The sequence below is a fragment of the Trichosurus vulpecula genome, chromosome 1 (assembly GCF_011100635.1).
Source record: "Trichosurus vulpecula isolate mTriVul1 chromosome 1, mTriVul1.pri, whole genome shotgun sequence".
NCBI classification, from domain to species: domain Eukaryota; kingdom Metazoa; phylum Chordata; class Mammalia; order Diprotodontia; family Phalangeridae; genus Trichosurus; species Trichosurus vulpecula.
Window position 1 is genome coordinate 522,626,261 of NC_050573.1, and position 144,179 is coordinate 522,770,439.

Below are 144,179 nucleotides of genomic sequence, written 5' to 3' on the forward strand. Positions count from 1 at the left end.
CAAAGTGTCTGAGGCTGGATTTGAACTCAGGAAGATGAGTCTTCCTGACTTCAAGGCCTGGCCCTCTATCCACTTCACTTCCTAGCTAGGAATAAACTTTAGAAGTCATCTAATCTACTCCCACATTTTACAGAGAATGAAACCCAGAGAGGTTAAGTGATTTGCCTTAGGTCATCCAGGGATTCATTCATTCAAAAAACATTTACTAGCAATTTTTGTCCATTCATTCAAAAAACATTTATTAGCAACTTTTATCCATTCATTCAAAAAATATTTTTTAGCCACTTTTGCTGGCAGGCCTTGTACTAGGGTCTGGAGGGGAACAGTTTAAACAAGCAGAGGCCTTGTTGTCTTGGAACCTTTGCTCTCAAGTGGAGGGCTAAGGCACAAATAGCTATAATTTATGTGATACGTGTCTTAGGGATTCAAATTAATTTGACTAATTGGAAAGATGATCTATTGAGGTTTTATTTATTTATTTTTGATATTCTTTAAAGTAGCACCGTCTTTCCCCCGCCTTGGGCATGTATGGTTGACAAATAGCCATGGAACTTATAAAAATGGGCCTTATCTCTTTTATTTACTGCTTCCTCCTTCAAGTAGCAAATGAACCATCTAGCTTAAACAAGCACAGATTTGCTTCCCATCAGAAACCAGCACCAGCCTGGGAGGGAGGTTAGTATTAGCCAGCTGTATGTGTGACCCTTTAGGTAAGGCATTTTGCTTCCCCTGGACTTCAGTTTCCCTTGCTATAAAATGAGAGAGTCGGGCAAAGGTGATCTCTAAGGCCGCTTTCAGCTCTAATTCCCTGTCTTGACTTATATTCAAAAGCCTGACCTGTGGAGCAACAGACAAGCCTATCTATAAATGACAGATGGACCTGGCCAACGGCTTGTCAGAGTCAACAGAGCTGACTTGTCAAACCCTGCCTCTGGCAAGCGCCCTGGGGAGGCTTCAGGATGTTGTTGATTCTAAGGGGATCAAATACCTTGATATTGCTGCTATCAGTCCTCTTCTAAAGCCTCCTTAATGCCCCAGGGGACTTGAAATAGCTCTCCTCAAAGGACAGCTCCCCATTGCCAGGCCAGAGTCCTTAATAACTTGTTCTAGTCCCAATTTGACATAACATGTATATGTAAAAATATAAAAAAATAGACAAAAAGATATCAATTTACATTTATACGCATATATTTATATATACATACCACTATAAATGCTGACAAATATGTGTATTCCATCTACACATATATTTAACATATGTAAATATAATTATCATCATAAATGCTCACACACAACACATGTAGATGATTATATTAATATATACACATGTATATTTGTAAATTCTCATATATCACACATACACAGTACACATGTAAAATATATACACATATAGTATAAATATAATATATAAACTTAGACAAACATTTCTATAAATGTTCACAGGCAACATATATTATACACACATGTAATTAATACACATATATTTAGAAACACCAAGACACAATATATGTCCGTATACATGTGTATGCAAATATTAACATATACATGTTTGTATATTTATAAATTCTCATATAGTTTATTACATATACACAGTACACATGTATTTAGTATATACACCCAGATACATAATCTGTAAATGCTTACAAACAATATATGTATATGTTATATAATATATATATATAAACATGCGTATATTATTTATAAATGCTCACACAATATGTATATTACATACCACATATCCATACATATATTTAATATATACACATAGATATTTATGTACGAAATATCATATATGCGTATTACACACATATATACATACATCTAATAAATAAAATCTAAAATCTGCATATATTTACCTGCATCTGTTTATTCCTTCAATTATCCATTTATTTGTTTGTTTGTTTATTTGTGGGCTGGATCTGTGCTTTCCTGGTTGTAAGGGACTCCCAAGGAAGAAAGTCTCTCTGCTGACATAGGGTGCCACTTTTTCCTTCACCTTCCAGTCTTAGAGGGCTGCCTGCGGCCACTGAGAGTTTAAGTGACTTGGCCAGGGTCATCCAACCAGGATGTGTCAGGTAAAGGACTCCAATGAACCCTTGGAATCTTCTTGACTCCAAGACCAGCAGTTCTGCTTTACATAGTCATTTAAAAATACACACATATATTGAATACGCAAAATGTCCCAAAAGTCTGTTAATAGCTTAAGACTGCACTAAGACTTTGGGGACATCCTATGTAATGTGTAGAGCATATTATATATTGAATATGCTCATATCTATAATATTAAACATAATATATGTTAACATATAAATATATTGATGATTTATTAATATTTAATATATAAATATAGTTTGTTAGAGTATCATAGAATAAATGTATGCATAGCTAATATTAATAATTAATTATTAATAACATAAAAGAGGCACCTAATCTCAAAGAACTTATCATCTAATTGAATAAATAAGATTTTACTTTATAGATAGGAAAATGAGTTATAGAGAACATACATAATATGACTAAGGTCATACACTGTCAGTGACAAGGCCAAGACTAGACCTAAGATCTCCTGACTCCTTCAAAATGGCCCAGTTCTTTATGGAAGCTAGAGATGCTTTGCTCTCCCCACCCCCATAGAAAGGCTTTGAAATTTCCTCCTTTGTCACTTGACTTGCTGATTTTCTTTCTCCCACTGGTTCTTGGCCATCTCTCTACATATAGAAATCCTTCAAAATCTAATTCCATCATGAAGTCTTTTCTGATTCCACCTTCTTCCTTTTCCCTAAAGTTTATCAGACTACTCCCATCCTCCCCCTACCCCCCACCATGCAGTAGATTATATTCTGTCTACCGGATTGTGAATTCCTTAAAAACAGGGAAGATAGTAAATGTTAAGCACTAATGGAGAACAGACAGAGTACAGCGCTAGGCACTGAAGGAGACACAAAATTTAAATAAGACCCTGCTGTTAATCTAATAAGGTGTAACTCCACAGGTAAGTATAATACACATAATAAGTGCATTAATGATGTAGTAAAAAAAAAAAAAAGGACTTAAATGAATCTGAGGGAGAAGTTCTTTATCAAGGGGACATCGAGGGAGACTTCCTGGAGGAAGTGACATCTGAATTGGGCTCTAAAGGAAGGGCAAGAATTTTAACAGGGGAAAAAGGCAGGGAGGATATTCAGGAAGAAGGGACAGGGAGAAGAAAGGCATGGGGGCAGAAGAGCACAGGGCGTGCCCTAGTTTGGCAGGGAATATTCCATTTTGGAATTCCACTTCTGGAATAATGAGTATATGGAGGGTTTAACAGAAGTCTAGAATGTTCCGTAGCATTAGACTATGGAAGGCTTTGAATGCTAGGCAAAGAAGTTTCAACTTTACAGGGAGGCACTGAAGACTTTTGAGTGGAGGTGTACCCTTCCTTACTTAAGTCCCAATTCCTGACTTTAAGTAACTTACAGCTATAAATGGCTAAATGCCCAAGTGAGAAAGAAAACTACTGCTATTAATAGCTAGCATTTATATAGCTCTGCCATCTCCATTTTATAGAGGAGGAATCTAAATCTGAGGGATATTACTTGACTTTGTCCAGGGGGAGATCCAGACAGTGAGGGTAGGCAGGGTTCAGAGGAGGGCGAGAGCCTTGTGGGCTGGGTGCTAAGGGGAGGCTTCATGGGGATGGTGGGATTTGAATTGGTCCCAAAAGGATGGATAGGACCTACTTAGGCTGAGAGGCACAACAGGAAAGGGGATTGTGTAAATATGGAAAGATATCTGATGTTAGAATAGGCACAGAGCAGGCAGAGCAATAAGGAGCCTTTCCTGAATGGATTTCAGGCTTCCTTTGGGGGTTGGGGCTGGTAAGGGAGAGTTTAGGTTGGATAGTCAGAGTGGTCCAGGGGTGTATTGGAGCTGGATCTTATCGGCGCTTAGGCTGATTGTCAAATTTTCAGTGTGAGTTTTACACTTTGGAAATCAGCAAATGCTATACATCAGGGATTAATTTAGCATTTTGTCGATTGTCTAGACTTAAAAAAATGATGGAGAAAATGTTAATGATGCACATTAAACTTAAAAGTATGTTCTGTGTACATCTTCTCCCCCAACCTCACCCCCAACTAGCTGTTAAACATTTACCAATATACCATATGGAGTCTGATGGTGAAAGCACTAGCAGGTGCTGGTTAGGAGTCTGTCTATCTCTATTTCTATAGACGCCTATCGACATCTATAGATAGATATACAGATATATACGTCTATAGACATATGCATAAATATATGTATAGTTGTAGAGAGAGATTTATCTCTATAGATATAGAGATATCTATAGATATCGAGATATCTATAGACAGATATAGACATATATGCCTATAGATATATAGATAGGGATCTATAAATAGATATTGTTCGATATAGCTAACTATAGATAGATATATGTCTATAGACATTAGATAGATATAGTTATAGATAAATAAAAATGGGTCTCTATAGATACATAGATATCTATCTCTATTTCCATAGATACCTATAGACAGATCTAGAGATATGTATAGGGGTGGGGAGCAGCTAGGTGGCACAGTGAGTAGAGCTCCAGCCCTGGAGTCAGGAGGACTTGAGTTCAAATCCAGCCTCAGACACTTGACACATTTACTAGCTGTGTGACCTTGGGCAAGTCGCTTAACCCTAATTGCCCTACCTCCCCCCCTCCAAAAAAAAAAGAAACATAGATATATGTATCTACAGATATATAGATAGATGTCTGTAAATAGATATGATTAGATACAGATATCTATATTTAATATATAGCTAATATATCTTATTTTTGTATCTATACATTTATAGACAGATATAGTTGTAGAGAGAGATATATCTCTCTATTTCTATCTCTATCTTTATCTTTGGGAGCTATTGTAGGTTTCCTAAAGCAAGGCAGTGACAACATAAAAGTGGTACTTTTTAAAAAAATCCAATTTTATTTTATTTTAACTTCCAAATTTCCCCCACTCCTTCCCTCCTTTCCCTCCTCCACTCATTGATAAAGCAAGAAAAATAAAACCCCTTACAAATGCATATAGATATGTGCAACAAATTTCTACATTAGCCATGCACAGAAGTGGTATTTAGTGGTATTTATCCCTTGGACTTTTACAAAGTACCTTACCAAAAGCAAACCTATAGAAGGGTATGGAGTGGTACTTTAGAGATGAATGTGGCAGGATTATTTAGAGATAGAAGAGATCCATTCAGGAAGCCCAGAAAAGTCACTGCATACGGAGCCAGAAACACTGTGTTTTAATGGTAGATTATCTAGAGAGCTGACTTAAGAATCAGAAGACTGATTCAGTTCATGCCTCTGACACGTTTAAGGTTGTGTGACCCTGACCTGACAAGTCCCGTGACCTCTCAGTGTTCTCTAAACACTTTTGTATAAGTTGCAGAGAAGGAACCTACCTGCATTGGTAGAGGGAATTTCTTCTCCCAGGAGCAATCAGTGAAATCCCAACTCTGGTACCTATCACTAAAGAGTCAGAAGAGTTAGGTTTGAATCCTTAGCCTCCAGGCTTTCCTATTTCCTGGCCAGGGGTAAGTCACTTTGTTCTGCAGGGTCTCAGCTTCCTTCCCTGTACAAATGGAATGATTACAGCAAGGCCTCTTTCCAGCTCGGACATCCTGTGATTCTGTGATCAGATCGGCCTGTTGCTTGGATGAGGTCAGCCTGAACCTTTCGGTTCCTTGAACACCTACGTATCCTGGACAGAAAGACTTGTCTCAACACATAACACACACTTAGAAAAGCCACTTAGAAAGAATGTACCTCTCAAACACTAAGCAAAAAGAGGATACTCTACAGGATTTCTAGGAGGCAGAAATGATCCTGTTTCCTCCTAGAAAGGTCATCTTGCACACCTGTAGCACTTGGACTTTTGACCTGCCATCTAGAGGCCATGGCCCACAGATGATATGTGCCATATTGTAATTTTCCGTCTGCTTCCTGCACTCATGATTGGCCTATCCCAAGACAGTATTTAAAAAGGGAGCAAATGCAGTCTGTTTTCCCTTCAACAACTTGGGTAACTGAGATCCAGATCAGACCACCTGATTTGCCTAAGAAAGTACAGATAATCCAGTGATTAAGGAAGGACTAAAAGCTAGCTAATACTCCTTCTCAGGTATGTGCACACTCCCCTGGTCCTATTTGATCAGGTGGAGACCTAATTTGCTTCTCCCAAACAGGGAAGTCAGGAGGCCCCAGTTCTCTTACTGACTCTTCCCGTGACACTGTGCATGACCGTTTAAGTCATTTTGCCTCCCAGGGGTCTCAGCTTTCTCATCTGTGAAATGGAGCTAGTCATCCCCTGCATCTCCTGAGCTCATGGGCTTGGTATGAAACCAAATAAGATAATAAGTATGTATTCTTTGGAGATAAGGATTATTTATTATTAGACTTTGAGTATTTAGAGATAGGCTAGGGTCACATCTGGTTATCTGATGGCTTACATTTAAATCCTAGGATGACTGAAGAGGAAACTGAGGCCCATAGTGGTAAAATGGCTTGCCAGAGGTCACACAATTGATTAGGAAAGTGAGAAGCAGAGGCAGGATCCGCATCATGGTAATCAGAGCACTGTCAGGACATCTATGATTTATCCATTTTTCATATTTGTTCATTATTGATATAATAAATTTATTCATGATTCATATAATAGATGTATTCATTTATTTATTTATGAGTCAGGAGCTCTAGATTCCAATTCAGCCTCTGATACTTATTTGATGGGCTTCATTGAATTATTATTAATTCATTAAAATGACTTCATTTTAATTCTCTGTGGATGATAACACACTCCATACCCTTCTATAGGTTTGCTGTTTGTAAGGTACTTTGTAAAAGTCCAAGGGATAAATAAATGTGAGTGATTATTCTGAACCTGGCTCACAGAACTCTTCTTGAATGTTGTAATATATAGTCATGACACTTACTCAGAAATCAGGTAGCATGGGGCAGTGGATACAACACTCAGTTTGGAGTCAGAAGATGGGTTCTAACCCTGACTCTTCCATTTACTCAACTTGTGACTTTAGGAAAGTCACTTGACTTCTCATTTCTCCAATATCTTCTGTAAAAGACAAAAGTGGACCAGCTGACCTCTGAAGTCCTTTCCCATCTCTGGATCTATGATCTTCACAGGTACATCTACTTAATCAAGCTGGTATCTGGGCTGGATCTCCAGCAATGCACTGAATGATGTTTAAAGTTTTTGTTTGGACACACCTGGGTGCCCACTGTGGCAATAGGGGCAGCTGAGGGGGAAAATGCTTCAATTCTATACTTAATGAGAATGGAGTTTAAGAGCATATATACTTTGGGAGATGCCCGGGCTCTTGCAGAGGCAATTAAAGCATTCCTTTCATTAAGTTGCTGAGACATATACAAGCCCAGTTTGTTTTGTACAGGACAGGGCCATGTGAACTTTTTATAGACACACAAGCCTGTCACAGCAGGGTAATTACAGAGCCATTAAGACTCACTGAGGAGTTAAACCTGCTTACCTTTTCCTAGAATTCTCTGGGGTTCCTTTGTTCCTTGTTATCTTGGAGAGGCCCAACACACCTTTCTGCCTAGAGGGATGCTCTTCCAGCTGAGTCTTCTGGACCCTCTTAATTGCTCCAAAGCATTTGGTGAAGACTGTACCTGATTGGAGGCGTGATTTCCACTGAGGATGGAGACCAGAGCCAGGATTAGGAGGCAGAATTTCTCCACTCCCAGACACCTCCTTTAGCTCTAAAGGGAAGTTGTATCAGGAGGCATCTTGGTTAGGACTGGAAGAAGAACCTCTTGTCTGTGTGCTTTGGGATCAATACCCTGGGATAGGGGATCCAAGGGTGCCTAGGAGGACTATTAAGAAGGGGAAAGAGTACCACTGGTTCTATTCTACATTTTTTACTTTATAGAATTATAAGATTGTAAACTGTTAGATCTGGAAAGGGACTTAGAGGTCATAACAACCAACTCCCTCATTTTGTGGTTGTTGTTCAGTCATTTCAGTCGTGCCTGATTCTTCACGATTCCTTTAGGGAGGTTTCTTGGCAAAGGTACTGGAGTGGTTCACCGTTTCCTTCTCCCTTTCATTTTATAGTTGAGGAAACTGAGGCAAACAGGGTTAAGTGGCTTGCCCAGGGTCACACAACTAGGAAATGTCTCAGGCTGGATTTGAACTCAAGAAGATGAGTCATCCCGCCTCCAGGACATGTGCTCTATCCACCTAGCTGCCCCCCTTCATTGTACAGATGAGTGAAACTGAGGCCCCGGGATAGGAAGGGATGGACCCAAAGTCATATGAGTTAGTGGCAGAACTGGGACTCATACTCAGGTCTCATAATTCCAAGAATCGAATGTTCTCTTCCCTTCTTGTTATAGCCTCAATGGCCCTGTCCTTCACACACACACACACACACACACACACACACACACACACTCGTGCACGCACATATACACATACACACATACACGCATACACGCATACATGCATACATACACGCACGCATACACACACACACACATTATCCCTTCCCTATCACAGGAGTTAGAGGCATGGCACCTCTTTGATCTAGAAAATCTCTGTAAAATGTTTTGACTCTCTCTGCATACCAGAGAAGAGATCGAATGGTATTAAAAGATAAAATATGTTGATATTACATAATACTAAATCATATAGTTTACTATATTGTACTGTAGTATAGTACTGAAGTATAGTATAGTATACCAACCTATCATATATTTTATCCATTTCTAAATTTCTAACCTTTTTCTGTGTCGTCTGTCAGCCTTTCCACGCTGTCTGCATCTTCTGCAAAACTCCCCCCAAATTCCCATTTAATTTCTTATGCCCACCCACCATATAGCAAAATTATAATGGAGAAAGCCACTATGTGGAAGGGCTAATTATATATATAATTATATATATATAGGGGGGAGAGAGAGAGAGAGATTCTTTATTTTTTACATCCAATTATCCAGTTGGTTTTTTTAAACATTTCTACTTCTACATAAGCATATATAATAGTACAGTAATATATTAGTATATATGTCTACGCATATACATACACACATATGGTCAAACAATTGATTATCCACATGTAAATTACATGGTTTTGTGACATTGACATCTACACGTGCACATATAAGCACACATTAGTGCATGCAATAGTAGTTTAGTAATATATATTAGCATATGTGCATATGTGCTCCCTGTCAGCTCTAGATCTATGATCTTATTAGCCTAAGGAAGCGCTGTCTCCTGATGTCATCGGTGTTCTTTGAGAATGAAAGACAAACAGCAATCCATACGCTATGGCCGTTACTGTGTACAATGTTCTCCTGGTTCCGCTCACTTCACTTTTGTGTTAGCTCCTATGAGTCTTCTCAGTCCCCTTGCCCCTTTTTTCTTTTCCTTTAAAAATTATTTTCTCAGTTTTATGTAAATGAAAATGTTAAGCATTCTTTAAAAACTTTTTTGAGTTCTCTCCCCTCCCCCCGTCCTTGAGTAGGTAAGCGGTTTGATCCAGATTATGCATGTGCAGTCCTATAAAACACGAGGTAGGATGGAAACCCAGGGTTTCCTACCTCAAAGTCCAAGTCCTTATCTGCTAGCTAGGCTAGGCTTCCTCTTAGCACAGAGGGCTTGGAAGGATCGATTTTTGTGGGAGGTACCATCTGTTTTTTGCTAGAGAGTAAAAATGAGCCAGCAGATATACTCGGTCCTTTCAGACTCCTTTTTGCCCTGTTTTCGAGATCAACAGAACAAAAGCAAAACCAAATTCAGTCCAGTGCAGAAGCCCATGGGCGCTGCACTTCTTTGTCCAAAGGCACCGGCACTGAGAAGACGTGGCCTGGCTGACTCGGATTTCCTCTCCCCTGCTTTTCCTGTGCTTTTTTGAGCACAGATCAGAGACCAGAAACCTAAGAGGACATTTTTCAGGTGCGAGAGTTAGCAGCAGTTGGGGAAGTGTGAAGAAGCTCCACGTGTTCTCCCACACACCCTAGAGAGGAGTCCAGGGATGATGTCATCCCTGAGCTCCCAAGTGCCAGTTAGAGGAGGGGGATTTCCTAGCACATTCCAATACACCAAAATGTTGGTGTATTGACTTCCTGACAATGCCAAGTTCAGATCCCTTGTGAGGGGAGTCCAAACAATGGTGTGTCATGGAATTAGAAAGATTTCATGACCCTGGTGGAAGTGGAAATGAGTCATTGGAGAGGATAATTATGTTGTTTACTTATGGGCCACTGGGAGTGCTTTATGTGTTTCTGTATTTGTTTATGGGCTCCTGTGAGTCCTTTATGTCATCTATATTTTCTGTGGGGGATGGGTAGGGAATAAAGACTGTCCTGTACCCAATATGTATTTGTTAACTTGAGTATTTACATAGGATCTGAGGACTCTGTTACCCCTATCTATGGAAACCTAGACCTAAGCATCTGTATCTGGAGATTTTCCTATAGTAAATTCTGAGTTGAGGTAATAAATCAATGAGGTATTGCCACTCGTCCCTCAATACTGAACCCAGTCTGTGGGAGCCCAGAGTTAGAGGTCCCAGGCCTTGGGTGACCTCCATTCATTTTTATAAAAACCCACGCATCTATTGTGCCTCTGTTAAGTGTGAGGCCCTGTGTTAGTTGTTGTGGGGTCATAGATGACTAAGTCACAGTCTGATGGCTGACCAAATAATAGCAATGATAGCTAATATTTAGATAGCACTTACTACAAGCCAGGCAATATACTAAGTGATTTATAGTACGCAGATGGGGACATGTGGGTTAAAAGGGAGCTGCCTAACCCTTCAACTCAAACCATGCAGATGACTACCTGCTTGTACCGGTGGCTACAACATGGCTGATGTTTCCCTGTTGGTCCAAATGTGCTGCCTTCTCCTTGAGCTTCCTCTCTCTGTTAATGGAATCATTCTCCTTCCAATCACAGAACTTGAAAGTAATTTCTGATTTTCCTTTCTCCTTCAACCCCTTCATCCAACGGGACCCTAGATCCTTCAGAGTTAATCTTCACTATATCTCTCACATTCCCAACAGAGTCTCCATTCACGTTGTCACCGTGTGAGCTCAGACACTCAATCTCCTCTTCTCTGGGCTATTAACATCCGTTTCTTCACAATACCTTCTGAGCTTACTTTTTGAAGAATCCTAAAGCCAAATGTAGCCCACATCATAACCACTTACATTTTTAAAATTCTGAACTTAAACACCAAAGAAGAGCATTTCCATATTCAGGAGAACATTAAAAAAAGGATTGCATACAAAAACTGGAAATCTTCATTTCATGCTGCTTGCCTTTTTTCCTTTAAAAAAAATTTAATATTTTATTCCCCCCAATTATATATAAAAACAATTTTAACATTCTTTTTTTCCTCAAATTTTGGGTTTCAAATTTTCTCCTCCTTTTCCTTCCCTTCCCTCCTCATTGAGAAGGCAAGAAATTTGATATGTTATACATCTTGATTTTTTTTTAAGAAAAAGTATATAATAAATCCCATACATTACTTTCAGAACTGTCCTGTTTATCTGTGCTCCCTTCTAAACTTCTTTTTTTTCCTCTTCTGTGCACATATTATAATCTTTGACATTGGTATGGTGTCTTACAGTTTAGAAAATATCTTCTCATCTGTTACCTTATTTAATATTCCCAAGAGGCTTCTAAAATAGGGCAGGAATTGTTACCCCCATTTTTATATGTTAATTTTGTAGACTGGTTAAATGATTTGCTCAGTTAATAGGTGACAGAACTGGAGCTTGAATTCATCGTCTTCTTGTCTTATGCAATTTACCAAACAAATACAATTTTTATTATCTGTTGGGATCTTAGGGTCCAGAATTAAAAGGTAACTCAGAAATCACCCAAATTCAATGACTTCATTTTAAAGAAAACTAACTTCTCTTTTCGATTAACAAAAATTTGTCTTCTCTCCCTCCCCATTGAGGGAGGAAAAAAAAAAAAAAGAAAAATAAGATTCTTGTAATAAGTACATGTAGTCAAACAAAGTAAATTCCTGGGAAGAGTATGTCCAAAAAAATATGTCTCAGCCTATACATAAAGTCTACCAAGAGGTGAATATTATGCTTCATCACGAGTGCTCTGGAATCATCGCGGGTCATTGTGTTGATCTTAAGTTCTAAAATTCTTGGAAACAGAGTAAAGGGTTCTTAAGCCTTTCAAAATTGTCAACCCCCTTCTTTTGCAAATGGGGAAGCTGGGACTCAGAAAGCCATAGGAATTTTCCTAAAGTGATATGTGTAACAACTAGCAGCTCCAGGATTTGAATCCAGATCTGATGACTACAAGGGCAGCGTATTCTCCAAAATACCATGATATTTTTCTGTTTTAGAAGGTCTATGACCCCTGTAATTTTTCATTAGTGCAAAGAAGTGAGAGTTAGCTGATGAAACAACAACTGAGGCAATATGGTATGAAATACTACACATTTTGCCAATCTTGCTCCACACATTATCTGCATGGGTCTTTACAACAACTCTATAAGGCAGGTACCATAATTACCCCCATTTTATAGATAAGAAAACTGAGGCTCGGAGGAGTTGAGTGATTTGACCTTGGTCACACAGCGAGGAAGTGCCAGATACAGAGTTTGAACTTAGATTTTGCCTGGCTACAACTCCAAGGTTCTTTCCACTATTTAATGGGAAGAGTCTTGGATATGGGTGGGGGAAGGGTCGGTCAGAGGATATGAGTTTGAATTTCACTTCTGCTATTTGCTTCCTGCATGGTCCTGGGTGAATTGGTAATCTTTACCTAAACCCTCCTCTCTTCTGAACTTCTCTATTACTTTTTTTTTTTTGGAGGGGGGAGGGTAGGGCAATTGGAGTTAAGTGACTTGCCCAAGGTCACACAGCTAGTAAGTGTGTCAAGTGTCTGAGGCTGGATTTGAACTCAGGTCCTACTGACTCCAGGGCCGGTGCTCTACTCACTTCGCCACCTCGCTGCCCCCTTCCCTATGACTTTTGAGAGCACCACCCACATCCCAGTCCTGCGACCCCCACTCTTTTTTCACTCTACATATCCATTGAAACTGTTGCTAAATCTTGTCTTTTCTACCTTCATGACATCTTTCTACTCACATAGTCACCACCTGAGGTCTTCAACTCCTTGCAGACTGGCAATAACCTAACTGGTCTCCCTGCCTTAACTCTCTCCCTGCTCTAATCGACCCTTTACTCTGCTTCCGAGGTGATTTTCCTACAGCCTAGATCTGACCATTTCATTCCCATGCTTAGTGAGCTGCAGTGGTCCCCTATTACCTTCAGGATCAAACAACCTTTGTTTGACAGTTAAAGCTCTTTATAACCTCTCCCCTTGCTATCTTTCCAGTCTTATGCTTTACTGCCCTCTGCACACTAGCCTATTTACCGCTCTTTGAAGAGGAGGCTCCATCTACTATCTCCATGACTTTGCCCTGGCTGGTCCCCATGCCTGGAATGCCCTCCCTCCTCATCTTGGAAGGATGGCATTGGAATCCCTGGCTTCTTTTAAGACTTGCTCAAATTCTACTTTCCAGTGGAGGTCTTTCCTAATCCCCTCAGATGCTAGAGTCATTTCTTCTAAAGTTAGCTTCCATCTACTCTGCATATATCTTGTATATACCTAGTTATTTATATTAGAGTAGATTTACACTAGATTATAAGCTCTTTAAGGGGAGGGGCTTTTTTTTTAACCTTGCTTTGTATCTCCAGGCATACACACACAGTGCCTGGCATATAGTAAATGCTTCATAATTACTTTCTGACAAACAGAGTGACTTTTTGGATTTCCGTTTCCTCACTTATGAAATGTAAGACTTATATCAGGTGATCTCTGGAATCCCTTTCAACTTTAAATCAAAGAAATGTGTGTGTTTTAAATATATGGTATTTTTCCTCCATTAAAGTCTTTTCTTGCTGCCTCATGGTGGCCTGTAGGTGACTCTGAGTGGGTTCTTGAAGACTATGCCAAGATGGTGCAAGTTCTGGAAGGCCAGATCCGCCGGCATCTGCCAACTGGAAAGGCCTCCAGCTCAGGCTTGGTGACAGACTGTGTGTGTCATCTAAGGACCAGCCTGGCTAATAATACTAATATTAGCTCATATTTATATAGCACTTGAAAGTTTACAAACAACTTTCTTCACCACAGCTTGGTGAGGTAGGTAGCTAATTTCAGAGGGCCTCATCACTTACTTAGGTGATGAATATTTTTGGCCCTAGCAACTTCTGAAAACCATCTATTAAGGCAAGGAGGGTTAGATGTCTTTGTTGGGGGAGGGAGTACCCACACTGTTAAAATCACTTTGGAAGAAGTATGATTATAACTACCCTTCTATACTAAAGGTTGGAGAATAAGCCCTGAAAATTTAAAAAAAAAAACATTAGAAACGTTTCAACTACAGTCCTATTAAAGCTCTTGTTAGAGGCTAAGTGAGAAAGTGGATAGAGCACTGAACTTGGAAATCAGCAAGATCTGAGTTCAAATCCTGCCTTAGTCCCATCAGCTATATGATCCTGGGCAAGGCATTTAGCCTCTGTGACTCAGTTTCCTCATCTGTAAAATGTGGACATTTTAGACTCAATGGCCTCTGAAATTCTTTCTAGCTCTAAATGTATGTTTTCATTACCAGCCTTCCTAATTTTTGGAGGCTCGTCACCACATTGACACCAATGGAGATGCACTTTTTTGGCCGTAGTAACCCTGGAAGACCATCTAGTAAATTATATCAGGGTTTTGATCTCATCAGCTTAGGAGATGACTACATAGATGAAATGAAAGATTCCTGCAGTATTATTAATTTCCACTAAAATCTTCTTCTAATGTCCCATCAGAGGTAACCTGGGGCTCTCAAAGACTATGCCCTTCTAAACCAAGAGTCTTTGAGTATGGGCTGGGATCAGAGGACCAGCCTAGCCATATTCAAAAAGGCTTATTACAGCAGGTTTTTCTATCGGGCAGGGCTTTTTAAAGTAGCCATAGTTTTTGAAGGCCATCTATTAAGGAGGCAGCAAGGTACTTTTCTCCCATGATGGTGCCAAAGGCAAAGAAGGAAGCCGTTGTCCCCTCCAAGTCCAAGGCCTTGAAGGCCAAGAAGGCAGTGTTGAATGGTATCCATAGCCACAAAAAGAAGAAGATCCAAACATCTCCCACCTTTCAGTGACCCAGGATACGAAGACTTAGAAGGCAGCCCAAGTACCCTCAGAAAAGTGCCCCTTGGAGAAACAAGTTTGATCACTATGCCATCATGCCCTTGACCACTGAATCTGCTATGAAGAAGGTTGAGGACAACAAACATCCTAGTCTTCATTGTGGATGTCAAGGCCAACAAGCATCAGATGAAGCAGGCGGTAAAGAAGCTGTATGACATCGACGTGGCCAAGGTCAACACACTGGTCTGGCCTGATGGAGAGAAGGCTTGTGTCTGACTTGCTCCAGACTATGATGCTTTAGATGTTGCCAACAAAATTGAAATCATCTAAACTGTGTCCAGCCAGCCCACTCCACCTACAATAAAAAGTTTTCCATTAAAAAAAAAAAGGAGGCAGCAAGGTACAGTAGAAAGAATACTGACTCTGGAGTCAAAGGGCCTGGGTTTAAATCCTACCTTGGGTGTATATTACCTGAGTGACCTTGGGCAAGTCGCTTAACCTATCTGGGGTCAATCATAGATTTAGAGCCGGAAGGAACCTCAGAGGTCATCTGGTTCAACCCTTTCAGTTAACAGATGAGGCTCAAGGTCATATATGTGGTAAGAATTACAGATGCATAGGGAATCTTTCTAAGCAGGATAGGAGGTGCATCCCAAGGGAGTGAGGACGGGGGAGTAGGGCAGACAAACGGCTATCTTGATTTAGGGTTCTGCAAAGCCTGGCCACTAGGTGGCAGTGGCCCGGCAATTGAAACTTAACTAAGACTGCTTTTCGTCAAAGAAGCCTTTTCTCTCCCTGGAGTTAGGATGGAATTGAGGATGAGAGGAGGTGGTGGATATCTTACAGGCGAAGAACATCATCAGGCTATAATAAAAACTACTACTATGAGTACAATACTACTTGTATTTACATAGATACCAAGAAAAATTGAGGAAGGTCCCCACAATATTGAGTAGATTCCCCTTCCCGCAATGGACAGGAGGACATGGACAAGAGTCCCATTTAGGGATGGGCTGCTATCTGCACTTTTAGAGGGAATGGCCGGGTCAGTGAGATCACAGGTCTCTCCATTTGAGGATTTGAGTGTTTTAGGTTTATAAAGTGATTCCCTTATGAAGCAGATAGCGAAGGTATCAGTGTGCCCATTTTACAAACGAGGGAACTGAGGCTTAGGGAATTATATGATTTACTCAGGGTCACATAGCCAGAAAGTGTGGGCCTGGGCTTTGAACTATGTTTTCCAGACTTCAAATTCAGCTCTCGTTTTTTTACACTCAGGTAAGAACCTGAAGACCCAGGGTATGGTTATAATCAAGGCTTAAATTATGCCCTTAGCTCCTCTTCCTGCCTTTGGATTCTCCCTGACCACTAGGAGAGTAGCATTAGTCCACTCTGCCACTGTTGCTAGGTGACCGTTCAGGAAGTAGAAGGATTCCTGTTTCTCCCTTGATAACGGATCTACAATGACTACCCATTGTTGCCTGCAAATGGTCTTTTTGCCTTTGAGAGCCCCTCTCTCCAAGTTCATTTCCCACTATTTCTCAAGGTAACATTCCACTCCAGCCTTTTTGTAATCAAGTCAAAGCATTTTTAGTTTTGGAAGAAAACTTTGTGGTGCAGTGGATAAGAGCGTCGGGTCCTACCCTTGTGATTCTTTTTGCTTCAGCAACTGGCATTTATATAGGCACCATAGTAGTGCACAGAGAGCTGGCCTCAGAGACATACTAGCTCTGTGACCCCGCCTAAACAACCTGACTTCTCCGTATCCCGTAGGCAATTCTCTATAAATGATAGACCAGCAGCTATTACGGAGTCTCCACAAAGGGAGTTTCCCACAGGTGTGGACTAAAGAAGACCACAGAGTGCTTTGAAGTCAGCAAAATGCTTTATGGCCTGGGTTCCAATCTCTCCTCTGCCACTCACTGCCCCAGTGACTTAGGGCACATGATTTTCCCTCTGTAGGCCTCTGTTTGTTTGTCTATAAAATGTATGGGCTGAATATGATTATCCCTGAGGTCTCTTTTAGCTCCAGATTTTATGATCCTGTGGTCTAATTATCTGGAGTCACCAGATGCTGGGGCTTAATTTGTCATTTGCTAATGGGGACTGCCAGGCCCCTTGTGGCTTAAGAGAACTGAGATAGGAATATAGTAGGTGCTCAGTAAATGTTTATTCATCTGGATTAAATTGGTTAGATGTACCATCTCTACCCTAGCCAAGGACCACACAAGAGTATAGGACATGTTTATAACTGACAAAGTGTTTTCATGTCTGTTGTCATTCCATCTTTGAAATAAATGACTCAGTAGGGAAGGTGCTATTTTTATTTTTATAAATGGGATGGAAAGAGCATTGGCTTTAGAAGAGGCGCCCTGGGTTCAAATCCTGGCTTTGCTACTTACTAGCATCCTAGTATCCTTGGGCAAATCACTGCTCCTTCTCGAGCTTCAATTTCTTTCTCTATAAAATGAGGCCATTGGACTCGAGTTCTAAAGTCACCTACGGTAATAATGTTGTACAGTTTCAAAGGAGGAAACGGAGACCTAGTGAGGGGAAGAGGCTTGATTAATGATTTATGGCCAGCAAATGGCAAAGTTGGGGCTGAATTTTGGTTTGGTTTTTTGTTTTGTTTTGTTTTGTATTTTAGTGTGCCTGTAGTTACAACACCGACTATCTACCTCGTGATGAAGGTGGGTGAGAAACTAGGTGAAGACGTCCCTGGCACAGCTGGTAGAGATTAATCTTATCAGTCTCTCCTACATGTTGTCTTACATGCTGTCCTAGCTCTAAAGCATTCTGGGGTGCTCTGACATGGGTCCTGAGGCAGTAAGTCATATTTAGGTAGCTGAAACAAAGATTTTTCTTGTCAATGTTTTGTCTAAAACTAGAGTGGTGTTGTGGGAGGTGGAAGAATATTAGTGGAAAGGTGACCGGCTCTGGAGCCCCAGAACCTAGGTTCAAATGTCACTTCTGATACTTAACTCCCTGTGTGATCTTGAATAAGTCACTTAAAATGACAATTATAGCTCATATTTATATAGCACTTACTATGTGCCAGGCACTGTGCTAAGCTCTTTACAGTTACTATCTCGTTTGATCCTTGGTTGGTTGTTGTCCTTTGTTCTCGGAAGAGGATCAAAATGACACCACTATGCTAGGATCAAGTTTCGTTGTGTCCAACTGTGGCTGATCAGACCAATATGAGCTCAGAATGCTTACCACAGGTGGGGCACAAATAGTCCACGTGAACATTTGGAGAGAATTCTCTAAATTTGTGCATCCTGTGTTTCCTTTGAGCTGTTTCAATTCTGCTTTGCTTATGGAGCACAGCACCTTCTCTGATGTGAGCACGCCATGCTGAGCAGTCCTGTGCCAGTATCTCCCATGTCACACAATCAATTCCAAAGTCCTCGAGAGAGCCCTTGAGGGTGTCCTTGTATGGCTTCTTCTGACCACCAGGTATATAGCTAGTGGCAGTATCCTCATTGTCACGTTATTGATCAACCTGAGACTTAGAGGCGTTAAGTGACTTTCTTGTGGTTAGAGTCAAGACTTACCCAGGCCTCTTGATTCCAAACCCCTCGCTAATTTTTGTACTAGATAATTCAATTTTTCCTTGCTGGGTTGCCATATAAAAAGTTGACCCTATACGCAACTATGAATTAGGTAATATTTGCTTTCAGGGTTTTCCCCCCCTTTTATGGCACTGGCTCCCCCTTATCTGATCAAGGGTCTTCTACTATTCTCTATTCTCCTTAATTTTTTTTTTGGAGGCAGGGCAATTGGGGTTAGGTGACTTGCCCAAGGTCACACAGCTAGTAAATGTGTCAAGCGTCTGAGGCTGGATTTGAACTCAGGTCCTCCTGACTCCAGGGCCAGTGCTCTACTCACTGGGCCACCTAGCTGCCCCTCTGTTCTCCACTAGTTACTTAACTTCTGTGATAGAGCCCTTCTGAGCTTGTATTGTTCTGATCAGCCACAGTCAGACACACTGTACCTTCACCCCAACATAGCGATGTCATTTTGGTCCTTCTTGAGAACCAAGGACAACGACCGACCAACCAACTCCACTTCTGTCTTCTTTAGTTTCCTCATTGGTAAAATAAGGATAATTCTCAGGGCTGTTGTGAGGATCAAAATGATCTGATATTTGGGAAGCACTTAGCACGGTGCCTGGGACACAGTAAACACTATATAAAAGTTAACTACTATCGTTACTATGCTGTTGCGGTTCCTCCTTTTACTGATCAAGACCTCCTTTAAGAAAAGAACTAGGGAAGTGAATGAGAAAGAAAGCTGAATGTGTGAGTGAGGGATTTTCATTTTAAAAGGTGACAATTTTTTAAGCTAAAGCAAGGAGGGCCCTAATGGTGGAATTTCAGACATCAGCTAGCTGATGGGGAATGTATTATTTTGGATAGTGGGTCCTCTTCTCATCAGTGCCCCAAAAAAGCCCCCTCTGATTTCGTAGCACTTTGTAAATACTTACTATATACCAATTGTATTTTATTTATGTGTATATAGCATGTCGTCTACCCTCTGCCTTAGTTTCCTCATCTCTAAAATGGGGATAATGGTAGCACCTACTTCCCAGGGTTGTCGGTGAGGAGGGAATGAGATAATAACTTTAAAGTGCTTAGCATAGTGCCTGGTACATAGGAAGTGGTATATAAATCTTAGCTGTTGTTATTAATGTCCTATCATCTTTACTTTTAACAAGATGCTTGAGGCCAACGAGCTTCTTTTATTTACCTTTATTCTCCTAGAGATTAGCCCAGGGCCTCAAACTCAGAAAGTGCTTAATGAATATTAGTTGCATGAACCAGGGAGTTAGTGGAGTAGGCTATCTTGCCAATGTGTGGGTCTAGCTCTGACTATAAACACTGTGGCTCAATCATACCCATGGGTGTTAGGGGAATAATTCTGGAGGGGAGAGGGAGAGAGAGAACTGAAGGGGTGAGGCTACCCAGATTCTCACATTCAGAACTGTAGCCTTCTCCTCTCTCAAGGTGCTTAACCTCCCTGTCCCACTCCAACTCTTCTCATTCGGTGAGGCTTTGTGATTTGGTGGAGATTCAGAGCCCTGTACAACAGCTTAGAAACTGTCAGGAAAACTCAGCCAGAGGAGAAGGGAGGTATGGAGTGTGTGTGTGTGTGCGTGTGTGTGTGTGTACGCGTATGTGCATATGTATGTAAGAAAGTAAGTGAATGAATGAGTACATACCAGCTTGAGCTGGTAGACCAGTAGGCCAGGGGAAGACAAAAAAAAAAAAAAAAAAAAAAAAAAAAAAAAAAAAAGCTTCTCAGAAAATACACTGGGTTTCTCTGCGTGGTTGGACAATGACAAGTCTATGTGCATACGTCCATTGTAGATGGCCAAAATGTTAGAGGGAAGGGAATCTTAAGGTAACATACTCTAATACTCCCTTTAAGAGTGAGGTCAATTCTCTGAGTATATCCAGGAGTATCTGTGTCTCTTGATCGTTATTCATCTCCCTACCTGTATCTCTCAAAACTAGTAATTTTTTTAAGGCCTAGAACAAATCCTATCTCCTCTAGGAAGTATTCTTGATCACTGTAGTCCACGCTAAGTGGCATTTGGGGCTTATCATGCAATATTTGTGTTACTTTCTCTTTTATCCATGTCAGTCTAGCTAGATGGTAAATTTTTGGAAGGTAAGGGCTTCAACTTTTCTTCTCTCCAAGGACTGGGTTCAGCACATGGTAGGTGCTTAAAATAAACACCTATTGATTGAATTTGCAGGCCTGTTTATATATTATTAGGTATGTTTGTTTTGAGTCTGCATTTGTACATGCCTTCCATATACAGTGAATGGGAAGAGCACTGTTTTCAGGGTCTTAAGTTTGATCATGACTCCCAGTTTTGGGACACTCTGGTCACCTGGGTGGGCAAGTCACTTAACATCTTTGTGTCTTTTTCCTCATCTGTAAAAAGGGAATAATGATATTTACATGGAGACCACTTTGCAAACCTTAAAACACTAAATAAATGTCTGCTGTTATTAAAACTTACCAAGAGTCAGACGAGCTGGGTATGCCTACCCACTCTGACACTTGTATAAGCTGTCAGATCTCTCCAAATCCTATCCCTTTTTTAAACTCGAGTCTCCATCCTCTGACAAGTGGGAAAGGCCGTGCTGGCTCAGGAGATACCATTGTTAAATTTTCAGTGTGAGCATTTACACCTCGGATATTTGGACTTGGTCGACTGTCTAGACCTGAAGAAATTGATAGAAAAAATAATGTGGAAGCTTTAAAAATGTGTTGTGCTCATATCCCCGCCCCCCCCCCCCAGCCGGTTGTTAAATATTTGCCAGTACATTCTTGCAAAGAGGTCATCATCCTTGCACCATCTACTACTACCCGCGGTAGGGAAAGCGCTCGGCCAACGCTAGAGCGCTAGGGACAGGCAAGCTATTATTAGCTGTACATACCTAACTCTGCCTCCGAGGGCGAGTAGGGCGTGTGTCTCATTCAGGAGGCGGGGCCTAGCTTTTAAGGGGCAGGGGGCGGGGCTTCGGGGAACATGCGGAGAGTCGGCACTCCATTGGGTGTGTCGCCAAGAGGCGGGGCTTTGCCTCCCGCGGCGCTGTCCCGCTCCCCAGCCTCCCTCCCCGCTGCTGCTCAGTCTGGCTCCGGCGCCGCCCTCAGCGGACGCTCGCGCTCGCCTGTCTGCTGACCCGCAGCCCCTCCGCCCGCGGCTCTCTGTCCGAACCCCGTCAGCCCCCGGGTGCCGGGGGTGGGGATGTGTTGAGAGGAACCGGCTCAGCTCCGCCTGTCCGGGGAAGGAGAGGCATGACCCTTCCTCGAGGTGCTGCCGCCGCCGCCACCTGCCGCCCCCGGGACTAGCCGCCCCCGCTGCACTCGTCCGTCGCAGCCCCTGTCTGCCTCCAGCCTCCAGTCTCCAGCCTCCAGCCTCCGCCCGCAGCGGAGTCCGGCCCTGCGCCGCCGGCCTCAGCATGTCCCTCTCCTCCAGAGGTAGGTGCAAGGCCTCCTGCCGCTCCCTGGCTGCGCGGGCTTTGCGCTCTCGGACCTCCCTCGGCCCCGCTTACCGCCGGCTCACTTGCACCCCTCCGTCCCCACCCCGGTCCCCCCAAGCGGACCTCGGGTTCTCTGTCCAGTCCCTCGGCACTCCTGGCTTTTACTTCTGCAGAGAGCTCCCCTTGTCTCTCCCTTCCCTTCCTTCCTGCTACCCTGAACCCTCCCCCACCTTCTTCATAGCTGCAAACTTATCTGGAAATTACAATAAGTCTGTTCCTCCTGCTCCCCCCCACCCCTCTCCTTCCTTTGCTCCTCAATTTGCGTTGAGCCCCTCCTGTCTTTTCCAGGCCTCTGCGCTCTGGTTGCCGTACCTCCCTTCCAAGCTTGGGTTGGGGAGAGTAACCTATCTTATCTATTCAATTCCACATAATCAAGCCTTTATCAATTAAACCTTGGTCGCGCCCTGGGAAGTGTGCAATTGCACAGTCCCTCAATTTCTTGAATTGTATTGGGAGAAGCAACGAGTTAGGGGGTGTTGGGGAGCATTTTTTGGTGTTCCTGGCTCTTGGGATCCTTCTCATCAAGAGCTCGGCTGCCTTGCATTGCTCCCTGGCTGGCAGACGCTTTCTGGGAAGGGTAAGGACTGTTCTGTTCTCCCCCACCCCCTCCTGGCTCCTTCCTGGAAATTTAGAAAAGGCAGTAGCAACAGAGAAGGATTTGTCATTCTGAGGGGAACTCAGGCCTGTGGGAGAAGCAAGGGAAGGGGCTAGAAGAGAGGAAAGGGGGTTATTTTGTGGTAAGGGAAAATGATGATTTGGCATGTCAGTAACTTGTATGAATGTTGAGTCTCTAAGTAATTCCTAACCTGACAGAACAGTAGATTAATGTGTCCTTGCTGACAGGTTTTTCTTTCCTCAATTCACTCACTGTAGCTTGGGAATTAGAGAGACAGGGGGCTGTTGGATGAGACCTGTTGCAGAGTGGCAGCTTTGCCCAGCGGTTTGTAAGCCCACTAGCCCAGTAAATTAGGATATCGGGGAGACAGCAACAAGTACCTATTTGGGCTTGCTTCCTGAAGATTGCGAAAAGGGGGGAAGCCCTGGCAAGCAGGTTTCTCATTTGATCTTTCGTTGGAAAATACACAGCAGGGGAAAATATGCACCGTAGTCTGTGTTGGTCATCAGTCGGGTGGGATGAATGTGTCATCATTTAGATTTCTGCCACCTTAGGTTTCTGTGACTTGAGCACTGAAGTATGGATTGGCTAGGGGCTGTACATTATTGAGGTCAGCAAGATTTTAAAGTGTAATTACATCTTACATAAATGGGGATGCCAGATACCTGACCGTTGCCCAACTGTTACATGAGTAACAATCGAAATACTCAGTGAAGGAGCATGAAAGAGCCAGCACGTGTGCAAGAGAATAACATGCTTCTCATAGTTCTGAAGGTATTTCCAAGATGTTAAATAAGAGACTTCTCAGAACATTCTTTGTAAGTGGTCATTGGACGAACGAATGAATTTATTTCATAGAAGGGAAGCTTTATAGCGTAGATCATCTTCATAACCCAGCTGGGGTTCAAGACTTTTGTAATTAGGGTTTGATGAGAGCAACTGGCTTTAAATGATGATTACGGTTGCCTAGGGAGAGAAGTAAACATGTTATGATGTTTGGTGTCTTCAAAAAAGAGAGAGAGAAAGAGATGATTTAATACCTGGTTGTCCCAAGAGCATGTTTAGGAGACCGGGACTCTTGCTTTGTCCATCACTAAGGTATTATAAACAGGTTACTCTGTCTGGAGAGAAAATTAACTCTGGCACTCCTACTGATGTGCTAAGCTTTTCAAGGGATCATTTGAAGGAGCCCAAGTTAATCTCTCATACCGATCTTACTTTGGCTTTGTTCTTTTCCTGTCTAATAAAAAGCTCTAAGACGTTAGGTCTGAGCAGAGCTACCTTTTCCTGACATAAGAGTGTGTGTCATCAGTTTGAACCTATGAATGGCACTGTGACCTCTTCCCATTCTTACCCCCAGTGGGAATTGATTCTAGACCAGTTCTTTGGCAACTCTTCACGGATGGGAGGGATGCAAAAGAGCAGCAAAATAAACCTTGAAACAGGCTGCTGCACAGCTGGCTTTCCAATTCTGCTTTGGGAGTGTGGAGCTCCCCACTCTGTGGACTCCAAGGAATTTGAACAAAATAGGGAGTGGTTGTCGCCTGACCTTAAGGCTTTTCTTTGGTTTTAAGTCACTGAGTTTCCTCCTTTGCAACTCCTGATGGGGCACACCTTTTTTTTTTTGGAGGGGGGAGAGGTAGCTCTGTGGGGTTAAGTGCATTTTGAAAGTTTCATGCAAAAGTTCAGCCCAGCCTGCTTAGCAACTGTATTTTATGATCTGGTTTGTTTGATACTCTTTCTCTTTAAATGTTGCACCTTTAGTGGTCAAGTCGAGAGCTGTTGTATTTGCAAAAGATAAAATCTCTGTCACAGTTTAGCAGATTTGTATGTTCCTTCCGAGAGTGTGGCCCTGGGAGAGGATTGCCTCACCCAAGACTGTTATCACCTTCAAGTCAAATACATAAGGTTAAAATAAAACCTTCAGGGGGAAAAAAATCTCCCTCCACGTCCTCCTGTGAGAGCTCTTTTTGAGTGACCTGAACCTGTTTCTGAATTTCTGGGCTGATGACCAGCAGGCTTACCACTTTAACCCTTTTTTTTTTTTTTTTTTTTTTTTGCCTTGGGCTCTGCCTGACATAAGAGTGTGTCACGGACCCGGAACTATATGGCATTTCAACTCTGCTGCTTTTTTTTCCCTTGATGGCAGCTAAGGAGTGCAGAATTGAGTGGTGGAGGTAACAGTGAGGGGGACTTCCCCCTCCCTTTGAGTGACGCACAGGAAGCCCTATATCAGGGTGCCTGTGACTTGGGGTTTTCATTGAGCAGAGTTCTTAAACTGCTTTTTTTTTTTCAAGTGGGAAAGAGTGGACTCCAGCTTCCTGTGTAGCCAAGGTATGAATCAGCAGCAATAAAATGCTACTGAATGGGGTTGCTGACTCACAGGCAGAACATGCATGTTGGAACCAGCCTCTTGACACAACAGGGTTGGATTGGCTGCTTAAAAGGGCGATGTTTCATCCCTCCCGGCCCCTCACCCCCACTTCCCCATAGATTCCCTTTCTAGGACTCTTGTTTCCTGGCTCCATCTGACTAGAGCTCTGCTTTCCACTTGAGCAGGCTCTCCCTTCCCATTTCAATAATCCTGATGCCATCCAGTAGTCCAGGAAGTCGTCTTCTGTGGGCTGAGCCTCTGCCTTCTTTGGAGGAGCTTCCCCGAATTGAACTGAAAAGAGTGATTGCTGGTTTCATCTTGCACATGTTCCCCTCATTTGGGCAGAAAACAGTGACATCCTTACCTCACTCTGTCCCAAGACATTCCAGCTAGTGTGTGGTCCTTCACTCCCCAGATCAACTGATTACTAATATGTATTTGCACAGCCAATGTTTTTTAGCTCAGAAGCCTTCTGTAAGTGCAGAAGAATGATGATGAAATATCTTCCCATTAGGTCATCTTCATGGCATCGAAGTTCAGCTAGTCCAGCTTCCTTATTTTACAGATGAGGGAAATGAAGCCCTGAGAAGTTAATGAACTTGCCTATGGTGTGCAATAGGTAGCAGAACTGGGATTTGAACCCATGTCCCCTGACTGTGTTGTTATCACTGCACCACACTGTCTTTTCCCAAGTGCATAAGAAAAATAATTTAGGATTTCATAACCTAAGTCTTTTTGGGCTGTGGACAGATTCCATCAAAAGTAACTCCTAAAGGGATTGTTTTTAGGATTTCTGCTTTTCTCCCCTGATCCCCAAACTCCAGGCATGCAGTCCTGTGGTCTAAATCTTTGTGTCTGATTACTTCAGTCTTGGATGAGCTATTGCTATGTATGGATGTGGAAACCTTTGCTTTAACACAAGGTTTGTTAAGGCAGAAGGGCCGCCTTCTGCTTTGCCTTTATTGAGATAACTAGGTTATACAAGCTAGGGCAGTGTTACATGGGAGTGAATGAGGGAAAGGGAAGGGACCCAAGTAAAGCCAAGGAAGCAAAGAATGCAGGTACACAGAACCTCCCTTTGTGCCTGGGAGGCCTCTCCCACTGGGCCACCACTGTCCCCTGACCTTGTCTATTTAAGTCAGACTTAAATCTGTTCTTGAAGTTTCCTGTTACCAACTCCTTCCTCTTTGCTCTTTACTAGCAGTAATCATAGAAACCCCCCCCCCCAAAAGCAACAGTATAAAAGGAGGATGTGAACATGACCAAGGGGAGGGTGGCACAGAGGTGCAGGCCCTTTTAAAAGCCCCACTGTGAACTAGACAATAACCGGCAAGTTCTTGACTTTATCTCATTGGTAGACATCTTTCTTCGGAAAGCTTCAGTCCCTAGTGCTGCTGTGGTCAGTCATGTCTACTTGTGTCTTGAGCTTTTGATTCCTGATGGGAGGCGCTGTATCATTTCCAGATTACAGTGCTTTTGGCTGAGTTGAGCTCCAACAACTTTTCCCCATCTCTCATTGAGTTCTTTCCATTCCAGATGCCAGTTCACACTGAGACTGTTCGGTTAGTCTCCTGACTCCCCAGATGTCTGTGCTCCTGGATGCTATTAGATAGGGATTCCTAAAACACCACTTCTTTCATGTTATGCCCCTCCTGTGGACCCCATTGCTTATGGGAGAAAGTCCAAACTCTGAACATTCAGGACTCTCCATTGTCAGTCAGCTGACATACACATTTGGTATATAGTAGATTTGAAGTGAGGAGACCTGGGTTAAGATCTTAGCCCTGTTACTTTGGACAAGTCCCTTCATGTTTCTGGGCCTCAGTTTCCTCATTTGTCAAGTGAAGGATTTGGATTAGATAATCCAAAGTCTATTATTATATTAAGGCCCCACTGTTTAGTCAGCAAATCACAGTGTGGTTCTGCTCTGTCTTTTTGCCAGCTGTTTCCCAGACCAAGTCTTATTCCAACCGGGCTGGGTTTCCTCACTGCACCCCAAACACACCATGCTCATTTCTTCCTCCATGCCTTTGCTCATGCTGTTTGCCCCACTGGGCTTGCCTCTTTTCCTTTTCTTTGATCAGCAAGTCCTAGACTTATCTTTGAAATCTTACCTTCCCCATGAAGCTATCCCTGACCTTCAAATCCCACTGGGATGGCACCCTTCTTCTCTGAACTCCTATAGTCCTTCCTGAAGCTAAGGCTTGGATTTGGTTCAGTAATGGGTCCTGCTAATCATGGGACTTGGCCATGCTCATTCTGCATTTAATCCTACACTGCTCTGAGTTGTTGTTTAACTGGTGTGTGTGTCTTGTCCTTAAGTCTGGTGTAATCTTCTAGAGGGCAAAGGCCACATAGTATACTTTGTAACCCATAGCAGAGAGTTACATACAGGGCATAGGGATGGCACAGTTCATGCCCTTGGCAGCCCTTGTCAGAGTCTAACCTAGTTGGTTGCTCCCAGTTGGCTTGGTGCATCTGGTTGTGAAGATCAAAGTCCAGGATTGGGTTAATTTGATGCCCTCCCCTCTTCCACTCACCCCCTCCTTTTCCTGCTCTTGGAATCTTTTTGCTTAGGTTACTGTGAGGGGGAAGAATTTGCATTTGGATCATAGATCTTATTATAGAATTGTAGATTTCAGAAGCTCATGGAGTTTAACCACACCAAATTGCAGATCTCTTTCTGATTTGTGTTGTATCCCCCTAATAGAATGCAAGTTTTTTGAAGGCATTTTTTTTTTTTGCATTTGTGCACAGTGACTGGTACATAGGACTTATTAAATGTGTGTCAGTGGAGAGATTGACTCAGAGAAATTAACTTGCTCCAGGCTGCATAGGGAATAAGTAACACAGCAAGGATTTGAATCTACAACCTTTGACTCCAAATTCAGTGCTTTCTTTTCTTTTTGGGGGACAGTTGGGGTTAAGTGACTTGCCCAGGGTCACACAGCTAGTAAGTGTCTGAGACTGCATTTGAACTCAGGGCCTCCTGACTCCAAGACCAGTGCTCTCTATCCATTGTACCGCCTTGCTGTCCCAAATTCAGTGCTTTCAAGTGTACCATGCCTTCCTTTAAGATGGTCTGTTTTACTGATGCTCCGTCCCCAGGTGCCAAGTGCATTTTTAGCTTTGGAGTCTGTCTCTCTGTCTCTCTTTTGGTGAGCACAGTTATGTTCTCAAGGGCCAAGGACCTCCAACCGCTATTTTTTTTTTTTTTGCCATAGGACTCCTTCAGTATGAGTTTCTGCTTTTTCTCCTCTTGGTGGTTTTCCCCAGGTAGGTTTTCATTCAGCCTGCAGGATATGATATTGTGTATGGAATCTTAGCTGCTCCCCCCCCCCAGAAGCCTGTGAAACTTGTCACTGCAGAGCCCCCAGTCACCAAATAGACCAATTCAAACATTATTTTTATGTGTCACTTTGCTTCTTGAGATGCTACAGCTATAAGCTGTCACAGGAGCCAGCATCCTGGAGCCCAAGTATAAAAGCAACATATGTAGGCTTCTGTGGTACAAAGACTGGTTGTTGCCTTCTACTCACCCCCAGCCTTTGTGACAGTTTCCCCAGTTTTGCTGTTTGAGAGGGTTGACAGGAGATCTTTGGTCATAGGCTCTCAGGAGAAGAGCAGGTGTTGTTAGCTTGATGCCCCCTTTTTAGAAAGATACTTGACCCTTGGCCAGGGGCATCACACCAAAATATCAGACTCACAGAATTGGAGTTGGAAGGGGATTTCTTGATTGGGGTACCATGGATAGATTTCAGAGAGAGAGTCCATGAATTTGGATGGGGAAAAATGACATCTTTATTTCAATATAATTGGTTTCCTTTGTTTTATACATTTAAAGACTTTCTTCTGAGAAGGGATCCATAGGCGTCACCAGACTGATAGAGGGGTACGTGAGTTAAAAAGATGAAGAATTCCCAATGTGGACCAACCTCTAACTAATCTCCTTTGCACTTTTGCCATTCATGCTCTGCTTGAAGACCTCCGTTGAAGAGGAGCTCACTACTGCCTAAGGCAGTTCTAATTGTTCAAAAATGTTGCCTTATGTAGAGATGAAAGTCAGCTCTGCCAATGTCTACCCACTGTTTGGATTTTGTCTTTAGGGGCCTAGCAAGATGAGTAAGATCTCTCTTGCTTCTGACAGCCTTTCAGGTAGTTAAAGACAGCAGTAACATCCTGCTTAAGTCATCTCTTTACTATGTTAGAGCTCTCTACTTCCTTCAACTGATTCCCATGTGATATAGCCTCCTGGTCTTTCATCATCTGGATGTATTCCACTTTGCAGGTGTCTTGTCTAAAACATGGCACCCAAAACTGACTCTAGGTGTGGCTTGACTGACAAAGATATAGGATAGGATAGGATAGGATAGGCATAGGCGCTCTCACTTCCTTTGATTGGCCATCTTCCGCTGTCTCTATTCATTTAGCCCAAGGCCACACACTAACTTATTTGATTGCATTATCACAATATTGACTCATATCAAGCTTCCAGGCTACTAACCTACCCCTACCTCCCCCCCAGATCTTTTTACATATATTATTTTGTCATACTGTTCTCCTCCCCATACATATTCAATTGGTTAACCTCATTTTTTGAACCTGTGCTTGGTTTTTACATTTATCCATCTTTGGTTTCCTTTGATTGGATTCATCTGTTACTCTAGCCTTCTGAGATCTATTTGGATCTTGATTCCCTTCCCACCTCCCCACCCCCATTCAACATTAACTATCCTTTCTAGTTTTGTGTCATCATGTAAGTTCGCCATCTATGCTTTTATACAAGTCATTGATAACAATGTTAAAGAGCAGAGGACCAAGGGCAGATTCCTGGGGCACTCCCTTGGCAGTCTTCCTTCCATAATGGAATCTATTGCCTTGGGAGGTGGTAAGTTCATGCTCACTTGGGGTCTCCAGGCAGAGATTGGATGACCACATGTCAGACATGTTATAGTTTTCACTGCAGGTTAAACTAATTGACTACCAAGCTCTCTTCCAATTCTAAATTCTGTAATATGTTGACATTGATTGTGATTTTTGGGGTTTTGGTCACTCAGCATAATTCAAAGCCACGTAACAGTGCTGTTATCTAACCTACATCTCTCCATCTTGTCCACGATGACATTGTGAGACCTTTCGTCAGCTTTCTTACTGAAATCCTGGTATGTGATATCTGTGGTATTTCCCTGATCTAGGCTGGTAAACATTAAAAAAAAAAGGGAATGAGCTTAGTCTGGCATGACCTGTTCTTTATGAACCCATGATGATGGCTTTTAAGTGATCAACACTCATCCTTCTGAGTACTCAGAAATGATTTTTTTAAATAAATAAAACACAGAATAGAATAGACAAATATTTACTATATCATGTATAATATATAAGCATATGATATAAATATCAGTATATATTATATAAATGTAACTGTATAAAATAAAATAATAGAATAAACAAGTATATAACATAATATACAAGTTTGTAAATATTTTAAATATGCACATATATATATATCTGTATGAAACTGACAATATATATGTCAGGATGAAACTGACAATAGAAATCACATGATTTGATCATTTGTATTGGTATTTTCATTGATAGGGCCTGGCACTGCGCTAAGTGCTGGGGATAGAAATATAAGCAAAAAGGACAGAGCCTAGTTTCAAAGAACTCATATATTCTGATGATATAACTTTTGGGATAGGGGAAGATAACGCTTAAAAGCAGGGATAAAGCAGGGATGGGAGAAGTACCTGCACTTGGGCTGTGGTTGTTGTTATTTGTCCAATGTGAAGGAGGTAGGGGAGTCTGGAGGGAGGAGGGATGGAAATGAACATGACCAGGGCACCTCATGAAATGGGCATGTAGATCAGGGATTGACCAGTCAAGAGTGAGTGCCTCAGGGTGGAGATGTCATAGAATCATAGCTCTAGACTAGAGCTAGAAGGGACCTAAGAGGCTATCTAGTTCAATCTCCTAATTTTATATATGAAGAAACTGAGGCCCAGAAATTAAATGACTTGCCTAAGATTACACAGATAGTAAGCATCAGAAGCAGAATTCGAACCCATGTCCTCTTCCCCGAGTCAGAGCTATTTCCACAAGGCATGCTATCACCAAGGGATTCTTTCAGTCCAGGAAGGATTTTATATTGGCAAAAATCATTGACTTCCCTTAGAATGAGTGTGAGATGGAGCTTAGTGTCAGGTCTAACCCTTGTCATTTTGTAGGTGAAAAGACTTGTCTGAGGTCATGAAGCTAGCTAAGTAATCCATGAAGGTAAGAGTCGAACTCAGCTATTGATTCATAGTCCATTATCTTTTCTTCTCACTTGTATCGGAAGCACATTATCAGGTGCTTCCCTCTAATGTCATTATGGACGATTTCCCAGCATGGCTTCTCCATTCAGCCAAGATCATGCGCGCACAGCTCACCAAGTCCCATGTCCCCAACCCCTTAACTCAGTTCTTCCTTCATCTTGGAATGCCCTTCTCCCTCCTTTTTTCTCTTCCACCAGTTCATGGAAGTCAACCAATCCAAAAGCTGACAAATACCGTTCATGATTCCCTTTAAGACCTCAAAGAAGCCTTTTTTTGACTAATTCTACTTAGGTTACTCTTACTCATCTCCCTACCTCACACACACACCTAGGCATCACTTATATTAACATGTCTTGCCCTTACTCATATGCCTGCTTTGCAAATGTTCCCTATTTGTATCATGCATGTACATTTTCTCTCCTTCACTACTGTACATCATAATTTCTTTGAGGACTGTTTGTTCTTTGGGCATATCCCACATAAGATCCTTAACTGGTTTTAAGGAAAGGGGATGTTTTTGAAACGATGTTGTAGGGACGGTCATCTCTTCAGGGAAAACACTGTCAGAGTTAGAAGTAAGCAGTTGGTCAGAGGATGTTACCATAGAGTTCATGATTCTGTGGTGGTGTTCAATTATAGTGGATTAGTGAGGTCATGAACCATTTTGAGCCAGGGTCTGAAAGGGCCTGGAGTAGGGCTTTGCACGAAGGTTCACAGAATCACACAGTGCCAGAGTTCAGGAGACATCAGAGATAACCCTGGAATCCTACTTCCCCACTGCAGTATCCCTGGCCAGTGGTCATCCAGCCCTTGCTCCAATGCTTTCCGTAATTGAGAGAGCTCCCTTTATCTAAGGCATTCCATTCCATTGTTCCACTGCTCTAAATATTAGGAGGCTTTGTCCTTTTACTGAGCTGAAATCTTTCTCCTTGGAACTTTTTCACATTCCCTAATCCTTGCATGATTTAAAAAAATGCTTCAAGCTTTTCTTTTATTCGATCTTAAGATTTTCTTGGGGCAGCTAGCTGATGCAGTGCATAGAGCCCGGGGCCTGGAATCAGGAGTTCCTGAGAACAAATCTAGCCTTAGCCACTTAGCTATGTGACTGGACAAGTCATTTCACCCTGTTTGTCTCAGTTTCCTCATCTGTTAAAGGAGCTGGAGAAGGAAATGACAGACCACTTCAGTGTATTTGCCGAGAAAACCCCAGATGGGTTGGACATGCCTGAAACAACTGAACAACAAAAAACAATCATTTTTGTAGCATTTCCATTTATTACTTAACTTTTTGAGTGTGTTATTTATTCAGTTTATTCAAGTTTATCTTGTTTGGTTTGTTTTTACATCTCTTTTGGTCCTGGTACGTTGGCAGATTCATTTATTTTACTCTGCATTTAAATTGAACTGTATTAGTTTTCTTTGCTCATTTTAAAATTTTGGTTGTTTTATTTTCTAGTGTTATTTTTCTCTGTCTCTCTCTTTCTCTCTGCCTCTGTCTGTCTCTGTCTCTTGTTTTAGGTTAATCTCATCTTTGTAACTTCTACCTCTTGCTCCTAGTTCTCCCTTGTTGCTGCCTAGAATTAACTCACTTCCTCTTCCAGGTGATAGTTCTTCATGTATTTGAAGACAAATTTCACATATTTGTCTCTGGAGTGGGGGGTGAGGACTGGGATCTTTTCCCCTCTGATTTAACAGCTTGACTTGTTTCATTCATCTGCTTTTTAAAATACAAATTTTCTTTCTTATTAGTAACTTAACAAACATGAACATTTCAATAAAAAAAGAACAGAAAAGAGAATAGGATATGAAACTGTAAGTCTCTGTAACATAGTTTGTTTTTTAAACTACATATATTAACTTTAACAGGTTAATAACTGCCCTGTTTATCTGTGTCCCTTTCTGACCTTCCTTTTGCTCTCTACTTTGTGTTTTAAAAAATATTTCATTGTATCCGGGTTGGGTTTTTTTTTTTTTGCATCTCTGTTACTGCCCATTAACTCTTCTCCTTCCCCACCCATAGAAGTCCTGTTTTGTAACAAATATATTCTTTTCTTTTGTTAATAGTGTTTTATTTTTTTCCAATTAATTGTCCAATGTAAAGATAGATTTCAACGTTAATTTTTATAAGATTTTGAATTACAAATTTTTCCCCTCCTTCCTCCCCAGGATGGCAAGCAATCTGATATAGGTCATACACGTGCAATTATTATAACAAGTTTATTCAAGCAAAACACTGGATATGTTTGAAAATGTATGTTTCATTCTGCACTTGGCGGTCCATCTCCTCTCTACTAAGAGGTGGGAAGCAGGCTTCCCTGGCTCTCTTCTGAAGACAGGACTGGTCACTCCTTCCGTCAGAGTTCTGAAGCCTTTTTCCTTGATAATATCATTCTTCACTTGTTTGTGTAAAGCGTGGTTTCCAGACTCTTCACTAGGGACCATCCTCTTTTCTCACTCCAGATTGTCAGTATCTCTCTTATGCTGATTTGCTCCTAAAGAGATGCCACATTCCATTTGTAGCCTGACCGGAAGAGTCTGGACAAATTCTCACCTACTTGTTTCTAGGTGTTATATTTCTCTTTATGCATAGGATCGAATCAGCTGTTTTTGGTAACCACATCATAGTGTTGACTCATTGAGCTTATTTTAAGTAAATAGCCCATTAAGGATGGAATTCCTGGATGGGAGCTTTGGGGATGGGTGCTAGAAAGGAATTCCTTTCCTTTTGTGCTTGTGTCTTTGAGATGCTGCTTTCCTTTATCCTATAATTCTGTCCTTCTGCTTTCTGTCCTGCCCCACCACTCCTTGCTGGGACCAGAGTTTTCCAGCATTCCATAACTCTGGGTTCTCAGATGGCCAGCATCCTGCAGCTTAACAAATTGGGGGCTGACTTACAGCCTGCCCAGGATTGACCAGAAGTGTGAGCCAGACATGCTAGGACTAGCCTTTTGAAGCGGGGGCCTTTGCAGCGGGGAACATGTTCTGCTTGGAACCATTGTCTGACAGAGACAAGATATTGTGTTGCACCTGCAGGCTTGGCTGGGCAGCTGCTTGATGGCTGATCAGAGTCTGGATGACTGCTCGCCCTGCAAAATGATATCCTGAGCTCCCAATTCAGATAGTGTGACTACAGCTCACCAAAGCTCAGTGACAGATGAGAGTCTGGCTGCTGCAGGAGGCACGGTTAGGAGTTCCATGTCTGGTAGCCCGTGCTCCTGGCCTGTCTTGGGATCAGAAAGAGTGAGGGTAGGACTACCCCTAGTGCCTTGGGCAAGATCTTAAGATCTTGTCAAGGAATGTTTTGCCTTCCCTTCTCTCCCACCATGGAAACCAGATGTTTGCCAAGAGTAGGACTTGGGACCTTCAGCAGAGCACCCTGTCCCATTCCTGGCTGCTTCCGGGAGCTTTCTTTAATGATTTACAGGGTGAGGCACACATATGGAAGGAGGTCATCTCAGTTGAAGGTGCCAAGTCGTGTTCTTGGCAAGAATCTGATCTCCCTCCCTTAAGTTAAGGAGCTGCCAAGGCCCCCGGGTATAGCCTTTGAAATCCCAGCTTTTTAAGCAAGAGAGTTTTTTCTCCAGGTAGGTGGGTTATTGGTGAGACCCAGGGCCTACATACAAGAAGAAATCAGTGGCTCGGGGCTTGGTAGCCAGATACCAGTTCCCAGCTTGAAACAGTAGGGATCAGGAACTCAGTGATCTCTCCTTAGAGGCACCATGTTTCCTGCTGGTTTCTGAGTTCTGGCGTGGTGCCATGGGCTGTTAGCTAGATGGTATGTGTGTGTGTGTGTGTGTGTGTGTGTGTGTGTGTGTGTGTGTGTGTGTAGGCGTGCATGCATATGGAGCATATGCAGGGGACACCTTTTATCCTGATGAGAGAATATTCTGCTGCATTCATGTTTTCAAGAGATTTGGAACTGAATGTTTTTCTTCCTTACAATTTTTTTTAAAGCAAAGTAATTGTTACTGATGTTTACTGTCAGTGTAACAAAGAAATACATAAAATATAAAAAGTGGCTTGATAAACTTATTAAGAGACTAAGAAGATAACATTTCTCGATTTGGCATAGGGTGGAATGTGAGATAGAGAGAAAATAGATTTTTTTTATAATTGGGGGAAAAAAATAATATTCCTTAAAGGTCCCAGGAAAGGGGTGGGCTGAAAGAAACCTCTCGTTCTTTTACGTGATAGTCAAACTATAGGAGCTTAGGTCCCTATAGAGAGAAGAAATAAAGGGAGGGGAGGTCAGATCTTTGCAAATAAAGATTTATTCTCTATTCCTTTCCTAAGGCAGGACCTGAATAGAGACAAATACAATAAGATCCAAACCGCTGGATTACTGGCTTTCATAAGGGGTGTATGGAAGGGCAGGTCATCCCCCGCCTCCTGCCCCTCTTTGCTGTTTTAGCCCATTGCTGGAGTTTTTACTCTGAAGCCCAGCAGTAGGGAATGAACAATGCCCTTCTTCCCTTGAAATGGGGAATTGGCCTCCCTGGTTTAAAATGAAAGGACAAAAGAACCAGGACTAGGTAGTTGTTGTTTGCTCTCTTTGAGTATGGTCCTTGGCAGTAATCCCACTGGGTGTGTGCTCTTGCTGGGTAGGTCCTCATTATGGGTTCTCTCCCAGCTCTTCTACCCCACAGGGTCCCGGATTAGATGAAAACATTTAAACAGACAAACAAGTAAATATATGGTGATGTATATGTATGCATTTGCCAGGTGGCCTTCTTTGTATATGTATGGGGGAAAGAGAGTGGTGAAAGTGTCATTCTGCCATGTGGGAGCCTTATAAAATCTAGGGGCCCTTTCTGCAAAAAGGGAAGTCAGGATTTCTCCAGAAATTTCTCTACCTCTTCTCTTCCCCCCTTCCCCCAGCCCTTCCCCATTACCTTTGGTTAGTGAGAAAGTTACTCACTGTTCTTGCTTAGTAAAGATATTCTATTTGGCTGGGGAATGCCCAGTCTACTAGGAGCTCAGTTTAGTACACATGTATGTATTTGGCAGATGGGCTTTGGGATGGCAGGGTTTTTGTTGTTGTTTTAATTAAAAAAAATTATTTTTTGGCAGGGAAGTTTTGTTTGTTTCAAAGAACCACATTTCTTGCAGCAGGTGTGTGACTCAGGCTGGGATGTGAGCATGTGTTGGTCAAAAGATGTTGCCTGGAAGACTCTATCCACATGAGTTTACCTTCCTGGGTTAAAAAAATAAAAGGTCGTTTTGTTTTTTAATGGTGAAAGGTGAGTAGGTTTAGTGTTATGCATTTATCTATGGTAGATAATTTTTGCCAGCCCTCAAAATCCACCCTTTTTGGGATGAAGACATTTGGAACATAGTGTACATTAGTTGTATACGTGCATAGGAATTGGGTTTGCCTCCAAAAACTCATTTGAAGCTATGTGGTGGAATGTCAGCCTGTGGGTCCAGGGAGCTGAGTCAGAGTGAGACTATGTAGGGACTCTCCTTTTTGCCCTCCTGTGGTTTAAGGGCTTAAGAAGCCCAGCTGGGTACCTGTATTGTGTTTCGCAAGGATACTAGCCACAAGATATGATGAGAAAATTGTAGATCCCCAAGAGTTGTTGTTTTTTTTTCTGAGGACCAGGTGTCTCCAATTGGTGGCATTAGAGCAAAGAGCTCCCCCTCCTCACCCAGTTTCTAAATCACAGTGGAAGGAGCAAGAAACCCCGGTATATGAATGAGGAGAAATGCGGGGGAAAGCAGAATTCAGCAGTTCAAAGTTACTTAGGCAAGAATCTCTTAGGATTCAGTATGCCTGCTGTGGTGGGTAAAACTCTGGCCTGTCGAAAGACCTTGGACAAACCATCAATGGTTTGTTTTCACAGAACAAATCCTTTTATTAAGGGGATTTGTTCTGTGAAGTTTGGATTCAGTCAAAGGAATGCACTTGAGGACCTAGACGGCCGCATGTGGCCTTGAGGCCACAGGTTCCCCATCCCTGAAACTTTCTGGACCTATAAAGTGCTTTCTCACCTTTAAGATGAGGTAGTTAGGTCCCTTCTCATTTCAAAGATTCTGCAATTGATTCCCATATCCTCTCTTTGGTATCTGCTTGGTGATCCCAAAATGTAAATTATGAATAGAATGTAAATTCCTTCGAGGCGGGCATTGTCTCCCTTCTGTCTTTGTATCCCAAGAGCCAGCAGAGTTTCAGGCACCCTAATGCTTAATGAATGCTTGTGGATTGATTGACTAATAATAGTGCCAGTTACCCTTGGGTGGCAGTTTGTTGTTCAAAGGACTATCCCCTGGACAAGCTGTGAGGTGGTAGGAAGGATGGATGTTAACCCTGTTTGCTAAAGGTCATACAGTTAGGTGACAGAAATGTACTGCAGTGCTGATTTGAACAGATCCAGGTTTGTAAAAATCTTTTTATTATGTTTTTCAGTTAACAATCATTTCTTTGCTTTCCCTCCACATTTGAAAGAAAAAAAAAAGGGAAAACAAACCCTTATGACAGATATGCATGGCCAAGGAAAACAAATTTCCACTTTGTGTCCACAAATGTCCTCCTTCTGTATTTGGGTCCATCCCCTCTCTGTCAGGAAGTGGGCAGCGTCGCTCACTGTCTGTCCTTTGGAATCATGGCTGGTCGTTGTATTGGTCATATCAACAGATTTGCTTTCAGAAATGCTATCCTGTATAAGAACTACATGTAGAGAAGAACCTTCCCTCCCTTCCTAGTAGGTAAAGGTGCATTCTGCCCAATGGTACTTAATCGTAGGAAGGAGAGTTTGCTTTTCTTTGCTGGAACTGCTTTGGGTCAGTTTTATACAGTGAAGCCACAAGCTGTAAGAAACTAGGCTTCTTCAAGATTTTCTCAAGAGCCAGTTCCTCAGTCTGATTTTCCTTACTGGTAGTTGCATAAATATGTTCCATGGAAAACAAAATGTGACCAGTTTGCAGCTTTAATTTCTGTTATCTTAGATGCAAATGTGCTTTTCTTCTCCAAGCCCAACAAAACAGCACTTGAAGATTCTGATTGAATTACTAATTTCCCTCTTAGCAGTCTGGCTGGAATGGGCAGGGCCTTCCCTGCAGCCTGACAGCTCTAATATGCTAGGATCCTAATTAAACAGGAAGCGTGAAGCCCATCAGAAGAATCCTGGGAGGGTCCCCTGGGAGAAGGCTGTGGAGCGTTTCAGAAAGCAATATTTGGGGAGGGTGGCTTCATTGGATAGCTGCTATACTTGGCTTCATGCCTCGGGTCAGGCTCTGTGCACTGGAGATGTTGTGTTATCTGGTAAAACCACACACCTAGCTCTTACTCGGTTGTGCAAACTCCTTATGAAGCTGTCTGCAGCCAGCCAGCCTCAGGACCAGAGAGCTCGTCCAAAGACAGCTGTTTTCCTACCAGTTCTAGTTAGAGGCAATGAGGCCTGCTGCCTTGCATATGCCTGGGAGTTTGGGGTTTTTGTTTTGCTTACAGTCCTTTTCCAGGAATGTTCCATTTTGTGACCACCGAAGCGGGGTGGAGGCAGCTGGAAGGAGGATTCTGGGGCATTGCTTTTCAACTCTAGCCCTGGGCAGGCAGTCAAACCACCTTTCTGAGAGCCTGGGTTTTAAGTGCAGGCCTTGACGGTAGCAAGGGGAGGTGGGGAGGAGAAAGAGCTTCAGACCTGACACAGTGAGTGTTTAGTTACCCTTTGGTTATCCTGGGGTTGATCTCTGGTCCCTCTCCCCAGCTCTGCAGCCATGTAGGAGGCCTAAAACCTGCAGAGGAGGACCCAAGTTTCTAAGTGCAATCCAAAGCCAGGACATTTTTCAGTTCCCTTGTGGGAGAGCTGTGGTTTTCATTTCAAAACTGGTGAAACATTGTGCCTGTGCAAATGCATGCACAATACACGTACATGTGTGTGCACATGCATGCCCACACCCCCTCTTTTACTGTGTAGAGGAGCTGGCTTATTGGGGTACCCTGCAGCCTGGAATGCAGATGGGGAGCAGAATTTCTGCTGGAGCAAGCTGGCCCCTGACCAAGTGGAATGTGTGCAGTGTTCTAATAGGAAAATCTTGATCCTACCCAGCAGCCTTGGTCTTGTATGCTGACAGTACGTTCCTCTGAGCTCTGTGCAGCAACTAAAGAATTCCTTGCACTTCTACAGAAGGCCTTTTGTTTGCCCATCTGTTGAGCAGCCTTCCTGGTGAAGGTAACCCTTCCCCCCTATCCAGTTTTGGAGAGGGGTGGTGAAAAGACCCTGCCTGGTTTGGAGTTGCAGCTCTGCTCCTTGCTAGCTCTGTGTGAGCTGGCACAAGTCACCTAACCCCACTTGGAGCTTCAGCAGCCTCATATATAACATGGAAGTAAAACTGTACATAAGGTACTTGATCAATGGGCGCTATTATAAGATTTTAGGTTGCCAGGGGAGTTTTGTTTCCTAAGGGTTGTTGATGCTGCTAAAAAGACATCTGTTAGCTCTTACTGTTCTGTCTGGGTGGCATTTGTGTTTCCAGATTTCTGTCTGGTCTAGCCTAAATACTTTTCAGAAATCATTAGGCTGCAAAATTTTTCTTCTGGCATTTACCCTCCTTATCACTGCCACCTTTTACTGCTCCCTAGGTCAGTAGGTTGAGAGAACTTGAGCTTTTGTCTCCAGCAGAGGTGTCAGACGCTCAGGCCTCCATGTGCCCACGGCACTCTTGAGTGCAGCTGAACCAGATTCAGATTTAATTGGGAAATCTTTAACAAAATAAATAGAAATACAATAAAACGTAGAGAACATTACATTTTAAAACTAAGCCCATATGGGGAGCAGGGATCCTTCTATATGAATTGGTGGCTCCTGTTTCTATTTGATTTGATTCCACTGGAATACAGCAAACACATTTATGGTCCCCACTCCCCTCCTAAATACAGACTTCCTTGAAAATTGATCAAAAGAAAGCGGAAGGGAGATGGAAAGTATGTAATCAACTTTTGAAACTATGGACCAAAATAATTTTTGTGACCTTGGAATATGTTTATATCTATCTATCAACATATACCTGACTTTTATTTAATTAATTTAACTAATTGTTATTATGTTTGGCTTAAGCCAGTGTGATAATTTGATTACATTCCCAGAGTACACACCTAATGATAGGACAGGATCAGTTAAGTCCTCAGTGACTTTCTGTTCCTTACAGGCTGAAATACAAACTCCTCAGCTTTAAATGCTGGGCCAAGGAGTTTCCCTACAGTGTTGCTCCAAACAGCCTTTTCAGAATTCTTTCAGTACTCTCTCTACTGTATCATTTAGCTGTCCCATGTAAAATAAATTTAAATAAGCTTTCAGTTTTTTCTGAATGGGTTTGTAGTATTGAAACTTCTGAAGTTATTAAAGCTTAAAACTGCATGAAATACTTCCAGGACACCTTGTATATAGAAGAGTTTTGTTGGTATAGGTTACTCCCAGTTGAGGTTGTCACCTTCTCTAAGAGTGAACTCCTGATCCAACTTGAACCAGATTAAAATGCAATTGGGAAGCAAACAAATAATAATAATAATAAATAAACAAAATACATTTGAACATAGATAAAGTTACTATATAGTTTTCTAAGTCAATATGCGTTTTACAGGAATCCTTATGTGTGGTTCAGTGGTCCCATCCCCCCTTTCTTTTTTGAGTCTCACACTACTCACCTATAGCACTGAGGCATAGAGGGACTTGTCTTGGATCATGCAGGCTCTATATATCGGAGGTAGAGCTTGAACTCAGCTCTGCCTGGCTCCTGGCTGGATCTATATTCATTATATCATTCTGCCTGCCTCTATTCAAAATAATTCAAGGTAATGACTCACTAGCACCTGGATGGGCTATCAAGAAAGGCCATGTGGGGGGGCAGAGCCAAGATGGCAGCTGGAAAGCAGGGACCCTCCAAACACCGATAAAAAATGGCTCTGAACAAATTCTACAGCTGTAGAAGCCACGGAATAGCAGAGGGAATCAGGGTTCTAGCCCAGGACAGCCTGGATGGTTGCTGGGTAGGGTCTGTTGCACGGAGCTGGGGGTGGAGTGGGAGCAGAGCCCAGCATGCGCCCGGACCAACCAGTCAGGGAGCTGGGCAGAACAGGCCCTAGCGCCCTGAATCAGTGAACTATGGCAGTTACCAGACTTCTCAACCCACAAACACCAAAGACAACAAACGAGGTTAGTGTGAAAAACTGCAGGGACAGAGTGAAGGGAGTTTGCTGTTGGCCCCCTCCCCCGGAGGTGGTACAGCTACAGAACTATAGCTGCAGTTTCGAGGAATTAAGTGGTGGATCAGAGCAGGAGTGAAGAGCCTGCTTAGATCTGAGTCCAGTCTGGGTGGGCGGTTCTTGGGGGAGGAGGAGCGCCGGTGTGGCAGACCTTGCTGTGTAGAAATAGCTCTGAAAACAACAGCGAAGCCCTTGAAGCTTGGGACCAAGTACTCTCTACTCTACAGTCATACCTGACCAGTTGGCTGGGAACATGGCCAGGCAGTGAAAGCGGACTCAGATTCAGACTCAGACTTTGGAATCTTCCTTTGGTGACAAAGAAGACCAAAACATACAGCCAGAAGAAGTCAACAGAGTCAAAGAGCCTACATCAAAAGCCTCCAAGAAAAACATGAACTGGTCTCAGGCCATGGAAGAGCTCAAAAAGGATTTGGAAAAAGCAAGTTAGAGAAGTAGAGGAAAAATTGGGAAGAGAAATGAGAGTGATGCGAGAAAACCATGAAAAACAAGTCAGTGACTTGCTAAAGGAGACCCCCCCCCCAAAAAAAATACTGAAGAAAATAAGCCTTAAAAAAAAAAAAGGCCATACAGGGGAAGCTAGGTGGGGCAGTGCATAGAGAACTGGCCCTGGAGTCAGGAGGATATGAATTCAAATGCAGGCCTTAGATACTTACTTAGCTGTGTGATCCTGGGCAAGTCACTTAACCCTGATTGCCTCCAAAAGAGGAGGAGGAGGAGTCTTATGTAGGAAATAGGACTTGAGATCAATTTTGAAGGCAATTAGGGATTCTTAGAGGTTGCAGGGAGATCACACACAGGCCAAATTTGGATGCTGTTGGTGTATTTGTTATATTCCTCAGGCAGCTAGGAGATGTCAGCTCTTCAAGGATATGAACTTTCTCCTTTTGGTCTTTGTATTTAGTAGGTGTTTGTTGAACAAATAATTAAGAATTGACAGTGGTATGGTAGACAGGGCTCTGGACTTGGGGTATGACGACATGAGTCTGATTCCCCAGCCCCATCAGGTATTAATTTTGTGACAGGGGGCAAGTCACTGTACCCCTTGTAACCTCAGTTTCCTCTTCAGTAAAATAGAGATAATATTTTTGTATTGTCTCCTTCACAGGTTGCTGTGAAGATCAAACGAGATGTTGACATTAAAACACTATATAAATGATTGCACATGTATAACCTATATCAGATTGCTTACTGTCTGGGGGTGGGGGGGAGGGATAGAACTTAAAACTCAGAACTTAAATGTTAAAAATTTACATGTAATTGGGAAAAAATAAAATATTATTTAAAAAAAAAACAAACACTACATGATGCCTTAAAGGTCTGTGTAAATGTCAGCTGTTGGTGTAGTTATATCAGACCCACTGCCTGATAGTTTCTTAGGTGGATGGGTTCGTGAACTAATGTTTCTTTTTGTGGAGGGGCTGGGCTTTACTAGTCAGTCAGTAAACATTTATAAGCTCCTACTATGTGCCGGGCACTGTTCTAAGCACTGGAGCTCACAGTCAGATGGAGATAGGTGGCTAGCTTATCATCTAGAGCTCAGTTTGTTTCCAGAATCTAGCTATTTGGGGATGTGGGTACCAGATCCAACTTTGAATCTGGTATAACTGGTTAGGTAACTTATGCCTCCATATAGTGGAAATATTCCTCGGTTGAGAATTAAACCATAGAATCACAGGGCTGTTAGACGTGGGAAGGAACTTCTGAGATCATCTTGTTTCTTGTTTTATAGAGAAGGGAAAGAAGACCAGGTGATTTTCCATGCTTTCTCTCTCTTTCTCTCCTGATAACTTCTCTCCTGAGTGGCAGTCTCACATCACCAGCTGCCTCTTGGACATGTTGGACTGGATCTCCCACAGACATCTCAAACTCAACATGTCCAAGCTACAGCTCATTATCTCCCCCTTTTGTAAACCTCCCCCTCCCCCTACCCCCACCCAACCCTTCCGTCTTGCAGACTTTCCTATTGTTATTGTTCGTCCTTCGTTCTCCATGAGGACCAATGATGGCAGGAAGGTGATGCCGTGACTTGGAAGTGAATTGGATTTAAGTGAGGGAGGGCTGGGCAAAGTCATCATCCTCACTCTCTTCTCTAGGGTCTTCAGAATCCAGTGGCAAGACACAGGTCAGGATGACTGGAGATGGGCCCCAGATGCAATGGGAGACCTAGTTACTCAGGCTTGCAACTTCGTGTCATCCTTACCTCCTCATTCATACTCAACCCCAGTCTGTTGCCACATCATCATCAGGGCTTGGTTTGGGTGTTAGGCTGGGGCAGTGAATGGTTTGGGCATCATTTACCAGGAATCATCATTTGCCTTTGGGTAAATCAGGCAAATGTGCAGTGGTTTCTGGGTGGGAGACCTCTGTCCTCAGGTGAGTCTTGGAAAACACCTTTTCTTACTGTTGCTACTTTTTTTTTCTCTCCTATTTAAACAGGAAATTAAATTCTGACTGTTATTACAAAACTTTTAATAACTTGGTTTGCAGAACAATTTCCTTATATGACAACAGTGTGAGGCAGGCAGGTCATAGGAGTTACAGCCGGATGGGAACTTAGAGGTCTGACCCTCCTCATTTTATATACGAGGTTCCTGAGGCCCAGAGAGGGAGTGCCTTACCCAGTGTCATGTAGGTAATACAAAACAGTTTGCATCTTTATATATAGTGCTTTTAAGTTTTGGGAAACTTTTTGGATAGATTCTTACTTGAGGTAATTGTCAGAGTTGGAATTTGAACCTAAAGGTCTTGCCTGTAAATGCAGCATCTTAGGGAGATGGAGGAAGCATTTTTATGTATTTACTGTTGCTAAGCACTGTACTAAGTATTTGTTGTAACTTTTCGTGACTCTATTTGGGGTCTTCTTGGCAAAGATACTGGAGGGGTTTGCTATTTCCTTCTCTATCTTATTTTACATATGAAGAAACTGAGGCAAACAAGGTTAAGTGACTTGCCCAAGGTCACACAGCTAGTAAGGCCAGATTCAAACTCGGGAGGATGAATCTTCCTGACTCCAGGTCCTGTACTCTGTGCACTATGGCGCCACCTAGCTGCCCTAAGTATGGTAGACACTAGTAGAGGTAAATGTGACAGTCCCTGCCCTCAAAGGAGTGTTTACATTCTAATGAGGGAGACTGCACTTAAAAGGGAGCTGGGGGGGGGGGGGGAGGTAAGGAGGGAGGAGACACATGCCCACCTTATGGAGGTGGTGAATTGTCATGGAGGCCTGGTCCTGGTCAAGGTGAGGTGAAAGTTCACTTAACAGAACCAGAGTACCCAAGCTAGAGTCTGAGGATTGGGAATATGGTTGAGATGAGGAGGATGGCCCCAGCATAGGCAGCCTGGAAGTGACTGTGGAAGCATGGTGTTCGGAATGAGGGAGGCGGTGGTCTTGGTTTACCCTGTGTGGGTCAGATCTTATCTGCGGTAATGTTTTCAGTTTGGGGCACCACGTCTTCAGAAGGACATTGTAAATAAATAAGAGCTCACCTTTCCACAGGACTTAAGCATTTAGAAAGCACTTTACCTACGTTATCTGCTTTGAGTCCCACGCAAGCCTTCTGAAGTAGAGGTTTTTATCATCCTTGTTTCTTTAGATGGGGAAACAGGCTCAGTGAGTTTGAATGACCTGTCCAGAATTCTGGAGCTATCAAATGTCTGAGGTGGGATTTGAACCCATGTCTTCCTGACTCCAAAACCATTATGACACACTGCCTTTCTGGAGTGTAACTGGAGTGTCCTGTGGAGCAGGTATTACATTTTGTTTCTACTTCATGCCCCAGAGGGAGGAATTAGGAACAATGGGTGAAGGCGTTGAGAGACAGGTTTCAGCTAGAAATAAGGGGAAAAAAGTCAACTCATTCAAAAGCATTTACTAAGCTCCTTCTACATATCTCTTGGGGTGTATGGGAGTGTTCAGGGAGGACTGGCACCTCTGGTGTAAGGGCCTGCTGAGCCCTTTTCAGGGCTGCTCAGCCACCTTTCACGTCCACCTTTATCTCTCACTGTGGCTCCAAGAAGCACATGCACGTGGCCATACCTGGCTAAACCAGGTTGAGGGTAACAAATAGGCCTCACTCCTGTTGAGTAAGAGGGATGTCTTCCTTAAGCGTGTGGAGACTCCCTCTGGCGGAATGGGCAGACAAGAACAGTTTGTTCCAAGAGCCGTGATGGAAACTCAAGCAGGTGCTGTGGAGCGCTTAGAGCTTGGTCAGACATCGAAGACACCAAGGTCATCCACTGCATCCTGGGCTGTAGCCAGTTGTCCTGACTTTCGTTGCCACTGGACCTAAATGACTCTGGAAGAGAGAGTGAGGCTGATGACTCTGTGCAGCTCTGTCTCACTAAAATCCAGTTCACCCCCCTGTGATATTGTTGGTCATCTTTGAAAATGAAGGATAAACAACCGCAACGCACCTCTCAGGCACTGTGCTAGGTGATAGGAATATAAAGACCTTGAACAAAGTCATCTCTGTTAGCAAGGAGCTGCCATTCTGATGGAGGGGAAACAGAGCTGTCCAGAAGTCAAATGTGCTGGTCTAGGAAATAATGAGTGTGCCATCACTGAAGATCTTTGAGCAGAGATCTCAAGTGTCCACAGTGGGCTAGGGAAGGTTCTAGAGGGGATTCCTGTTCAGCTGCTGGTTTCTGGTTCTGTCCTTTCTGAGATTCAGTGATTTCTTCCATGGCTTTTCTTTTAGAGGCTAGTGTGTGGTCTGGTGGCAAAAAACCCTCCTCTGGGAGCCAGGGTTCCTGAGCTCTTCTGGTTCTGCCATTAACTCTGTATAGCTGAGAACAGGTCACTTAACCTCCCTAGGTCTAGTTTCCTCATCTGTAAAGTGTGGAGATGGGACTAGATCATCTCTCAAGTTGAATTTTAAGATTCTATGTAGGCTGAAACTGATGGCCATTCTTTTGAATCTCTACAGCATTTGGCGTATAGAGTGAGTGTGTGTGTGTGTGTGTGTGTGTGTGTGTGTGTGTGTGTATGTGTTTAGATGAGCAGCTAAAGATAGATAAAATACTGGACCTGGATTCAGGAAGATCTGAGTTCAAATCCCTCCTCAGACACTTAATAGCTGTGTGTCTCTGGGAAGGTTACTTAACCTCTGCCTGCCTCCATTTTCTTATCTGTAAAATCGAGATAAGGCAGCTAGGTTGTGCAATGGATAGAGCACCAGGCCTGGAGTAAGAAAGACCTGAGTTCAAATGTGGCCTACTTAAATTAACCCTGTTGGCCTCAGTTTCTTCATCTGTAACATGAACTGGAGAAGGAAATGGCAAACCACTCCAGTATCTCTGCCAAGAAAACCTCAAAAGGGGTCACAAAGAGTCAGACGCGACTGAAATGACTAGACAACAAAACAGTTCTGATAACAGCACCTACTTCCCAGGGCGGTTGCGAAGATACAGTGAAATGTTATTTGTAAAGTACTTTATAAACCCTACAGTGCTATACAAAGATAGTTATGATACCCTAAGGACAAGTTCATTGCCTCCTGGAGCTTTCCCTCTTCTGCTGATATTGGAGAAAGTAGACTTTTCTACTTTTGTCAAAGGGCTGACTGCATCAAAGGAAAGAGAACCTGGAAGATGGGTTGGGGGCCTCCAGGATAGCCTAGGGCTGGGGGCTGCAGAATTTTCTTTTAGCTTTTCTGTGTTCTGTTCGAGAGATGAATATGTTATCTTTCACACTTCCTTGTCTGATGGCATATGAGAAACTCTCTTTGAGACAAACCCAGCAGACAGATAGCTGAATATACAATCTATGTAGACCAGTAGTGTCAAACTTAGATAGAAATGGGCCACTAAACTGTACATAAGGATCCTTGCAGCCACATATTGACTTAGAAAACCACATTAACATTATCTATGTTCTATTATATTTTTATTTATTTTGTTAAACATTTCCCAATTACGTTTTAATCTGCTTTGGGCAGCACCCAGCCTGTTTGACGCCTCTGGTGTAGGCTGTCTCCAAGACTTTTTCTATCGTCCTTAACTCTTTCTGATGGTCTGCCTTTCCTAAGACTTCATCCCTTCAGAAATTAGACTCTCATGAGCCTTCTTGAAGAGCAGTAGACTGTATCCTTGACCATATGCAACTTGATCTCAAGATCTTTGGCTTATAGGCCTCAGTGCATTCATTTCTTTATTCATTGAATAGGCACTGGGGGGGTGGGGGGAGGAGAAGGGTATAAGCATTTATTTAGTGCCTGCTATGTTCCAGGCACTGTACTGAGTACTTTTTGCAAATTACAAATGTGTCATTTGATCTTCATGGCAGTCCTGGGAGGTAGATTCCCATTTATTCCCATTTTACAGTTGAGGAAACTGAGGCAAACAGGCTACATTTCCTGACCAGTATCACACAGCTAGTAAGTGTCTGAGGTTGAATTTGAACTCTGGTCTTCTTGACTCTAGGCCCAACCCTCTTATCTACTGCTGCCTAGCTGCCTCTGAACTACTAAAAACCAGTTCCTTCCCCAAGAACTTAAATACTACCAGATCTTGGGTGATGCCCGAAGTTACATGCAAACAAACCGGTTTTAGAGAAACCTTAACTTTTTTGTGTGTCATAGACCCCTTTGGCAGTCTGGTGAAGCCTATGAACTTTTTCTCAGAAGAATGTTTTTAAATGCATAGAACACAAGATTAAAAGGAAACCAGTTATGTTGAAATAAAGAAATCGATGTACTTATTTAAAAATAACACACACATACAAGTTCATAGACACAAAGTTAAGAGTCCCACGTTTTAAACTGCCCCTTTTTCTAGCTGATTCTTGGCATATCATCTGGCTCTCTCTGTTCCTGGAGTTTCTCTCTTGGCTTTTCATATGTGTACCCCATATGCTCCATTTTACTGGCTTTTGAAACAGGAGTACATTGTTGGCAAGAAATGCATGTGCCAGGTTTGTTCCTATTAAGTCTTTGCAAGGAATCCTGATTTGAGGAATGGGGACGCTTGAGCAAGAAGAATGAAGAAGAGATTTGATAGGGGTGGCCAGGAGATACCTTCGGTTGAAACGTATCATACCCTAACCACTGTCTGAAAGCCAGCCCCACGTTGCTTCTTTTCTCCAACTACTCTTGTCTGCAGACTGTTTTTTGAACACGCTGTGCCCTTGTAGACTACAGCATGATGTTTCCATTGTTTGTCCTGGTCTGTTAGGATCCTGTGATCTGAACAGCACCTGCAGGACAAATAAACTTCAGATCTGGTCACTTCCAGGCGAATGTTGGGGCCCTTTGACATCTGTGTTACCCAGAATAAATAACGTGTGGCCCAGGACTCCCTGCCTCTTACCTACTTTAAACAAGGCTGATGTGTTTTTTTTTTAAATTTTATTTTTCAAAGCTGTTAAATTGGCACGGCAGCCTGTACTTCTTCACACTGGCAGCTGGTACTCTCAGCCTCCAAAGGGCTCTAGTTTCACTCTTGACGCAGGTTGCAGTGCTGTGGGTTGGACTGCTGGCTGCTCCGAAACTGATAGGGGAGGTGAATCATCAGGAGGGGGAAATAAACACAATTTCTCTTGCAGAACAGGCTCCCAGTGACTCCTCTGTTTCTGGAGATACTCCGAGAGCAGCACTGAAGTGGGGAGATACCTGCACAGTTTAGAAAAGGGGCAGTTACTGCCTGACCTGGCTGGCCCCTATCTCTCCAAGTTTAAATCCCATCTTGGAGGTGGGTGCCTGCTGTCCAATGCTGAATTAGCATGCAGCCGACTGTTTCAGGCACCAGCATATTACGCTAAAGAAACAGTCATGTTGGATCATGCACTTTAAGAAATGAAGAATTCTGCTCCTGAAGCACTTTTCCTGGGGACCTAGCCAGCTTTCTCAGAACTCTTACAAACTGGGTTTAGCAGCAGGCAAGGGGAAGCTGGTTTTTTTTTTTTTTTTTTTTTGCAGACTTTTAGTCTAAGTGAAACTAGTAGGGGAGTGAGAGGGGTAGGATCGAATTGGCGGCGTAGGTTTGTGTGCAATGGACCCAAGCCGCTTCTAATAGCACCTGGAGGCCAGGAGGGACATTTCCCAGGGTGCCAGAAAGGGGTATTTCACTGGATAGAATTGCAAAAGTTGGCTTAGATGTTGAGAATTCACACTCAAGCCACTTTAGAAACAGGACGCTGCAACATTCATTTGTCTCCTTTCCAGAAAAAGACCTTTCAAAAAAGAACATTTAAAATAAAAAGCGGCCAGTGTAGTCTCCATAACACGTGTCCCGATCCAGAAAGTTTTTCTCTCGCTGTGTGTGTTCCTTTTTTTTTTTTTTTTTTAAAACAATCCTGTGCTTCAGCGCCTCCATGTTTTCTGGCTTCTGTCCAGTTTCCTGTTTTACGTCACTGATAGTTAACTGCTGCAGCTTTTACAACTGTGCTTTCAAGTGTAATCTGAGCTGGAACTGCCCAACTTCAGCTGCCACGGCTCCTGCCTACGAGAGAGAGAGCCCTGAATCCCCCCTCTATCTACCTTTCGGATTCTCTCCTTCTGCCCCTCCCGCCCCAGGCTGCAGGATTAGGAATCTTGCAACTATCAAATTGCTTTGGGTCAGGAGAGAGGAGGGGAGCGGGGCAGCGGGGCCAAAGCCCCAGGTCACTTGCAAAAGGTCACCGACCTTTCCGGTGCACCTACCTTTTTTGTTTGTTGTGCTCTTGTGGGAAGTAAGCCTTAAGGATGTTTTGCTGGAAGGGCTTTTGAGTTCGACCCCTTGGCTTCTTTTCCCACCCCTCCTGCCCCCAGGCGCACTTGGTTCTCTGCTTCATTTCGGGGAAGCCATGGACAAAAGGCAAGGTATATGTTGCAATGTCGGAAACCTGTGGAAATGGGGCTAGGGTGGCGAGGGGTGGGAGCGGGGGAGCCCTAGTGTGGTTTAGTTATTTAAACAAGGATTGTTTAACTTAATTTGGTGGTATTTTCACCTTTGCTTTAACGGTGCGTTGGTTGCTTGCATTTTCCCTTTCCCTGGAAGGTCCCCCAAATGGAAAATGCAAATGTTTATTGACAGTGATTTGCTTGGAAAGTCGGTGTTGGGTAGGTAGGCAGAGAATTAACTGGGGTGATTTCAGGGGGAAAAAACCCAACAACACAGCTCAACAACAAAAACAAACTACAGTTTGCCTGCTTGCAAGATTGAGTGGGTATGTGTGTATATATTTTTAAGTGGAGCTTGGTGGGCAAGGGTGGGTGCTAGCTTGGGTGTTTCCTGGACAGCCAAGGTCCCTCCCTCACCCCACCTCCCTCCCTTGAATGGGGCAGGCCCAGCGTGGATGAAGGGACGTGCAAACTTTGCAGTTCACTAGCCTGTATCAGCAGAGGTGGAACAGGTGATGAGCACAGTGGTGGTGGTGGAGCTCGTTGGTAACGATTACTTTTCTACTACCCTGTTTTGAATGCAGATGGGATGTGTATGTGTCTATAGAATGTTTATTTCCACCTCCCCCTGCTGTTTCTCCTAATTTCTCTTGTGGTTAGCCAATTTATGTGTTCGTAACAATTTTTTTTTGTCCCTAGCAAGGAGATAAGGGAATTTGTCTGAAAGACTTTGCTCCAACACAGATTATTCACTAGCATTCTCACTCCCTTAACCACACTGATTTACTCATTTCTGGGCTGTGGTATCATCAGCTTTGCTCAGGGTAATCACAGGAGCCTCTGACAGCCAGCTACCCCTTTTAGCTTCAATGTAGTGTTTCCTTAGCTAAAATGTTTTGGAGTTGCTCGGTTTACCCCTGGTGACCTGGATCCTATTCTTGTGTCTCCAGGGGCGCTAGGATTCCCGGTCCTCCTCCTCCTTCCCTCTTCCCTAAATGTACACCTACTTCTCTCCTTTATCCTTTTTCCTTAAACCCACCTCCTTGTATTTAGTGGTTTTTTGCTTGTGCAAGAGACCAATTAATGGCAGTTGATTGATGGAGCACCAGAGTTGCAGGAAATCGAAGGTTGGAAGCTCTGGGGCTTTGTTCTGCACCTGGAGTGTTTGGGTCCTGGGGGGGGGGGTGGGGCTTCCACTAGCCTTAACTGCAGGTGGCCTGGGCGCTGGGGAGGAGGTGCTGGTTCAAAGGTCAGTTCGGTCAAACAGTTTTATTTTCTGGTGTTGTCCCTATGCTCCTGGCCTTCCTCTGACTGATGCATTGGGGCCAGGTGGAATCAATGAGGTGAATTGCCCATGCCAAGAAACCTGGGCTACAGCACAGAGAGGGGAAATATGTGTGTAGTCTGGATGACGGGCAAGTGTGATTGACCTGTCAGTTGAGGAAGTTAGTAGATCTGTTAAGGCTGGAGGCTGCAGAAAGGCCTCTGAGAAGGAGCCCAGAAGGAGGAAGTGCTTGCCTTTGAGGTCATGTGACTTAGGAAGCACAGCAGAATGACTTCTAAATCGTTGTGGAGTGCTTTTTTTTTTTTTTTGGTGGAGGGGGTGTCAAAAGAGGAGGAAGAAGGGATTATTATAGAACTAGAGCGGGAAGAGACCACCTAATCCATCTCCCCATTTTACAGATGAGGAAACTGAGACCCTGAGAAGTTGTGACTTACCCAGGGTCACACAGGCAGTAAAGCAGTACAGGTGGGACCTGAGCCCAGGTCTTCCTAATTCCAAGTCCAACCCTTTCTTTACTGTACCAGTGAACCTCAGCGACCGACCAGACCAACCCTTCCTTTTTAAAGATTAGGAGACTGTGGCCCTGGCAGGTTAAGGGACTTGTCTAAAGTCACCCAGGAAGCCCCAGAGGCAGAATTCAAACCCAAGTCTGGCTCTTTCTACCGTACCATGTTACCTCTGGGAGAGGGCCAAGACACTTCCCTTGCTTCTCAGCAGGCCTCTTTGGTGAGTCATGGGGGGGACAGGGAGCAGGTGGAAGGGGGAGGGGCAGTCTCTGTTAGTCTGGTTTCCTCCTCCAAAGGTAAAGGCTCACAGCTGCTGGGATGGCCTTGACATCACACTCCCAAGTGCTCATCACACACTGCTGAGATGTGCTGAGTGGGAGCCTGGCCAGCTGTCACACAGAGCCTGCCCACCCACCTCTTAGGCGCCAGGCTTGGGCTCGTGGCCCAGGGCAACTACATACATGCATTCAGGTTTCTTTTTCCTAACTTGAACCCTTGGTAAGAGTAGCAGGAAAGCCCCTGGCTTGGAAGAAACTGTGACTTGAGGGAGGAAACTGTATACCTTTCCGTCCTCCCCAATTTAATCCCAAAAGAGAACTAACAGTCAATCAGCAAGCATTTACTAAGAATGCATTGTGCCAGGCACTGTGCTGAGTTCTAGGCTGAGCTCAGTCAGGGATGTTTTTATTGATGTTCCTGCCTGGACTAGAGGCTCTCTTAACCATCTGGCCCCATCTTCTTTTAAAACTTTTGCAAATTGATACCTTTTGTTTTTTACATCACCAAATTTCCCAGTATTTCTCTCCTTCCTCCCCACTTCCAGAGGATCATCCTTTTAAATGAAGGATTTTAAAAAGGAGGGAAATAAATGCAAATTTCACCCAGTTAACCAACACATCAACCAAATGCAAACTCATATGTAGTGTTCTGTACCTGTACTCCCAACACCTGCCATGCAGAAAGGGGGCAAATTCTCAAGCCTCTTTTGGAGGCTAAGCTTTTGATCATTATATTTTAACCGTATGGCCTCACTCTCCTTTTTTAAAATACAATTTTATCGATAGCTTTTGCTTTTGACATCACCAAAGTTTGTCCCAGTATCCCTCTCCTCTCCCAGAGAGCCATCTGCTGTATACCAAATAATATTTTAAAAAAGAGAGAGGAGGAAAAAATCAGCAAAATTGATGAATACATCAAAAAAGTCTGAAAATATATGCAGTGTTCTACACCCATGGACCTCTGACCTCTGCAAAGAATAGGGTAGGGATCTCTTCTCCTAGTTCTTCTTGGGGCCTTGCTTGTTCTTTGGAATTTTACAACATTCCCTTATGATTGTTTTCCATGTGTTGCTTTTTCCATTAACATTACTGTAGTCATTGTATATATTGTTTTCTTGGATTTGCTTACTTCATTCTTCTTTAGTTCATTTAAGCTTCTTATCAGCGACCCCCTTGAGATGAAATGTCTGGGCCAAAGGGGATGGACATTTTAGTCACTTAAAAATGGGTGTACTGATTCACAGCTCCACCGACATACCCGTGGGACAGTCTTCTCACATGATCCCTCCAACATTGACCATTGCCATCTTTTGTCATATTTGCTGGATGGGAGGACTTAGGACTCCTTTGATTTGTATTTTTCGCTTATTAGTGATTGGGAGCATGATTTCATGTGGTTAGCAATCATTTGCAATTCTTCTTTTGTCATATCCTTTAAGGGGTGGGATGATGTTGTGGAAAGTTCAGTGAGTGTGGGGAACCGTGGCATCACTCCCGGTTTGACACATCCTTTTAAGCTGTGTGACCATGTTTTGCACATTTCTAATATACTTATCATGCATTGTTACTGTGTGTTCTTGTTATCTGTTTGTCTTTTATCCCCTCTCTCATACTCTGAGCTCCATGAGGCTGGGGATCATAGCAGATTTTACCTACATTTTGTATCTTGTCCTGCAAAGGATGGATTCTCAGTATGTGTGGAATGGATAGCTGCCCCTCTAGGCTCGTAGACTCCTAGGATTCAGTCAGTCAGTTAGCACTGGAAGTGCCTGATGTTTGTCCTGGCGCTAGACGCTGGGTATACAAAGACAAAAGCAAAATAATGTTCTGTCCTCAACAGTGTTCCAAGAGGCAGCATGTGCTATGTAAGTTTCTGACAAAGCAGAGAGATACACAGTAACCTTTGAAGGGAAGGCTCTAGATGCTGGTGGGAAAGGACATGAAAGGATGTTCAGACCATTGTAATCATGAGAGACAGAAAAGAGGGGAGATGGATGGTGGTGGGTGATGAGCAGCAAGTCAGGTAGTATGGTCGGAGGGAGGGGAAGGGAGTAGCCGGGCTTCAGAACCAGGACTTCTGACTCCAAGTTGCCCCACTGCATCGAGCTTCATTAAGTGGCCTCTGCCTGGAGATAGGTGTTTTGAAGCTCTCTGTTTCCCCTTTATCACCACTATAGTACCTGGAGTCCCTGTGGGTTACCTCTGCAATTGCAGGTGGGGCTGGGTGGGTGGGTGGCTTGCCATTATAAATATGGAGTCCTCCAAGTTAATTTAGACCGGGGACCCCTCTGTTAGGATTTTAACTCCATTGAGTGAAGGGTTTCTGTTAGATCCCTTTGGCATCTTTAGGGAAATACCATGTTAGATCCTGGCAAATTATAGAATTTTTAATTTTAGAGCAGCTAGGTGGCAAATTATAGAATTTTTAATTTTAGAGCAGCTAGGTGGCACTGGGATAGAGCACTGGGTCTGGAGTCAGGAGGACTCATCTTCCTGAGTTCAAATTTGACCTCAGACACTAGCTATGTGAACCTGGGCCAGTCTCTTAACCCTAGTTGCCTCAGTTTCTGCACCTGTAAAATGAGCTGGAGAAGGAAATGGCAAAGCAACTCCAATATCTCTGCCAAGAAAACCTTAAATGGAGTCACAGAGAGCCAGACACCACTGAAACAACTGAACAACAAAAGTTTTAAAACAGGACCCCTGCCACCCAGTGGCATTTCATGGATAATGTGGACTTGGAGTTAGGAAGAACTAGGTTTGAATACAACCTCAGGAACTCCCTAGTGGTGTGACACTGGGCAAATCACTTAACCTTTATTGGCTTCATTTTCCTTATCTCTAAAATGGGGGAATAATATGGAAGTATCAAATGAAAAAATGTATGTAAAGTACTTTGCAAGTCCACAAACCTGTGTGTCAATGGTGATGCTTAGGCATATCATGCCTTTGTTGTGCAAAGCCCCATGTGAGGTGTTGTTGGGTGCTATCAAAAGAAGTAGAAGACTGGCCCTGCCCTTGAGGAGTTTATAGTCTAGTTAGAAAGCTGAAATATCTATGCAAAATGGTGTATTACTTATAAGGCAACATACTAGCAATTTTTAACTTAATACAAGCGTTCTCCGAGTAGACAGTTACAAAGTGCTAAAGAAGGAAAAGAGATCAGATTTGATTGGGGTCAGTAAACCTACAGTGGACTAGCATGATTTTAAAACTGGTTAGCTATTGACTTAAAATGACTATTACATTGGAAGTGGTCTCTCTCTTTTAAAGAAAGTTTTGATGCTATGCTTTATTTACACTAGGGTTTTTTTTTTGGTGGTGATGTATTGCTTTTCAAAAAAATTTTTATTTTAGAAGTGGTCTTTTTTTTTTTATTGGCACCAGGGCCATAGACTCCATAAGTAATATTTATTGGTTAGTGTTTTAATTATAAGCATTTATTTTCTAGAATTTATCTTTTAAAATATTTACTCTAGGATAAAATTTGAGTTTTTTTGGTAAATAGTATTTTACTTTTTTATAATTACGCGTAAAGATAGTTTTCAACGTTCTTTTTTTTTAATAAGAGTTTGAGTTTCAATTTTTTTTCTTCCTCCCTCTCTTCCATCCCCCCTCCCCAAGATGGCACGCAATCTGATATAGGTTATACGTTTGCAATCATGTAAACATTTCACATTAGTCATGCTGTGAAAGAAGAAACAGAACAAAAGAGAAAAGCCACAAAAAACAAGTGAAGATATTATCTTTTGATCTGCATTCAGACTCCATAGTTCTTTCTTTGGATGTGGATAGTATTTTCCATTCCATGAAATTGTCTTGGACCATTTTATTGCTGAGAAGAGCTAAGTCTATGACAGTTGATTGTTGCACAATGTTGCTATTACTGTGTCCAATGATCTCCTGGTTCTGCTCACTTCACTCAGCATCAGTTCATGTAAGTCCTGGAAGTGTTCTCTTAAAGAAGTTATTTGCATACTCTACATGGCTGCCTTTTTGGCTATATGGTTACACCAAACACTGCCTCTGAGAGAGTGGTCATCTGACGATTTAAGGTGTGGTTAGATTTAGGAGTGTCTGTACTAGATGGACATGTTGTTACAGTGCTTCCATTGTCCCCATCTATAACACAAGTGCCTTGTTTGGAAGGGAGGGAAACCCCAAAACAGAACACACACAGTTCTACATGTGAAAACCTGAAATCACCAAATTGATTGTTTAGATGGTGACTCATCTACTGCCTTACTTATATCTTTTGATGTCTTATAAGGTAGGTCATGCAAGTATTTCAGTTCCATTTTATGAGGAGGTAACTGATGCCAAGAACTTCAATGACTTGTCCAAGGTCACACGGCCAGTAAGTAAGTGGCAGGGCTGAGATTCAAACCCTGGTGTTCTGATTACAAATCTAGTGTCTTTCTATTACCCAACAGTATTACAAAAGAATTCTTGGGAAAAAGATTGCCTCAATGATTCATGAAACTGTGAGCTTCCTAATGCATTTAAAATATGTCTTATAAAAATAGATTTCATATATCTGTGTATGTATACATATATATCTAGTATAGATGTACACACATACATACAAAGTGCCCTCCACATTTTAATGCGATCGTAAGCTTTAATAGGACAAGGCTGTCCTGCCCTAGAAAGCTGAACACACCATGTGGGGGTGTGTCTCTGGGGTGGTATCCCTGCTGGTGGTAATGATAGTAACGACTCTGGGGCTTCTAGGTCCCCAAGGAAAGCTCTAGGCCTAGCTCCTAATTCTCACTTGATGAATTTAGGTTGGGGCAGTTTCTTTGGGGTCTTGATGGGCTTTAGAAGGCACAGCCCACAGGGGACCTAGTTAACGTGGGGCTTTAGGTCTCAGGCTGTGAAGAGAGAGGCAGGAGAGGCTCATTACTGGGATACCTTGGGGAGTCAGGCTTTCCAGTACAGCTTGGTCCAATCAGGGCACTTCTTTTCCTCCCTCAAAATTCCTGAGAGGAGGGTCTTTTTTGGGTGTGTTTTAGGGGTCGTTTGATGACTTACCTTTTTTTAAAAGAATAATTTATTTATTTTTAGTTCAACATTCACTTCCATAAGATTTTGAGTTTTAAACTTTCTCCCCCTCCCTCCCCTCCTCCCTACTCCAAGATGGCATGCAATCTGATAAAGGCTCTACATATACATTCATATTAAACATATTTTCACATTAGTCATGATGTAAAGAAGAACTAGAATTAATGGGAAGAACCAAGAGAAAGAAGAAACAAAACAACAACAAAAAAGGGAGCAAGCAGTATGCTTCCATCTGCATTCAGACTCCAAAGTTCTTTCTCTGGAGGTGGATAGCATTTTCCATCATGAGTCTTTTGGAGTTGAGATGACTTTTAATCAGAGAGGAGTTACCTTTCACAGCCCAGAATCTTGTCCCTCAACTTAGCAAAGTCTAGTGGTTCCCTCTTGCCTCTGGGATAAAATACATATTCCTCTTTTTTTTCCCCCTTCGAATATTTAACGCCCTTCAGAATCAGGCTCCAGTTTACCTCTTCTGGGCCTAGTGCATTTTACTTTTTCTCACATACTCTATGTTCTAGCCAAACTGGCTGTCCTTGGGATGCCACATTCCATCCCTGTGCTTTTGTAAAGGCTAGGATGCATTCCCTCCTCACCTGCTTCTTACTATCATTGAAGCGTCAGCTTGGAGCTGAAAGATCATTCCCTCCTTCATTTTACCAGAAGTTAAAAGAGAGGTTATGTGACTTGCCCAGGGCCAGACCTCTTTTCAGGTGAGGAGGCTGGGGCTGGATTTGAATCCAAGGCTTCCTAACTGCAAGTTCCCTCATGAAATGCCTAGCTAGTCGACCATCAAGGCTTAGCTCCAGTGCCACCCCCACAAGAAATTCTTCCTGGTGTCTTCACTTGCTAGTTCTCTCCTGTCAAGATTACCTTTTATTTATTTTGTAAAGATTTTCTGTTTCTTTATCTGTGTAGATATTGTTTCTGCACTCTGCCCCCTCTGAAGAATATAAGTTCCTTGATGGCAGAGACTTGTTTTTTGTCTTTGTACCTAGTGTGAGGCACATCGGTGTTCAATAAATGCTTACTTAATAGGTGAATGGAGTGAAGAGGAGAGCTGGCCAAGGAGAGTGCCCTCTGGCTCTGCTGTGTCAGGCATCCTACATAGCCTTTTACAGCTACTTCTTGCCAGGCTGCTTAGATCTTGAAAGAACTTTAAAAAGCCAAACAAATTAGTCTGGGAATTTCTTCTCTTGGGTCATTGAAAGCTGAATTGATCTCCACCCTGGATCAGCTGAGCAGCATTCTTCTGGTCCTATTTATAACTTCCTGGTTAGTGGGGACCTGAAGGTTAGTGGCTCCTAGCAGGGGAATCTTGGCCTGTTGGCAAGAGTGGCCCTGGAACAGCTGGGCCCTTGGCTACTTCCCACTCAGATGGCTTCTCAGGCACTGAAGGGCTGGGGCTGGTAGCCTGAGAGGCCTGATTTTGTGGCCTATTCTTGAAATGGGAGCTAGCTAGCCAGTTATACTCAGAGTGACAGAGAAATTTGGGGTATTGCAGTGTAATGGGGAGACCTCTGGACCTGGAGTTAATGCAGTTTAGCTCAGCAGACCTTTACTTTAAACGCCTGTTCTGTGTAAGGTCCTGGGATGGGTGTTAGGGACCCAGAGACAAAAACTAAGCAATCCCTGGCGTCAGGGAGCTTTATATTCCGCTGCAGGATCCTGATACTTATTAGCTATGAAATGGTTGAAGGACATGTTACTTGACCATTCAGAGCTCGTTTACCCATCTGTAAAATGGAACCAAGGATAATCTTTAGTGAGTACCTTCACAGTTGTGTTCAAATATCAGCGCCTTTGTGCTTCAGAATGTGCTATCCTTGTGTGGGTATGGCAGGAATTATTACCTGTCCATTTTATAGAGGGTGGAAAGTGAGGCCCAGAGATACTGAAGCCACTGAGGGGCACAAAGCAGTGACCAAGTAGGAGCTTGGACCTCTGGGTCCAGACCCCTTGCTACTTTTCTCCCTGTGGCTTCCCCAGCTCACTATTACAGAGGGATCAGTTATGCTTTATTGGGAGAACTTCTTGGCTTCCTGCAGAAGGAAGGATGCATATCCTTTCTGGGCCTGGCAGGAAGTGGGGAACAGACCCAGATCGTCACTACCACTCCCCCACCCCTTCCAAATTGGGACCCATGCCTTATGTCTGCAGATGTGTTGGCATAGTCAGACTTCCTCTAGATTTAGACCTCTCCCTCTTGCAGCTGAGTAAAAAACAGCACTGGTAAATAGGTTCTTTCTTTGTGATCCTTGGTTGAGGAGGAAAAGGCAGAGAATAGAGGATAATGTTAAGGAGAGGAAAGGGGCTACAGCACTTTGGAGTCTGGGTGCTCAGCAGGGGTCTTTGACTCATCATTGCTTCTGAGATCAGAGCACAAGGTCTAATTCAGCGATCCCAGAAGGCCTTGGGATACTGTACTCAACCAGAGTTGTTCTGACTTACAGAAAGGCACTCTCAATTTCTTGTGCTTGGTCCGAATTGGCCACTTCAGGACCACGGGTTATTTCGGCAGGTAGTGCAGAGGAGACTAACCCTCTTTTCTCAGCCCAAGATACTTCTCTTCCTGCTCTGCTCTTAGCCTCTTCTCCCCTTTAAGTTACAGGTGGAAAGGAGGAATTCTGTCCTATTGTGAGGTATTCAATTTAAGTCAGTCTCCAGCATGGTGCCAGGGAGAGGGTATCAGATTTGGAGACAGAGATCCTGGGTTCAAACCCTGCTATTGATGCTTAGTATTACTGTAGCTTGGCCATATATGTAACCACTCTGAACCATATTTACCCTCAGCTGTAAAATGTTCCCAGGATTCACTAGGTATCCTTGTAGATGCCTTTCCAATCTAGATCTGTGATCTTTTGATTGTGTGAATACTTTCCTGGCCCCTTGCCTTTTCTCATGCCATTTCCATATACTTGTAGGGCTGCCTGGGCTTGCTTTGCTTACCCCTCACCCCCCACTTTTTTTTTTGAGGCACTTGGAGTTAAGTGACTTGTCTAGGGTCACTCAGCTAGTAAGTGTCTAAAGCTGGATTTGAACTCAGGTCTTCCTGACTCCAGGGCTGGTGTTCTAGTCACTGTGTCACCTAGCTGCGCCATTTCCCCTGCCCTTTTAAAAGAGGAGTGTGCTTAGTCAAAAGAGGGGGAGAAGTCTAGGTGTAGAGACTTCTGAACTGTAACCACTTCTAGCTACGGTTCAGGGTCCAGCTTACATGCCACCTCCTCCAAAAAGCCTTCTGTGATTGTGCCCCCCCATCACTTTGTATTTCTTAAGCTTGTCATATAGTTTGTTCTACCAGTGTCACTACTGTATATTTGTTGTATAGCATTGCATGTTTGTGTTATGTTATCACTTGCATTGTATGTTCTGTAGTAGTCAGAGCTGTGCTTTCATTGATAACAGAGCGGAGAATGCTTTGGAAAAGGGAAAGACGATATGCAGACCAAGGAAGCTCTAGGCTATTGCAAGGGTTCCAGGGGGCAGCTAGGTGGTCCAGTGGACCTGGAGTCAGGAGGACCTCAGTTCAAATCTGGCCTTAGACACTTACTAGCTGTGTGACCCTGGGCAAGTCACTTCACCCTGTTTGCCTCCAAGGGGGAAAAAAGCGAGAGTTCCAGCCAGGTGCAACGAGGGCCTGTGCTGGGTAGTTGTGGTATGAGTAAAGAGAATGGGATAGATTCGAGAGGAGCTGTGGAGAGAGAGAGAACAAAACATCACAATTGGTTGGATATGGGAGATAAGAATCCTAGGATCAGAGATCTCAAGCTGGAAAGGATCTCAAAGGCTTTCTAGTCCATCCTCTTCATTTTAGAGATGAAGAAGAAGGCCTACATGGGACTTGCCTCTGGTTAACTAGGTCATAAGCTTCTGGGGCAGGATTTGACCCCTGAACCTCTAAAGGCACTCACTTTACCATGCTGAAAGGGAAACTTTGAAGATGACTGCAAGGCTGCAAAATAAGTAACTGAAAGGATGATGCCTTTGACAAAAATAAGAGAGATTTGGAAGAGAAGTGACTTTGGGGGAAAAGATAATGAGATATACCTATGGGACATCCAGTTGGAAATATCTGGTAGTTGGCTCCTTATCACCTCCAAGATCACATGGGAAATCCTCTGGTTTCTAAAGCCCCTTCCTGCCTTCCCAGTCTTCTTAGACCTTACTTTTCCTTTTACCGTGTGATCCAGTGACCCTGGCTTCCTGGCTGTTCTTCAGACATGACACTGTGTGTCGACTCCAGATGTGTTCTCTGGCTGTTCCCCCATGTCTAGAATGCTCTTTCTTCATCTCTGCCTCCTGGCTTCCCTGGCTTCCTTCAAATCTCAGCTAAGATCCCACATTTTCCAAGAAGCATTCCCTGGTACTCTTCATCCTAAGATGCCTTCCCTCAATTTATCCTGTATGTATCTTGTTCCATATAGATCTTGTGAGTTCCTTGAGAGCAGGAAGTGTGGTTTTTCTTTTTTTTCCTCCTTCCCTTCGCCAGCACTTAACATGGTGCCTGGCACATAGTAGGTGCTTAATAAATGCTAGCTGACTGACTGATGTATAACTGGAGCTCAGAAGAGAGACCAGGGCTGGATAGATAGATCTGTAGGTCATCTGCATAGAGATGATCACTGAACCTGTGGAGATAGTGGGCAAGTCACTTAACCCTGCTTGCCTCAGTTTCCTCATCTGTAAAATGAGCTGGAAAAGGAGATGGCAAAGCACTCCAGCATCTTTGCCAAGAAAACCACTCAACAAGAGTCAGCCACGACTGAAGTGACTGAACAAAAAACAGTAGAGCCCAGTCTCACATAGTGGTGAATTGATTCACTGTTAAGAGTGTCATTACTGTGGAATGTAATTGGTCTCTAGTGGATCCTTAAAGTTTTTAGTGGAGAGTGTCACCTCCCACATGTGACCTGCCTTCTGACCTGATCCTTTCAGCATCCTGGGCTCTCAGGAAGGACTCGCTGTGCGTTTGACCTTGCCTCCCCTTTTCTGAGCCTGAGATCTTCTTAGCAGTATCACAATATGCCTACAAGAAGCATATAACTATACTGTGTAATATAGCATATTTAAATAATACGTGATATCAGTAAGTCTGTTTGTCTTGACTCCTTCAACCTTCCTTGTGTCTTCTCTCGTCCTAATTTCTTACTCTCTTGCTTTCCCTGTGTGTAATCTCTTGTTCTTAAGGCACTATAAATTGTGTTAAATACTTCCTTTGAGGCCGCTCTGCAGGATAAAATAAGTAGCATGAGCCATATTATTCCCATTTTTATAGATTGAGCCTAAGAAGTTAAGTGACTTGCCCACAATCCCAGAGCTAGAGAGTGGGAGAGTTGGGCTTCTCACTCTCTGAGGCTTGTTCTCTGCTATACCTTACTGCTTCTCTCAGGTCATGTTTTATGCTTTTCATTCCTAGGTCAGTGTCTTGCACATACTTAGGTATTCAAGTGGAGCTGTGGGCAGCTAGGTGGTGTAAGGGTAGCTAAGGGGCACAGTACATGAAACACTGAGCCTGGAATCAGGAAGACCTGAGTTCAAATGTGACCTCAGCCCCTTACTAATTGTGTGTTTCTGGGCAAGCTATTTAACCTCTGTTTGCCTCAGTTTCCATGTTTGTAAAATGTGGATAATAATAGCACCTACCTCCCAGGAGAACCAAATGAGATGATAAATGTACTTAGCACATATTAATAAGCGCTATTTATGTTTTTGGCTAATATTATTATGCTCTATGATCTCATTCATGGGGCTCTTCTGTTGACCTCACAACCCATACATGGCTGCCCATCCCACCTGACTCTTGTCCATTTCCTTCCTTAGGTCCCCCACAAGAGGTTGGGTTTTCTCAATGCGCTGGGGGCCTGCCTTGATTTCTCTTGACCTGGAGAGGGACAGCTGAGGATCACTCCAGGCTGTTTAGTAGTTAACCCTCCCTCCCATGTAACCAACTGATCTTTCTCATTTGGACTTTTTTTGACAATCTTATGCCAGTTTTTAGTTCCTTGTTTGTAATATGTTACAAAACAAGCACACATGCCATGTACCTCTCCATTGTCAAGGGGTCATAGATGTAGAGCTGGAGGGGGTCTGAGAGGCCATCTGGTCCAACCCCCATATTTGCTAGATAAGGTACCCTTCTTGGCCAGAGGTTAAGTAACTTGGATGAAATCAGATAGGTAGTAAGTAACAGAGTTGACATTTGAACCCAGTCAGTCAGCAAGCATTTATATAGCACCTACTGTGTGCTAGGCCCTTTGCTAATCTTTGAGGATCCATAGAAAGGCAAAAATCAACTCATACTCTTATGGGGCTCACAATCTAATGGAGGAAATAACATATAAGCAACTATGTACTAACAAGATATGTAGGGGATAAGTTGGGGGTGGTCTTAGAGGGAAGGCAGTAAGATTAAGGAGGCCTCTCCCAGAAAGTGGGATTTTGTCTGGGACTTGAGGGAAGCCAAGAGGTAGAGATGATGAGGCAGAGGATTCAAGGCATGGGGGATGGCCAGTGAAAATGTCTGGCATCAGGAGGGAGATGGGGTGTCAAATTGGAGGACCAGGAGATCAAATAGTAGGGGATTAAAGTGTAAGAAGTGTAAGTGTAGGAAGGATTAAAGTGTAAGAAGACTAGAAAGGTAGGAAGGGGCAAGTTATGAAGGGCTTTGAAAGGGCAGCCAGGTGGCTCAGTGGATAGAGTGCTTGGCCTGGAGTCGGGAAGACTCTTCCTGAGTTCAAATCTGGCCTCAGACACTTATTAGCTGTGTGACTCTGGGGAAGTCACTTCACCCTATTTGCTTTAGTCCTTTATCTGTAAAGTGAGCTAGAGAAGGAAATGGCAAACCAAATGCCAAGAAAACCCCAAAATGAAGAGTCAGACATGACTGAAATACGATCGAACAACTACAAAAGCCCCAAAGGATTTTATGTTTGGACCTAGAAGTGCTAGGAAACCATTGGCTCCAAAGCCGTTGGGCTTTCCAGTGTTCCCTGGGTCAATGCTCATTTGAATGTAGTAGGTGCTTAATAAATATTTGTTGAACTGAATTGTCTGTAATTGTCAATACCCTATGAGAGTTTACTTTTGACAGTCATGGTTCCAATACTGATGCTCTGGCTAGACCTTTTTTTGGTGTGAACTTTGCCTAAAGGAGCTGAGGAGGATGGACAGTGTAGACGGTGGGTTGTTCTGACTGAGCCGTGGCTCTCCTGTCCCCAACAGCCTGGGGAACGCTGGGGCCCATTGACAATTTCAAGGCCATGGCGACCTCTAGTGTCTCAGACTGAGAGAGATAGGTACCAGACCTATCAGAAGGCGACAGGCTGCTCCAAGCCCCTGGCAGAATTCCCTGCTTGGATCTGTCAGCCATGGGTCCTGAGATCCTACCCTAGCGCATTCATCAAGCGAATGTTTGATGATTAGAGGTATGTCTGCAGGAGCAGTGTCCTTGAATGAGATCTCTGCCTACAGAGCTCTTAGGAATTAATTTAATTGCCTGCAGCACCTTGAGAGAACAAATTATACCATAGAACCTTGACTCTCAATAAATTGATAGTAGTTGGGGAGATGATACTGATCCACACATTGGTACAGTGACAGTCCACTGGGCTCAAATCCTGCCATTGGCCCTGACTATCCCTGTAGCCTTGGGGCAAGTTGCTTCATCTCAAAGTTTCATGGAAGAAATGGGTTTGAAGATAATCCTCTATTTCCCTAGGCAAATGAAAATCTTGGTAACTTGGGGTTCTAGACCCTGAGGGATTTAAACTGAGCCATTTTTTTGTCTCTATAACCTGTAGGTTTCTTGTAGCCACAGAAGCCAGGCAAAGTGACTCATTTGTAAGCTTCTTTGGTGCAGAGACTGTTTTCATTTTTGTCTTTGTAAGGCTGGCACGTAGCTTGGTGTCAGGCACACAGTAGGTGCTTCTTGTTGAGTCAAAATGAAATGTTGCTCGCAGTCAGTCGAATAACTTGATTATAGGAGCTGTCTTTTCTTAGAGTGTTGTCTTTTCCACCCTGGCTTTGTCTCCCTCCTTTTCCCTCTTTATTACCCCTTATATCCTGCTTAGCTTTGTGGCATTCACATTCCTAGTAGAGACTGCAGAGCCCAGAAGGATAATTCGTGGTGGCTTTATGTAGGACTTCATTAGAGAAGAGAGCAGAAAGCTTTGTTTGGTGGCCCCCAAATGGCTCCACTTATGGCTGTCCCCAGTGGAGCCTGGGAGGGCAGCCTTTTTTTCTATGATATAATAAGCTATGTTTAAGACCTAGGTCTCCATACTCAAAGGTCATGGCCTTTCTTTTACTGCAACAACGGCCTTTTTCTTTTTCCCAGCAGTGCTGGATAGAAGTGATTGTATCTAGATCTGTCTTAGGAGGATGTGGTCTGTCTGGATGGTGGCTGGCTAATGAAACTCTGGCCCCTTCTACTTTTTTCCTGAAAAAAGTGTACTTTTTAGTACCTTTCTGATGAGGGCCTGAATCACAAACCCTGAGTCATTCATTCTTTGACTCATTCATTCTCTCTTTACTCTTCCCCATCTCACCTCAACAAGGTCATCTTTGGGTAAACGGGGACCCTCAAGGATAGAGATATTTGTCTGCTACCAAGTCATTAACTCAGCTGGGAACAGAAATGGTAGATTCTTGTCTCTCAGTTTAGTGTTTTAATTTTCAGTTCCATTATTGCTTGTCTAGCAAACCTGGGTTTTTATCAGTTTTCTCTCTCAAAAGCTTTTGAACTTGAAGCTTTTGCTGGGTAGCAAGTTGCAGGAATTCAGAAGAGGCCTTCTCTTCCCATAATTCATTTCCAGAGGAGAGTTCTAGCTTGGGAGAGAATAGTCTTCATGTTGGTGACCAGGTTGTTAGAGAGGTGGGGGATGGCAGGATGGCAAGAATATGGGTTAATACAGTGCAAGCCAGTGCTTGCCTTAGAAGAGATAACTCCATTCTTGATGTTAGGTGGAGTTGTTTTTGATCAAAGATGGTCTAAAGATTTCGATCTCAGGAAGGGACTGGGAGGGGGTGTGTGTGGTTGATGCTTAGAAATGCTGGGCTGAGGGTCCCCTGAAATAGGGAACGAAGGCTGGGTTAAAGGAATCATGGATGGAGGTAGTGGGCATGGTATAATAGAAAGAGCTGGCTCTCCAATCAGAGGACCTGGGTTTAAATCTCAGTAAATACAAACTTTTGTGATGACTTTGGGTAAATAATTTTACCTCCCTTGGCCTCAGTTTCCAAATTAGCTGTAGTAGCTCTGAGGACTCTTCCAGCACTATACCTGTGATCCTCTAACTTTAAAGCAGCCCTATATTACTGGTGAATGTCACTTGGGGGCGGCTCCAAGCTCTTCATAGAAGCCTACTGCTGACCTTTGGTAACTGAAAAGGAAATGGAATCTCCTTAGTCTCCTGCCTTTTGAAAGAGATGGCATCATCTCACAAGACTGCAATGTTGTAGTTCCCCCTTATCAGTCAGGCTGCCAGATCCTCTCTTCTTATGCCTGTCTGGTCATGTCCTGGGTCTCTGCGGCAGGCTAGGTGGATGGAGGTTGACAGCTGCTGGCTGCCAGAATGCCAGACCAGGTGGAGAAGCTGATTGACAGGGGCTGTGGGTCTGCAGTTACTTCATGCTTGAGGCACGGGCTGGTGAGCAGGGGACAGAGACTCAGGAGGTCACCCCAGCTTCTGAGATTGACCTTGAGAGTCATTTCACCTTCATACTTCAGTTTCCCAATTGTTAATAGCAGATGGGTCCTGCTGGGAGCAGGGGTAGGGAAGGGAAGGAGAGGAAGAGGAAGAGAGATTTTGGCTAGGGGGAGGGGAAGAAGACTTGAAGTCCTGTGGGATGTAATTAATGAAAGTGCAGAGTTTGGGGTACTACCAGCCAGCAGAGACTTAAAAAGTTTGTCTAGTATTGACAGGCATGTAGTGTAGAGCAGGGCTGTCCAACCTTAGGTTTTGTTGAAACAATAGACAATATATTTTGATTTGCCATTTTAGTGAGAGCTCTGTGGTAGCTCAGCTTCTTTTACTAAAGCATTTATGTAAATTTCTATGCTTGTAGGTGGGAACATAAATTGCACTGAGGGGCCGCATACCCCCTGGTGTAGAGAATGCTAGACTTAGAGTCAGGAAGACCTGAATTCAAATTCTTCCTCTGACATCTGTTCACTGTATGACCATGGAGCGAGTCAGTTCATAATTCTAAGCCTCATCAGTAAAATGAGGATAAAAGTCCTTTGTACCTGCTAGGTAGGGTTATGAGGCTCAAGTGAAATAAGATATATAAAGTGCTATATAAATGCCAGCTATTATTGTTACATATTCAGGGCTTCTTAATCTTTTTGTGTGTGTGTCCTGAATACTGTTTGTACTCTGGGGAAGCCTATGAATCCTTTCTCAGGATAATAAAATATGTAGGATTAGAAAAGAAAACAATTACATTGAAATGCAGACCCTAACTTAAGAGCCGCTGATCTTGATGTACTTTAAGGAATACCATTTTTTCTGTTTTCTAGGAAAAGTCAAGAACAGGAAGGATTTAAAGATCTCATGTGTCTCCAACAAGCCACCTGTCTCCAACCCAACGTAAGTTTGTTGCTGTCTTTTCCCACATACTTACTCAGTCTTGGGCTTTCATAAGTGGCAGCTTGAGTGGGGAGGATTCTTACAGTTCAATACATGTCGGGCCCCACTGCTTGTGTGGTCTTGTACTTGGAGGGACTTGGAGATGCCAAGCGAGGTTGGCTCTCCCTCAGGAAGCTTCCAATCTGGTTGGGGCATGTGAGATGGCTACAAATAATCTATGGTGTAAAAAAGCTAGTCCTTGATAAATCCCATCAGAAAATAGTAAGTAGGTCAATGTTTTAAAAACAAATGTTAAAAATTGTTTTTACGCGTCATTGGGGAAAAATAAAATACTAAATAAAACAAAGAAAATAGTAAGTAGGGTGCTACCTGGGGTCCAAAGAGCCATTTTTTAAAATAGCCCTTTACATGGACAGGAACAAAAATGGAAGAGGCCTGAAGATGAGCCTGACTCTGTCTTTTGGAATGAGGCTTTGTGATCGTCTGAGAGGCACTTCTCTGAAACTTTTTCAACCTGACCTCTTTTGCTCCGCCAGAATGTTTTTAGCCACCACGGTTAACCCTAAGTGTGCTTTTTTATGGGGTAACTTGAGATCCTGAGGCTTGTCTCATCCAGTGTAGTAAATTGGTCAGGGACTTTTTTTTGGAGGGTTATGGGGAGCAGGACTGACTAAGCTCAGTGATAAATGGCCACTTTGCTTTTTTTGGGAATATGAGACCTGATAGGTAGTGGAACCCCTCTTCCTGAGAAAATTTAAATGTGGTTTTGTGAAATGAGAAGTAGATCCTTTAATTCAGTCTTGGAAGCAAGTTTGACCTCCTCCCACTAGCACTCTGTGATGGGCATACTCTGTTGCCATGGGGGAGTGGGTGTTTGAAAACAGGGCCATTTGGTCAGGCTTTGCCATACACTTTACGCCTTGTAAAGTACCCAATTCCAGTTCAGTCTTTCACCTTGGCGCTCAGTTAATTCAACAGGTGTTCAGTGGCACCATACCAGATGCTGGAGATGCAAAGACAAAGGTCAGCAATCTCTGCCCCCAAAGAGCTTATGTTCTACTTGGAGGAGGGGAAGGGAACACCATATATAGATAACAGTATACAAAATCTAGACATTATTACAAAAGTAATTTGTGGGAAGGAGAGGGAGGTATGTAGTTAGGAGAGCATTAAATGCTCTTAGAGAAATTGGCACCTTGAGCTGTTTTTGAAGGAAATCTAGGGATTCTAGGAGAAAGCATTCCAGGCATGGGAGACAGAAAGGCCTAATGGAGGCAGATGGAATGCTCTTTATGGAGAACAGCAAATTGGCCAGTATGTGTGAGAGGAGGAGTAATATGTGAACATTCTGGAAAGATAGCTTGGAACCAGAATGTAAAAAGGTAGATAGATGAGTTTGTATTTTATCTACCCTGAAAAAAGCCAGTGTAGGGAGGAAGGGGAGGAGGACATTGAATTCTTTGAGTCAGTGAGGTCTGTCCACTTGACACCTTCCTGTGGGGTAGAATTTGTGATACAGACTGAGATCGTTCCCTTGTGAGTAAAATATTGGTGTCTGCTTTCTGAGTGAACAGGGAGGCTCTTCGGGTGATTGTAACTACTAGCTGATGTTCTGCAATTATAAAGTGTTTTCACAGACATCATTTCATTTAGGCTTACAGTGATCTTGTGAAGTAGGTATCTCCATTTTCCAGAAGAGGAGACTGAGGTCAGAAATGTTAAGTGAGTTACTTAGGGCCACAGAGCTATTGAGAGTTAGAGCTGGGATGGGAACCCAGATCTTCATCCAGTGCTCATTCTGTTATATTGACATGTTCCCTTCTGATCATGATGTTCAGACACAGCTGAGCATTTGGAGCCCCAGTGAAAAGACTTATGGGATTTTCTTTTTTCTTTCCAGGCCTCCCAGGAACCTGGACTCTAGGACCTTCATTACAATCGGTGACAAGGTATATGATGCCAGTTGACATTTCCTCTCTCTTAACCTGTAAAGATGTCTGTTTTTGTCATGTTTGTCTTCTTGGGACTTAACCTTTGGAACAGCTTTAAAGAAACAAAACAAAATATACTCCTCCAAACATGATCTCCATGGACATTTTAAAATTTCTGGCATGACTTTTTCCTTTGCCCTCCCCCGGGACTCGAGAACTGGAGTGTTTGAAAAATTCCTTTCCCAAAGAGAAATTCTTGTGTGTGCACCCACAGATCTCCCATCAGGCCAAAGGCAGCCCCATCTAGTTTCCCTCAGTCCATCTGTTGGAAAGGAACCTGCCACCTTCATCCTCTGTAGGAATTGGTTCTTTGTCAGGGGAGGGTATAACATCAGCATCCTTCCCCTCTCCCTCTCAGTTGTGTTGGGGCCTTGGTTGCCTGACCCCTGGTGTGGTGGGCAGAAGAGAAGGAGCTTTTGTGTTCTCTGCCTGGGTGTGATTCATGTTGTAGGGCGAGGGCCCCGTCTCAAAGTGAATGAGCAATTTATCCAGGGCTGTGACTGGTGGACTTCGTCTAGGATGTGTATAGAGACCCTGTAAGCAAATACTAAAGGGTGTTTGAGGTTTTCTGGGGAAGCTTTTCCAAGCAGTGTCTGGGGCTTCTGCTCTGCGGAGTACTGTGTAACGAAAGGTCAGGGACCTTCTCCAGTTCTCTCCACCCAGCTTGTGGCTAAGGGCTGAAAGGACCGCCCTCTTAGCTTTGCAAGACATAAGTCCATCATTGTAACTCTCCCATTCTTCCCCCTTCCCCCCCTGAAAAAATTGAATCCAAACCCCAGGACCTCAAGGGTCTGCCTTGTTACCCGTCTAGAGGAGAAGTCAGGGCAGGGAGGGTTGGTCGATGAGTACTTGGCTGGGTCTCTGGGCGGCTTCTTTCTGACTAGCTCCAGGAGGCCTGATGTACTGGCTAGAAATAGCTTCTGGTTTTTGTTCTCCCTGTTCAGCATCCTCTAGGGGCTGCGTGAGTCTATGTGCTGGGAGACTATATATAGACCTTCTTATGCCTGGGATCAGAGTTATATCTGACTGCTTACCTTCCCATGGGCAGGTGCTAGATTGGATAGAATTTGGACACTCCCGCCTTCTGCTGTCTTGGGGGATGGGGGAGAGAACATGGCTTTCCTTGCTTAGGTGACCCCCCCCCCGTCATCAGTTACAAACATAGACCTTCTGGAATGGATACACCTCTAAATAGCTCAATTGGAGAATAGAGGAATAGGTTTTTGAGGTATTTACCTTCTGTCTCCATGACCTTAAGTCTTAAATGGCATTTGGGCATTCGCCAGTGACCTGTGGAGTCACTTCTTAGAGAGGTGGCATGATGTCCTGAGGGGAAAAAACCAAAACGCTGAACTCGGGAGTCAGGTGAGACTTGGATTAGAATCTCACTTGTGGACAAACCACTCAACCTCTCTCAGAACTCAGTTTTTTCATCTGTAAAATAGAGATGATAATAACCTATATATACCTATTTCACAGTGTCTTGGGGCTCACATAAAATATGTAAAGTGCTTTGTAAACCTTAAAGGACTATATAAATGCTAGCTGTTACTGTTGCTATCAATGGCTCATACTTTCTGTATGATTCTTTTGGGAGGGCTAGGGTCAGAATTGGGGGAAAAGGTACCAGCAACTCTTTTCACTGGTCTGGCATCCTGGAAATCCAGATCTGTCTTTTTTTGCTGCTCTCTTCAGAAGTCTCATGAGAGAGTGTTGGTGATAATAAAGACTGAGATGGAGGTGAAGGTGTGTGTATGCATGCAGCTTTGAGATCTGGGCGCTCCATGGTAGAACTGAGTTAGTGTATCCGTTCTGTAGGAGGATAGTGCCCATGTCTCTGTTTGGGGAGGGAACTGCTGACTTACTGTTAAGGTTTTGGCAAGCCTGGGCTACTGGATAGTCCCAAAATAAAACATTAGTCAGAACTGGGAAAACAAAAATCCAAACCACCCTTTTAAAAAATTTAAGTTTTCCAATTAACAAAAGTCTATTTTGTCTCCTTCCTATCTCCCATTAGAAAAGAAAAAAGAAAGAAAAACAGAACCTTTGTTACAAGTATGCATAGTCAAATTTCTAGCAGAACAAATTCCTAAATTAGTCATGTTCAAAAAATGTGTCTCATTTTGAACCCCAAGTCTATCCCTTCTCTGTCAAGAGTCCTGGAACATGTTTCTTCAGTGGTTTCCTAGAATTGTGGCTGGTGGTTGTGCTAATCAGAGTACTTAAGTCTTTTAATGGGTTTGTCTTTACTGTGTTGAACACTCACCCTTCAAAGCCATACATTCTAGGGGAAACCAGAGCTCCCTTTTCCTCAGGTTGCTTCCTCTAGTGATGATGGTAGAACACCTTGAACCAGTGGGATCCGGGCTTCTTCCTGAGAATGTGAGCCACCACGCTGCCCGGGCCCCCCCCCCACCTCCGGATGTTGCTGGGTGGGCTGGCCCTGCTGTGTACCAGCTGAGAGAGAGAGAGAGAGAGAGAGAGAGAGGGAGAGAGAGAGCGCGAGCACCCTCCTGCAACCACTTTGCAGAAATAGATTCAGTAAATTGTTTTCACTAAAGAAAACCTGCTGGAAGAGCCCATTTCCTCTGTGCAAAGCAAAGTGCCTGTGCCTGGATCTTTGTTAGTTCATGTATGTGCCTGTGCAGACTTTTGCAGCTGTTGCTTGCGGGGCAGAAGCCTGCCCTGGTTGCTTTGGCCAAAAGTACGTGTAATCTCCTGAGTTCATCTGGCTCTTCTGTGCTACTCACTTAGGCCAGTTCCCTTTCTTTTCTATTCCAGTTTTCTCCAATGAAAAGAAAGAAAAAATTGTTTGTAATTAGCATATTGGGTGTTTGTACCAAATAGCTGCAGCCCAATGCCTGCCAAACTGACATTCCTAAAGCGGAGCTGGCCGTGACACCGCTCCTCAGAAATCTTGGATGATTCTTTATCGCGTCTAGGATTAGAACACGAACTTCTTAGCATGATGGTCAAAGCCCTGCACAGTCTGGTTCCCACCTACTTTTCCACTGTTTGCTGTTGTCGTGCAGTCATTTTCAGTCGTTTCTGAATCTTCGTGACCCAACTTGGGATTTTCTTTTGGCAGAGGTACTGGAGTGGTTTGCTCTTTGCTTCTCCAGCTCATTTTACAGATGAGGAAACTGAGGCAAACAGGGTGAAGTGACTCGCCCAATGTCACACAGCTAGGAAGTGTCCGGAGCCAGATCTGGAATCAGGAAGACGAGTCTTCCTGACTCCAGGCCTAGTGCTCTGTCCACTTTGCTGCCTTGATACCCTCTTCTATCGTTACTTCATGTTACTCCCTTTCATTAACATCAACAAGCAGTTATTGAGTGCTTAGAGCGTTTGGGGCACTGTGCTAAGTGCTGAGCATAGGAAGAAAGGCAAAAACATGGGCCCTCCCCTCAAGAAGCTTGCATTCTAATGGGGGAGACAAGATGCAAACAATTATTTATGTAAAAGAGAGAAAGAGATGGACAGAGACAAAGGGAGAGAGGCAGAAAAGAGAGAAAATGGGAGACACTCTCTGTTCCAGTAAAATTGGCCACCTAGCCGTTCCTTGTACGCCAGGTTAAATGTTGCCTGCCAGGAGTAAAATAATTTGTAATCATGGCTCTGATAGTCAGTTAGGAAATCAGCTTTAGAGAGAAATCTTAGTAGGGGGATGGGTTATGTACTTGTTATACTTAGACTCAGTTCTGAATTTTTCTTCCTCAGTAGCAGAGGGTCTTTAAGCTACAGGCCTCTTTCTTTTCAGAAGGCTTTAACTCTTTCTACCTGGTCTGGTCTGGTAGAGAGGAAGAGGCCAGAGTTGTGCATTGGAAAAGAGGTACTGGGTTTAGCGTCAAAGGATCTGGGTTCGAATTCTCATTTGTAAAAAAAAAAAGGGAGTTAAACTGAATCACCTCTGAGGTCTCTTCTGGCTCTAAATCTTTGAAACTATAAATGTGTGTGAAAGACAACATGGCACAGTGGATAGGGAGCTGGCCTGTGACACATACTGGTTGTGTGACCCTGGCTAAGGTGTTTAAACTCTCAGCCCTAGGGAGACTAAGACTATGGCCTTCAGAAAAGGTGCCAGCCTGCATTAGTAGAGGAAGTGTCTCTCCTGGAGCTTCCTGTGCCCATGAAATCATGTCTATCCCCTGTCCCTATGTATCATCCTATTGTGAAAATAAATGACTTTTTTTTTTCTTTCCAAGAGATGTAAATAAAACCAGATTTAGGATGGGTTTGACTGGAACAGAATAGTAGCCTTTTTGAAAAACTCCAAGTTGCACACCCAACACTTTATTTTTCTGCAGCAGTCAAAGCTAAGTGACTTGCCCAGGGTCACACTGCTAGTAAGCAGGATTTGAACTCAGGTCCTTCTGACTCTAGGGCCGGTGCTCTAGCTGGCCCTACACCCAACACTTTAAACAGTATGTGTGTATGGGTTTGTGTGAGCATTCTCGAGTCATGTGGGAGATGCCCTTCTAATGGGACCTGCCATGGAGCCCAGTTTCCTAGGGATCCTAATAGATAAAGTGTATGAGAGGGCCCAGAGGGGTCCTTCCAGTCCCTGAGCATTTTGCTGCCTCCAGGATGTGAGAAGGAAGTTTTATGAGATGGCACTTGTTTTGTGCCAAAGGAGATATCTAGGTGTTTCGGATGGTACGATCTCCTGGTACCCTGAGGTCCTTTGGACAAGTAGTGCCCATCTGATTATAAGAACCCATCCAAATGGCCTGGCATTTAATGATTTTTTAGGGGAAAGTGGCTGTTCCTAAGAGCAAAAGGAAGAAACCTTTTTGATTTGGTGACGGTTTTGTACCGTTATTAGTTCCCTTGACACGCTAGCTTCCTGATCCTTTGCAGACTAAACTCTTCGCTGAGACTTTGAATTTGGTGCTATATGCTTTAAGTGGGGAGGAAGAAATATCAGGGGCGAGATAGATTGTTGCTTAGTTTCACCTACTCACTCCCTCACCATGACAGACGTCAAGCCGAGGTCCTAGCTGGTGGCTGCTAACGCCCAGGCTTCCCCCTGAGTTTCCCTGGAGGCATTGGAATGAGTGGGACGATGAAGTTTAGAGCAGGGCTTCTTAAACTTTTTTCCACTCTCGGCGCCTTCAGAGCTTCTTAAACTGTGACAGTTTAAGAATTGCTTGTCTAGAGAATTGAGGATGACTCCTCTTCCCCCATCAGAGCCTGCTCTGGCTCCTCACCCTCACTGGCCTCACCTATCCCTGACAGTTCCATTTACATTGTGAGAATCGTTGGCAGCTTTGTACCAGGTTCTGACAATCCTCCTTGGCTTTCTTCTCCTTTGTGGTCTTTCTTCAAACCAGGCTCTCCCTGCTTGTAATACATCAGGTTTTTTTATTATTCAATAAGCATTTATTAAACACCTACTTTCATGTAACTGGGAAAAATTAAATACTAAATAAATTAAGAAAGAAACCCCCCCAAAACTCCACCTGCTTTGTGTTAGATACTCTGCTAAGTGCTGGGGACAAAAAAGCGCATGCGTGCGCACGCGCGCGCGCGCGCGCGCACACACACACACACACACACACACACACACCCCATCCTTGGCATGTGTTAAATCAGGATGGTTGGTGGTTAACACATCAATAGTTTGGAGTAATTGGTGATGATGTTTCCTTATTATAGACTCATTGTCTGACTCATTGTCACTAAAAATTCCTGAATCTTTGTGTGAAGAAGGTTGTGTAATCACACATGACATGGGCAGGGTGGAGTTAATGAGACCAACTAGATTTCCAGCTCATTGGTTTCCTAGGAGGTTTGAGGACTTTTCCATTGACCCAAGGATAATGTCTTAGCACTTGTGAAGGAGATATGGTCCAGCTGGCTCCTTGAGGTCATGTGAGGGCTTTGGCTGTGTCCACAGAAGATTAAGCTGCTAAAGTTCTCCTGTGTTATATCCATGTCTGATGGCAGCTCTCGATGTGTGTGTTTGAGGGGAGAGGGAGCTGAGCATGCCCACATGTATTCCTAGGGTGTGGGTATTGTTCAGGTCTTGGGCCTCATCGACTCTTTCTCTCTTCTGTCCCTCAAGAACTTTGAAGTGGCAGCTGATGATTTAGTATCCATTTCAGAGCTGGGTCGGGGTGCCTATGGCGTAGTGGAGAAAGTCCGACATGCCCAGAGTGGAACCATCATGGCTGTCAAGGTAATAAATGGATCCCTTGAGTGAGACGAATGGTTGTGGGTGGTGGTGTGTGCGCATTAAAACCTATTGCCTAACCTGGCACCAATCGTTACTGCTCTAAGATGAACCTTGCCCAGAGGGGTGTAATGTTCTGAAAGAGAAGGCTCTTCAACTTGGAAAATAGTAGGAAAATGGGATCCTGCTCTTGAAAGGACTCTCGGATCTGAAAAGGACTTTAAGAAGTCCTTTGTTCATTGATTGGCCTTTGGGTGAGATAGCTGTAAACATTCTTAGACCAGGTGAGACTCTCTCTTATTGATGGCTTTCAGAGAGAGACTACCTGGTTCTTGCCTTCCTTCCCACCTATAATCACAGCTATCTAACAGTGCCTGTAGCCAGGCTTTCTCCCATACCCTACCTCATTTAGAGGGTCTGCATTGGGCTCCAAGAATAGGATTCACCTAGGGGTTATTTCAAGTTGTCACTTCCCTCCTCAGAGGATCCGAGCTACTGTGAACACTCAGGAACAGAAGAGGCTTCTCATGGATCTGGATATCTCCATGAGGACTGTCGACTGCTTCTATACTGTCACCTTCTATGGGGCCCTTTTCAGAGAGGTAACAAGGGGACCCAGACATATGTGACTGAACCATGGCTTTCCCTTGTGCTGAGTATGAATGGATGGATGGATGGATGGGGCAAATGGAATTTCAGAGGAACAAAAACTCAAGTCAAGTCAGCAGGCATTTATTAAGTGCTAGGGAAAGGCAAAAACAGTCCCTGCCTTCAAGGAACTCACAATCTGATAAGAGCATACAGCATGCAAACAACTGTGTACAAATAGGATGTATGTGTGTGAAATAAATATAAATAAAGTATACATACATACATACATACACACATAATGTAATATGTGCGTGTGTGACAGATTGGAGCCTTCTCTTCCCTTGTGATCAGATCCAGTGGATAGCTTGATCAGTCTGTATAAAATCCCATAGTAACTAGCTCTTGGATCATAGGTTAATAGATTTAGAATTGGAAATCATCTTAGAGGTCATTGAGTTCAACCCCCTCACTTTACAGATGAGGAAATGAGGGTACAGAGAGGCCCAGGATCACAGCTACTAAGTGTCTGAGGTGGGATTTGAACCCAGGTCCTCATGACTCCTAGTCCAGCTCTTTCTCTCTCTCTTTTCTCTTCTCTTGGGAGTGATTGTCACTTCTGCCAGGGCTTTGGCTTAGCATAGCTACCCTAGCATCAAGTAGGGAGTTTGGGGAGCACCGGAGGCAGGGAGGGAAGGTTAAGGGTTTTCTTGTTGATTCTCTTGTTCTCTGCTGCCACCAGGGTGATGTATGGATCTGTATGGAACTGATGGACACGTCCTTGGACAAATTTTACAAGAAGGTTCTGGAGAAGGAGATGACTATACCAGAGGATATTCTAGGCGAAATAGCGGTGTCTGTAAGTGGCCGAGTCGCCCTCTTTAACCTTTTCGATTTGGGGTGCCGAGAGGGTGGGGGATGGGCGAGGGAATGGTGCTTGCCATCTTAACAAAAGAAGTAGCCTTGGTGTGAGGGGGTGTGAGGATCCCAGCCTGGAAAGAATGTTCCTGGGAGACCTGGTCTGCTTGACACAGCCCGCTAAGCACATGGACTGGTCAGTTTCTCAGGCACCCTTTGGTTCCCATGGGTTCTGGCTCTTGGGTGAGTCTTCTTGGTTTGCTGATGAGTGACACGGTAGTCCTGGCATCTTGGACCCTTGGGGATTTGCAGTTGGGGTGCTTTACAACTTTGAAAAGTCTTTGAAACCAACGAGCTTCTGACCTCCTTCATTGTAATTTTCCAGCTCACTTAACTCTTAAGTTCCCATTATTTTAGGCTCAAAATTGTCCTATGCCTCATTGTTTGAACTTGACTGCTGAGCTGCCATGTGTAGATGCCGAGCAGAGACACTTTTCTTTCCCCTTTAAATATGAAATGCGTTGCCCCTCCTCCCCTTTAAGTGACCTGGTAAGCCTTTTTATGCTTGAATAACTCACACCTTCCTTTCCCTTCCTCTTTTGTTTCCCCATGGCATTCCAAAGATTGTTCGAGCCCTGGAGCACTTACATAGTAAACTGTCTGTGATTCACAGAGGTAAGTGCTGCCCTGGTGCCGATTCATTCATTCATTAATTCATTCATTCATTCATCATTCTGCAGTATTGAATGAACTAACTGTGGATGGCTTGGAGAGGTAGGTGTTTCTCTTCCTTGTGCCAGTTCCTTGAATCTTCAGAGTCTAAGGAGTGAGGGGGATTTAGGCAGTGGAGGTCCTTCTAGGCAGGGAGCTCCATTTGTTTCCCTGTATTATCTTGGCCAGGACCTAGGAGTACCAATCCCCCACAAAGGGGAAAGCCCACTTGGATGTGGCACCATTCTTTTGTTACCAGTGGAGGAAGGGTGGTGTGTGCGTGTAATGAATGTTGGACTTAGGGATCAGGAGAGATGGATGCAAATCCTACCTCTGACACTGGCTAACCTGTTAAGTCATGGAACTCCTCTGAGACTGTTTCCTCACCCATAAAATATGGAGAGTAATACTTGCACGACTCCCTGTATGGAGTTGTTTTGGGAAGAGTGCTTTGTAAATCTTAAAGAGTTTTAGAAACGTATTTAGAGGGTAGAGCAGAGATGGTGGATTAGAGGCAGCAAGCCAGCCAAATTCTCCCAACGTTCCCCTCCAAACAACTTTAAAATAATGCCTCAGAATTTTTTTGGAGAGGCAGAGCCAGCAAAGGGTAAGGGTGAGACATTCTTCCAGTCTAAGACAACGTAAGAGGTCCGTAACAGTTGGATGGAGGGTTGGCCTGGAGTGCACATAGCACCAGTGGTGGGCCCTGGAGGTGACTGTGACAGTAGTTTCAGGAGCTCTCAGCCCAGAGACAGTAAGAGGCAGGGGGTGTTGGACAACTTGTCAGAAGGAGATTACAGGGACCCTTTGCTGGCACTGATTGGCAGCTCTTGCTCATACACAGTTCCAGGATGGAGAAGAGAGCTTGTGATCAGTCAGTCAAAAGAGGGCCAGGGGCCTTAGTTGCAGTTCCAAGGCAGAAAGGAACACTAGCACTTGTAGCTGCAGGGGAACGGGGGACTTGGTCTCAGTTCTAGGACCAAGAGAAGCACTAGAGCTCGTGGCTGCAGAGGGGAGCAGGAGCCTTCCTGGGTACTGATCAGAGCATGTGCCAGGAGAACAGTGACCAAACCTCTCCCCAGATCACACACCACCTTGGAAGCACAAAACTTCCAGACCCTCAGAACTAGCGCTGAAAACAGCAGCACCAAAAAAGCCTGAAGCTTGGGATAGTGCCTTCTCATTTCCAGATGAGCAGAACCCAACTTTAACATAAATTTCAAAGTCAAGAAATAAGCTGGAAAAATGAGCAAACAATAGAAAAAGAACTTGACCATAAAAAGCTACTATGGTGGCAGGAAAGACTAAGACACAAACTCAGAAGACATTGTGAAAACACCTACAACCAAAGCCTCAAAGAAAAATGCTAATTGAATACAAACCCAACAAGAATTCATGAGTTATAAGTAGTAGAGGAAAACTTTAGAAAAGAAATGAGAATAATGCGAGATAATTATGAAAAGAGAATTAATAGCTTGGTAAAAGAGGTACAAAAATACTGAAGAAAATAACACTTTTTTTTAACATTATCTATTGATGCATTTTATTATTTTTTTAGTACTTTAAATGTTTTATTTGCTACCTTCTGTTTCTTACATTACCACAGTAGCAATCAATCAATAAATCAACCCGTAAATATTTATTAAATGCTTACTATATGCCAGGAACTGTCCTAAGTGCTGTGGCATCCTGTGTATGCCTTCCCCTCCCTCTCCCCAAGAATCATCCCATATGACAAATAGTATTACTTTAAGGGGAAAACAATTAACTAATTGCTAGATTGACAAAGTATGAGAACATGCATTGTACAACAGCTTTGGACCTCCCTCCTCAATGGAGTGGGTTAGGGCTGTCCTCTCCTATCTCCTCATTCATATTCTGCTTTCACTTTGTAATTTTGTTATTTTCACTTTTGACTTTTTGGTGCATTGTTTTTTTCATTTACACTGTTGGAGTCATTGTGCAGATTTGTTCCTTGATTTTTCATCGATTTACTCTGTATCAGTTTATATAGATCTTCCCATACTTCCATGATTTTCATGCTCTCTGCATCCACCAGATCCATAATTTTTTTTTCCATTTTGAAAATAATTCTTTAAAAACATAATTGGGCAAAATGATAAGAGGCACAAAAATTAGAATTGAGCAGATGGAAGCTAGTGACTCCATGAGACATCAAGAAACAATAAAACAAAGCCAAAAGGATGAAAAAATAGAAGAATATGTGAAATATCTCATCAGAAAAACAAAGGACCTGGAAAATAGATTGAGGAGAGGTAACTTAAGAATTATTAGACCATCTGAAAACCATTATCAAAAAAAGAGCCTGGACATCATACTTCAAGAAGTTATCAAGGAAAACCACCCCAGTATCATAGATCCAGAGGGCAAAATAGAAATTGAAAGAATCCACTAATCACCTGCTGAAAGAGATCCCAGAGTCAAAATTCCCAGGAATATTCTAGCCAACTTCCAGAGTTCCCAGGTCAAGGAGAAAATACTTCAGGCAGCAAGAAAGAAACAGTTTAAATATCATAGAGCCATAGTGAGGATCATACAAGATTTGGTGGCTTCTACATTAAAGGAACAGAGGACTTGAAATATGATATTCCTGAAGGCAAAGGAGCTAGGATTGCAACTAAGAATAATCTATCCAGCAAAACTAAATATAATCTTTCAGGGGGAAAGTGGATATTTAATGAAATTGAAGACTTTCAAGCATTCTTGATGAAAAGACCAAAGCTGACATTCCAACACAAGATTCTAGAGAATAAAAAAAGCAAACATGAAAGAAATCATGAGACTCAATAAATTTAAACTGTTTACATTCTATATGAGAAGGTGATAACATGTAATTCCTTAGAACTTTATCATTATCGGGCCAGTTACAACCGTTTTGGAAAAGGAAATGGCAAACCACTCCAGTATCTCTGCCAAGAAAACTCCAGATGGGGTCGCAGAGTTGGACAGAGCTGAAATGACTGAACAACAATAATAACAACAGAACTAGTCTATTTAGAGGACTTGGGTGTGAATCTATTATGTTGGGATGATGTCCCAAAAGAATGGAGGGGTGAGAAAGAAAGATGCACTTAGAGAAGGGGGGAAGGAGGTAGAATGGGGAAAATTATCTCACATAAAAGAGGTGTAAAAGGAAGATCTTTTACAATGGAGGGGAAAATGGGGGTGAGGTGGGCAATACCTGAACCTCAAGCTCACAGTATTGGTTCAAAGAGGGGAAAAATATGTGTGTATGTGTATGTAGATGTGTGTATATACATATATGTGTGTATGCGCACATGTATGTGTTTGTGTATGTATATACACACATATGTATGTATTATATATGTATTTCTCTATGTCTGTATACACACACAGAGTTGTGTATAAAGTCTGTCTTACCCAACAGGGCAATAGTAGGAGAAGGGGATAAGAGAAGGGGAGAGGGAAATGATAAAAGGGAGGCCAGATTAAGGGAGGCAATGATTGGAAGCAAAACAGACTTTTGAGGAGGTATGGGATAAAAAGAGAGAAGAATAAACAGAAGAAAATAGGATTAGAAACCAGAGTCCAACAATATGTTTACAGAGACAAACTTGAAGCAGAAAGATACGGTTAAAATAAGGAGATAGAGCATAATCTATTATGCTTCTGTTGAAGTAAAAAAATGCAGAGGTAAAAATCGTCATCTCAGACAAAGCAAAAGCAAAAATAGACCTAGTTAAAAGGGATAATCAGGGAAACTACATGTTGTTAAAAGTTACCATAGATAGTGAAGTAATATCAAAAATTTTTACAGCAAATTTCTCTGATAAAGACTTCTTTTCTTAAATATACTGGGAACTGAGTCAAATTTAGAAAAATAAGAACCATTCTCCAGTTGATAAATTGTCAAGGGATACGAATAGGCAGTTTTTAGAAGAAGAAATCACAACTGTCCATAGTTATTAAAAAATTCTCTAAATCTCTTGATTAGAGAAATTCAAATTAAAACAGCTCTGAGGTACCACATTATCCCTATCAGAAATGACAGATACTGGAAAGGAAGAAGGAAAATAGGTACACTAACGAACTATTGGTGGAGTTGTGAATTGGTCCAACCATTCTGGAGAACAATATGAAACTGCCTAAAGGACTATAAAACTGTGCATCATCTTTGACCCAGCAATGCCACTACTAGGTCTGCATCCCAAAGAAGTTAAAGAAAAAGGAAAAGAATCTATATGTACAAAAATATTTATAGCAACTCTTTTTGTGGTGGCAAAGAATTGGAAATTGAGGGGATGACCATCAGGTAGCCCTTCCAGCAGAACAAATTGTGGCATATGATTGTGATGGAATACTACTGTGCTATAAGAAGTGGATGAGGGGAACGGTTTCAGAAAGACATGGGAAGACCTACATGAACTGATGTGAAATGAATGAGCAGAACCAGGAGCTCGTTGTATACATTGTTATACGTTGTTATTATGTAACGGCAACATTGTAATGATGATTAACTATGAAACACTTGGCTTCTCTGATTAATACAATGATCCAAGACAATTTCAAAGAACCCAGGATGGAAAATGCTATCCACCTCCAGAGAAAGAACTGATGAACTCTGCAAATTGAAGAAAAGTTTTCTCACTTTTTTTGCTTTTTTGTGTGTGATATGACAAATATGGAAATATATTTTGCATGATTTCATATGTATAATTAATATCATATCGCTTGCCTTTTCAGTGGATGGGGGAGGGACGGGAATGAGAGAGAATTTGGAACTCAAAATTAAAAAAAGAATGCTAAAAATAAATAACAGATATTATAAAGGAAACATTTAGAAAAGCTAATGCCACTTATGAATGTCTGACTCTTGTGACCCCATTTGGAGTTTTCTTGGCAGAGATATGGGAATGGTTTGCCATTTCCTTCTCCAGCTCCTTTTAAAGATGAGGAGATGGCAGGGTTAAGTGACTTATCCAGGGTCACACAGCTAATAAGTGAGGCCAGATTTGAACTCCAGAAGAGGAGTCTTCCTATCTCCAGGCCTGGCACTCTATCCATTGTGCCACGTAGGTGCCCCATTCACATTACTTACTCAATGTTATCTTCTCCAAGGTAAACTGCTTCATTTCCATTAACTGTCCTTTATAGGATGTGATTCTGAACACACCTCCTTTGCACACACTCAAGGTTGTCAAGGTCCCATTTAAAATGTGGTGCCCAGACTTGAAATAAAGTGTGGCCTACCCGTGTGTCATAGCAATCTCTCTGGGAGGCAGGAAATCTGGGTTTTAGCTCTGACTCTGTCACTAACTGTGTGATCTGGGGCAAATAATAATCTGGAAAGCCTTTTTCTTTCCCTGTCCTTATCTTCTTCAGGCCATTATTCCTGAAATTTTTCTCTGGTCTTATTTACCAACTTTTGTACTTCACCTTAAGCCATTAAAATTTTTTTTTTGCCTTTTAACATTTTTGACCATGTTTCTATTTCCCTCCCTGGCTCCTGTTAGATGTCAAGCCATCCAATGTTCTCATCAACAAGGAAGGCCACGTAAAAATGTGTGACTTTGGGATCAGTGGCTACTTGGTGGACTCAGTTGCCAAGACCATGGATGCTGGTTGCAAACCTTATATGGCGGTAAGTGGGGGTACAGTCTGGATCAGAGGGAGGGCCTAGTTTACTTGCCTGTGGCGAGTAGATAGTGGCCTCCCAGGAGAGGCTTCTCCTGATAAAAACAGTGTCTTTGGGCATCTGGGTCCAGATGTAAGGCTTCGAGCTTATAAATCGGTTTTTGTGTCTGTTAAATGGAGAGTGAAAGTTACCGAACCAATAAAATCCCCATGCTGTGGGTTGTGGGTTTTCTTTTTCTCGTTTTTTCACTCTAATTGTGACACTCTTGGGTCCTGGGGCCTTGAGCTAAACTGTATGGCTGCCTTGGAGAGAGAGAGAGAGAGCTTCTGAAAAAGCCCTGAAGATGAGACGCTGAATTGGGAATTGCCACGTGTAGGTTATTTGCTGGGAGGATTGCCCACAGCTACTTTTTAACTTTAGATCAGCTTCCCCCTTTCCACCAAATGGGCTTCTAGCGTCCCTCACCCCTCTGAGAAGCTTGTGTCTTCTCAGGAACAGATTGCATGCGCCAAACTAAAATGTAATTAGGAATGAGATTTTGGGGGGAGTGCAAGGAAAATTTTTATTACAGAAACCAAGTAAGAAAGATTTTTGGATCATCCACTCTCTGGTGTTGTCTGTGCCTCTGATTCCTTTCATTGGTATAGCCAAATGAAAGTTGCTAAATACATACAGTACAGACTACATGATTCTTCACTGTAAGAGAGATATTTTTATTGGCACCAAGTGGTGACGCTTTTCCTACTATCTCCTGGGTATGAACAAAGTCCTTTTATTTGTTTTTTTAAAAATAAACACTATCCCCTAGGACAGCTATTCCTGACAAGCTATGGAAACCTTAGGCCATAGTGGGGAAAAAGGGGAGGGGGCACAGGGAAGGCAATGTGATGTGAAGGAAAGAGAACTAGGCCACACAGTTTGGGGGACCTGGGTTCTGGTCCGCTTTCTTCCACTCACTATGACATTGAACAAACCATTTTTTCCCCTTTGGGCCAAAGCTTTCTCTGTAAAATGAGGGCTTTGGACTCCTTGATCTGCCTGAGGTTCCTGTCAGGTCTCGGGTTTGATTCTTTGAGTAAGTGGAATGGGCCTTCTTGAAGCATCTTTAAAATGGGGATAATGCTAACACCTGCCTTCCAGGGTTGCTTTGAGGATCAGATGAGGTGCTTTCCAAACTGTAAAGAGCTGTACACATTCTGGCTGTTGTTACTGAAGACCATCATCGTTACTGAAGACCCTGTTGTTATAGATGGCCATTCAGAGTTGGCCCCCAGCTTCCCCTCTTCTTCTCTCCACCCTCAAGTGCCCCAGAGCTCTCCAGAGAGGCCAACCTGGCCTGCATCAAGCTTCAGTCATTAGCCTGCTGGGTGTTTTCTGTGGGGCTGTTGTCTTTGGATGGACTCTGGGGTATGAATCCTCCTTGGGCATCTCAAAAACAACTGACTGCCTTTATTTCTCACCCCTCACTCTTACAGCCGGAGAGAATCAACCCAGAGCTGAACCAGAAAGGCTACAATGTCAAGTCAGACGTTTGGAGTCTGGGAATCACTATGGTAAAGGCCATAAGATGCCCTTGGCTAAAGCTTCCTCCTGTGGGTTGTCTGGGACTGGGGAGGGAGGGAGAGGAAGAAAGCTTTGGGAGTCCCCCCGGTCTCCATCATCCCTTCAGAGGTCAAGTAAAAAGTACTCCATTGTGTGCACATGGGGAAATCAGAAGTGATTGGTTGCGTCAAGTATACTGTGGGGAAGAGAGGTGTAGGAATGAATATACCTGGGAGCCAGGTAAAGGGAAGAGGAGGCAGCTATATGAGAGGAGCAGGGTACAGTAGGAGTACTGAATTTGTGGTCAGAGGACTTGGGTTCTAAGTCTGACTTTTGTGCGAAATTGATCAAGTCACTTTAACATCTCTGGACCTCAGTCATCCTCATCTGTGAAACGGGGGTGTGGTGGGAGGGTTAACTAGATGGCCTCTAAGGACCCTTTCAGCTGTAAATCTATGCACCTGTAATTTTATCCAGGTGAGATCAGGGTAAAAGAACACTGAGGTTAGTCGTACATGAAATCACAGCAAGGTAATAGGCAGCTGTACTCAGTAGGAGGGTGCCTGTGCTAGCACCAAGCAGGGTTTTCTCTCGGTGGAAGGTTTTATGGAGTGATTATGTGTATGGGCCCTAGACCTTTTCTTAGTGTCAGTTGGTGGAACTGTTTCTTGCCTCCACCCCCCACTCCTTCTGAGTCACTGTCCTGTGCCATCAGCATAGGACATGGCACCATGTAGTAGAAATGAATGTAATTCGATTTGTAATTAGAGGACACGGATTCAAATATTGACTCAGCAGCTTGTTGCCCTCTGTGACCTTGGGCAAGTCACTACTTTTGGCTGTTTCCTTGTAAAATGAGAGGGTCTGATCACATGATCTGTGAGGTCCCTTTGAAATCTAAATCTCAGCTTTCCACCTGCTCCTTACTTTTACAGCTGATGCTTGGGGGTGATCACCTCAATTTTGAACTCTAGGAATGGCTCTGGTTGCTAGTCCCCTGCATTCTCTCACACCAGTGTTTTTGGGGAGGACTTTTTGCCAGCTTAGGATAACTTGGGCGTTTCTGTGTGTTTAAAAATAGAATTTAGGTGGTGCACTGTTGTCCAAGGGAAATTCTGGGCATGCATTAATTAATATGGCATTTAGGGAGATTCTCAGACCTTGCATTGACTCACTTCCCCTTTCCCCCACTTTGTGGGGCTAAGAAAGAGGGAATGAATTTATACTTCTCCCAAGGGCCTTTCAGGAAGATATTTCATTCATCCAGTGGATTTCCCCCAGACCCTTCCCTGGCATTGTTTGCTGGGATCACCATCTCCCCCAAAGTTTTCATGCCTTCCGGCTGAGTTCTCCAGAATTTCTCCACCCTCATGACTCTGCTTTCAGTCCAAAACAGTGAGCTCATGGGCACCTTCCCCTCTGCCCTCCCCCAGTACAGGAAGTGCCTTAACATTGGTCCCTGAAGAACCAGGCCAACCAGATTGCCTTGTAGAAACCCCAGCTGGTTCCTATTGTGGAACAGGGAAAGCCACTACTTAAGGCTGCCCTCCTGTGGCTGCTTCTGAGCCCATTTCTAGGTTTTCTCAAATGCATGTGCTAGGCTGGGTGCCACATATGTCCTAGTCCAGCTCCCCTCCCCTCCTGCTATCAGATGCCCTTAACCCCCTGCCTGAGTGAGGGAGAGAGGCGAGGGACCATAACCAATGATCTAAAGGGGGATACTGATGAGTTAAAATAAGCACTGTATACACAGGATCTGGGATTGAGTATTAGAAGGGGACCCTAGAGATAGCCCCACCCCCTTGTTCTTTTGATGGAAGACCAAGTGACTGCAGTGTTAGGTGCAGAGGTAGGTGGTGTGTGTGTGTGTGTGTTTTGATGAGCATGATTTTTGTGACTGCAGAAGTGTTGTTCAGTTTCTTCAGTATTTTCTATTGGTCTCTGATCAATCAGCAACTGTATATTGAGCACCTACTATGTGTTTTTGAATGGTTTTGACATTTTTCTTGTTTGCGCTATTGACGTCTGAGCAAACCTTTTTTGGTTCAGCCTCTGCAGAGGCAAACTTCACCTTAGTACGTGGAATGACCTCCATTTCCAGAATGGCATATTTGAATTAATTAGGTTTTGTTGTCTGAAAGAGATCCATGCACATGTGTATACAGATACATGTATATGTATTTACGCACGGGTATATGCTTGTAATTATAAGCATATGCATATACATGTACACATACTACACACATGTAATACACATTACATAATGCAATTACATATACATATAAATGTGTATACATGTGATTCTAGATCTGCATAAATTACAAACACACATAATATTATGTGTCTTGTTTGAACATGGAGCTTGAGCTGATGTCAGTGAGGAATAGGCAAATTCACTAATTAAGAGCATGTTTACCCTTTTATTTCCAGTTCTAATCATTTGTTTGAACTACAGTCTCTTGAGCCCATTATTCATTCACTTGTGCCTTTCAGTAACAACTGCAGTTGAATTTTAAAAATTCTCTGGCTTTCATACTCCTGTGTCTTCTAGCATGGTTCAAGGACAATTTGATATTTTCACATTAATGGTGGTTGAAGTCAAAGGCTTAAGCTAATGAACAATTGTCCTTTGACACAGATGACCTTCACTTAATGAAGATGCTGTTGCTTCTTAAATTGAAAAAATAATTCAAGAGGCCATTTGAAAATAATCTCTTATTTCACGTGTCTCTGTATGGCATGTAGTGTGTTGTGAGTAGAGTTGGGACTCTTCTTGGATCCTATGATTGTAGATCACAGAATTATATCAGGACTGGGAAAACTCCCCTATTGCCTATTTATCACCGAAGTCAAAAGCTACACACCCCCCCCCCCCAAAAAAGAACCCAACACACTGAATATAAAGATTTTCTCTCCTGCCCCCACTTTTTTGGTGAGCATTTTAATAAAATGGATTAAATGACCTACCCTGTCTATCTGTCCAACCTGATGGAGTACCAGGTCTGGTAAAAGAGAACTAAGCAACTTGAAAACCTAGTTCCTAGATGAAATCTGCCTTGACCGGATGTTCCTTGCTGGGCCTCACTGGCTTGATGACCAAGTAGTAGGTCCCCATCTGAGTCTATTTCTGCCCTCTGATTTCCATCTCAAGTTGAGCATATTGTCTCTAGTACCCTTATGACCATATAGAAATCTACCCCATAGATTTGGGACACAAAGACAAGTTCCTGCTGTGGCCAGGGACCTGTCTGTGTGACATTTGTGTATGTGAAACTGGTGACTCTCCCTTCTTGGGATGGGAGAGTTACCCCCATACTCTAGTAGAAAGAATGTTTACTAGCTTAGCTATTAAGTCCCAGCAGAGGAATCCTGCCTTTGAGCCCTGCTCATTAGACTGAATGTAGTCAAGAGAGAAATGGGATACCCGACTTTCTCCTCTTCTTCAACCGTCTTGGACTTGGGGGCCTAAGATTTTCTCTGATACCGATATTTTGTAGAGTGAAACCGATATTTTGACTTTGTCCCCTCTCATGGGTTCAGGACTGAGTGAGGTATGGTCTGTGTGGAATTGTGGAAGGGTGAGGGAGAAGTGATTAATGAAAGGCCATATTTCCTGGGCTACAGATTGAGATGGCCATCCTCCGGTTTCCGTATGAGTCATGGGGGACCCCATTCCAGCAGCTGAAACAGGTAGTAGAAGAGCCATCTCCTCAGCTCCCTGCTGACCGCTTCTCTCCTGAGTTTGTGGACTTTACAGCTCAATGGTGAGTCTTTTCTCATGGTTGCCTTGGTGGTGGTGGTGGTGGTGGTGGTGGTGGTGGTGGTAATGGCTTTTTGTGAGCTGAGGTTTTAGGTAAAATCATTCTCTTGGAGAAAGAGAAGTCTTTCCTCTCTCCCAGTGGGGCTGGCTAAATTTCCAGAGCCTTTTAGCCATGTGTCCAATGCTCTTCCAGCAAGGCTGGACCATTGTCTGTTTAGGCCACACGTCTTAGGGTGGTGGTGGTCTTGGAGGTGAAAGTGGGTGAGGAGCGTCCTTTCTGACTACTTTCATTGAAGGCTCAGGGACAGCACTTGGAAATGCCCTTAGAGGTCACCGACCTGGTCCAGCCTCTGACTCAGTATAGGAATAATCAGCCAGCCTGTGCTTAAACCCTACCATGGATTAAACCCAAGGCAGCCTAGTCTATTCCTGCCTTTAGGACTTTGTACTGAGGCAACATGACATAGTACAGTGGTCCTCATTATTTTGTTCTGTAAGCCTCCTTCAGAAAAGGGTAATTTAATAGCAACTTATATAGTCTGAAATGATTTACTGGTTAAGATGCTATTAAAGAATTTTTAGCATGGACTTCCAAGGGATTTTCAGACCATGAAACGGAAATCACTGGTATAGTGAATAGGGCACAAGACTTGGAGTCTTGGAAGACCTTGTTTAAATCCTGTCTTAGACACTTACTACCTGTTTGACCCTGGCCAAGTCACTTGATGTTTCTGGGTCTGAGATTCCTTATCTGTAAAATGAGGGCGGGGGTGAGAATGGACTTGATGGCTGTTATGATCTTTTCTGCTTTAAATCTCTGATCCTTTGGCCCCTGAATAAATAAATAAATAAAATAAAATAAACCTGTTCTTTCTTTTGCCTGACAGTCTTTTCCTATATTTGCAGACCAGTAGTAATATAGCATTCCTATATGCTAGGCACTGGGCTAAGTGATAGGGATACAAATACAAATAAGCAAGATAGTCCTTGCCCTCAAGTAGCTTATATTCTAAGAGAAGACATAAAGGGGAATTGGGAAGTGGAGTGTTGGGGGATACGCATGGTGTATGAGATGATGGTGGGGAAGAGGTGTGGAAGCCCAGTCTTAGGCTGGATTAGGTAAAGACCCAGTGTCTTCAAATGTTATCCAGTGAATAGTGAGCTCAGCCTTGTTGCTTATCTGGAGATATGTCCTCTACAGGGGATCTCCCGTGGTGCATGTCTGTTTTGGTGAATCCTAAACTTCCCTCTGGAGTCAGTGCTGGTCCCTGCCAATGGTCCCAGCCTGGACGCTCCAGCGTCTGCTCTAGCTACTAGCAAGCTACCTTCTTTGTCTGCTCTGGGCTCCCGGGTGGGGCAGTGAAGGGCTGGGAAACGAATGTATGATCTGCCCTCCATCCCCTGCTCCAAGGGTTCATGTCTGTCCTGCTTTTTCATTGTAGCTTGAGGAAGAATCCTGCTGAGCGAATGAGCTACCTGCAGCTAATGGTGAGTACCTGGGAATCACCTTCTGGATGTAAAAGCAATATTTTGGCCATGTAGGAAACACAGCGGACGTGTCACCCTGGATATGAGAGGCGGTGACTGCCCTGGGAGGCAGGTCAGGAATACCAGCCAACTCAGAATGTGTTTAAATGAACTATTTAGCCTGGGGTGGGCATAGGGGTGGGGAGCAGATTTCTTCTATCTTCCTTTAACATTATTTATAAGTGTGTTTTGTTTTTCCTTCACCTTCATTTCCCAGTATATCCCTCTCCCTTCCCTATTCCAAGAGGTAGGTTTCTTTTGATAGGAGCAACCTGCTCTTTGCTGTAGGTGTCAGGGGGGTGCGCCTCCCTCTTTCTGAGGTGTGCCTCAGAACTGCCTTTGGGAAAATTCGGCTGTTGACTTACCCTGCAGTGGGAAGTCAGCAGGCACTGCTGGAAAGCCCAAAGCTTTAATTAGCTGTGGGGGGAAGTGGCCTGGGACAGGAGGAGGCATGCTTGGTGACTCAACGACTTTCCTCAAGTACATGTGGAACTTACATAAGCCTTAGGGGAAAATTTATACGCCACAGCCTGGACCTCAAGAATAGTTGGTTGGCCACCAGGTTGCCTCCTGGCATGAGCCAACACCAGGGCTGGATTCAGTTCTGGCTTTGGGCACAGGATAAAAAAGCCTTCTTACGTGGGCTGCTTTTGGTGTAGCTGAGCGCCAGAGATGGGTTGCCCATTGGGCCGTTGTTCCTGTGGTCACTGGTGGCAGAGCTAGAATGGTGCCAGCTGGAGCCATCCTCTAAGGTGGTTGTGGCTTGGAAAACGGTGGATTTTAGTTTGTGGGTTGTGGGGCCTTGAATTGATAGTGCCAGGGCAAGGGAGAACTCACTTAGGGAATTGACTTTTACCTTCTGAGGAAGGCTTGTCCCCTTTAAATTTAGGAATGGAATTCTGGTCAAGTCTAAGGGGAATTACTTGGATCTGCAGAAACCCCAAAAGGATCAGCCTAAGCCTGCGTTACCCTTCCAGGGGTGGGAAAGATGCTGATCTTAGAGGCAGAACTTGAGTTCAGGTCTTACTTAGGTTCACCATATAACTAAGTGAATGACCCCTGGGCAAGTCATGTGATGTCTCTGAGCTTCAACTTCCTTTATTGTAAAGCGGGAAGAATCATGCTCAAGCCACCTTTGAGGTTATTGTGAGGAAAGGGTTCCCGAAACCCGAAAGCACTTAGGAAATGGGAACTACCACCAGCCAGTTTTTGTTTTCTGAGACCAAATAAGTCTTTGAGTCTGCTGGAGAGGCAGTCCTGAGGGCTCTCCACCCCCCAGAAGAGAATGGCCTACCTAGAGGTCCTAGAACTAGAACCGGCTGCTGCTTCAGCCCTGGCTCATGGGCTCCTCCAGGACCTGGGAGATCCATCCCCTATGCTGGACGGACTGGTGGACATGAGTCATTGCAGTCAGAGGAAGGGGAAGAGTAGCAGCTACCCAGACGTCTGTCAGGGAAAAATTCCTGCCCTGTTGGCTTTGTAGAGCTGTGAGGGGATGGGAGTAGAAAAGGGACTTTGTCTATTTAATTTAATCAGCATAATATCCCACCTACTGTCGGGGGATACAAAGGAAAACATGTCTGCTCTTACAGACCTTACACTCTGGTCAAGTAATCAGGACTTTTACTTTCTTGCTCTCTCTCTCTCTCTTTCACACACACACACACACACACACACACACACACACACACAAACAAATAAATAGAAAGTAATTTGGATGGGAGCAGAGATCAGGAAAGGTGTCTTGTAAGAAATGCTACCAAACTCAGCCTTGAAAGAAGCTAAGAGGTAGAAGGAGTCTTCCAGAGATGGAAGGCCAGCCCGTGCCAAGGCCAGAGGTGGGTAGGAGATGGAATGCTGTGTATGGAGATTCTGACTACCATCTGGGTAGCCCGTGTATCATTTATTAGCCATATTTTGCTGATGAAGCTTCCCCAGCATGCTCTTGAACCCAGAGATTTTGACTTCATATCAGTGCTCTTCTAGAATAATACAAACACAGGATAAGGATAGGGACTAGATCTGTACTTTCATTAATGTAGGAAGGAGAAACCTCCCTCTGCCAATTAGTACTTTCTCTGAAACTTAAGGTGTTGAGGAGTTGCCTGGAGCCCTGAAAGCTGAAGAAAGTTGCCTGGGATCTCATAGCCAGTATATGTCAGAAGTGGGAATTGAACCCAGGTTTTCCCGATTCCAAGATGAGTTCTTTTTTCCGCACTGTTTCTCAGTAGAGCAACGTCCTTGTTAGAACGTATGTTACCAGGAGTAAGTACAGTGAGCCACCAGGAAGGGGAGCCATCATTGGTGGGAGCTGCTGAGGAAGCTTCCTGAAGGATGGTAGGATTTGGAGGGGAGAGGATGTTGTTCAGTGATGAAATGACCCAGCCTGGCTTCTCTTTCCTCTCTGACAGGAGCACCCTTTCTTTACTTTGCACAAAACCAAAGAGACAGACATTGCTGCCTTTGTGAAGGAGATCCTGGGTGAGGACTCATAGGAGAAGGACATTACTACCCTGGGGAGCGCCCTCTTCCCCTCTCCTTTGGAAAACAGAAAAGAGGAACGACGTTCTTGGTGGTTTGCACAGATCACGTAGTCCCCAGCCCTGTCCACCTCCAACCTGGAGCACGGCATTAGTATATCCTCGTGTCATCCTGTGTATCTTTTAGCTAAAAGAGCTACCTGGCCAGCACCATGGAAATCCAAGGCCGAGGACAATGTTTGGTCACTGCTCCCGCAGAAGCCCGTGTGGCATTGGACGTAGGGAATTTCTTCACTGGCGAGACTCTCATCACCATGACTCTTGGGTCGGAGAGACCAGTCCCTTGCTTAGGCAGGAACTGTTGGGGTGAGGGTGGTTCTGACAGAGGGAGGGTAGGTCCTTCGGGTCTTGCAATGTGCCATTTATTCCAAGTGCCAAGAAAACTGACCCAGTAAGCAGAGCTTCCCAATGTTTTTGAGTAGAGTGAGTTTCTGGGACTACCAGCTCTGTAAATTTTTTGGTTCATTCATTCATTCAGTACTTCCCCCAGATCTGTTTCTTTCTCTCGGTCTCGCAGGAATCTGTTCTTCTCCCAACACCTCTCACCCATAAGGTGTAACAGCGCCTATCTCTGTACCAGCGCCCTCCATTTTCCCTTCCCTAAATCCACTTTCTTTAGACTCTGGTCTTCCTACCCTTGGAGGGGAGGGCTTTGAGTTCTTGGGGATGGGTGGTGAATGGGATGGTGTTGGTTCAGTGATCTTTGATGTCTGTAGTAAGGCTATGGGAAGACGCCTGTCCTGGCCAGTGATATGAAGCTTAATACCGAGGGAGAGAGGGGGCCCTTGAACAACAGCCTATCAGCCTTGGTGACCTGTTGATGCCAATGACCCTTTCCCTCTCAAGCACACCTCACTTCCTAGGGCCAGAGGGTGTGGGTATGTCACGAGGGCTAATGGGTGTGGGAGGTGAGGATTTGATCCTGCCCCCCTCATATATAAAGTGCCGGGTTCTAATGCTCCCATAGTTTTCTTTTTCAAAGGCCATTACAAATTCTTCCTTATGGCCCAATGACTTGCTCAGCTGCTCCAGGATCCACCCCCAAACCATCTCTTCCAAACCAGCCTTGGGGATCAGATCAGGCCCTTTATTTTTTTGTCCTTCTGACAACCCACAAGTGTTATGAGCCTATGTAAACAGTAAATTGTATAGGGTAGGCAGAACATAGGTTGTATTATATTTTTTATATCTATATATAATGAACTTTAAAAGCCGTTTTCTTGTTTTAATCTGATAACAGATATAGTCCTCCCTCCTGGGGGATGGGCTCTGGGGGTCATGCCTGATTACTGTGAATACCAGAGGGTTGGTCCCATCCCCTTTTCCTGGGCCCTCCTGCCTAGAAGACTCTTTCCCTCCTTCCCTCCATCTCTTAGAAACCCTACCTTCCTTCAAGGGTTAGTTTAAGGACAGCCTTCTACATGAAGCCTTTCCTCATTTCTTTGCTGAGAACTTCCCTTGGGGGTGAGAAAGAGCTGGAGGAGGTGTCTGCTTCAGGAGTGGCTATCTGCCCAGCCAGAATTATTGCAGGTAGCCTATGATTTTCAAGGGGAGTGGGGGTGGAAATATACTTCAGGACCAGTGATTTTCTTTGAGGAAATGTCTAGCTGTCTTTGAAGCTGCTGGGGGTGGAGATGGGGAGAGGTGTAGTATGGATGCTGTAAAGTTGGCTCGAGCACTTGGTCAGGAAGCTGATGTATACATGTTCGTTGAAGAGACGTGGATGGCTGCCTCAGGGGTGTGGGGGTGGGATATCCCTGATTCTTTGAGGTTTGACCCTACTTAGACCTGCTTCCCAACAAACATGCTCAATTCTAAAAGGTCTTGCCACAAGCCTCCCTCCTTCACTTCCCCCCCCCCCATTTAAACCGAAGTCCTTTGCCCTTTGTTCAAGGGTAGGGGGGTCACCTTGTCTCTTAGGGATTGCATGATCCAGAGGGGTTTTTAAATGACTCTGGAGAGAAATGCAGTCCAGTCATTGTAGCTGCAGGAACTTCACCATCTGAGCTAGGCGGTCAGGTTGGAATGTTTCCAGTGGTCCTGGGCATGGAACAGAGGCCCTGGTTTATGTCTCCATATTCTTCCCTCCTTCCCCCTTTCCCCCAAGAAAAAAGAGCAAATGTGCAAACCATCCTGACTCTTTAAATATGTGTGGGTGTTCTGCTAATAGCTGCCTGCACTAGGGAGTGAAGTCTGGCTGTAAACTTTATTTACTTGCCTGGTTGTTTTTAGTTTTAATTTTTTTTTTTAATTTATCTTGAGTTTTGTTTTTCTCTTGCTTTGAGGGTTTGGCTATTTTTTCTTGCATGGATTAGATGCCTTCCACTCCCCACCAGGGGGCGATAGCACACCCAGTTACAAGGCATTGCCCCATGGCAGTGTCTGGCTGGCTGTTGGCAGTAATAGGGGTAGATGGGGACATCACTGAGACCCCAAGGCCTCTGTTCAAAGAGGAGGTTGGGGCTGGAGTGAGGGGCAGGAGAGTTCCTACCCATTAACAGACAGCTCCTGCCCTGTGGATGCTGGTGGGAGAGGTGCCTCGGACTTCCAAGGGATGTGTTCTCTCACTGTACTTTGTGGATTATTAAAAAAAATTTTTTTAAAGAAAAAAAATTGAGGGGTAAAAGGTTAAAAAAAAAAAGCAGAATTTTGAAAATGCCTGTCCCAGTAAGGAGGTAGAGCCATCCCACTGCCTTGGTCCCTGCCTCTCTGTTCCCTGAGAGGGAGCTGGCTAGAACCTGGTTGCTGTTTTCAATAAAAATAAAAAAAAAGAAACAAGCCTGTGTGTGAGCATATGTCTTTAACCACCACGACTGATGAATGTTTTCTTTTCTTTGGAGGTTGTCACAGAAAAAACTGCATCCTTCCAAGGCCTTGGGATAGTATGATTATTTGGAAAAATAAGGGTTTCACTTTGGTGCCATTCCTTCCAGGGGAGTTAATACTGTTGGGGGAAGACACAAGATCACAGAATGTTAGAGCTGGAAGGGGCCTTTGTGACCAGCTAGTCCAGTTTTCTTTCATTTTAGAGATGAGATCTCTGTTCTCTACCCCCAGCCTCTTCTGCCGTGTTCTCCCAGGTGAGTGTTCTCCCGCTGGGAACAGAATGCTCTTCTGTGGATGTAGGTTCTGATTTGAAAGCTAGGTGGTCTAGGGCCTCGGAGGAGATGTTGTAGTGTTAGCTGACAATCCCGTACCACTTAAAAGTTTGCAGTGGGCCTCCCTCACAACACATTTGTGACTTAGGCAATGTAAAAATTATTCTTCTTTTGTTGTTCGGTCGCGTCTGACTCTGTGATCCCTTTTGGGGTTTATCTTGGCAAAGATATAGGAGCGGTTTGCCATTTCTCCAGCTCATTTTACAGATGAAGAAACTGAGGCAAACAGGGTTAAGTGATTTGCCCAGGGTCACGCACAGCTAGTGTCTGAGGCTGGGTTTGAACTCAGGTCTTCCTGACTCCAGTCCTGGCATTCTATCCACTGGGCCATCTAGCTGTCCCATTCTTCTTTTACAGATGTGGAAATATCTCTGGTTAAGGGATGTCTCCAGGGTCACACAGCTGATGAGGTGTCAGAGGGGAGATTACTGACCATTTCAGTGGTTCATAGATGGAGAATTGGAAAAAGACTGATTAGAGCCTATCCCACTCTCCCTCCCTCCTTCTGTTTTACATCGGATAAACAGCTTAAACAGAGGTTACATGATTTGCTCTGGATCACACCGCCAGGAAATGTTACAAAGAGGGTTTCAAACTTCTGAAACCCAAAACTAGAATTCTGTTTGCTTCATGTAGTGCTTGAATTGCGGAATACTAATAGGTGGTAATTAAGGATTTGAACTCGGATCTTCCGCCTCCAGTTCCAATGCCCTTTCTGCAGTAATAAGGCTTTTGCTACTGCTTCACTCCACACCAAAGCCTAACTTGCAAAATCGTCATTTGTGATTTATGACCCTGGGCTCTGATGGGTGAGCATTCACCTTGTTTTGTTCCATCTCAGGCACACTATACCGCTTCTGGCCTGTCATTGTGTCATGGTCTCCTCTCCTGTTTCCAACTCCACTCCTCCAGCCTCAGAAAGGATGTGCTAATCACCGTCCCCTGTGACTTCCCTTTCAAAACATCCTTCCCTGGCTACCATCCCTATGTATGTGTTTTATTCCCCACCCCGACCAACTGCTACCAATGGGACAGGAAGGCCAATGTAGTTGGAGCAGAGCACCTGAGGAAGAGACAGGAGGCAGCATGTTGTCAGGCATGTCAAACCCCTACCATCACCTTCAATACGCCTTCCCCTCAGATCCTGGTGGAGGCAGCCCGGGACCCTGAGCCAAAGAGCCCTGTGAATAGCAGTCCCCCCCAGACCACCATACTTGCTTGGAACCTGGTTCCAAGAAGCCTTCATCCAGAGAAGGAACCTTTCTGGAGATGGGACATACCAAGTGCTTCTGCACATGCTCTGGGGAAAAAAAATTCTTAAATGAGCCAACATCAGGAGCAAATGTGATGACATTAAAGAAGATATGCCCTGAAGACCACGTGCCATCTGGCTTGCAGCTGAAATGCCTATGTGCTGTGTTCTCATATTAGAAGGTAAGTTCCTTGACAGCAGGGAGTGTATTGCTTGTTTTTGTATCCCCCAGAGCTTAGCATGCCTGGTTACATAGTTATGTGATTAGTAAATGTTTCTTCATCCATCCGTCCATCCATCCATCTATCCATCTTCTGTCCATCCATCCATCCATCCATCCACTCATCTATCCTTTCATCTATCCATCCATTTCCCTGACATGTCCTGAGGGTCTTGGACCCCTCGGACTTGAGGGGTACTAGTTCTTGATTCTACCCCTCTGCCCTAGGCCTGGAGAATAGCATCTCTATGTCAGGAGATGAGATCCCTGTTCAGCCCCAGGATAATATTATGAGCTGGCATTCATAGAGCACCTCTAGGTTTACAAAGATCATTACATATGTTGTCTCATCAGATCCTTCTGGCAGTCTCATGAGGTAAGAACTACAAATGAATAAATCAAGTCTTCAAGAAGTTAAATGACCTCATTGGTGCCCATGGTCACATGACTTTTGGGGAGGGGTCTGATCCAAGGGAAACTCTTGGTGCAGAGACTCCCTCCAGCAATGTAGATTGCCTGACACACTGAAAGTTTAGTGCTCACACAGCTTGTGTGTGTCGTCAAGAAGTAAGACTGGGACTCAGGTCTTCCTGATTCCAAACTAGCCACAGCCCATGTATTTGTTCTGGTCATTCAGTTACTAAAGATCAAAACTGGGATTTTAACACAGTGCTCAGCACAGCAACTGGCTCACAGTAGGCACCTACTAAATGTATATTGACTGACTTACAAGATTTCTCCTGACTTGTGTACATTTGTTTACTGTCTCTCCACTAGATTGTAAGCTCCTTGAGAGCAAGGACTGTCTTTTGCCTCTCTCTGTATCCCTATTGCTTAACAGTGCCTGGCAAATAATAGGTGCTTAATAAATGTTATGATTGATTGACTTCAGGTCCAACATTCTTCAGCTTCACCATCCTTCCCCAAACTCTTGATCTCAGTCTGTTCTCCTCCCCGAGATAGCTACCCCTGAGACTCTTTTCCTCATCTGTCCGGGTGAGATCTTTGTGAGCAGCCCACATTCAGTTCACTCCTACCCCACACACTTGTTTGGGAAGGTCTGATCACTGTAAACTAGAGAGCGCAAAGCCTGAAACTATGCCTATCATCTAGCTATAACCCCAAACTTAATCCCATTTTACTCCAAAATTCTTGCCTTTTTTTTTTGGTCTCTGGTCTCACAGTTTCGTCTCAGAAATATTTCTCAGGGTGTTGACTACCCTTAAAATGTCCACATGAATTTTTTTATGAGATTGTTTCTATCGGTCATTCTGTTTCCAAATATTTATTTCCTTGGGCCTCAGTTTCACTATCTGTAAAATGGATCTCTCTTCACCTCTGCCTCCTGGCTTTCCTGGCTTCTTTCCAGACTCAGCAAAGATCCTACTTTCAGCAAGAAACCTTTCTTGGTCCCCTCCACCCCAATCAGGGCCTTTTCTCTGAGATTACCTCCCTTTTAAATACCTTATATATATATCTTGTACTCTTATAATAATTTGCATGTTGTTTCTTGAGGACAAGGACCATATTTTTGCTTTTCTGTGAATCCTTGGTGCTCAATATGTAGTAAACACTTAAAAAATGCTTGTTGCTTGGCTAACCATCCTTCATCTTTAAGCCTTGAAACAGAAATGTGAGGAAAAATGAGGGGGGCAGGGCAGCTAGGTGACACAGTGACTGACTGACCCTGGAGTCAGGAAGATCTGAGTTCAAATGTAACCCCAGACACTTGACACTTACTAGCTGTGTGACCTTGGGTGAGTCACTTAACTACGGAAAGGACAAGTTGGGTGAGCTTGTCTCTTTCTAGGTAACCTAACTTGTTAGAAAGGTCACACCCAGTGAGTTTGGAAAGGAGGGAGGACTGAGTCATTAAATGCAGAAGACAGAAGAAAGTTTATTTTTTTTCTAAGACCCAGGTGCAAAGCGCCCAGGACATGTCAGCCCTTGGGAGAGTAGGAGCTCATCTCCTGTAACGTATCATCTATTTACAACAGTCTTCCCCTCACCCAATCTATAGGATTGCAAATGTGGGAAAATCCCTGGGTGCCAAGGCTAGAATCCCAGTCCCTCCCAAGCTGTAGCCCTATGTGCGTGTGTGCACATCCAAGTATGCACACTCATGGATGTGGTTTTGTGCATGTCATAGAAACAGTCTGGGGTCAGGAAGGCCCGGGGATTGTCCAGGCATTGGAAGGTCTTTTATACTGGACACACACACACATACATACATACATACATACATACATACATACATACGGTAGGGAAAGGGGAAATTTCAAGTCTTGCCTGAGACATGTTCTAGCCGTGTGACCATTGGTGGTCACTTCACTTATTAGTGTCCCCAGGTAACTCTGGAAGGCTGGAAGTTACTGATTAGCCAGTGACTTGGAAGAGTCACCACTTAACCTCTCAGTGCCCCAGGCAGCTCCTTGAGATTATACATTACAGACTAGCTATAAGACCTTGGGAAAGTCATTAACCTCTCAGTGCCCCAGGCAGCAATCTAAGACTAAATTGCAGATGATTTTCTGCATCTGCATTGGTTGGAGAGACTTTCCATTCTGGGAATCCCCTACCACTGTGAAATCACAGGTGCCCCTCCCTCCCACCAAGATTTTAGAGACACTTATGTTTCTGCATGTGTGAATAGTGAGTGAAAGGTGTGTCACCCTAGGGTGACTGTCTTCTGCCAGTCTTGGGGGATGCATTGGGAAGATGGTTTTGCAGAATCAAAATCTCTAGGCTGAGTTCTCTTTCTTGCCTCTGGGGGGCAGCAGAGGCCAGCTTTTGTACTTGCCCCTGGGCTGAAGTAGCTGAGAAGCTGAAGTTGCCAGGGCTTGGGTTGGGTGGGGAAGTGACCAGTCCCCTTTTACAGACGAGGGAACAGAGGCCCAGGGAAGTTATAGGAAAAGATGCTCTCTCTCCCAGTCTAGGGGTGAGGGAAGCTGGATTTGGCGGGCAAAGCCTGACTGGACTGTCAGTGTTAAGCAATGTTAGCCAGTGCACAGGGTCCTTCCTGAGTATCAGGGCTAACCCAGTCCAGGCCAGATTCACTCAGCACCTTGCTGTTCCTTTCCTAATGCACAGATTGAAATGCACCTATCCTATAACTCAGTTCATTAGACTAGACTTTCTGTGCTTCCCAGGTGACTGCTGGCTAGTCTGATTGGTGTGAGGAAGCTAAAGGGAGTGGTACCCAGATGCCTGACTGGGGCTTCTGGGCAGGATTTTGCACTAAGGTGCTCTAGGAGTAAACAGTGGTGTATTTTATGGTGTATTTATGTATTTAATGGCTTTCTGTGTTCCCTAATTTTCATTAAGCTGGGTTTGCGTAAAGGGGGTGTTAGCAGAGGAGGTGGGGAGAGCTGGAGACTGGGAGTGAGAGGGAAGAACAGGGAACCTGTGTGTCGTATTTGGGCAAGGTGTGTGCTTCTCTCCCGAGGGAGTCTGGACAGAGGAGTGGGGACTACAGAAGCACTTGGGACAGATAGCTGGTACAATGTATAAAGTAATGCACCAGGAATCAAGGAAAGGTGAGTTCAAATCCAGCCTTAGGCTTATTAGCTGTGCGATCCTGGGCAAATCACAGCCTGTCTGCCTTGGTTTCCTTATCTGTAAAGATAGGAATAATAGTAGCAACTACCTCCAGGGCTGTCGTGAATATCAAATGAGATAATATTTGTAAAGTGCTTTGTAAATCTTAGTGTTAAATAAATGCTATTATTAAATTAATTAAACATTTAATAAGCACCCAATGTGTTCAAAGTAACATTATATATACTGGGGGAGATACAAAGTTCTTATAAAACAGTCTCTGTCCTCATGGAGCTCACAGTGTAGAAAGGCGATAAGATGCCTGCTCAGGTAACTCTAATATGTAGTATTACAACATATGGGGCTTTTAGGGGGCACCACAGTGCACAGAGAGCCAGGCCTGGAGCTGGGAAGCCTCATCTTCCTGAGTTCAAATCCAGCCTCAGACACTCGCTGGGTGACCCTGGGCAAGTCACTTCACCCTGTTTGCCTCAGTTTCCTCATCTGTAAAATGAGATGCAGAAGAAAATGGCAAAACACTCCACCATCTTTGTCAAGAAAACACCAAATGGGGTCAACAAAGAGTTGGCCACTGTTGAAAATGACTGAACCACAGCGACAATTACAGCATAAGACAGGCAGCTTTGAACAGTGAAAAGAATGCTGACTCCGGAATTGGGGGAACCTGGGTTCAAATCTTCCCTCAGATGCTAACTACTTGTGTGCACTTAGACAAGTGATTAAAGCAATTCCTTCCTCTGTCGGATAATAAGGGGAATCTTATAAGCCCATCAGAGAGAATGTGAGCTCCTTGAAGACAGACACTTTCTGTCCTTACAAGTGTTTAGTAGGTGTTTTGCACATAGTAGGTACTTACTGAATTAACAAGTGCTGACAAAGTGCTATGTGAGATCCTGTGTGAGGTCCAGTGTTTCTTGGTGACATTTGAACTGTAAGAGTTCAATAATCCCAGGACTACTTCCTTCAAGGGAAGTCAGAGAGGGAAGATATCCTGAGGGAAGGAATGGGAGACATCCAGGCAGAGGAAAAGCATAGGGATGGGAGAGTACACATTTCACGGCATAATCATTGCAGATTTTATGCCATTTTTTTTTTTGCAAAAGAAAAAATGGGGTGTGACCATTATGTGAAGTTTTTTTTTAATTGTGCTGGTATTACTTAAAAATAATTTATTGCTAAGCTGTCTTTATTGCAAGATTAAGATGCACGGAATACACGTGAATATATGTTAAAAGCGAACACCGACAATGTGCATGCACTGAGAATTCTAGGCTCCCTGCTTTTGATGCAAGAGAGATAAAGGCATTTCCACATGCCATAGGTGACATTGCTGTTACGTTTACCTTTTAAGTGGTGTGACAAACAGAATTATACCATGCGAGGATTACGTGATGAAAGGTTAAGACAACAACAACCCAGTTTGGGGCAGAAGTGGTGACAATGATTATGCAGTGAAATATGGTATGGCAGGTTTGCATAAGAAATTAAATGGGAATTTTGGGGGAGTTTTGTGGAAGCTGAAGATGACTCCCAAAGCCCAGCAGATGACCGAGTAAAGTTTAGAAACTCAGACATGCATGAAATATTTGCATAGTATTGTGTAATATCGACATATTTCATCTTTTAATGCCATAATAATTTAGGCTTCTTCTCTGGTAGGGAGGTAGGGCCAAAAAATTTATGTGTCTTTTCCAGATGGCAGGGTACCACACCTCTAGATGTGGAGGGGATAACTGTATATGTTAGGGACAGAGAATAGTTTAATTTGGTTAGAATATGGTGTGTGGAGGGGAGTGTTCCAAGAGGAGATGGGGTAGAATTCTGCCAGAGGGGGAGGGTCCAGTTTTGAGTATGGGAAGAAGGCCAACAGAATAATTCCATCCTTTATCCTGGTTCCCCCCAAATTGTGGAGTCTCAGAAGTTTGCATTGGGTTCTTCAGCTGCCCCTTTCTCTGCCTCTCCCCAATTCTGCTGCCCTCTCCCCAGTTTTGCAAAGTGTTTTAATGCATTCATTCTTACTAAAAGGCCGTGTGTCTGATAGTGGCTGTGTGTGTTTCCTTAGAGATTTGCTCCATTAAAGAGGAGGCCAGCTAGCTCAAGGGAATGACACTCTGGGTGCAATTTCAGGCAGTGTGCTGCGTGGTTGGAAAAGATATGTAGGTAGAGATGGCCTCTAAGTAGTATCCCTAGGGTGCCTCAAATCGTTGCACACAGGCAACCACCCACTCTGCCTATGGCTTAGTGCTTGCCCTAGGAAGTATACTCAGGAGAATCCAGAGACCCATCCCTAGTCTGTCGCTATTTGGCCATGTGACCTTTGACAAGGCACTTTCCCTCTTAGGGCCTGTTTCCTCCCCTGTATAAAATGAGGAGGAGAAGGGGGTTGGACAAGATCAGCAGTTCTAAACCTGGGCATTCATGAACTTTCAAAAAAATATTTTGATAAGTGTATTTCAGCATAATTGGTTTTCTTTGCAACTCTGTGTATTTTATCTTATGCATTTAAAACATTCTGAGAAGAGGGGTCTGTAGGCTTCATTAGCTTGCCCAAAGGGCCAATGACACACACAGAAAAGGTTAAAAACCTTTGGGCTAAATTAGGGGTGGGGGAATCTGTGGACTCTCAACCACATGTGGCCCTCTAGGTCCTCAAGTGCGGACCTAGAGGGCCACATGTGGTCACAAGGCTGCAGGTTCCCTACCCCTGGGCTAGATGATCTCTAAGGTCCCTTCTAATTCTGATAATTAGTTCAGATCCTACTTCTTTTTGTAGTTGTTGGAAGAGGACCAGTGACAACATGAGGTTGATGTCTTGACTTGGATTTAAGTGAGGCAGAACTGTGCGATATCATCAGCCTTGCCAGTCTTCAGAGTCCAGTGGCAGGATGAGATTTGTGACAAGTCACTTAATCTCACTCAGACTCAGTTTCCACATCTGTAAAGTGGGGATAATAATAATAATGCCAACCTCCCAGGTTGTTGTTGAATCAAATGAGAAATCATACATATATGAAATATACATATGTAAATGAGATAACGTAGTGCAAATCTTAAGGTACTACCTAAATGCAAGCTATTTTATTATTATACATAATAATTATATTTATATAATTATATATAATGATTATATTTGTATAATTATATATCATGATTATATTCATATAATCATATTTATATAATTAGATATCATAATTATATTTACATAATTATATACCATAATTATATTTACACAATTATATCATAATTATATTTGCATAATTATGTATCATAATTATATAAATAATTACATTCACATAATTATATATCATAATTATATTCACATAATTATATGTCATAATTATATTTATATAATTATATGTCATAATTATATTTATATTCATATAATCATATATCATAATTATATTTGTATATTATAATCATATTTATATAATTATATATTATAAATATATTTACATAATTGTATATTATAATTATATTTCAATTATATTTATATAATTATATATTATAATGCTATATTTATTAATAACAATAATGAAAATTACATATAATAATTATGTTAGGAACCTAAGATTCCTCCCAGGATGTGACATTCTGGGTCCTATGTGCTTAGCACAGTGCCTGGCATGTAGTAGGTGTTGAATAAATGCTTCTTGACTTGTTGACTGCTAAGGTCCCTTCCAGCTCTGACATTGCACAGCCCTTTGTTCTAAGTTCTCTTCTGGCTCTAGGATTTATAGTCAAAGGCTCCTTCTAGCCTTGACCTTCTGTGTTCTAAGTTCTAAGATCCCTTCCGGCTCTGACATGCTATATGGCCTCAAGTTCCATGATTCTGATTCCGAATTGGATCTTTAGGATCTGATCAGCTTCTCTTCCTCCTCAGCTGCCTTGGCCCCTGCAGATAGAAGGTTAGTGTGGGCAGGAGCCGGGAGGGCAGAGAACTTGAGGCCCTTTCTTGCTTCAGGAAGAGTTTTGGTTTGGAAGCAGGATGTGAGTGGGGGGCCTGGTACCGGAGGGGAGCCGGGGAAGTGGAGCTGTCTCTGGTGCTGTTTGCACAAAGGGCTGCCAGTCATCCCCAGCTTGCTGAGCTGGGGTCGCGGTAACACGGTGAGAACAGAACCATCAAGTTGGGTGATTACAGAGACAGTTCCTCATTGTCTGGGTGACTGAAGCTTGAGGAAATGAACTATAATAACCTCCAAGGGATTGCAGGGAATAGGAGGCACGATTGCTTGGAGGAGCATCCCCCCCTCCTCTCTTGGGTAGGTGGATAGAATAGGAATTTTTTTTGGCGGGGGGATGTAGGCTAGGCTATGGGAAAGAGACAGCGAAGCCTTTGGTTCAAGAAAGTGAGGTGTTTCCATTAGATTAGAGTCTCCCCTCCCCATCTTTCCTCTGGCTCTCATACTCTCTAGCCCCTGAAAATAGCTCTCATGCCTCAGTATTCTGTTCTAGCGATGGAAACCATGGCTGGAAAGGGACAGAGATAGATTGGAAAGAAATCATTAGTGGTTTCAGGACTTAGGATAGGGGTGTGGTCTGGGAATAGCAAGGGAGAAAAGTGAGAAGATTGAGGTGGGGAGTCTTTGCTGAAGCCTCTTCCTGAAGGCAGTGGCCAGGTGTCTGATGATCATCTTTAAATCATCAGATTTAGACTGGAAGAGCCCTTCAATGTCATGGAATCCAACGCCCTCTTTTTATGCACAAGGAAACAGCTCAGAGAAGTAAAGTCACTGGCCTGGGGTCACACAGCTAATAAATTGCTGACCAGGGACTGGAACCCATGTTTTCTGACTCAAAATATAGTGCTCCTTCCTTTGAGCCACAACTCAAGTAGTTGTTGTGATGAATTTTTGTAAACCTCAAGGTGATAGAGAATTGGGAACTACTGTTATTTTCCGAAGCTTAGTTAATTAACAATCAAGCATTTATTAAGTATTTATTGTGTTTAGGAACTGTATTAGACTCTGGGTACACAAAGATAAGAGCAGCTAGGTGGCACAGTGGATAGGGTGCTAGGCCTGGAGCTAAGAAGACTTTTCTTCAAATCCTGCCTCAGGCACATATTAATTGTGTGACCTTGGACAAGTCACTTCACTCTGTTTGCCTCAGTTTCCTCACCTGCAAAATGTGCTGGAGAAGGAAATGGCAAACCTCTTCATTATCTTTGCCAAGAAAACCCCAAATTGGGTCACCAAGAGTGGGACATGACTGAAACAACTGAACAACAACACAAAGACAAAAAAGGTGGTGGTCCTTGCCCTCGGGGAGCTGACACTCTATCAGGAGAAACAACATGCACGAATATAATCAGGCACAAGTGAGGCGTAAGTAGGTGCAAAATGGATACACTGTAATTTGGGGGATGCACGGTAATTTGTAGTTAAGAGAGAAAGTGTGCTTGGTTTCAGCAAATAAAGCATAATGACAGTATTTATCTTCAAGGCTAAGTTGCATAGTGAGTGGAGAGGACCGTGTTCCTTGAGTTAAAGGCAAGGGAGCTCAAGAAGGAAGGCTAAGGGGAGGCAGCCCCATTGACCTGGCTTGACCTGGGTTTGGAGTCCTCATGCCTCTCTCTGCCCTTAACATCCCCCACTCATCTTAGGAATCTGTGTGGTTTAGTAACCAGGAGTGAATCTGACACCAAAGCAAGCCCAAAGGGGCTCTGGGATGAGTCTTGGGTATTTTACTCTACCCTGGCAGACAGAGTGGGGCAGTGGGATTTGAGTCTGAGGATCTGGGTTCAAATACTGCCATTGATGCCAGCTATTCTGACCCCTGGATTCCTCAGCTCTTAGAATGACAGCTTTTGATGGCAGGGATGTCTTGCTTGCCTGTTTTTGTATTCATAGATTTAGCCAAGTGTCTGGCACATAGTTAACACTTATATGCTTTCTCTACCTCTGTCTCTCCTCCTGCCTCTTTCTCCCTTTCTCTCCCCACCCTTCCTTTCTCTCTCTCCCTTCCTTTCTCTCTCTCCCTTCTGTTTCTCTCTTCCTCTCCTTCCCTTTCTCTTTCTCTCTTCCTTCTCTTTTTCCCTTTTCTCCCCTTTCTTCCTCTCCTTTCTCTCTCCTTCCTTCTTTTCCCCCTCCCCTCTTTCTCTCTCCCCCTCCCTCTCTTCCCCTTCCTCCCTCTCCCCACCACTTTCTTTTTACTTCTCTTGTCTCCTTTCCCCCTCTCTTTCTACCTCTCTTTCACTCTTTCTTTCTCCCCATTCCCCTCCCCTCTCCTCCCCTCCCCTCCCCTCTCCTCTCCTCCCCTCTCCTCTCTCCTCCCTCCTTTTCCCTCCTCCCTCCCTCCCTCTCTCTCTCTCTTTCCCTCCCTCCCCCTCTCTCCTCTCCCTCCCTCCCTCCATCTCTCTGTCTCTCTCTCTCCCTCTCTCCTTCCTTCCTCCTTTCCCCCTCTCTTCACCTCTCCTCCCCACTCTGATGTTTATGTGACCCTGATTCCATGCAGATGCCGCAGGGTAGGCCCACGTAGAGGTAGAGAGATCCTAGAACCACGGGATAGCTGAGTTGGAATGGACTTTAGAGCTCATCTTGTTTAACTCTTCATTTCACAGGTGATTGAATGGAATGGAAGTTCAGAGAGGGTCAGTGACTTCCTGAGGTTGCACAGTGGATGAATGACAGTGTTGGCTTGCTGAATCTAGAATCTCTTTTCTCCTAATCCAATGCTTTCCCATTTTCCTGTTCTACTTAAAGCCTTGTGTCCTTGAGAGAGATGCGGGCCGGGGATTTCTGGAAGTGGATTTGGGGGAGAGAGGGTGTGTTTTATCAAAGCGATATAAGAAAATGTGAGGAAGGAGACATTGATTTCAGTGGGGGTGAAGATAAGGAAGGAAATCCTGGAAGGTTCCGTGGAGAAGGTGGCCTCAGCAACCTGCTCTCCCCACCCCCAGCTTCCTCTGAAGAGGCTAACAGGAAGGAAGATCTAATCTCCCTGCTAGGCTTTGAGCCAGAGGGACACTGGGGAGATGGTAGGGGGCCTGAGGAAAGGCTTACTTCAGAGAAGCTGGAGATGATCAATGTCTCAGGATGGCTGAAATCTGACAAAGCCCATCCTGACAAAGCTGGGTGAGGACTCTCCGTTTCAATTACAGCCTTAATAGCCACATCAAGTCCCATTAAAAATGCAACAGCCCCTGTCGGAGGAGGCGGGAGGCGGAGAGACGAGGGATCCTGCCCAAGTGGAAAACTCATTCGTTAAAAGTTCCTTGATGAGGCCAGAGATTTGTCTCGTCTTTTTTTAAACCTAGTGGCTGAGGAAAGAGGGTGGTAGCAGCTACTGTGTGAGCCTTTCTCAAATTCCAGAGGTCATAGAATGCTGAGCGCTGAGTTACTGTGTGCTTACCATGAGCCCAGCACCAACTCAGTGCCCTAAGGGGGAACGGAAGAAGTCTTGGTTCACTCTAGTTCAAGTTAAACATAATTTAAAAGTGCCCACTGTTTGCAGAGTCTGGATCTATGAGGCATAGGCCTTGCCCTCATGGAGCTTATAGTCTAGTAGTGGGATAAGACAATGGACTACAACAGACATATACGGGTTTGATTTGGTTTTGGTCTGGAACTGTGTAGGAAACCTCTAGTATAGAAAATCCCTCCACCAATGCAATTCTTCTGTAACTACTATGTCTTAGAAAGTCACCTGGCGGGGGTGGGGGGGGGGGTAGAGGGCAACTAGGTTAGGCAAAGGATAGAGAACCAACCCTGGAATCAGGAGGATCTGAGTTCAAATCTGGACTCAGACACTTACTAGCTGTGTGACCCTGGGCAAGTCATTAAAACCCTGATTACCTCCCAAAAAAGTCGCCCGGGATACTTAGAGGTTAAGTGACTTGACCAGGGTCACACAGCCAGTAGGTGATAGTGCAACGCCTTGAACTCAGGTCATCCTCTCTCCAGTTCCAGCACCCTATGTGCCCTGCCGGCACTCTTGTTACATGGTAATACATGATAAGCCAATTAAAGAGGTGGGAGGGATCTGGAGGGAAAAAACAGGGAAGACTTCCTGAGGGAGGAAGGGTGGGAGGCAGGAAGGAGGGATGCATGGCCAGTATAGTCAGGGGTGTTAAATGAGACAATGGATGAAAAGTGCTTTGCAAATCTTACTGTGCTATATAAAATGCCAGTTCTTATTATCTTTCTTATTAGCCTCCAGTCCGGAAATGACTTTATTCCCTGCCCCTTTTATTGCATTCCTGCTGGGCCCAAGCCATGTTTATAGAGCAATATGAGGGTGTTCTATTAAATGTTTAACAACCTGGCTCTCTGGGGAAGAAAATGTCCGTACAAACACTTTTACGTTTAATCTGCATTAGCAACACTTTCAACAATACACCAAGACTTGATTTGTGGTGATGGCTGATTTCTGAGGCATAAATACTCACGATGAAAACTTAACAACTGGCTTGCTGGCTAAAGCTGGTACAACCCTGAGGGTAGATTACTGTAAGGAGCACCAGCCTGAAGGTCTAGGTTCGAATCCTGGTTCTTTTCCTTAATCCCTTCGTGATCTTGGTAAATTTATATAATCTTTCTTGGCTTTGGTTTCTCGATTTGTAAATTGAAAGAGTTGCGCTCACTAGATAGTCTTTAAAGGTCCTAAAGGCACAAAGATGGGATAGCACCGAACAAAATTCTAGGGGCACCGAGAATTTGACTGAAATATAGAGGGTATGGAGAAGAATAGTAGCAAGAAAGGTGGATGGTAGAGGACTGTTCATTCAGCCATGGCCCTATGCTCAGCGATATGGGGTACATAGAAATGAATGACACGATCCCTATCCCTAAAAAGCAGAAGATGAGCCTCACCGACTACATGACCTTGGGTAAGTCATATGACTTCTCTGGGCCTCAGCCTTTTTGTGTGCAAAATGAGTGTTGGATTATATGGCCTTTAAGGTCCCTTCCACCTCAAAAACTGGGAGCCTGTGAAATGGGGGCTATAAACTCTATTATAAGGAGTACAGGGGCTTCAGGTCAGGAAAAGAGGACTTCTGATAGGGAAGATGGAGAGAAGTTTCATCAAAGAGGTGGCATTGAAGCCACACCTTAAAGGGTGGAAAGCATGTTGACAGTTTTGTCCTTGGGGAGCTTAAAAACAGATTCCTATGCTGTGGACAATTCTGATGCTGCCCAGAGACAGAACTGTTAGGCCTTGTTTAGGTTGACCAGAAAGCCCAGATTCCCCAATCAAACCCCAAAGGTTTCTCTCTTTTTCTCTTCCTGGTTAAGAGCGATTGTTACCCATCAATCCTGTGCTTGTAGAGACAGGTAAGATCACTTTGTTTTCCAGATTGATGCCAGCGCTGAGCTTCCAGAGACCCATTAGTAAGCCTGGTCTCTTTTCCCAGCTTTTATTATAATATAGGTTTCAAGAAATGTGTCACACGCTTGTGAGATGTATATAACATTGAATTTAACAATTACCCGGTTGAAGAGAGCCCCCAAGGGGAATTCTGCTCACTCCAGCGATTGCTCAGGAGAGCCGAGTCAGGCATTAGCAGTTTCCTTCTAGGGCTGCAGATACTTGACTCTGAGCCTGGGGAGAGGTGGTAATAGTCAGGTGGTTTCGTTGGGGGTGAGGATTTAGGGCAGGTAGACAGCTCAGAGGATCTGCTAGTGTCCCGAAAGGAATTAAAGGAAGATTTCTATGGACAATTTATGGGAAGTCATGGGAGAAAATGATCAGAGTTGGAACTTTTATTTAGAGTTGCAAATTTTATTTAGGGGATGGAGGTGGGAGATGTGGATTAAAGAGTGGAGGGACCATCTCCTAGACATCATCCCTTCCCCTGCGAGGCTTGGAATAATGAGGTCCAGGAGAGAGATCCAATAGGGTTGTGGAAGCGGTTACCAGCAGAGGGCCTTGAATGGCGGTATGGCAGTGATAGGTGGTGTGGGAAGGAAGTGTAATGCCCCCTTCCCTGAATATCCCTAAATATCAGTACCCCAAGTCAAAATCCTGTTCACCCTGAATAAGTTATAGCTCTAAGAACCCCACAGGAAGAGAAAGTACGGATGAATTGTAATTTGTGCAGATGGAGGGAGAGCCACACTGAAGATAATACTGATATCATAGTTAGCATTTATGTAGTACTTTAAGATTTGCAAAGTGCCATGGGCCCATTTTACAGATGAGCAAGCTGAGACTGGGTAAAGTTAAATGACTTGTCCGGGGTTACACAGCTGATAAGTGTTGGAGGTAGGATTTGAACTCTTGCTTTCCTGACTCCGTGTCCAACACTATTCACAGAAACACCTGGATGTCTCATATGATTTTATTAGTAACTTTTGTTTTTATATCATCTTCATTTATGAGTATTGCTCCTCCTCCTCCTCTCTTCAGCAGGCTATCCCTTCTAATAAAAAGAAAAAGGAGAGAAAAAAAAAACAAACCAGCCATCCTCATCACCCCAGCAACCAAGCCTGACGATATATTTAATGTACCACACCCATGGTCCTCTACCTCAGCTGGAAGAGGGAAGATCTATTTTCTTATCACGTCTGTGGGGCCAAGCTTAATATTCCTATCTACATTTCAAATCACATATATTTTAATGCCAGAAACTTCTACTATCCTAATCCTTACCTGCCTCCCTCTCCTGGGTCTAACTAGATTCTTGGGATGGAAAATCCAAGGCCCGGAAGGTACTTTGCTCTGTTTTGGAGGACGCAAAAAGACGTAGGGATCAGCAGTTGATCAGCCGGGTGGGAAATCTGCGGCCTTGAGGCCATATGGGGCCTTCTAGGTCCTTGGGTGCGGCCTTTTGATTGAGTCCAAGTTTTACAGAACAAATCCTTTTATCAAGGGGATTTGTTCTATGGAGTTTGGATTCAAAGGGCTGCACTTGAGGACCTAGAGGGCCACATGTGGCCTCCAAGCTTCGGGTTCCCCACCCCTGGTCCAGACCCTGAATATTCTCTTCGATGATTTTGGCCCTATGGAGATGGGCCTCGAGGACAATGAAGGGAATAGTTGCTGATTTGGGGGAATTTTCGTGGCAGTTGCGTAATGTCATAGGATTTAGAGCTGAAAAGACTTTAGAGACCCACTAGTTCAAACCTCTCATTTTAGAGATGAGGACACTGAGGCTCATTGATACTAGTATTAATATTAATACTAGTATTATGCTACTGATAGTATGCTAATAATATCAGTATTATATTAATAGCATAATACTAGTTAGCAGCATACCACTATTTAGTAATATAATCAGTTGTATAATGCTAATTTTTAATATAATTAGTAGGATAATGCCAATTAGTAATGTAAGTGGTAGCATATATGCTAATTAGTAATATAAGTAATAGTATATATGCTAATTAGTAATATAAGTGGTAGCATATGTGCTAATTAGTAATATAAGTGGTTGTATATATGCTAATTAGTAGTATAATTGGTAGCATAATGCTAATTAGTAACATAATTAGTAGCATAATGCTAATAGTAGCAACAGCATTAATATAGACAGTTAGATGGCGCAGTGGACAGGAGGAAGGAAACAAGCATTTTATTAAATGCCTACCACGTGCCAGGTGCTATTCTGGCACAACAACCATGGGAGGTAGGTGCTATTATTACCCCCGTTTTATCGTTGGGGAAATGGAGGCAGACCTCTGTGAAGTGATTTTGCCCAGAGTCACACAGCTGGATTTGAACTCGGGTCTTCCTGACTCCGAGCCTGGCACTCCACTCGCTGTGCCACCTAGCTACACAACAGTAGTGATAGCACTAATGATCCACCTTCCTCCAGTGACTGAATGAATGAGAAGCGTTTATTAGGTGTGTATTACATGTTGGGCACTATATACTGAGGATACAAAGAGAGAAGAATCAAGGCAGTCCTCAGTCTCAGAAAAACATTCTGGCGGTGGAGACAGCACCTATATGAGGGTTAAGCTGCAAAGTGGGTGGGAGGGCCTGGTGGTCCTAAGGGGTGGATGCCACGGCCTTGGGAGTGTGGTGAGGACATTGGCAGGTCACGTGGCAAGGCTGGAGGGGAAGGGCAGATGACAGCATTCTTTCTACATGTCACAGATTAAGAACGAGACTTTCCTTTTGCTTCTGGGAGTTCTTGGCCACTTTTAAAGGCAGCAGTACATTCAGAAGCAGCTGTATTCTCAAGGCTGGACTGAAGCACCGAGTAGTAGAGAAAGCCCTAGCCAGCTAAGAGCCAACCTCACCTCCCAAGTTCCCATTCCTTACAGAGAGAGTGGACTGAGAGACAGGCTGCTCAGTAAATGGCTGAAGATTTATGTTTTTATCTTCAGTCAATAAGGAGGCGTCAGCCGTGCGGCACCCTGATTGACTGACTCCAATTTCCGGCAGCGCCATGGAGAATAATGAGACTTAGAAATGCATCACAGGAGCGCTGGCAACAAGATTTTTGCTGAATGGAGTGAATGCTCTCCCTTATTTCTTTTTCTTTGTGGCTCTACCTCCTATAAATCTTCTGGTGTCTTGAGATATCCATTCCAGCCCGAAGCCCAGATTAGTGATTCTCTGAGGAGGGTTAGGGGGCAGGGTCACCCAGGACCTACCAGGGTCTGTTCAAGGAAAATACATTTTTGCATCTTGCCAGTGAAAAAAACGCGACATAAATCATACTTTCACTCAATCATGGAATCTTAGGATAGAGAGACTTTAGACTATAGAAAATTGAAATGGGAAAGCACACCTGGGCTGGTGGGTCTTCACATGTTCCTCTCTGCCTGTTGACTCCGGCCCCCTCCTCTCCTCCACCTTGGGAGTTTATGTGGTATAATAATCAGGAAGGAGAGAGATGCTCCTGGTAATTTATAGATACCATACATTTAGAGATGGATGGGATCTCAGAGGCCGTCTAATCTAACACCTTCATTTTACAGAAAAAGAAACTGAGACTCAGAGAAATTAAATGTCTTACTCAAGTTCATGTAGGTAGAAATATCAAGTTGGGTGTTCTGACTCCAGAGTCAATGATCTCTCCCCTGCTCCGTGCTTAGAACACAGAAGGTTGGGCTGTTAGAGCTGGAAAGAACCTTAGAACACAGAACCTTAGAGTGCAATGTTAGAGCAAAAAACAATGCTAGAACATAGGCTGGAGCTAGAAGGGAATTTGGAACTCAGAAAGTTGGAACTGGAAAGGATTTTAATGTACACCTACTTGGTCTAATCCTATTTTATGGAGGAGGAAACAGATTTAAAGTGACTTGACTGATAGGTATGTGTAACATATATGTATATGTACATATACATCTATATAAATATACATATATTTTATATATGTATATATCTATATCTGTATATCTATCTTTGGAACAAATGGCTCATTCAAGAACCTCTTTTATTTCAGCTCTTTTAATAAGAGTGATGTACATGTAATTGGGAAAAATAAAATACTATTTACAAAAAAGAGTACTAAGGGTAATAACTAGCATTTATGTAGCCCTGGGAGGTAGATGCTATTATGATCCCCATTTTAGAAATGAGGAAACTGAGGCAGACAGCGGTTAAGTGACTGCCCAGGGTTACACCACTAGTAAATATCCAAGGCTGGATTTGAACTCAGGTCTTCCTGATTCCAGGCCCAATGCTCTGTGCACTGTGCCACTTAGCTGCCTTTTTCTATAAGTGCTAGTTTTAAAAAGTTATCTATTACGCTGCTTAGTTAACTCTAACAATTAATTTTGTTTTGTAATCCTGTGCATCGTGTGCCTCCAAGTGGGGAATTAGTCTCAGTTTACTGGGCTACATCATGCAAATGTTACTCCAGATTTCCTGGGGGGGGAGGGAGGGAGGTTTCTAGTCAAGAGAATGGAAAAAAAAATCCCTGCAGATGTAGCTGGGTGCTCATGTCATGAGAGAGACTTTGACAAAAGGATAGCCCAGATGTTGATGTCCAAGACCTCCGAGTCTTGGACAAATCCTAGAGAGGGAGTGACCCTGGCTTGGGCAGATGACCTGTGTTCAAATCCCCTCCATCACTTATTTCCTGTGTGACTTTAAGTGTCTATCTTTGGCCCTCAGTTTTCTTATCTTTAAAATGGCAAGAAAGGGGCATTTGGACTGGATGGCTTCACTCATCCACTACCTACAGCCCTGCATCTAGGACCCTGTGGTTCTTTGCAGGACAGTCCTTCTCTCCAAGTGTTTAAACAGGGTTTCACACTTATCCCCTCAGCTTCATCTTCATCATCCCTGGGAAGGAGGCAGGCATGATGAGAAAGGCTTGGACGAGAGTCCAAGGTCAGACGATAGAAATGCTGGTGACAGAATCTAGACCTTGGGGAGCTCTGATTGCCACGAGATTTTAAATTCAGCCCACGGGAAGAAAAGGACGGAGACTGGATTGTGCCCAAGGGAGGGGATGGGTTCAATCTCCCAGAAATCCCTGTTGTAGGTCTTGTTTCCTGAATGTCACTATTCTCTTTCTACCTCCTCCCAACACTTCCCTTCGCTTCTGCAGCCCCAAATAGTCTATTCTGGTGGTAAATTGCTTTTTGAGTGGGAGAGTTAAGCTGTTCAACACCACTTACATCTCTAAGCGGTTTCCCTAGCCTGGGGTCATCAGGGCCTCTCTGGGTGATTGGAAATGTGATTGCAGGAGGCAGATCGGATGCTGCACGAATTAAGGCTCCTAACAGAGCCTGAGACATCTCCTGGATAAGGTGTTTCTGCTGGTAAGGCCTGGGTCTTGTCTCCTCGCCCTTAGCCCCTGCTGCTTGGCCAGGGCCCGGGGGAGGGCTGACTTGGATAGAGCCATGGGCAGGAAACATGGCAGATTGTTAGAATCTGCTCCTCCTCCTCTCTGGCAGCCTGCTTAAGATGAGAAGCTGTGAGCCCCAGAAGAACTTAGAGGTGTAACTTAGCATGGTGTAATAAATGTGCCCCGGATTTGTAGTCAGAATAACCTGAGTTGGAATCCTGCCTCAGACCCTTACCAGCTGTGTGACCCTGGACAAATGACTTAACTTTGATCAATCTCGATTTCCTCACTGGGATAATGAGGGAATTGGACTCCCTCTCTGACCCCTTCTAGCTCAAAATCCATGCCCCTACGATTCTGTGATCCCCTGTCTGGGTTCGAGGAGCAAGCAGGCTCCAGGGTCCCAGAGAAAGGTGATGCCCCCAACTTCTCTGCCCAGCTGCTTCTGGGTTGGTTTCTGTAGGACTCAGAAATGGGTGGGACTGCTTGACCTGCATCGAGCTATGGAATTGGGAAAGGCCTACCTGTCCACAGGCACTTCATAGTTTTTCACAGCAGAAACTTCCCGTTTGCATGAGTTTTATGTCTTGAAATGTCTTGTTTTGACACTTTCACCTTAGAGTGGTTTTTATCCCAAGAGGAAGGAAATTGAAGCCCAGGAGGGTAAATGCCCAAAGTCACACAAGTAATAAACACTGAACAATCAACCAATAAACATTTATTAAATTCCTACTACATACTCCGCAGTGTGCGTAACAGCAACGTGGCTTTCAGCTGAGCTCTCAGAGCTCAGAGCTCATTTTTCTTCCTTGTCTCTTCTCAACACTAGCAGCTCTCTCAATGCTGGCTCTCTCAATGTCTGCTTTCTCACATTCTGGGCTCTCTTTATATACAGTTCTAGTTGGCATCTGATTGGCTAGAACCCACATGTAAGTCTCTGATTGGCTAGAGGCAGAAGCATGTGAGACGGAGGCTGGAAAATTGAACAGAAAAACAGCAAAAACTCCCACTTTGCTTACGGTTACAATGCGCTAAGAGCTGGGGGTAGAAAAAGAGGCAAAAGACAGTCTCTGCCCTCCAGGAGCTCACAATCTAATGGGGGAGACAACGGGCATACAAATGTACACAAGGATATACAAGATATTTATGGGATAAATAGGAAATAATTAAAAGAAAAAAGTCACTAGAATTGAGAGACTGAGGAAGGACTCCTATAGAGATGGACATTAGTTGGGACTTAAAGGAAGCCAGGGAGGTGGGTAGTCTAAGCAGAGGAAAGAGAACATTCTAGGCATGGCGGACAGCCAGAGAGAATGCCCAGAGCTGAGAGATGGGGTGTCTTGTTCGTGGAATAGCCAGGAGATCAGCGTAGGTGTTGGGGAGTGAGGCGTAAGAAGACTGGAAAGGGATGAAGGAGCTAGGTTATGAAGGGCTTTGAAGGCCAAACAACATTTTGTATTTGTTCCTGGAGGTGATAGGGAGCCACTGGAGTTTATTGAGTAGGGGTGGTGGTGACATGATCAGATCTGCATTTTAGGAAAATCACTTTAGTGGCTGAACGGAGGATGGATTGGAATGGGGAGAGACTTGAGGCAGGCTGACTCACCAGCAGGTTGTTGCAGTAGTCAAGGCCTGAGGTACATTAGGGGTCGGACTTGAACCCACATCCTCTGACTCATGCAAACTGTGTGACTTTGGATAGGGTCTCAGTCTCCCCTTCTATACAACCAGCCTTTTGAACTAGAACAACTCTGAGGTCCCTCCCTCCATCCAATCTAGTGCTCCCAAGCACTCTCCCCTCCTGATCCTTTCCTTCCACCCTTCCTCGCCTTGGCTTGCCAGAATGGATAGGGCACTGAACTTGGAATCAGGAAGATGGGTTCAAATTCTTCCTCTGACACTTACTAGCTGTATAGTCCCTGATGAGTCACTTATTCCCTCTGTGTCTCAGTTTCCTCGTCTGTAAAATGAGGGGGTTGATCTCAGTCACCTCAAGATCCCTCTTACTCGTAAAATCCAGGCTCTAATGATCTATGAGCCACCTCTCTAACCTTGCCCTTGTCCTTCCAGGGCACCGAAATGACCAGCAGTCATTACTGGGGAGAGGCGGAGAGTCCATGACAATACAGCTTGGGATCTCTCAGGCTCACAAGGCAACACCTCCATGCTCAGTTCTATCTGTACCCACAGGCTCAGGAAAGGGAGCAGGATGTAAAGCTTCTTGCCAAACTCCTCAGCCAAGCGTGCCAGAAGGGCACTGAAAGAGGGGGTGTTCTTAAGCCCTCTTCTGAATTTGGGGTTTGGAGACTGGAAGGTTAAGGTTACTCCCCATTGCAGAGGCTGTTCAGTGGTGACTTGATTTCAACCATGCCTCAGTGTGGGTGACTAAGTGGGTTGTAAGTGTGAGTGTGGAGCTCCTGGTAGGGATTTCTACAATCAAAGAAAGAACCTATAACTCTCATTGACCAGGCACCCTATAAGGGATTGTTGTTGGTTGGTTGTTCAGTTGTGTCTAACTCTTCATGACTCTATTTGGGGTTTTCTTGGGAGAGATATTGGAGGGGTTTGCCATTTCTTCTCCAGCTCATTTTACAGATGAGCAAACTGAGGCAAACAGGGTGAAGTGACTTGCCTAGGGTCACACAGCTAGGAAGTGTCTGAGGCTGGATTTGAACTCAGTAAGATAAGTCTGTGCCATGGAGCCATCTAGCTATCCTATAATGGATTAGAGCTGGGAGGAACCTCAGAGATCAGGAGATGTACAGGGGAGAAACTGAGGCCCCAGCCAAAGTCATGCTGACAGTGGTAAAGCTTGGAAGCTGGATCTCTACTGACTCCTTACCTAAAGCACTTATTAATATATTCTAGGATTGCCACTGCTTGCTGTGAGGATACATAGGGGAATACTGGAAAAATCACCCTCTCTAGTCAAAGAACTTGGGTTCAAATCTTGCCTTTAGTGCTTATTTCTTGTGTGACTTTGGTAATTCCCTTACCCTCTCTAGGCCATCTGTAATGTGAAGGGGTTGGACTCGAGAGCCTTTGAGGTTCCTTCTAGCTCTAGCCCCATGATCCTATGATCACCCAATGACTCCTTGTTTCAACAATTCGGCTAGCAGCTGCTGTGGAGGTGAAAAACGAACACAAGCCCAACAACAGGAATGCTGCGAGCCCAGGTTCTTTTGATCTGCTTTACTAAGGAAAGCAACGTTAAGGGGTTAACAATCTTACTTTAATCCAACATAAAAATATCGCTCACTCAGGTCAGGGGGAAAAGCCAGCACCCTGAACTTCAGAGCAAATACAAACAAAGTACAAACATGGACAGACAGACCTTGTCTGATTCAAATCCCAATGCATGGTTACCAGAGTTTAACAAAGTCCCAACATCCGGGTTTACAAGCTGGAGGGCTCTTAACTACAGCTGCCCAGGGTCTCCACATCAGCACACTGCCCTCTGCAAACAGCTCTGTCTTCCCTTTTTATGCACTCTTTAGCTGTCCCATCTGAGTGACCAGAACTTAGGCCCCTACTATTGGCTCTGGTGTTAGCGACTCCCCTTAGGACCCTGGGGCTTCACTCCCACATCGGCTTAGCACCTAGTAGCTAGGGGTTTTGGGCCTACTTGGGAGCAAAGACATAATCAGACCTCCCTTCATTGGCCCACCCTGGAGCTCCACCTTAGTTACCAATGCACCCCTTCCAAGGGGGCCCAGCAGCTGGGATTAGGTGTGTCTCAGGCCTCAGTTTCCCCATCTGTAAAAAAGAAGGAGGTGGACCAGACGGCTCTGAGTTCTTTGATGCTAAGATCCAGGATTCATGTGAAGGTGTGGGGTAGCCCTTTTAAAAGAAGAGCCTGCAGGTATTGGCAGAGAGACTGGCTCTCAACCCTTTCCCTAGGCTAGGCAGCCAATGGCACCCTCACACTGTGCTCCCCTTCCTTTACTCTCTGGCACCCTGACCCCTTCCTTGACCGGAGAGACTCCAAACAGAGCCTCAGTGTTCTGCTTGTGTTTAATCAGACTTTCACTGGGTAGAGAGATACATAGATAAATGGATGTGTATAGATATAGATAGATACGGATATATATAGATGTAGTGATAGAAACATATATAAAGATATAGATATAGAGTTGTAGATAGAAATGGATATACATAGAGATGTAGATGTAGATACATGTATAGATAGATCTTTCTCTTTGTCTCTCTCTCCTTATCTATAAATATACATAGATATCTATCTATCCAGATCTCTGGGTGTGTTTGTGTATATACGTATATGTGTGTGTGTGTGTGTATGCATGTGTGTGTGTGTGTGTGTTTGTGTGTGTATATACATACACATATGTTTCAGGGAGAATTCTTTTTCTCTGTCTCCCATCTGGGCCTGGACAAAGTGGACCCTGTGTGACTTTGACTTATTCCTGGCCTCAACGTGGGGACAGGCTGTCCCAGCAACAACAGAAGGAAGGCTTTTTCCTTTGAAAGCAGTCTTCTCTTTCCCCTCCAGTCTCATATACTGGGAATCTGTCAGTGGTTTAGGTCACAGAAGGTGGTGGGGAGTGAGTTCAATCCCCTAGCTTCCTTAAAGGTTTCAGAGTGTTAAGTCATAAGATCGTAGCTTTTAGAAGAGACTGCTAGATAATAGCTGGCATTTACATAGTACTTTAAGGTACTCAAGGAGTCAGCTAGGTGGCTCAGTAGATAGAGCCCTGGGTCTGGAGTCAGGAAAACCTGATTTCAAATCTGGCCTCACATAACTACTAACTGTGTGACCCTGGGCAAGTCATTTAACCTCTGTTTGCCTTAATCTGTTGGAGAAGGAAATGACAAACCACTCCAGTATCCACATTGTCATGAAGAGTTGGAAATGACTGAATAACAAGAAAAAAAGGTTTGGAAAGTGCTTCACAAATATTACCTCATTGATTGTCACGACAAGCCTATGCAGTGGGTGCTATTATCATCTCTTTTATAAAGAAACTGAAATTGAGAGAATTTATGAGATTTGCCTAGGTCTCAGAGCTAGTAAGTTTTTGTTGAGGTCTAGGGGTGCTGAGAGCCATAAAATGCAAGAGGAAAGGGCATGGGTCCGCCTTGAAAGAATTCGACCACTCAAGCCTTCTTTCAGTCAGAGACAAGGTTTATTGGGTCACCAAATAGAAAGGGGGTGTGTGTATGTTAAGAATCTATACATTTGGTAGGAACAAGGTTTTTTTTTTTTTTAATAGGGGAAAAGATCATAGGAAGATTTGAATGGGATCAAGGAGTGGCTAATAGCCTGGAGTGACCTGGAGGTAACAGAGAAGGGGTCTAGATGGAGTTAAGAGTGGAAAATAGCCTGGGGTGGTCTGGAGGTAATAGACAATGAAATGCTGGGCTGGGTCCGAGGTGACAGAGAATTGAAGGTTGGGGCTGGGTCAGAGTCACAAGGAAAGGATTATTCAGTATCTAGAGGGAGCTGTGTGGGAAGGTTCAGGAGCTGGGTTTTGGTTTTTTTGGGGTCCAGGTCCCACACTCTGTCAGTAAGGGTATAAGATTCAAACTCAAGTCTTCCTGACTCCAGGCCCAGTGTTCTATTCATTGTGCCTCTGACCCTAGAGATCAGAAGACAATGGAATCATAGGTTTAATACTGAAAGGGATCGCAGAGGCCATTTAGTCTAAACCCCTCATTTTATAGATGAAGAATCTGGGTGATTTGCCAGTGGTCACTCTGCTAATAAGTGTCAGAGGCAGGATTTGAACTTAGGTCTTCCTGAATCCAAGCCTAGTATTTTATTCAGTATGCCAAGCTGACTTTCATATAGTCCAACCCAGAGGTGGGGAACCTGTGGCCTCGAGGCCACATGTGGCCCTCTAGGTTCTCAAGTACAGACCTTTGACTGAGGCTGTAGGTTCCCCACCCCTGGTCCAACCTGTCATCTTATCTAGGAAGACACTGAAGCCCAGAGAGGCAAAGAAAATTGTCTAAAGTCCCACAGGTATATTAGCAGAGCCAGGATTCAAACTGGGGTCCTCTGAATGGGAGAGAACATGATCCAGCAGAAAGAAAACTGGATTTGAAGTCAGAGGACCGGAGTTCAAATCTTGCCTCTGATGCTTGCTAATTGGGCATCTGTGGAAACATTATTTCATTTTTCAAGGCTTTGGGTTTTCTTCATCTATAAAATGAACCAGGTGACCTCTGAGGCCCCTTCAGCTTCTAAATCTATGATCCCATAATCCCTTTCCATGACACAATGCCATTTTGGGGCTGGCCACCTGTCTGTCCTATTCCTGGCTCTTTGGGTACTGTTTGTCCTGTGGGAGCTTGACCCGTGGCCCCCTTATGGAAACACAAACATTTGGAAGCAGAGAAGGTGGGGGGGAAGGGCCTGGGACATGGGCTCTTCAGTCTCTGGGGGCTAAAGGCTAGTGTGGGGCTGATAGCTTTCCAGGCTCCTCGCTCTGATGAGGGAAGATCTCAGGACCTGGGGACCCAGAACACTATGATCCTACAGAGACATCTTCTGTTCCTCCCTTCCCACAGCCACAGAGTCAGAAGATGCACATTCTCCATAGCCCTTTGCCAAAAGCAGGCGCCTAGGATCCAGGTCACTGCTGAGAGTTGTTTCCTGATGGAAATTCTAAGGCCAGAGGTCCGGGGCCCAGGCTGACTGGCCTCTTCAGCCTCAGCCTTCCGCAAATTCATTACCAATGTAAATAAGGCTGAGCTTAGATCCATGGGGCTGAGCCGGGGTTAAGTGGAAGAAAGTGACAGAGGTCTTTGTTTCCTGAGTTTTTGATTACTGCACTTTTAAATCATAATTTTTATTTCCACTTTCTGATTCTCCCTTCTCTCTCCACGCCCCCCTCCCCCCCCCCACCACCATGTGGCTGTCACTATGTCCCTTTTCCAGTGAAATGTTCTTCTATTTTCCCGGCTGGACCTCATGGATAGATTTCTAGTTTTTCTAGATTGAGTTCAGGACAAGGCCTTTTCTGGAACAAAGGCAAATGTGATATTCTGGGAGATGGGCTTTCTAGACTCCCTCTAGGGCAGTTAGGTGGCACAGTGAACAGGAATCAGGAACACTCATCTTTCTGAGTTCAAATCTGGCCTCAGATGCTTACTAACTGTGTGACCCTGGGCAAGTCGCTTCACCCTGTTTGCCTCAGTTTCTTCATCTGTAAAATGAGCTGGAGAAGGAAAGGGCAAACCACTCCAGTGTCTTTGCCAAGAAAACCCCAAATGAGGTCACAAAGAGTCGGACACAACTAAACAACAACAGACTTCCTCTGGAAGTCAATTCTAGAAAATTTTGTTGAAATGGTAGAGCTGGAAGGAACCTTAGCTGCCATGTAGCCCACCCTTCATTAAAAAAATTATTTTAAATTAAAATTGACCCCCCCTCGCCGAAAAACTAATCCTTTGTAAAATAAAAACAATAATAAAATAGACAAACCAAAAAACCCCGAAACAAAACCAAGCATGTATAGTCAAATAAAAAAATATGGTTCATTCCGCACCCTTAGTCTGTCACCTTTCTGTCAGGAGGTGACTTCAGCATCTGTCTTTGGGAATCATACCAATCTTCTTATTTTACAGATGAGATGTTAAGTGACTTGCCCAAGGTCACACAGCTAGGGTTCAAATGGCCCCCTGCTCCAAGTCTAGCCCTGGTTACAACAGATGTTAGGGGATCCAAAAGAAACACCAGGAGAGGGAGCCTGTTCTGGAACAAAGGCCGCTGTGGGATTCTGGGAGATGACCCAAGGACCAAGGGGGAGGGCCCTGGGCCTGCTGTGACTAAGGATCAGCAGGACCTCAGCCTCCTGCACTAGTTGGCTCCCTGGGTCGGCACTCAGAGATGAAGACTTTTAATTGTGGTTTTTATCTTCTTTCAGACGGGCTATGTAGCAGCCCTAAGGGCTTCGTCAAGAAGATGAATATCATTTTATTGGCCTGGGAGCTGCACATGTAATGTTCCACCTACTCAACGGCCTGGTGCTTTTCAAAGTGGCTTAACCCTTCCTTTCTCCCTAACCACTCCCCGATGGGCTTTGTGAGCATGCCAGTACAGTTTTCTATCCATTGGAATAGAGCAATACCAGCGGCCTCCTAACCAGGCCCTAATTAGTACCTAGAGCTTCTCTTCCATCCGTCCATCTGATGCTGCAAAATCTGTTGCTGCTCAGTCGAGTCCAACTCTCCCTGACCCCATTTGGGGTTTTCTTGACAGAGATCCTGGAGTGGTTTGTGCCATTTCCTCCTCCAGCTCGTTTGACAGATGAGGAAACTGAGGCACACAGGACTAAGTGACTTGCCTAGGGTCTGAGGCCAGATTTGAACTCAGGAAGATGAGTCTTTCTGGCTCCAGGCCTCGCACTCTATCCACCATAACACCTAGCTGCTCCAGCTGTCAAGATAAATCTTCCAAATATTCTTTTTCTTCATGTCGCTACCTTGCTCAAGAACCCACAATGCCTCCCTGTTGCCTTTTGAATCAAGATCAAATTTTTCTGTTGTTTTCAAGGTCTTCATGACCTGCTCCACCCTGCATAGCCAGTCATCTATTCCTCTCAGACCTTGGTTCCTTATAGTTCCTGACAAGGGCCACATGTATTCCCACATTTATACTTTTGTCTATTCTGCTCTCCCTTCCTGGAATGCCTTCCTTTATGCCAAGCTCAGATCCTACTTTCTCCATCAAGTCTTTCCCTGACCAATTCAGTCCAGAATGCTCTCTTCCTTGCACATTTGCATATGTAATCCTCACCACACAGTTTAGCACTAGTCAGCAGTCTTTCTAACTAGATTGTAATTAAGTCCTTTGGGGGAAGGGAGAGTGTCTATATCTCCCTGTATCCTCCCATGCCCCTCCCATGCCCCTCCCCTCCCCGCAATTAGTCAAGGGGTAGGCGCCTAGTTAAAGTCCAATAATATTCATTGATTGTTTGCTTAGAGCCTTGTCTAAGCTCTGTCCAAGACTTAACCTCCTTGATCCTAAAATGGGTTTGGGTATGCTTTCTTTCCTGGTTGGAGATAAGATTCAGACCTCTGCTTGTCCCTTCAGGATAGGCGGTTAAAACAACAATTTTAAAAGTAACAGTAGTGTGGTTTAGTGGGAAAAGCCCCTGGTCTAGTGTCTGATGGAGCAGCTGGTGGCACAGTAGACAGAGTGCAGGACCTAGAACCAGCAGGATCATCTCCTGAGCTCAAATGTGGCCTCAGACACTTCCTAGCTGTGTGACCCTGGGCAAGTCACGTCACCCTGTTTGCCTCAGTTTCCTCCTCTGTAAAATGAGCTGGAGAAGGAAATGGCACAAACCACTCCAGTATCATTGCCCAGAAAACCCCCAAAGGGATCATGGAGAGCTGGACAGGACTGAAAAATGACTAAACAACAAAATGTCTGATGCCTTAGGTCTAAATTCCAGCTTTGCTGATAACTTACTGTGTGGCCTTGGTGGAGCTGGACTCCATGATTGACTCTAAGGTTCCATCCACCTCTAAATTGATGATCCTAAGCCCCAGCTCTGTTACTAACTGAGTGGTTATGGGAAAATCACTTCACTTCTCTGATAGCACAGTATAAAGAAATGCTGGGTTTGGAATCACAAGACCGGGGTTCAAATGTTACTTTTGCTATTTACCATCTATGTGACCTTAGATAAGTCTCTTAACCTCCTCCACTTCCCTACTCTGAGAGGACTAGACTAGATGCCCCCTAAGGTCTTTCCAACTCCATGTATGAAACTGTGAAACATTAGTCCATAGCCTATGGGGCAGGGCAAATAGGAGGGAGGGTGACATAGTGACATAACCAGCCTCAAAACCAGGAAGGTCAAGTCCCACCTTGGACACATAGTGGCTCTGGGCAAGTTACCTGACCCCTCTATGCTCTCTAAGTCTATATAAGGTGCAGAGAAGGTGCTGACCTGCATTAATAGCGAGGGTTTCTTGACCTAATGATATTACAGATTATTACAGATTCGGTCCCTGTCCCTATTCTGTGTGTGTGTGTGTGTGTGTGTGTGTGCGCGCGCGTGTGTGTGTGGGGGGGAGGGGAAGGCGGCGGGGGTGGGGGGAGGCGTGGAAGGGAAAGGGGCAGTGGCATGGATTCAATAAAACTTAGTCTTCCATCTACTTTGGTACGTAAACCTGAGCGCCCCCAGGAAAGTTCTACGGCAATGGAGCCATTATTAATACACCAAGGCTGGGCAGCGCTCTGCCAGTTCCCGGCTTTGTCTGAGGGCCAGAGCTCCCCAGAATCGTATTAGTTCTGTGTGATCAGAGACAGAGGCGAAGTGAGGACAGGAGACGAGAAGTCGGGGGGTGGGGGCGGGATATTTAAGACGAGCCGGCCGTGCGACTGCAACCACGCGCCAGTGAGTGTATTCTTGCCGGACTTGTGGGCTGGTAGCCATCCGCAGCAGGGACGGAAGGGAGGGCGCTGGGGCACAGGGAGCCTTGGGGGGTCTGGAGGCTGGAGCCCAGGCGGAGAAGGCCGGCGTGTGAGTGTGTGTGTGTGTGTGTGTGTGCGTGCGTGTGTGTGTGGCTGGAGCCCAGGCGGAGAAGGCCGGCGTGTGAGTGTGTGTGTGTGTGTGTGTGCGTGCGTGTGTGTGTGGCTGGAGCCCAGGCGGAGAAGGCCGGCATGTGAGTGTGTGTGTGTGTGTGTGTGTGTGTGTGTGCGCGCGCGGCTGGGTTCCTCCGCACAGCTCCCGCCTCCCTGGCATCCCAGCCCATGCATAGAGATGTAATTCAGTTACGGGGCCTATAATTAACTTAAATCATTCTTTGTGCAAGTGGGCCCTCCTGCCTCTAAAAATAAAACAAGGCAAGAAAGTGAGCAAATTGGAAACAGAACAGAATGGGGGTGGGGTGGGGTGGGGAGAAAAAGCCGGAGCCATCGAGTGGCTTATTTACAAAGGGCCCCGGGGCGGGGGGCGTCCTATGGGAAGGGTGAAGTCTGGGAGCTGGCGGGAGAGGAGGAGCAGGAGAGGAAGGAAGAGATCAGCAGTCTGGAGAAGGGGGCAGCGGGGGATGAGGACCCGGGGTGCAGACGAGCCCTACTGCAGCCCCTGACTCCGAGGCTCCTAGTGCACAGGATGTCAGCGCTGGAAAGGACCCGAGCGATCGTTTTCTTACCCTCTTATTTTATAGAGAGGGAAACTGAGGCACGGAGAGAGAAGTGGCTTGCCCCAGGGCACGCATGGATTTAGCGACAGAGACAGGATAAGAACCCGGTAGACCTAAGGAGAGTTGGGAAGGAGCACCTTGAGATTGGGGTGAGGGGCAGAGTCCGAGGGTTAGGAAATATCCCAAACCAAAAAAAGCTCCTTGGATATTGGCATTAGGTTGGAGGCCATTAAATCCGACTTCCTCATTTTTACAGGTAAAGAAACTTGAGAAGTTAAGTGACAGCTGCTAAGTAAGTGTCTGAGGTAGGATTTGAATCCGGGTCTTCCTGACTGCAATCCCAGTTCCCTTTATTTTTACAGGTGGGGAAACTGAGACCCAGAGAGGTTAAGTGATTTGCTCCAGATCACACAGGTGGAAAACGGCAAAGCCAGGCTTCGAATCCAGGTTCTCTCCCTCCAAATTCAGTGTTCATTCCATTCTGTTCAGTCATTTTTCAGTCGTGTCTGACTCTTTGTGACTCCATTTGGGGTTTTCTTGGCAAAGATACTGGAGTGGCTTTGTCATTTCCTTCTCCAGTTCATCCAGATGAGGAATCTGAGGCAGACAGAGGTTAGTAAGTGACTTGCCCAGGGTCCACACAGCTACTAAGTATCAGAGGCAGGATTAGAACTGAGGTGTCCTTGACACCAGTGCCAGTGCTGTTTACACCTAGCTGTTTGACTCCAGAAGTCCAGGACTCCTGACTCCAAAAACTACTGCTCCTTCTACTCTACCATCTGGCCATTGGATCCAGATGGCTCTGGAGGAGACAGTGGGGCTGGTGACCTTGCACAGCCCTCCCTCCCTCAAATCAAAGTCAACTGCAAGTCATGTGATCATCTCCCCGATGGCATGGTCTTCTTCAAAAACAAAGGATAAACACAACAACCCGGCCATGTTACCTAGATTGCAATATTTGTTGTTGTCCAGTCGTTTGTGTCTGATTCTTTGTAACCCCATTTGGGGTTTTTCTTGGCAGAGATACTGGAGTGGTTTCTGTCATTTCCTTCTCCAGCTCATTTTACAGTTGAGGAAACTGAGGCAAACAGGGTGAAGGGACTTGCCCAGGGTCACACAGCGAGTAAGTGTCTGAGGCCAGATTTGAACCCAGAAAGATGATTCTTCCTGACTCCTGGCCTGGTGCTCTGTGCACTATGGCACCACCTAGCCGCCCAGTGAATGCCTAGTGTTCTTTCCACTGCCCCATTAAATAGAACCCTTGCATTTGCAGGTGCCTCTGGCTTGATTCACACGGAGTTGCTCTCCTCATCCCTTACAAAACTAGAAATCGTTAAGTTTATTACTTGACTAATTTATTCTTCAGTAGGAACACAGATTTGAACTGGAGGGGCCCTTAGATGTCACCTACCCCAACCCCTTCTTTTTTTACAGATTAGGGACGTGAATGCCTGAGAAGCATCCCAACCTCCCCCCACACTGCTTCTTTCTTCCAGGTCTCCTGCTCTCTCTTTGTTGTTCAGCTGCATCTGACTCTTCCTGACCCCATGTGGAGTTTTCTTGGCAAGGATACTGGGGTGGGTTGCCATTTTCTTCTCCAGTGAATTAAAGCAAACAGGGGTTAAGCAACTTGCCCAGGGTCACATAGCTAGTAAGTATCTAAAGCCAGATTTGAACTCAGGATTTCCTCACTTATCTTCTCGAGTTCACATCTGGCCTCAGACACTCACTAGCTATGTGACCCTGGGTAAGTCACTTAACCATTTTTGCCTCAGTTCCTTCATCTGTAAAAAGGAGCTGGAGAAGGAAAGGGCAAACCACTCTAGTATCTTTGCCAAGAAAACTCCAAATAGGGTCACAAACAGTCAGACACAACTGAAGGGGCTGAACACAACAAATTTCTGACTCCTGGCCTAGCACTCTATCCACATCTAGCTGCCTCTAGGCAAATGGAGGTTAAGTGACTTGACCAGGGTCACATAGCTAGTAAGCATCTGAGGCTGTATTTGGACTTGGGTCTTCCTGACTCCAGTACCAATGCTCTATCCACTGACCCACCTGGCTGCCCCCACTCTTTCTATTGCCCTATGATATTTTAAAAAGATATGATTTCCTCTACTTAAGTTCTCCCTCCACTGAAGAGATATTGGGATCTCCTTTGTCCCTTAGCACACAGTTTGGTGAGTTTCTGTAACCCCAAAATTCATCCCTTGGAGGCCAACATTCTAGGGAGCAGCTTCTCCCAATTTAGCCAGATTGGTCCTCGAATAATAGATGCAGCCCCATTGCCCCTCCTGTTCTCTGAGACTTTCCTACTCTGTGAGGGCCTACCTGACCTTGGGTCCAAAGGCCTATTCTTTAAGAACCCAGTATTCTCCAATGCTACAAAGCATCAGAGAAAGTCTTTGGTGGAGGAATCCAGTTATTTAAAAAATGATGAAGTCAACAGCTGGCTAGTGAATACTTTGCCTGAATTTTCAGAAGGGTCAGAGAGACTTATAAGCTGTCCAAGCTGGAAGGATCATAGATTATAGATCTGGATGGGGCCTTAGCAGCTACCAAGATCAGTCCCTTCACTTTAGAGATTAGCGGTGTAGAGAGATGTAAGTGACTCAGGGTTGCTTAGTCATATAGTAACAAGTGTCCAAGGCTAGGATTTGAACCCATTCCTTCCTGACTCTAATTCCACCTTCATTATAGAGAGGAGGGTATAGGTCCGCAGAGAGATTATTGGCAGAAAGGGGCAGGCGCAGATGGCTAATTATCTGGAAAGATGCCTACTTATCTTCCAATCTAAGCTTGGGCTTCCCTAGCTGGACAATGGAGGCTGGAATCCTAGACTACCTCCTTACTCTTAGAGCACTGCCAATATTTTTGCCCCAGAGACTCAACACATCCTAAGAGAGGTGAGTCAGGGCACGCTTGCCTGAAAAAGAGTGGGGAGAAGCAATGGGAGTGAGTGAAGAGGGCAGTGGAGGAGAGAGGTGTGGCTTGATGACAAGGCTCCCACATCCTCCGCTTCTCATCCATGCAGCAAATAAAGGCTGTGAGAGAATAAAGCCTAGGTCTCTTTGCCTTCTTTTAAAAAAAAGTTTTATTTTTGTCTTTTGTTTTCACATTTCCCCTTAAATCTTCCTCCCACCCCAAAATAAACCATTCTTTGTGAAAAGAGAAAAACGTTTAACCAAAAGCAACCTACATCACAATGGGTCTGGTTGTGTATCTCTCACTCTGTGTCTGTAGTCCCCCACTTCTCTACTGAGAAGAGGCACATGTTTCATTATCATGTTAATTCTCTGAAGCCAAGATTTTTCACTGAATTTAATTTGACTTCAGTTGTCTTGTAGGGATGTTTTAATTTACATAATTCTAATTATTGCACAGTATATTGTTTTTCTGATTCTGCTCACTTCATTCTGCATCAGTTCATACAAGTCTTCCCATGGCTTTCTGAGTTCCTCATGTTCATCTTTCCTTGTGGCACAATAACATTCCATTACATGGAATATACAATGGGATTGCATTCAGATATCATAATTTGTTCAGTCATTTCCTTCTCCTTGCCTTCATCTGAGAGAGAAAGAGAGAGAGACAGAGAAACAGAGAGAGAGAGAAAGACAGAGACAGAGAGACAGACAGAGAGATACACAGAGAGAGAGAGAGAGAGACAGAGAGAGACAGAGAGAGAGAGAAAGAGACAGAGAGAGATAGAGAGAGAGAGAGACAGACAGACAGACAAACACACACACACACACACACACACACACACACACACACACACACAGAGAACATTTGGATTCAATATTTTCCCCACTGTAAACTCTGCATCTAGCTGGGATTGAGAGCAAAATGACAAGGGAAGATGCAATATTCTGTGCACATATAGACTAGTAGAAAGACTTCATAGGATTTAAAGCACGAAGGGACCTAAAAGATTAGCTGGTCTGATGCTGTCATTTTACAAATGAAATAAGGTTCAAAGTCACACAGGTAGTGCAAAGCCGAGATTTAAAACAAAGTCGTCTTATTCTAGAATCAAGTTTTTTTTTTTTTTTCCCTCTGCTCTGTTGTTCAGTCGTGTCTGATTCTTTGTGACCCCATTTGGACTTTTCTTGGCAAAGACACTGGTTTTCCATTTCCTCCTCAAGCTAATTTTACAGATAAGGAAACTGAGGCAGAGTAGAGTGACTTGCCCAGAGTCACACAGCTAGGAAGTGTCTGAGGCCAGATTTGAACTCAGGAAGATGACTTTAGGCCTGGTACTCTATCCGTTGCCCCAACCAGCCATGATGTCAATTTTGTTTAATTGAAATGTTTTGTCAACTAAGGGACAATTAGAAACCTCCCTCCCTTTTACTTCTTTTTTTTTTATTTATCTTTTTTTTTTTTTTTTTTTTTGCTGGGCAATTGGGGTTAAGTGACCTGCCCAAGGTCACACAGCTAGTACATGTGTCAAGTGTCTGAGGCCGGATTTGAACCCAGGGCCTCCTGACTCCAGGGCCGGTGCTTTACTGACTGCGCCACCTAGCTGCCCCCTCCCTTTTACTTCTTTGATGTCGAAAATGTTTTAGAATGTCTCAGCCTTCTTTCCTGTGTTAGTAAGCATAGCACATGGATATTACAGGGCTTGCAGAATTTCAGACTCATATTTTAAACATGGATCAGATCTGTGCAGGACAAGTGAAGGAGCAGGGACGCCTGGCTTAACAGCCCCCAATATGGAGGAGAACCTGGTGGGTTTAGTTGACCAAAAACAACATGAATAAAGAGGGTAAAGTGGTAGCTAAAAAAAGCTTATAGGATCTTTGACTGTAGATTAGATTATTTTCTAATTAGACTAGAGTTGCAAAGAGCCAGAATGAGGGTGATAACAGTCTCTCTGTACTCTGCCCTACTCAGATAATATCTGCAGTTTTGCCTTTGGTTCTGGGTGCCATATTTTAAAAGGAACATTGGAGCATATCCAATAAGGCCGTGTGACTTGGTGGATAGGGAATTTATCTTGGAATCAGGAAGACCTTTGGAGTCAAGTCCCATCTTTGCTACATCTTGGCTGATCTGGCAAATCTCTTAATATCTAGGTATCCCCAGATAACTCTCTAAGATGGTTGAGGGAGTGACAGTGGTTTAACCTAGCTGGCACATGCTACCTTCCGACTCTCCTTCAGGGTGTCTTGCTATTTCAGCTAGGCTGGCTTTCCTGTCCCATTGGTGGCAGTCAGTGGTGGGGGGTGGGGTGGCGATGGCAAGTCCCTTCTCCGAAGAGTTTGCTCCCTGGATAATTGCTGCAGGGGTCAGACCGAAAAGCCTGTGCCAGTCATATGTGGATAGGAGGCTTGTACCAAGCTATCTGGCCTCTACGGTGCCCCTTGGCTGAGATTCTAAAAGAATGGGAAAAGGTACAGGTCCTTGGGCTGTCTGTATGCTGTTTCTGGGATACAAACTGGAAACTGTATTTTTTTTTAAGATTTTTTTAGTATGTTGGTAGTATGGTTTAGTATGTTGGTTTTCTTGCCATTTACCTATTTTTTCCTGAAAAGTAAGTATAGAAAAAATTGTGTTACTTGAGGTCCTTTGTAGAAGTTGTGCTTTTAATGAGGCTGTACAGAGGTTGGTGGGTAGGGGAAGTTATTTTTGTCTATAAATAAGGAGGGCTAGTGTAAGAGGCCCTTTTTAGGTTTTTAAAGCTATCCTCCTATACAATAAGGGAATTTTGCTGTTGCTAATGGTTGGGAGAAAACACCCACCCAGGAGTCAAGACACGTAGGCTGGAATCCTGCCTTTGACACCTACTGGCTGTGTGACCATGGGCAAAGCCTTTGACCTCCCTGGGCCTCAGTTTCCTCATCAAACCTACCCCGAAATGTTGCTGTGAGGCTCAGATGCAATGATGTGTATAAGCACCTGACAGAACTTAAAACACCATACAAATATTAGCTATTGTTATCACCGAGTACACGTCAGTTGGGATTTTGAGACTACCTTACCATGTGACTTTGGGCAGGCAAGTCAGTCTCTTCTCTGGGCTTCAGCTTCTTCATCTGTCGATTGAGGACGGAAATCCCTTCTTTACTTCCCATACAGGGCCGGCGTGTGGATAAAATGAGATGATATAAGCAGAACAGCTTTGAAAAGTATGAAGTGTCATGCCAACATGAGAGATTATTGTTTATGGGATCAAAGATGTAGAGCTGAAAAGGATCTTAGAAGACATTCAGGTCAACCCCTTATTTTACAGAGGAAGGAGAGGAAGGGCCGGAGAAGTTAAACAATCTGCCCAAGGTCACACAGGGGGTGAGTGATAGAGGTGGAATCGGGACCTAACTCCTCTGACTCAAGATTCAGCATGCTTTCTCCACTGTATTGCCCTTCCTCTGACAGTCTTATATTTCAATTTCTGATTGTGGTAGCTTCCAGCCTATCCCCTTATGGCAGTATTTAATTCTAAATCCTCCCACACCCTATAAAGAAGGTAGAAAATACTGACCCTCCCCAGCCACCACACTTGCTAACTGTGTGACCCTGGGGAAGTCACTTTGTTGTAGTTTGGGGTGCTGGAACTCCAAAATGTAAGGGTACAGAGGGTCTGCCTCAAAAGAATTTGATCGCTCAAGTCTTCTATCAGTCAAAGTAGGGAGGTTTTATTATAACACCAATAAGGCCAGCAAGATTCCTAGTAAAACTGCCATTGTGTGGCTAATAGAAGCAGGCAAGATTCTTAGTAAATCTGTGCAGTTTAATGGGGGTAAGGTTGGTGCTTACATTCAAGAAAAGACAACGAGAAGATCTAGATAGAATTAAGCAGTGGTAAGTTGCTTGGAGTGATCTAGGTGTAGACAATAAAAGGAGTTAAGTGGTCAGAGAACCACAGTCAAAAGGAAAGTTAAAAGGATTATTGAGTATCTAGGCAGATTGGGATGGGCCAGATGCCTCAGGTGAAGTGCCAGTGTGGAAAAGTTCAGGGGTTTGGGGGGTCCAGGTCCCTTTGCCCCATCAACTTGACCTCTTAGGGCTCTGGGCAACTCTTTAAACTCTTAAGCCCTAGCTACAGGACAGAAAGGGGGAGGAGGGGTGTGTGTGTTTGTGTGTGTATGAGAGAGAGAGAGAGAGAGAGAGAGAGAGAGAGAGAGAGAGAGAGAGAGAGAGAGGTCAACAGGTGCTAAGCCAGTAAGAGGGGAAGGGGCTTCCAGTGCCTGAAGGAAATGAGTCTGGAAACTAAGCTGCCGGCTGAGGGGAGCTTAGACAGGACAGACCCAGTTGGACCATCTAACCTCAGGAGTCTGTGAAGGGGAAAATGTCTGATGGGGTATAGACTCTGGGAACCCCCTTGAGCCCCACCCTGAATCTTCCCACTTGATCTGGCTTTTCATGCCCAAATCTTTTATTCTTAACCTAGCCTAGTCCTTCATTGTCAATTACCTCTGGATTGCCTATTTTTGATCCTATCAAAATATCTATACCCAAATCTGTTACCCTTAAACTAGCCTAGCCCTCTGTAGTCTGTCACCTCCAGGTAGCCTGCAGCTATTTCCCACCCTTAATCCCGTTCCTGGAGTCTGACCTCACCCAAGTCCCCCCAGTCTCCCCACTCCCATCAAAATCCTCCCTGGACCCCTCCTCCCATCACCCCAGACTACTTGGCCACCCCCAGATCCCTCCCACACTCTTTCTGTATATAAGGTCCATCTTCTCTCAGATTCCATCTGTGTGGGGTGAGAGCACCTGCCAGCAATTAATTAAAAGAGTCAGAGGTCTTTCAAGGTAGAAACAGAAAACTTCTTACTATCTCACGAGAAAGGGCATCATCACCACCAGCAGTGAGCTAGTAAGAGAGGCGCAGTACAGAAAGCAAAGCATGCTTATATACCCTAGTGTGTTCCATCCTCCTCCCACCACTGACCTTCATTCTCATTGACTGAGGACTTGGCCACACATTGTAAGCATGAAGCCCTATGCCAAAATGCAAGGAACAAGGAAGTTTAGGTTAGCCAATGTACATTCACCATTATCTTTTTATCCTTATTTGGTGAGGCTCGTGCTGGGTGGGGCGGAGGGGTGGGGGGGAGGTTCAGGCTGCTCTAAGTTTTGGATTCTTACAGGTAGTAACTTGAAACTTAGGTCTAGCTGACAATCAGAAGCCCTGAGCCATGCTGAAAAGTCCCCATCCCTATTCATCCCACTAAACTCACAGAAAGGCCAAGATCCAGATTCCGTGAGAGGGCTTCCCCATCCCACTCAATCCTTCCTGTTATTTGTTCATTGAAGACCTCTCACATAAGTCTTGGTACATCTGAATTCTTCCCCTTAACTATCACTCCTTTAAGTAAATATGGGAAGGATCGATCGACACATTGACAAATCAAAGGGGCCCTTTAGAATTCAAAAAGTCTTTTCCTATACAGCTGTCTGTCAGGGAACATTGTCAATGAAGTCCTCTGGTCCTTGGTATTTGTTCCAGCCATCTCCAGCACAGCATCTCAGCATCTTTTCCTCTTGTCTTCTTGTAGGAACCAGCTTTCTGTCCATTCTCCTACAAAAGTGACCTTGGCACAATTTTAACTAACATTTCTAATCCTTATACCCTAATCATTTTACATTTTCAAAATTGGAACTTTGACCAATTGTCCTGTTTAAGAAATTCACATCAGATCCCAGTTTCTCATATTTTACATTAGCCCATTATTAATTTCCTCACCAGGAGGATGAGATTTCACTAAGGAATTAACAACAGGCTCCAGTACATACATAAATACATTAAGTAATTATTTTTTAACACAGTACATATAACATCATAAACTTTTAGTCATGCCATGTTTCTTTGATGGCACTTACAAAATAAACCACAAGCCATTCTTCTTTTAACATTACTAATTGTAACAAAACTTTAGACAAGCTTGATATTAACCAAATAATATTCTCACTAGCCCTTGACCTAATTGTCTCCATACAATTACCAAGAATTAGAAGACTCTAACTTATAAAAGACCCTATGCAAGGCCCTTATAAACTACTCTAACTTATACAGGACCACACACAAGAACACTAGTCCCAGTCCTATAACAATCTAAGATGTTCCATAATCAATTATTTTAATAGATTTGTTACTGTACTTACAAAGCCTGATGATTATAGGAATTTGCCACCAAGAGATTAGGGACTTATGGTAAGGGGGCCATATTTCCCCAGCTTCCTGTCAACTCCAGGCAGAAGTTATGTCAAACTGCAAGCTGCATTGAGCCAGGCTTAAAGTCTGCCGGGTTCCAGTTAAGGAAGTCAAGAGAGTCCCACCTCAGCGCATGCGGAAGTTGCTCTCTCAACTTTGCCGAGAAATCATGCCTGCTCTTCACAGGGCTGCTGGCATCATGGATCAATGGCTCAAACAGCCTTTCTTGACATACACATCTGGAGTTAGACTCAGAAAAACAGTCAGTTAACAGTCCCATTAAGTCTTTGAATAGCAAGTTCTAATAATCAGTTTGAGATATGACTATAATCTCACATTGCTTAAGGAACATCTTTAAAGTGAGCTTTAAATAGCTCACATGTACTTCCACTTTTGTTCATAAAGTCTTCCCATTAAGGTCATAATTGCATTTGCATCAGTTTCCCAGGCTTTTCTATTCTCCACTAACTACTCCTGATCTGAAAGAATGAGAATTAACCATATAAGAATTGAACCATATAAATCTGATAGGTTCAAACATTATGTTTATGTTTTAGATAATGAAATGAATTCAAATCCAAACAACCACATTTAACTTTTCCCGTTAATGCAAGGATGTTCTACAACTTTCTCTAAGGAACACTGAAATTATTTTCCCCAAATTGAAAATGTCTGATTTAATTCCAGTAATTAATTACACCATTTGTCTTCCTACCCAATTGCTCTTACATCACCTTAAAACATTTAAGGACCTTATTCCACAGAGATACAAAGTAACTTTAAATCCCCACCTTAGTCTGTGGGATTATGGTTCAACCCTACATTTGTGTTCTTATTTCACAAAAATCTTTTTCCTTTTGTCCAAATTATATTCCCAGTAATATTTAGACAGCATGTTATCTTTCCTATGACTATGCAAGAGTACCAATGTACCTAGTCATTTGATTAAAACCAGCAAGATTTCACATATTTGTGTTAATCACATTTTCCATTTATCCCCATAAAAGTGTCTAGGTCTATAGGGATCACAACTTCTTTTACAATAGGAACAGATTCTGGCAGATACCTTCCCTTTTGTCACTAACTGCTTAATTCTGATTACAGAGACCTGCCATATCATCTCCCCCTGAGGGTGGATTCTTTTACATCAGATGGCAAGTTTCATCTCAAAATTTAACCTTACCCTAAAAATCTATCACTTTTTGCTGGCTTAAAACCCCCCCAGGTTTGGAGGTGGGCTGACTCGTGGGCTGGCTTCTGATCCCTGCTGTTCTCTTTCTTTCAGTAAAACCTAAATCCTGGTAACTGTTGCCCCTCCCCTTTCCTTCCCTTCTGTTAGGTGGGCATAGATAGCTTATCTAGACCAAAAGGGGTGGGGTGGTAAGTGGGGGAAAAGACTGACTTTTCCAAGCAGTCCCAACTTTTTAAACTTTATAAACCTTTAAACATCAGAATTCATTCACAAATACCCACAGTGCCATCACAAATTAGTCCATAAACCTCCAGATTAACATACATAAATATATCTTTAGATGATACAGGCTTGAAAGTCACACCCCTATGTTTTTCCAGGGATTCTCATTTTCTCAATAGGAACTCTACCACACCTAAACCTTTTGCACAGAGGCAGAGTTTGGAAATCTATCTTAATTTATTCACTCTTTATTATATATATATATATATATATATATATATATATATATATATGTATATATATATACACATACATACAATATTTTATATATATATTTTTGCACAATTCTTAGCCTAACATCTAGATTATAAGAAAAATTGCTTTTTCATAAATTCCCAAAGTATTGTAACAACTCAATTCTTTGTTATTACAGAATTTCTAGATATCACAAAGTTTCCAAATCTTCTATTCACAAAAACCTCTTTTATATAACAATTACAAGAGGAGATCTCACAAAGTCTTAGTTAATAATCTCACAAATGCTATTAAGTGATAGCAAAACAATATTAACTGAACAGAAACAGCTTTAACCTCTTCATCATTTTTCTCTGATGGTACAATTCTTAACAACATTTAAACCATACAAATGTATGTTTAAACCACACAAATTTAATGCCTTAAACATTTTTATGTATTTAAAAACTTGAAATTACCCATCAAATTAGGTGAATGCATTTTTAAGTCTCCTCACACAGGAAGTCACTCATCTCATTACCAACATGTGGAGATTAAAAGTAATATTACTTGTTCATAACTAAATATAACAGTTTCAAACTATCACATTTTTATCACACCCTTTTTCAAAAGATCAATTCATATATATATATATATATTATTTCTGGTATTTATATAAATACATTAACACATATAGATACATATATAACATATATTAATACATTAAAACCTCAAATATCAGCTAAGCCAGAATAAAATATTGAGGAGGGAGTGGTTCTTAAGAGCACATACCACAGGCCTTTCTTAGAACAAAGGATCTAATCCTTTAGATATGCTGATTTTCAGGAGTCCAGCTTCCTCAACCTCTTAGGAAGGCAGGTTTTTTTTTTTTTATTCCATACTCCCGGCCACCAGTATATGGCTTCAAATCATAATTCTATACAATCTCTGTGGAAACAAAATTCAACTACACCTTATACAGGCAAAGTTTAATAATTACTAACCAATCAGCCTTATTTTCCAATCAGGTTACAAGTTCCTTTCTGCCCCAGCTCTGGATGGACCCACCCACAGTCTTCCAATGTGGAGGGTGGGGGAGGGGTAGCTAAGAGCACATGGTAGCTAAGAGCACATGGACTCAAAGCTCATGGTCTTAAGCTGTACTCACCACAACTCAAATAATTTCAATCTCTCTTTCCCAATCTTGGCCCAAGCTACCTCAAACATTTCAAGTAAATAGAAAAAAATTATACTTACCTGGCTTCTTTTCCCAACTGCTTTTTACCTTGAAACAATTTAATCACATTCTAAACAGAACACTGAATCCCTAAGGTGACCATCCCACCATCATATAGAAGATCCCCTTTACTTCTGCAGTTTTAAAACACTTTGCTTGATGTTAGATACACTGAGTCAATGCAAACACACAGATTTTTTTTTTCAACCTTTAGGACCTAATCAAACCTTAATTCAGAGCTCCCAGTTTTCTTCTCTTTGTCAGCCCTCTCCTCCTCTGGGCAGGCTGCTTTGGCCTGATTCCTTATCAGTTCTAAAACCTGTTGGCTTTTCACAATCCAACTCCTAGTCTAGTATTCCAACTTGGCCAGGGTTGGAACAAAAAGATCAAAACATAAAACATTTTCTTAAACACACAGACAAGACATTAGACAAGACATTGCACATGAACAATTTAGAATTCGAATTCAGATCCATCCCAAGCATTAAATTAAAAATGATACATTTCAAGCTTCACATCTCCCCTGGCATCTACAAACCTCCTTTCCCTGAAGCAGTGAAAGGCTTTGAAATGCAAATCAATCTACCCCTTCCCTGAGAGAGTGAATTTTTACCATCCACCAAACTCCCAAATCCCTTTTCCCTGGGTCAACCCACCAGTGCCTTTTCTTCAAAGCACTAGGAGAAATCCATTTTCCCCACCTAGATCAAATATTTTAAGAGCTCTTGTCTATGGCCATTTTCCTTTATATTTTTGATAGTCCATCCTTTAAACCTGTTCCCTAAAGAGCTATCTGCAGGTATACCTAATTTCTATTCCAATGTGCCCATTACTAACAATTTGACAGATAGAGTTTTCTCTCCCCTTGCCCTGCCAATTAACCAAAAGGGGTTGTTCCCTTCTCTCAGTCACCTGGGTGCTCACTTGTTCACCTCTTCAAGCCAAACTCCAGGGTCAGAGATCCAAGGACTTGTTTACAGTCCCTCCAAGTAGGTCCAGGGTCAAAGCACAATTTTTAGACCACCACACCAATCGACCCAAGGGCTCACAAGATCTTGCTTATCTCCAGGCTGTATGCACACAACTTATGTGACTGCTCCTTCTTTGTCTGCCAGCTGGCTCCTGGTTTCAAGCACAATGAGAGTCACACTTTAAACCTGCTAACCTGCCTAACTGTTTTCTGTTTCTCTGAGTCCCTCTCTTCAGATCCTTAGTCAGCTCTAAGTGGAAGTCCTCCCTGCCAGACTTGCAGACCACCGAGAATTCTTGGAGGGCTCCTGCCTGGGGTCAAGGTGAGGAGGAGTTGCTCAAGGGTGGGCGAGGCCCCATGTTGGGCGCCAAAACTGTGTGGGGTTAGAGCACCCGCCAGCAATTGATTAAAAGAGTCAGAGGTCTCTCAAGGTAGAAACAGAAAACTTCTTTATTACTATCTCACGAGAAAGGGTGTCATCACCACCAGCAGCGAGCTAGTAGGAGAGGTGCAGTACAGAAAGCAAAGCATGCTTATATACCCTAGCGCATTCCATCCCCCTCCCACCACTGACCTTCACTCTCATTGGCTGAGGGCTTGGCCGTACATTCTAAGATCGAAGCCCTATCCCAAAATGCAAGGAACAAGGAAGTTTAGGTTAGCCAATGTACATTCACCATTATCTTTTTATCCTTAGGCTCATGCTGGGTGGATGGGGGCAGGGCAGAGTTCAGGCTGCTCTAAGTTTTGGATTCTTACAGGTAGTAACTCAAAACTGAGGCCTAGCTGACAATCAGAAGCCCTGAGCCACGCTGAAAAGTCCCCACCCCCATTCATCCCACTCAACTCACAGAAAGGCCAAGATCCAGATTCCATGAGAGGGCTTCACCATCCTACTCACATCTAGTTCAGAGCAGATTCAATCTGGCCCACTGGCATTAGTGACACAAATGCTCAGATTCCTTAAGAGTCTAGCTAATGGTGAGATTTCTTAAGAGTATGGCCAATAGGGCAGGTCTTTAATAAATGTTGTTTTCCTCTTTGGTTAAAAGAAGGCTTGGGTTGAATTCATTCAGGCAAGACCCGGCGTGTCGGTATTTTGGGGTCCCAACCTCCCCTAACCTCAGTATGGGAGGAAGAGGAGTGAGTGGCCTCAGAAGAAAGAAGATAACAGAGAGATAGAAAGAAAAGGTGCTTATGGTAATGGTCATTTGCTGTGGAACTTGGAGGGGGACTGCACCAGAAAAGTGAGGGGTGGTGATGAAGAGGCAAAGGGTGCCCAGACTGTCTCTAATGGAAGACATTCATAACATCTAAAGACCTTTGGCCTCCCCCAAACACTACTCCAGAGCCCCACGTCTTGCATAGATTATAAATGAAGGTCCCAAGGAATCTGGAATGTCAGTAGGCAAACCAGGACTGTCTTGTGGTATAGGTTGTTCTGTGACTGAGTGGCAAAGTATGGCTTAAAATTGGGGTCACAGGCTGGGGACTGAGCCAGTCAGGTGTGTGCACGCGCGCGCGCGTGTGTGTGTGTGTGTGTGTGTGTGTGTGTGTGTGTGTGTGATGTGAGGACCAACTTTGATCAGCCTCCCATTTTGGAAATCCCCATTGTCCCTCCCCAGAAAGAAGTTCTAAGAGAAACCAACATCCCCTGGGGAGGAATTTTAAAGTCCTGGGATTAAAAAACTAAATCTTCTCTTCTCTGGGTGAGGCCTTCAGATGTCGTCACCATCAAGAGCTGGGCCGGTAGAGGTGTTGAGAAATCCAAGGTTGTGTGCTTTTGCTCTGGCGGAGATGGAGAGGAGGCTTTGAATGGCTCTGAAACATTTTCCCTGCGGGATTGTCTGATGCAATGTCAGTGTTTCCTCTTTAACGGTCACCAAATAGGAAGTAGTTTCAGGCCAACACATTCGAATGGGTGAAGACCATGGGGGTAGGCAGAGAGCAAGTGTGGCGAAAATGCTGATGTGTCTTCCTCAAAGCAGTGAGAGACAATGTGGCACAGTGGATAGAAACCCCGCTTTGGTGATCAGGAAGATCTGGGTTCAAGCCTTTCCTCTGGCACATGCTGGTCGTGTGATTCTGGGCAAGTTACTTCACATCCGAGGTCCCCCACCCCTGGCCAACTCTGTAAGTTGCAGAGCAGGTACAGGTCTGCATTAGTGGAGGGAATTTCCTCACTGGATGTCTCCTATATGAAAACACAGGATCAGTTCAAAAGTTAAAAAAAAAATGCTGGCAAGTACTCTAGCCACTGGCTGGCCTCAGGCTCCCTGAATTTCAAGATCTGAAAAACTGAAAAAAAAAAAATAGCCAAAAATCTTTGCTTATCAGGATCAGTGGCTGAGAAATGCCATTAATCTGGGAATGTTCTAGAATAGGCAGACCTGGGCTTGAATTCCAATTTTGTAACTGATTCCCTGAGTGACCTTGGGTACCTGAGAGGTCTTTCAGCCTCTGTTTCCCCACCTGTAAAAAGGAGTTGGATTCGATACCCTCTAAGGTTCCTTCAATTTCTATGTCTATGATCTTATGAACTTCACCCTTTCAAGCTCAAGGGGATTGTAAAAACACAGGGGTCTCTGGCAGAAGGGAATGTGAAGAACATTTGCACACCCAGAGGTTTCAGCTCCACCATCCCCACATGTCCTTCCTGTCCTTCTCTTCCCCAGGTTAAGGTTAAGAACACCTGGGTTATTGATTTCTGCTTGGCTCTTAATTTTTAGAGAGTCCATTTCTTGGGTAAGGTTTACCACCTTCTGTTTTAAGCCATTAATTCTCCTTTCCTGTTTTTTCATCTGTAAATGGACACAGTTGGGGTTAACCTGAGGTCCACATATGCCTAAGGGATATGTGGATAAATTGCAGGGGGTCTATGAACTTGGATGGAAAATGTCAGCAGCATTGAGCCAGCCTCTAACCTGTGGATGGCTGGAGCTGAACAGAGCAGGCTAGAGACAGGAGAGTCAGGAATCAAACAGAAGTTTCATTTCAAAGTCAGGGAAATGGCTTGCAAGCAAGAAGGCAGGTTAGACACATGTGCTGGGGCCCCACCTCTAGTGGGGGGACCAGAGGCAGTGGGGCTGAACCTTGGTTTATATACTTCTGGCTAGACAAAGAGTCAAACCGTGTAGTGTAACAACAGTAGTGAGACATACCAGCAATAGCGAGGCAAGGTTCTCCAGTGACAAAAGTCCATTCACAGCAGGGCTTCATATCTGGGCCTGGAGGTGCTTGCCCGAGCTCAGGGACCATCAGTTCCAGAAGACGAGTGTCAAGGATTTTTGTTATGCCAAGCACAGCTTGCTTGCTGTGCCTTAGCTCTGGAAAACAGGGTCTCTCCTAATATCTTGACAAAAGAAAAAGTCGCGACCTTATTTTCACTAACCTCTTAGCAAAAATTGAGCATTTCTTTCAGTTATTTAAAAACATCATTCTGAGAAGGGGTCCATAAGGCTTCACCAAGCTTCCAAAGGGTCCATGACAAACAAAGGGTTAAGAACACCTGGGTAAATGATCTCTAAGGTTCC

At 43.9% G+C, this 144,179-nt stretch overlaps 1 protein-coding gene across 2 annotated transcripts; it reads left to right on the forward strand.

Moving 5' to 3' along the window:
• The first annotated feature begins 21,811 nt into the window (after positions 1-21,811).
• On the forward strand, positions 21,812-95,469 carry MAP2K3 (mitogen-activated protein kinase kinase 3). 2 transcript variants are annotated; one of them, XM_036741159.1, is made up of 12 exons: positions 21,812-22,195; positions 68,249-68,318; positions 70,219-70,267; positions 76,377-76,490; positions 76,967-77,086; positions 77,815-77,931; positions 78,554-78,605; positions 84,137-84,264; positions 85,734-85,811; positions 89,425-89,564; positions 91,003-91,048; positions 93,499-95,469. In XM_036741159.1, exons 1-12 carry the CDS (start codon positions 22,177-22,179, stop codon positions 93,580-93,582), a joined length of 1,017 nt encoding a protein of 338 aa, XP_036597054.1. In that variant the 5' UTR covers positions 21,812-22,176; the 3' UTR covers positions 93,583-95,469. The 2 variants fall into 2 exon arrangements, with proteins under 2 accessions (XP_036597054.1, XP_036597055.1); XM_036741160.1 differs by lacking the exon at positions 21,812-22,195 and adding an exon at positions 50,170-50,578.
• Positions 95,470-144,179: the final 48,710 nt, after the last annotated feature.

Bases quoted from the DNA above. Each gene is read 5' to 3' on its own strand.
- MAP2K3 (XM_036741159.1), top strand. The intron at 76,491-76,966 runs GTAATAAATGGA...TTCCCTCCTCAG, and splicing joins GAACCATCATGGCTGTCAAG to AGGATCCGAGCTACTGTGAA. The intron at 77,932-78,553 runs GTAAGTGGCCGA...GGCATTCCAAAG, and splicing joins TAGGCGAAATAGCGGTGTCT to ATTGTTCGAGCCCTGGAGCA.